This window comes from Cricetulus griseus, assembly GCF_003668045.3.
Source record: "Cricetulus griseus strain 17A/GY chromosome 1 unlocalized genomic scaffold, alternate assembly CriGri-PICRH-1.0 chr1_0, whole genome shotgun sequence".
Taxonomy (NCBI): Eukaryota; Metazoa; Chordata; class Mammalia; order Rodentia; family Cricetidae; genus Cricetulus; species Cricetulus griseus.
In genome coordinates, this window is record NW_023276806.1 from 238,741,281 (window position 1) to 238,868,021 (window position 126,741).

The window sequence follows — 126,741 nt, forward strand, 5'->3', positions numbered from 1 at the left end:
ATAAAGTCTTAGTATACATGCAAGTCTAGTGGAAGGATTTGGAGATAAAGAGCAGTAAGTTATCTGCATAAGGTCAGTTTCTCTTTAAGTTGGATTTTGCTGTTGTTAGAACAGAACTTCAGCCGTAAGAACCAAAATTGTGTAACGGTGTTAACCATCTCTTCTGTTGTTTCTGCTGCACTGTGTGCTTCATCCTATTGAACTGTCAATGCCTTTCACATCACAGGATGAGTGCTGAGATGACAGAAGCATGCCAACACAACTCCCTTAGGCTCTGGGCCTCAAACTCAATGTTAAGGCCCAGTGATCACTCTTACCCATTCACCCACCTTGCTGGCCATAGTATTGCTTTTAATTATTGGTTTGTTTCAAGAAGGTTCTTCCCTTTATGAAGGGTTTTATGCTTTCACAGGGCTGGATTATTTCCAGTTGTCGTAAAGCAAGGCCAAGTCTCATGTTTTGTCTCCGGGCACTCACTCACATTTCTGTTCTTCTTCCATGTTGTGATGCCATTTCTGTGGTATGACTAGCTAAATAAATTTTTCATTATAAGTTGTTTACTGCCAGATTCTCATTCCGTAACACTAGTGGAAGATGGACCAAGACAGAAACCAATAAAGATACCAAAAAAAAAATAGAAATAAATGCAAACATAAGTAGTAATTTAATATATGAAAGGTTATATCCCCAGTAAGTGACAAAGGAAACTGACAATTAATAACTGACTCTGGCATATCTAGTTTACCTGAAAAAGAATACAAGGATACTTTCCTTATGGTAATTACAGAAAATAATTTCAGATGGATCAAGGTTATTAAAGCAAAAGAAAATTTAGGTTATTTGGATAACTGGGGATTGAAGATCTGCATGGCAAGGGAGGAAACACAATTTAAAATTGTTCTGCGTGGTCAAAGACCCCATAAAGAAAAAGTCTTAGTGAGACCAGCAAAAACAAACATTTGTTCTATAGTATGGTAAACGGTAACTTCTTTATTTCCTAAACAGTTTATTTAAACTGGCTTTACTATATTTTCTTTATCATGTGTGAGTGCACACATGCACATCGAGTGGCACATGTGTGGATGTCAGAGGAAACTTGTGGGAGTCTCTCTTCTTCCACCATGGTGGTCCTTAGGATTCGATTGAGGTCATCTGGATTGACAGAAAGGGCTTTTACAGCTTAGCCAAGTCACCAGCCCTAAACTAACTGCTAGCAGCACAACCTATGAAAGGCAATCACAGGAAAAAATACAAAATTTATACAAAGTCAAAAGAAATACACAGAAACTGTGAGTTCACCTAGGCACTTTTTCTTATAAAGGTAACCCAAAATAGTGAACATATTTCCAAATATGGCTGATATTTTCCCCAGTTAATAAATTTTGCCTCTCTTTGTATCTCTCTCTCCCTCCCCCCTCTCCTTTCCCCTCTTTCCACTTCCCCCCCCCACTCCTTTCCTTTCACCAAAAACATGGCCAGAGTAGCACGGGACTAGTTTTAAAAGCCTTCAAAAGGATTCGAAACTTCTGTGGAAAAAATATTCCTGAGATTACAATGCTATGAGCAATCCAAGCTATCTATGGGGAGAGACTGGAGAACACTAAGGGAGGGTCTTACCATATGAAGGAAGCCTAGCCACAAACTGAGAAGCTACGTGGTGTAGAAGAACTACATGGTAGAACCATCCTTGACCTCCAATTCACATAACTGCAAGGCCCCTAATATTTAAAGATGATGTGTTAAACAACAATATATAACCAAGTATGGCAGAGCTTATTTGAGTGGGAAAATATACACTTAGTATACCCACTTTTAGGAATCCTTTAGAAGTTAAGTGTGCTACCACCTCTCATCAAAGAAGCCTCTCTTTACAACAAATGGAGACCATCACAGAAAAGCACAAATGGACACAATGCAGAAATCAACTGATTCGTTGGAGCCAAGCTCCCAACAAATACATCTACATCACTACATCCATGATTCAAAACATCTCTAAAAAGGAGGAAAAGATTGTAAGGGCCAGAATATCAGGAAGTCAGCTATGAAACAGTCTCTCCTAGAAACAGCTATATAAATGACTACAGCAATGGCATTATCAATGGACACGCTATAATGGGAGGGGGAATTTTTAACAGATTTTACGCCTGGACAACAAATGACAAACAACTAATGACTGCTGGAAAAATCTTCTTCTTCCAGGGATGAGGTCTTTATTAGTTGATCTATGGATGTAGAGTGGTCAGCCTTGAAGCCATATACATGAAACACTGGGCCCAGTAGGCTCTATTTCCATATATTTCTACATACACAAGCACACATACACACATATACATATATGTAACATATAAAGAGGCTATCAACAACACATGGGAAGGCTTTGAGGAAGGAAAGGGAGGAGGAAGTGATGTAATTCTATTTCAATTAAAAACATTTTTAAGGGGCTGGAGAGATGGCTCAAAGCTTAAGAGCATTGGCTGCTCTTCCTAAATTTAACTCCTAGCAAGCACATGGTAGCTCACAACCATCTATAATGGGATCTGGTGCCCTCTTCTGGCCTGCAGGCAGAACACTTTATACATAATAAATAAACCCTTCAATCTTTTTAAAGAATACTGTAAGAAACAATCCCTATAAATACTATATACAGAAATGGATTTTAATACATCTATCTCATGGAAATTTTTTGCAAGTGTATTTGTGTGTGGCATGTGTGTTTGAATCTGTGGGCACAAATGGAGGGGGTGTTCACATGTGTGCATGTGGAGGCACAAAGTTGACATTATCTTCCTCAGTTGCTCTAAGCTTTAACAAGGCAGATCCTATTACTGATTATGTACATCACCAGTTCTGGCTATGTTAGCTAGTTAGCATGCCCCATGTCTCTGCCTCCTGAATGCCTGGGGCACAGGCAACCCAAAAGCCTGTCCAGTCTATTTACATGGGTTCTAGAGATCTGAACTCAAGTCCTCATGTTCACACCAAGCACTTTATTCAGTTAGACACCTCCTCAGCTGCTAATCATGGGATCCTTATGTTGACAGGAATTTGGTGTTCAGGATCTGCTGTTAAATTACTTATCCAAGTTGTGAATGTGTGTGTCATATACAATAAACTGTGTGTACCATGACCCTACTGTAAAATATTAGGACTACCATGCATACATATACATGAGCATTCTTTCTGAGTAGAAATATAAGTGAAGTTCAGAAACTATTCATATTGGTTTGTGCATAGAGGGTGGAGACTGAAAGCTTTAGTTTTGCACACTTAAGACTGTAGACTGTTCCTAGGAGAAAAACTACTTTTGTTTCAAAGGGATAACCAACGGAATACTTAAGAATCAAAAATATTTGTGCTGTAATCAAACATTAGCTAGTACAGGGTATATAAACCAGAAAGGGAAACAGATAATGTGCTTAATTTTTCAAAAATACACCAATGTTCTATGTCAGTTAAAATTGAGTATTCCATTGTTTAAATATATCATAATCTAATCTATTTTGTAGACAATTATCTCATTATAAACAATAATAGCAAGTTTCCTATGTTCGTTTTTTTTTTTTTTTTTTTTTTTTTTTTGCTCCATGGTTCTAGAAGTGAAATTTAAAGTCAGAGAGTATAAATATTTACAGCATGCTTTTAGAAAGACTAGCAATTTATATTTTCAGCAACAGCTTTCCAGGGGTCTAACGAAGTGGTTCTCAACCTTCCCTACATCTGTGACCCTTTAATGTGGTTCCCCAGGTTGTGGTGACCCCCAAGCATAAAATCATTTCACTGCTGCTTCTTAATTGTAATTTTGCCACTGTTATGAATCATAATGTAAATATGTGTTTTCTGGTAGTCTTAGGTGACCTCTGTGAAAGGGTTGTTTGAATCCCTCCAGGGTTCATGACCCAAATATAAAAGGCCATTGGTCTAAAGAATTAACTTCAGACATATCTGACTAGTCATTCTTCATGCAAGCATTAAAAATGAATTTGCTTAGATTAGCAGTTGGCACTGTTTCCCTGTCACTTAGCTAGACAGTGGTATGTGGATAGAACTAGAGTTGTACTTTAGATAGCAAAGTTCCTGCTAGCTGGATTTGGATGGGTCTAAAGATTAGAAGTATATGTGTGTATGTGTGTGTGTATGTATGTGTGTATGTATATGCATGGAGATTGAAGTGCTGAATTTCAAAGTTTCTTTTTCTAGTGTACTAGCTTAGGTAACTTGCTGTGTCACTGTCTGGCAAAGAAGCCCCAAATCTGTCCATTTCCAAGTTAGAAACGATTACAAACTCCTGAACCTAGAAAAGTGGTTGTCTTGAGTGTTTAGTGTGGGAAATGGATGGGGAAAACAGAAAAAGGTGGGTTTCTTTGATCCAAATAATCTGACTTCAGGTCTCTGGCAAAGTCTGTGGAGTCTCTCCACTCTGTCTGCATACAATGCATGAACAGCAAGCACAACCTTCCGCAACTGTGGCAGTACACCAAAGACACAGTCGTCTTCCTGCTTCGTGTATGGACTTTCCTGCTGTTTCAGATTATACTAGGAGGCACTAGGTTACTGAGAAAGCTAATCATGACACTAGGTGTGTTCTCAACTGTTTCAATTCCTACACTGAAAGGTTTTTAGTATATTGTACACCACCAGTCCCTTCAGTATAAAACTTAAACACACAGTAGATGTAAAGGTGTAGAAAACAGTATCATAGCTTTGCATTTTAAAAATTAAATGATTTTAAAATTAATGATTCTGCCAGGCGGTGGTGGTGCACACCTTTAGTCCCAGCACTCAGGAGGCAGAGGCAGGTGGATCTCTGTGAGTTCAACACCAGTCTGGTCTACAAGATCTAGTTCCAGGACAGCCGCCAAACCCACAGAGAAACCCTGTCTCAAAAAGCCAGAAAAAAAATGATTCCATTAATTAATTGAACAAAGTAACCTAAAGAAATCTTATTTTGGGGGGAGAGGGTTCGAGAAGAAATCTTATTTTTAATCACTAAGATATTTGTGGACATGTACGTAGTAAGCGCAGTGCTAGTAAGTACCTGCAGAAGCCAAAGGCTTCAGGATCCCCCTGAAGTTAAATTACAGGTGGTTGAGAGCTAACCAACATGGATTCTGGAAACCCGAACTCTTTCTCCGTTCTAACAGCTGAACCGTTTCTCCAGTCCCTCAAAATAACTTTTTAACGGCTTTGTACTTAAAGGAAAATTATTTGTGAATATATGGCATCCTCAGTTAAGTAATGAGCGCTGAAATTAAAGTACCTTGTCTGTGTACCGTGTGTGGGAAAGCTATTAATATGCTTTATTCAGTCAGATTCCTGAGTGAATTTCCCGCCTTCACTCCGCCTAACTCTTTCCAGTTTTACATTCTTCTTCCCACACTCTTCTTTCACACCATCCTTCTGTGTCTTGGAGTGGCAACCCCTGAAGCTCCGCCCCTCCCACCTGCCCCGCCCCCTGTCCGCACCGCCCTTCTAGCGCTAGTTCTCTTCATCTCCGCAAGCCTCCCTGTAGTCCCGCCCCGGTGGCCTAACGTTCCCCGACGGCCCCGCCCCTTCTCGATGCCCCGCCCTAGTTCCTTTGCCCCCTCCTCGATCCCGCCCTACACCTAGTCTCGCCCAACTGGCTTCGGCCCGCCCTCAATCTTCCTTTCCTAACGGACACCTATACTCTCGCTCCGCCCTCTTTCCCGCCTCCTCTCTCCTCTAGGCCCGCCCCTATGGCTCCCAACACTTCCCTGCTCTTGTAACCCCGCCCTTCCTCGAAGCCCTGCCCTTCCCATCCCCGCTAGTCCCGCCCCGCCCTACAGGCACCGCCCCGTTCGCTTCGTCGGGCTAGCCCCGCCCCACCGCGCCTCCCGGTTCCTCTCCTGCAGCGCCGCTCCAAACCGGCTCCTGCGCCCTGACGTCACACGCCAGCGACGGTGACTCGCGGGCCGTTCCTCTCTCTCCCCTCAGCATTAGCCCCAGGGTTTTGGGGCGGTAACGTGCGGAGTCTTTTCCTGGAGCCGGTGCAGTTGCCCGCACCCCGGAATCCATGGTCACTGTGGCGAGGCGGGAGGACGTGGGCGGCAGGTAGCCTCCCAGTCGCACACGCTGCGGGTCGGGGCCTGGCCCAGCCAACGGGACCTGAGAAGTTGGGGGCGGTACCCGGGCACTCCCCCTGAGCCGCCGCCGTTTCCAAGGGGTCAGAAACCCTGCGTTTGTTTCGTCCTCGTAGCCAGGACCCGTGGCGCGGCATCTGTGCCCTGCCCGCCCGAGGCAAGCCTGACGCGTCAGCCAGAGACCCGTGCCAGGGGTAGGAGTTGCAGTCTGGGCTGTGAGCGGCTGCCGGGTAGACAGACCTGCTTTCCCTTACGGCATGCCATTTTCCGCTTGCACCAGGGTACCTCTGCCTTAAGTCCTGTAGGAAGCCACTGCTGCATCTAGCCAGGTGCTTATGGTCACCACTGTTCCTCTGACTCAAGTCCCGTATCATTGAGGTGAGTTGCTCATGCGGGAAGCAGAGACAGGCAGAGCGGTGAACTCCTGGGAGCGAGGAGACCTGTATAGATCTTTTGTAGAGTGCATGGATGCTCACCCAAGTGTTTGCACGTGAAGCACCTTCGTCTCATTAAAATGTTAACTCGGAGGACCTGTGTGGCTCAAAGCAGTTCTTTGATATCATAAAATGACAACGCAATCTTGGTGGATGATAAGCGGTCATTAAAATGGATTAGATGCCTTTGATCTTACCTGTGAGTTTTAATGAGGAGAAAATGAATAACAGTTAACTGATTGCCCTAAAACTTAGTGTATCGCTTCTTTTTTTCATGATTTGACATAATTTCCATGTGTAAAGTGTTAAGAGTTTTACTATTTTAATAATTCAATGTAACTTTGGGAAGGGGTCCTGAGGATTGGATACAGGACTTAAAGATTTTTGCTAGGTATGTAATCTGCCACTGAGTTATATACCCCGGCTAATTTTTATATACCCCGGCTATATACTCTCTCCTGTAAGCAGAAATATTTTTATTACCTACATAAATCACCTCGGGAAATGTTTGTGAAGGCTTAAAAGCCCTAGTCCTTCTAAGCTTTAATGATGGGGCTTTTCTTATGATGCAGGAAGTAGAGATGATGGGCCACAGCCAAACACAAAGAGTAGTTCTTTGTTTCTAGGTTCCAGGATCTAGGCGTCTACATTTAAAATTGTTTCTCTGGAGAAACCCGAGTATCCTATTTTGTGGGGGAACTGGTTTTTACACAAAGTCTGTTAGAAATATAAGGCCTGTGGAAAAGCCACAGAAATTCTTTTGAGATCGTATTAATAATACATTGACATTGTATTCTAAGTAAATTTTCTTATCTAAATCATGGACATGATAGCTTTCCAGTAATATAAAGTTTTCCTTTGTATGTTGGTAGTTTCTACTACAAACTCCTTGGGTGTACATTTACCAAGGAGAAAACACATACTGTGTCAAAAGAGAGTAGCATTCCTCTATTTTGCTTTCTGATTTATTCTCAGTAGTGGAAAAAATAAGAGAAGAATTTCCCTCTGAGAAGACACGTCCACCACTTTCTACAATTCAGGCCTTTTCTATTGTTTTGGAAGAACCCTGTGCACAGATTTTGCAGACACTACCAGAAAATTTCTTAGCATCTGCTGTCATCTATTCCTAATGTCTCCCTTTGGAATAATAACCTGTGCATCAAATATCAGAAATAGTTAATGCTTAATGCCTGTCAGTGTGTGTTTTCCTGATTAATGGAGATGCAGTTTTAAATTCATGTACTCTGACAGTTTTCACATGTGGTTCATAATATTGTGTCAAACATTGCTTATTTGTAATAGTTCTTAGAAAGAAAAATGGAAAGGAAGATATCTAATTTGACTAGAGTTGAGGTATTTTTTTTTCTGGAACATAATTGATATACTTAAAAAGCAACATGATATCATAGCAAAACCTTAAATGTTAAGATGAAAAGTTTGGAAATGGGGAATTGTTGAAGCCCTCCTCCCACCCCCCCAAAGCTAAGGATCAGTCGCAGGGCCTGGTACATACTTGGCTGCTGCTTCTGCCACCAAAGCTATATTCCCATCCCTGTTCAAATATTTAATTAGGAACAGCAAGATGGGCCAGCAGGTAAAGGCACTTGCCACCAAGCCTGATAACCTTAGTTCAATCTCCATGACCTACCCTACATGGTAGAAGAAAAGAACCAACCAACCCTTATTCTTTGCGCGATCTCTCTCTCTGTCTCTCTCTGTCTCTGTCTCTCTCTCTAAATACATTTAAAATATTTAAAAATTAAAGTAGGGGAAATTGATTTGCTGAGTGTTCTTCCTATTTGTATCAGTATACAAGTATACATGGCTGATTAATTTTGTTTTAACTAGCTAATCAATTCTTACAGTTCAAAATTCAGACAATAGAAAAGATTGAAGAATTCTCAACTGTTTATTTCTCTTCTTTGGAAGCAATGTTACTAGTTTTTATTTGTTGTTTGTTTGGTTTCCTCTGTGTGTGTGTGTGTGTGTGTGTGTGTGTGTGTGTGTGTGTGTGTCCTTACAGAATTATTTCTTATACAAATACTTCTCTCTCTCTCTCTCTCTCTCTCTCTCTCTCTATATATATATATATATATATATATATATATATATATGTCCTTTTGTCGCACAAATAGTTTGTTGCCAACTCTGTACAAATCTAGACATATCTTGGAAAAGGAACTCTCAAGTGAAAGATTGCCTCAGTCAGGTTGTCTTGTACATGTCTGTGAGAATTTTCTTGATTAATGATTGGTGTGGGAGAGCTCAGCCTACTCTGGGTGGTGCCACCCTTAGGCAGGTGGTCCTGGCTTGTGTAAGAAAGCCAGCTCTTGCGGGTGGTATATTTTATCTTTCATTTGAAATTGTTTCCTAGTATAATAAATTAGTTATAAAGTCCCGAGGCTATGAAGTAGTATAGCTTATGTTTTCCTTCTGATATATATTGACTGCAGAAAAGGAGAGCTTGTCATGTGTTCTGACACTTTTTAACCATGAATCTCTGCTCAGAAAGGTACCCATGTTTATGGTTTCTGGTGGCAATTAGAATTATCTTTCTTCTTCCCAAGAGCAGTAGATTTGGCCTTACTGAATTAGAACCACAGTGCTCAGGATGTAGATGGCAATAGAATAAAATACTAGGGATACTAATAGGTCTTGGTATAGTCCCTAGAAAGGAATTGGCAATTAAATTTGGAGGAAGAGCCAAACTGACAAATTTTGTTTTTTCCTCTCTTGGCAAAAAGTCACAAAACAATGATGGTTATAAAATAACCTTATTATGTGGTTATTATTTAATGTAATTTTCATGAAATTGAGTCTTCTAAGATGAGTTTATCATGATTTGTTCTCTAAGTAGTGCAGTAATATGATACATTGAGCTTTCTTGTTCTGGAGATAACATTACAGTTTGGCTGGTTCCCAGATACCCATTACACTGTGCTGGTTGAGTCAATGTAGGCCATGTTTGGAATGACTTTTCCTCTCTACCTCACTGTTGATGGCTGGAGTTTTATGATAATGTTTTAATTCTTATTTTTCTTAAGGTTGCTAAAAGCATCAACATTGTAGAAATTGAAATGGGATCTGATTATAATGTTTTTGAATATTGAAGGTTCTTTTCACAAAATTTCATAAGCTATTACAGGCTGGATTTTAACCTTTACTTTTCAGAACTGTATTATGAATTCTGTAATTTAAGAAAAATCGAATCTGTTTTAGAAAAATTAGTATTGTAGATGAGATGAAAACATCACATCAGTTTATTAATATGGTGAACTGTGGCAGAAAATTTAAGTTTCCTGAAAGTGCATTTCCTCCCAGAAAGGAATCACACACTGGAAACCTGGGTGAATAAAGTATTAGTTTCAGATTAAAATAGTGAATTTGTATATTTGCTTATCCTAAAATTATAATTGTTAAAGCTACTGTATTAGTCACAGTTCTCTAGAGAAACAGTAGAAAGTGTGTGTGTGTGTGTGTGTGTGTTTGTGAAAGGGGGATTTATTAGAGTGGCTTACAGGCTGTGGTCCAACTAGTCCAACAATGGCTGTCATCAGATGGAAAGCAAAGAATCTGGTAGCTGTTCTGTCCCCAAGGCTGTCTTCAATGCGGAAGAAGTAGGTTCCAATGCCAGTGAAGGAGTGCTTCAGCCTCAGAATAAATGAACTTGCCAGCAGGAGTGAAGGCAAGCAGACAGAGCAAAAGCTTCTCTGTCTCCTTTCATGTGGACTGACTCCAAAGGTGTAGCCCAGATTTTAGGATGGGTCTTCTGATTTCAAATGATCCAGTGAAGAAAAATCCCTCATAGGTGTGCCCAGCTGCTTGGTTTTAGTTGATTCCAGAGGTAGTCAAGTTGACATCCAAGATTAGCCAAACTGCTAACAACTTTGTTTTAGTTGGAAAAGTCTTTGAAGTATGCTGGTCAAGCCAGTTCATAGTAAGCTGGTGGTACATGGTGGTACATATTTGTATCCCAGCATTTAAGATTGGGAAGGAGGACAGTTTGAGGCCAGAATAGACTACATTAATAACCTGTCTCAAAAATAAAGTTTTTACCTTTATGACAGCTAACGATCTCATTAAATAGTAAGGTTTTCCATATTAATAAAAAAGACTATGCAAGTAGAAATGGACAAAGAATATAGAGAAAATACAAATGTTCGATAAATATGGAAGAATCTTTCAAATTTATCAGTAAGCAAAAGAACTGAAATGCAACATTGTTCTAATCAAACATCAGAAAGAAGAACTCAATGACAACATGGCTCAGGTTGTTCGTAGTATATTGCTTTAGTTAATCCTCACAGTAATTCTTTAAGTTCATATTGTGTATGTCTACATTTACAGGTGAATAAACTGAGATACAGAAATCAATAGTGTAAGGCAGTGGTTCTCAACCTTTCTCATGCTGCAACCCGAATACAACTAGTTCCTCGTGTTGTGGTGACCCCCAACCATGTAATTATTTTTGTTGCTACTATACAACTGTAATTTTGCAACTGTTATGAATTGTAGTGTAAATATCCAGTATGCAGGATAACTGATATGCAACCCCTGTGGTATTTTGACCACAAAGGGGTTGCAACCCACAGGTTGAGAACCACTGGTGTATGAACATGTGACAAGTAATAGAACCTTTCTTGGTGTTCTATTGCTGTGAAGAGACACCATAACCGAGACAACTCTTATAAAGGAAAGAATTTAACTGGGTGCATGCTTTTGTGCCTGTATTGTAAGTATGTTTAGTATTGGATGTTTCAAATCATTCTAATAAAACTGAAACATCACTGTTTCTTGATTTTTTTTTATTCTAAGTGTAAGGTTTATTTGACTTTCAGTCAAGTTGTTAGAGACTTGCTTAATCTCTGTTAACTCTCTTTATGTGTAGCTAACCTATAAACATGCCTTAAGGAGGAACCATGGACAAGTATGTTAGACTACAGAAGATTGGAGAAGGCTCATTTGGAAAAGCTGTTCTTGTTAAATCCATAGAGGACAGCATGCATTATGTTATCAAGGAAATTAACATCTCAAGAGTAAGTATATTTTTACTTTGGTTGCACAAGTAGTAATTTGGGCACCATAGGACATCTTTTTAGAGAAATGTATAACCTAATGAGAAAGAGTGCTGTCATCCCACCAAGGTCCACTGATTTCAGAGGAATCTGTGTGTCCTTTCAGACTTTTTTTTCATGTACTTATAAGTTCCTGTACTTGTATGTAGATACATAGACTTACAGTCCTGTAACTCACTATAGATGAGGTACCCTAAGTGAGTGTCACTTACAGATTCAGTTCATTCCTTTTTAACTTACTGCTGTGGTTTTTAATTTATTATTATTATTGTACTGTGTTCGTACCATTTTTAACCACTCTCTTGTTGGTGGACTTTTAACTTTATTAGTGGTTTTGCTGTTTCCTCCTATTTAAGATGTCCGGTAGAGAACGGCAAGAGTCAAGGAGCGAAGTTGCTGTGTTGGCAAACATGAAGCATCCAAATATTGTCCAATATAAAGAATCATTTGAAGGTCAGACTCATTTTGAAAACATGTAAAATAAGCTCTAAAACACTTACAACTTATGTGTACTTTCCTTGTAAGGAATTATTTTGTGAATGTATTTTAGGAAAAAATGTATGTTTTTTTGTTTTTGTTGTTTAATAAATATGCATGTAAGTGTCTGTTTGATTGATTCTAAGATAGTAGTGACACCATACTATCCCGTCATAGCTTAATACTGGATCATTTTTATCAGAAATTACTTTAAAAAAAGCAGCATAGCACCAAAATTTGGAATGGGGAAAATTAATAATAATTAAAATTTTAAACTTAAAACTCCATATAATTATTCCTATCACTAAAACTGAGAAAATGTTCTGATCTTGATTTTTTTCAACCATTTCCTTATTTTTTTTGGCAATTTCATACATGTATATAACTTAATAATATTCCCCACACACCCTGTTGCTCTATTCCTCCTCCGAGCACTTCCTATTTTCATGTCTCTCTTTTTAATAGCCCACTGACCTTTAAGTGGGGCTGCTTGCATGTGCACAGGTGTGGGGTTACTTCTGAATCTTGAGCAGTTTATCAGTGATTACAGCCTTGAGGAAAAATGACTCCTCCTTCCCAGTAGCCTTTAACTGCTGTATCTCTTCATCCAGGAGTGGGTGGGTGGTCCTGGCCCCTCCCCAGTCCAACCTAGAACATTAAAAGGCCCCGTCTTCACATGCAAGTAATCTAGATGATTCAAGAGTACTTCATTTTAAAGCAGTGCCTGCTCACAATAAGTGTTCAAAAGGTATAGACAGGCAGGCATGACTACAAGTTGTCAGTTCCTCTAACTTCACCCTCATTCCAACTCCCTAGGATTTAGTGGGGTTGACAACCCAGTGCTTATTCTTAGCCTGTTTGCTGTGCCTACAGGACGCCTGCTGTGTTAGGGAAACAAAGTACTGGGTTTTCCCAATGCTCTTACACCACAAAGCTGAAGACTTCCATAATTCAAAGGGCATGGGAGTCTTTCCCTAGCAAGCAAGCAGCTCTGCAGTGGATAGCAGCTAGGAGCCCTCTATTCCAGTTCACATCAGACACTGTCTACCCACAGGTAGTGCCTTGCTGCCTATATTGTCCACACCGTCCCTATTTCAGACCCAGCAGCAGTGCAGACCTGTGAATTCCTGCCAAATAAGATACAAATGGACATTTCCATGACCTCCTTTCAGATCTGATTGACTTGCTATGGCAGCTCACAGAATTGTTCTTAAATTTATAATTGAGATGTGTACACACACACACACACACACACACACACACACACACATCTTTTATATTGTATATAAATCCATACCCAAAACTGGTAGAAAACAGTAACCAAAACATATGGAGCTTTTTGGCTTCTGAAATTAGCAGTGGTAAAGTTACCAAGCAGTGTGCTTCTACTGAGTTTTCTAATTCTTGCCCCATTATTGTTTGCCATTCCTTTAGTTATTCTCTGCTTGTCTTTATCATTTGGCTTACCTGGTTTTTGTGTTTTGTTTTGCTTCAACTTCAGTTTCTCAGGTTGTAGTTTTGGGGTTTAGGGGTTTTTAAAAGCCTGTAAGCCTATTAGTGATAAGGGATTTTTGTGTATTTTGTAGTCTTATGCAAAGTAATCTGACAGACAGGTGGTGATAAGGTGTTAGAAGGATACAAAATAGATCACTACTTTTCTACTCATTACATATTTGAATAAGTACTTGCTGGATGTGGTGCCACTCAGTACTAGGGAAGTAGAATCAGGAGGATTGGGAGTTGGAGGCCAGCCTGGGCAACATATGGAGACCTTGACAAGCAAGCTTGCCAGCAGAGGGTAGATGGATGGGAGGAAATGGAGGGGAGGATGGGAAGGAGTGAGGAGGGAGAGGAGAGAACAAATGATAATTTTGCCTCTAATAGAGATCTGAGTAGCAGAAAATATAACTAATTCATGTGTTAAATCCCCATCATTTTGCAAAATTTCTTTTGTGTTCTATGTAACCTCCCCTAGTCTCACCTCTCAATTTCCTCATGGTCCAGTGCTGGAGATCAAACATGGGGCTTTGTGTGTTCTGAGCAAACACTTCCACCAAGTTATATCTCCAGCTTTGACACAGGATCTTGCCTTGCTCAAACTTGCAAATCTTCTACTTCAGCTTCATGACACCACAGATAGCTTACAAAACATGGCAGAATTGCTTTCAACTGTCTTTGAAATACAATAATTCTTTTCTTGGAACTAGGTATTGTTACTGCTCTTTATTCTTCCCAGAAATAGTCTTAAGTATTAATAAGTGTATAAATGATGGCACACTATATGCAACTTTTGGATTCTATAAGAGTTTTTCATTTGTCATTTTTTAAGGTTTATTTCTATTTTATGTTTATGTTTGTCTGTATGTATCTAAGTGCACATGTGCATGATTGGTGCTCTTTGAGATCCCATGGAACTGGAATTATCAGTGATTGTGAGCCACCATGTGGGTGCTGGGAAACAAACTCAGGTCCTCTGTGAGTGCTCTTAGCTACTGAGTCATCTCTCCAGCCCCATTTTATTTTGCCATTTCTAGCATGTATATTTAGATGATCTTTCCATCTCGGTCATAGTCATACAAATTCCTAATTATTTAATCCGGATAAGTTTCTAGCTCTAATGGTATATTATAGGCAGTATATCAGAAGAGCTTATAAGAGTCCTCAATAAAAATGCCACCACAAAGTGAGAGAAATGAGTGTTTCTAGAAGTGTGGCCATTGTACACATCCTAAGGACATGAGAAGAGGAACACTACCCTTTGAGTTGTAATAGTCTCCTTGGTGAGTCATGGTTCAGCAAATGTTACAAGTCGTATTGATCACTCTTTCTTTCATGAAAAAAGTTGGTGGTAGAAAGAATGGTTGTTTTCTAGGCCTTTCTAATGGATGGAAACAGAAGATCCTTTCTCCATGCACAAATGTAATGTTAAGTGTTTTAGTCTTTTAAATCTTTTGTCTTTCTGAGGGAACTGCCACTCATTTCCCAAGTAAATCATACACAGAGGCCTATTCTTCTTATTTATGAGTGCCCAGCCTTAGCTTAGCTTATTTCTAGCCAGCTTTTCTTATCTTTAATTACCTTTTCCCTCTGGGCTTTCATCTTTCTTACTTTCCATTTACTCCATGGCTGGCTGGCTGGCCCCTGATGTCCTCTTCCCCTTGTTCTCTCATTGCTCCTCCTCTCCTTGTTTCTTCTTCTATTTATCCTCTCTGCCTGCCAGCCCTGCCTATCCTTGCTCCTGCCTCTCTATTGGCCATTCAGCTCTTTATTAGTATCACCACATGTTTCTCTATTGGCCATTCAGCTCTTTATTAGTATCACCACATGTTTTAGACAGACACAGTAACACATCCTCACAGAGTTAAACAGATGTAGCACAAACAAAAGTCACATACCTGAAAATAATATTCTACCACACAAAGATATAAAAGGTATAAAAGATACAAACGTGATTATGGCAGTGTCCCATCTTGTTTATTCGTACACATACAGTTTTAACAAAATAAAAGAAACCCTTGGGGGTTGGAGGTGGAGGCTGTGCCTTATTCACTGTTGAATCCTCAGAATTCATTGTTTATTGTTATGTTTGTATTTATCAAGCAATTAATTCAAAATGAATAATTCAAAATAGAAAACTAGTGATCATTTCAAATCTAAGATATGGGCTCTGAAAAATTGGTGGGAAAACATGATTTTATATATAACTTTTGAGAAAAATTGAGCAAAAGTATACTGTTGTGCATTTTATTTATGTCCTTGAAGTATTAAGGTATAAAAACTGTTCTCTACTCAAATGGTGTATTCTCGGTAGAAAAATGGTCAATGATGGAGTTGCCTAAAACTTTTTATACCATTTTTTAAAACCATTGTACAACCTGTATAGGGAGAGTTCCTAGACCCTGTGCCCTAATTCTTTTGAAGTTGGTCCACTCTATGTTTAGCTGCTGCTTTTTTATCTAATCTTTAAGTTGCTTAACTCTGCTTTTGATGCAGCATTTTAAAAATGGAATTTGATGTTTATATTTTGTAGAAAATGGCTCTCTCTACATAGTAATGGATTACTGTGAAGGAGGGGATCTGTTTAAACGAATAAATGCTCAGAAAGGCACTTTGTTTCAAGAAGATCAGGTGGGTTGGTATGTAGGAGCCTCGTTCCTACCCCACTACCAAGAAGCAACTCAAAGTGTGGTTTCATATGTATTTATTTGGGGGGCAGGATGGGAAACAGAGCAGAGGATAGAGTCTCGTGTAGCTGGCCTGAAACTTCTAATCATCCTGCCTCTACCACTTCAGTGCTGAAACTATAGACATGTGCCACCACACCCAGCTATATGCATTCATTTTTAACTGTGGATGCTAATCACAATTGCTAGGGCACACTGGTACTAAATACAATATTTTAGGGTTTTTGAAAAAATGGAAGCACAGTATACATACTGTTCTACAACTTCCTGTGTTCAGTTAACAGTGTTCAGTTCTATACATAGAGGTGCTTCATTCTCAGTGACTGCATAGTACAGGGCTGTCATATCTTATCAGTCCCCTTAATGGACGTGTGGATTGTTTAATAAACAAGTAGTTCCAAACCATACACCCCTTGTACATTTTTTTTGGCATTTCTGATACTATATCTGGAATAAATTTGAAATCGCAATTACTAATTTAAAAGGCATGTGAATTTTAAGTTCTGTGTTTTATCAAATGATTTAACCACCTCCTCACAAATGAGGTATGAAAATGAGGCATGTAGGGGCTGGAGAGATGGCTCAGAGGTTAAGAGCACCGACTGCTCTTCCAGAGGTCCTGAGTTCAATTCCCAGCAACCACCTGGTGGCTCACAACCATCTGTTATGAGATCTGGTGCCCTCTTCTGATGTGCAGATATACATGGAAGCAGAATGTTGTATACATAATAAATAAATAAAATCTTTGAAAAAAAAATGAGATATGAATTGTATAACATTCTGAGCAATATTATGTATTATTTCAAATGGTACCCATCTTAGTTACTATTTTCAATTTGAAAAGTTAGCATTTCCTCTATGTCTTTATTGTCCTTTGTTCCTTTGTGTCATTTGTCATCTCTTGTTTTAGTCACCAGCATTTCCCCCAGGGATGTGAAAGAACTTAAGCATATTTGAGAATTAGCAACCTATTAATTACATTCAAGCATTTTCTCAAATTGTTATTAAACTTGACTGTATGTTTTGCTACAAAGATGTTTTAAATTTTATATGTCAAAGTTACCTAGGGACTTTGGAGAGGTGTATTTTTTGTGTTCTGTTTTGAAAATCATATGTCAATCAAAAATTACTAAAGTTGACCTATGTTTTATTATTATGCTTAATAATACCATATAAATGGAATTATTTTGATGTGAAGAGTGTGGTAGAAATTAAGTTATTTTACTTCTAAATGACAACTCCAGAGACTGTTTATATGTGGTGAATATTGTTAGAAATGTTAGGTAGATACCTTTTAAATTTCTATCTTGATAATTTTCTTCGTGTAATTTTTATTTGTATTGAAAAATAGAGAAAAAAACTTAACAAACTTATCCACCTATTACCAGTCTATTATAAAGTATAAATTATATTTTTCATTCAAGTTTCTTCTCATACTTATTTGCTGTGTGTAACAGACTTAGTATGTGTTATACCTGTCTTGTCAGTTGGCTTGAGTACCTACTAGTGTTACTATCTGCAAAGTACAAAGAAATTGTAGCCTGAATGTTCTTAATGTTCCTAATATGATGTTTCGCTCTAGATTTTGGACTGGTTTGTACAAATATGTTTGGCTTTGAAGCATGTACATGATAGAAAAATTCTTCACCGAGACATAAAGTCACAGGTATGCTATTTATAGTCTGTCACTAATAACCTCTCCCCTGCCCCCCGCCCTTTTTTAAGCACAGGGTTTCACAGTTTTGTTCATCTTAGCCTTAAACTCTATGTAGCCCGAGCTGCCTTCAAATTCTTTGTGATCCTCAGATCTTAGCATCCTGAGTGCTGAGATCACCCGTGTGAACCCTCACCAGGCCAGGCAGTGACTTCTCCATGACTTAAAACAGCAGCTCTGTCCTTTCCATCTGTCTTGTTCACTCAAAATGTGATGTCCCCATGTATTTCCCATAGTGCTCTACCACTTTTCTGTTCTCTGCTTTCTTGATTTACTCTTCCTTGTGATAGAATAAATCAAAAATGTGTGGAAGTTATTATTTTTTGAGATTTTGCATATCTGTGGTTAACTTTATTCCCTTTTCTCTAAATAGTGATAATTTAGATATAAGCTTCTGGATAGGAGATTGTTTTTCTACAAAATTGGAACATATGGTTCATTTGTTTTTTGGTATCAAGAATTGACATTCATGGGATGGAGAGATGGCTCAGAGGTTAAAAGCACCGACTACTCTTCCAGAGGTCCTGAGTTCGGTTCACAGCACCCACATGGTGGCTCACAACCATCCGTTATGAGATCTGGTGCCCTCTTCTGGTGTTAAGATATACATGGAAGCAGAATGTTGTATACATAATAAATAAATAAAATCTTAAAAAAAAAAGAATTGACATTCAGAATTTTAAAGCCATTATGATTCTTTTCTGTAATTTTGAGATTCTCTTTATGTATTTTTGTTCTGAAATTTTGCCAAGTTGTTTATTAGTGAGGTTAACTTTTTATTTACTATACTGTGCCTTTTGTGTGTGAGAGAGAGAATCTGCATCCTCTGGAAATGTTCTGGATTTTCCTTTAAATGAATCTTAATACATCACTTCAAATGTCTTCTTGGTTCTTTCTTCATTGACTATTAAAGTAGTTATTTTTCTCAGCTAACTAAGTCTACACTTCTTCCTTTTGTCTTTTTCTTCCGGATGGTGCCATGATCATACCCAGAGTATGCTAGGAAAGTACTCTATTTGAATCTCTTGTCTCTAGCCCCAAATCCCTTTGAAATTTTCTATAAGCTGGTACTTGTCTCATCCTCCATAATTTTTACTGTAATGACCAGTTTTTAAAGAAAAGTAATGGGATGTAGCTATATCTGTTATTGTGTTTTATTTCTTCATGTTTTATCTTTTTATTGGATACTTTGTCATTTCTTGCCCTGCTCCTGATATTTTTTCTCTGTAGCACATGCTAGTCTTGATTGAACCTCTAGAACGTGAGGATTTCAGGCTCTTTGTTATCCGTAAACATTCTACAGTTAATGTTTTGTCATACTGTTTTATAACCTTTTGTTTTTTGAGTGTCTCATTCTGTAGACCAGGCTGGCCTTGAACTTGTAGTCATGCTCTTGCCTCTTCATCTTGAGTGGTTGGGGTTATAGGTATGCACTTCCATCCTGGGCTAAGGAGTTGTATTTGTAGTGGAGTCTCACATTAATGATTTTATTTCCCAGTTTTGTTTTTGTTGTTATTTTATTAGATTTCTTCATGTCTAACTGAATTTTCCTACTCCTCCTCCATGTAGACCACTGCTCTTCTGTCGGTCTGTATGTCTGTATTCAGGATATCTAAATGAACTCTCATAATATGTGTTTTTAAGTATTAAAACTGGTTATTTGCCTAATGTATTCCCCACACATTAATTCCAGCACACAAGACAGTTTTAATTTTACCAAAATCCAACTTTTCTTTCTTTCTCTTCAGTTTTTGTTTGATATTATATCTAAGAAATTATTGCCTGTCTCAAAAGCATGAGAATTTTTTCCTGTCTATGGTTTTAGTTCTTATAGTCTATAATCCATTCTGAGTTAAATTTTGCATATGGTAAGATAGGTAAGAGGCTACATTTATTCTTTTTCATGGGGGATATCTAGTTACTGTAGAATAATTTGTATTGTATTAATTTTTCTAAAAACCAATATTGTCTCGTAGAAGTAACTGGACTGAAATGATATTTCTGTTTGCTCTCTCTCTCTCTCTCTCTCTCTCTCTCTCTCTCTCTCTCTCTCTCTCTCTCTCTCTCTCTCTCCCTCCCTCCCTCCCTCCCCCTTCTCTTTTTCTCACAGAACATATTTTTAACCAAAGATGGGACAGTGCAGCTTGGAGATTTTGGAATTGCTCGAGTTCTTAACAGGTAACATAACAGTCTTGAGCATTGTTTTGATAGAGTGTCTTCTGTCAAATTGAATCTGGTGTAGTGTATATGTAATAAATTATAATATCTCTGTCTTAAACTTCTTTAACAATTTTATTGTTCTAGTTCTGTAGACCTGGCTCGAACTTGCATAGGAACTCCATACTACCTGTCACCTGAAATCTGTGAAAATAAGCCTTATAATAATAAAAGGTATTTAAAATGATGTTCAATACATGATATATTTGATTTAAACCTTTCTGTCACACTCTATTTAATAGTCTTGAGAGTGCTATTCTAAAATCAGTAATATATGTGTAAACATGTATATATTTAGATTTTTAGTGTATGATGAGAGAATTGTAAAAGCACTCTTTCTCATTGGGAGAACTCAAAGAATCACTATTGTTTGTCATAGTTAGGAGGAGAGTGCTCTTTTTGCTCTTTCTCTTTCTCATAGTCACTTCCTGTGGGACTATAATAGTATAGAATGCATGCTAGATTCAAAATGAAGAAACCAAATTCAGAGGGAGCTAGACTATTATTGAGGACAGTCCCATAATTGAATAACAGTCCAACCATGAAACACTGTTTACTTTGCTCTCATGCTTGATTGTAGCAAATTAATATTTTTTATTTTGTAATAGTTTTAAAATTGAGTAAAGCACTTGAATTTTGCTAAATAAAAAGTAAATGGAATGAATTTTTGTACCATTCTTTTAAATATTAAATTTACTTAATGAAATTTTGAAGTAATTGCTTAGGCAACCCTTACTTTTGTAATTTGAGATAGCTGCTTTTATTATCTAGTTTGAAATTTTGAGTTAAAAAAATACTTCATAGAGTACATACTTTCTGCAAGGTTTTCCATGATATTTGTTTGCTTTAAATGAAAGAAATTGAATATATTCTGATATTCAGGAGAAATTTCTCCTTTTTGTCTTCCCAGTGACATCTGGGCTTTGGGCTGTGTCCTTTATGAGTTGTGTACACTTAAACATGCAGTAAGTAAAAGTTCTAATGTCTCCAGATCTGTGGCTTCTTCCGGATAATGCTTACAGAATAGAGGTTTTCTTTTCTGAAACTCAATCTTAGGCTGATTTGGTCTTATTACATATTTGCTGTTATTATAGTTTGTGATTCCACACCCCCTCAACATTATTTATCATGCTACAAATAGATCTCAGTCCCCTTCATGGAAATTCACTTACTGTGAATTTGATGTTTTCCCATAATACTTTTATTAGTTTCGTTTTAGCGAGTTCTTTCAAAACACCCATGTTTAGCTGGGTGTGGTAGAAAAACCTATAAGCCCAGCATTTAGGAGGCTGAGGCCAGAATTGCAAGTTCAGGGCCAGTCTGGACTAGATAGCATGATTCTGTGTGAAAAACAAAAAATTAAAAGCATCCAGATTCTTTGGGTTTGTTATTGCAAGTTATTTAAAGAATTTTATTTTCTGTGATGACAACCAGAGAGTTGTTTTTATTAAAACTAAACTTCCAACATGAAAAAGACAAAATAATTTTGTGCCTGGTGGTTTTGGCACATGGTTTTAATCCCAGCCGGGAGCCAGAGGCAAGCAGATGTCAGTGAGTTTGGGGCCAGCCTGGTCTACAGAGGGAGTTCCAGGATAGGTTTCAAAACTATACAGAAAAACTCTGTTTCAAAAAACAAAAACAGAAAAAAAATTTTATTCAGGGTGTTCAAGTTGTGTGTGTATATATATATATATATGTGTGTGTTGTTGTGTGTGATGTATGTACTTGATAGATAATGGAAGTATGCATGTGTGAGGTTAGAGGTACCCAGGTTGGCCCAAGGTCAGTGTCTGGTGTCTTTCCTTGATTGCTCTCCGTCTTTATCTTTTGCTCCTCATTTTGGCTAGGTTGCTTTTAGTGAGCTTTAGGGATCCACCTGCTTCTACCCACAACCCATCCTAGAGGAGAGCACAGAACCATCGGCTTTTACATGTGTTCTGGGGTTCTGAACTCATTATATCTTTGTGCATGTATCTGTGCTCAGGTATCTTCCCAGCTGAGCATCTTCCCAGCCTCTTACCAAGTACACATTAAGTACCTTATATTACTTATGATTTTCATTGGCATGTTTTTGAAATAGTACTAAATATACCAAAAAGAGAGTCTTGTCAAAATACATTTAATTTTAATAGCTTTTTCATTTTTATACCCTCTTTTTAAATTATGTTTCCCTCACTGATTAAACAGTACTGTATTTTTAAACTTCAAAAAAATGCATAAAATTGTAAAGCAGTAAATAAATACCATAAGCACTTCTAGCAAAAAACAACTGCTTATATTTGTTCTTTTCCCTTAAGCCTTATTCTGGTTTATAAATTGAATTGCTCATCTCCAAGAATTTATTTATATGAGCAGCTTTATAGCCTGTTTTTATTGTTTAATATTATTTGATCTGTCTTTTATTATTTTTTTGTTGAAGTATTTTTATATTTATATGAATGTACATGCATATATGAAAAGGCATTACATTTATCTGAATGCACATATCATTGGAGGTCAGACAAGTGTGTTTGAAGGCTTCTCTGAGCTACCTGATATGGGTGCCCATAACCAAACTCAGATTCTCTGGAAGAGCAGGAAGCCCTGGACATGGCCTAAGAAGAAAGTAGCTATGAGTTCTCTTACATCTTTACTTATTTTGCCCAAATGGTTTTTGCTCAGTAGTTAGTGTTTTTCTTCTAGTTGTTAGAACAGGGGCAGAGGAAGCCAGCTCTTAAATAAAGACCACTGAGTTACATAACTTTTTAATATCTTGATCATTGTTATGTCTTAAAATATATATTAATATTTATACCTCCCCTCAGCATGTTGCACAATTAGAGCTTACTCTTATAGCAAGTTACAATATTTCACTTTTTTGAAGACAGCCTTTTGAAATTATAGATAATTAGGTAAAGTTTGCAGACAGTATGCTGGTTGCATTCCTTGGTAGAGGATTGTATTTCTGTTCTTTGTTAGTGGAAAAAGAACTACTGCTGTTACTGATAGTCTCCATTTCAGTTTCTTTACATTTTACATATGTGCATATGTTTTCTGGATTTTTAGTTTGAAGCTGGAAACATGAAGAACTTGGTACTAAAGATAATATCTGGATCCTTTCCTCCCGTGTCTCTGCATTATTCCTATGAGCTCCGCAGTTTGCTATCTCAGCTATTTAAAAGGAATCCTAGGGATAGACCCTCAGTCAACTCCATTTTGGATAAAGGTTTTATAGCTAAACGAATCGAAAAGTTTCTCTCTCCTCAGGTATGTGGCAATGTTACCCCTAAAGTTAAACAGTACCTAACTGAAGGGCTGTGGCATCACCGCAGTGCCTAGGCTGGGATGCACTTCTCAGGCTGCGTTGGTGCCCCTTACCTTTCCCTCGGTTTCTAATTGAGATTAGTGAAGCTTCTTGTGCTTCACTTTTCTTTTTGTAAGCTATGAACTAAGAGATACAGCCATATTGTGGGGCGGGGAGGGGGGACTGTGAGAAGTAAAAAATAATGTGCATACAGTGCTTAATGCTAACACATATGTATTCAAAGTAATTAATGTGCATTACCACCATATATTACACTAGATATATGTAATGTCAGCATAATTTACATGATTATCACTGTATTTGACAAAACGATTGGAAACCATGATTCTCTGGGTGTGTTTAAGTGAATATACTATATTGCTGTATCTCATAATTTTTCTCATATAAATATAGATGCAAAACAAATACTTATGGAAATAATTGAATTTAATTTGGCATGTTTTATTTAAAAAATTTTGTCAAGGCAAATGACATTATTCAAAAATGTGATCACCTGAAATTGGATTGTTTTACTTTTCATTTTTATTGTAGCCTTTGTTAATTTAATCAGCATTAAATCCTTTTGTAAGTAACATATGTAGCAAAACATAACCCTATTGCTTATATATGCTTCTGGTTTAACAGAACATCCCTTAGAATAAATGCTCTTCAGAAAACAAGTGATGACACTTAAATTTAATGCTCAAAGAATACATTAGTAAGCAAGAAGGCTTGTTCAACTCACAGGGTAAAGGCTATTTGTATAAAACATAGCAACAATTTCAGAAATGTGTGTTTTACAAGACTTCTTTGTTAAAAATAATTCTTTCAAAGGCTGTTTAGATGTAATGTACTGTTATTTTTTGGGCAGCTACCAGATAAGAAACAAAAGCTTCATTTAATCTCATTGACGCTACCCCTCTTACCAATGCCATTAGAACATAGTCTCAAGGCTGAAACACTGGAGTGTACCTTCTTAGCAATGAAAGGGAAATTGTTAAAGCCTCAATTACCAAACATAATATGCAAAAGGGAGGCAGATTATGATGAATAACAAATAGAGTATTAAACATTGTATGCTTGGTGCATGTGGCACCCATTCTTTACTGGTATTTAAGCACCACTTGAATTTATTAAAACTTGAATATTTTGTTTGTAAAATGTATTTTCTGCATATTACTTGTTCAGTATTCAATGAGGTACTTTGTGCTCCATCTTTAAGACTGTAACTTTGAAACAATTGATGAGCTTTGACATCAGAGCTATTTCTCCTCGTATCATTATAATGATCTACATTTTATGTTTTCTTACCACGCGGTTGCACACCTGTGATCCTTCTGCCTCAGCCTTTGAATTCCTGGATTGCAGGACAACTTTTATTTTAGAAACCATAGTTCTTTAAGTGCCACTGGCCAAAATTAAAATTTGCATGGTGCAGTGCTCCTCCCTGTGTCCCGACAGATTTTCTTGTATGTGGCTTTTTTCCTTAGGAGGCCAAGCTCTGTCTGGTAGAGCTCCCTGTGAGGATGGAAGTCTTCCATCTCCAAACAGTCCAACATCACAGCTTCTTCTTACCTGTTGAACACTAGCATGTGACCAGTGTGACTAGAGAACTAAACTTTTAAGTTTTGAATGATACGCAGCCACATACTGGTGATGGCTTTTAAAATGGACCACATTCCCATAATAGTCCTTCTTGAGTTCTGTATGTACTATCTCTCAATTCATCTCAACATTTACATAGAACATAAAGATGCATATTTGGAGAACTGACGAAATTGTTCAATTTGAGGGCAAGTTGGAGATCATAAAACATCCATTGACCCAGGCCTAGGATACAATCCTATTTGCTCAGCTATTCAAGAGGTCTTGAAGCAGGAAGATCCCAAGTTCAAAGCCGGCCTGGACAATATAACAAGTCCCTGTCTCAAAAGCTTTAAAAACAAAAAAGTGGGGTTGGCATGCCATGAAGAAGACTCAGGAACTAGGGCACTGGTATAGTGCTTCCCCAGCATGTGTGAAGCCCTGGAGTCAATGCCCAGTTTCACAGGAAATGGAACAGATCCACCTATTTTTCTAAGAAGCATAAAGGAAAACATTCCTGTGTTCAGAAGAGAAAGCCTTCTCACCTACTTGCCCTGAATTAGCTTTGAGCCAGACTTTGGCCATGATTAACTTTTGCTGCATTAGTTCTTAAGTGCAGCACACAGTCTTCTGAAGGACTTTGCTGGGTTCATTCACTGCCATCTTAGTTGGGGACAATCTTTTTGTATACTGTGAAGATGTGTCTTTGCCAAGGTGCCTTCTAGTTGCTTTAATAAAGAGTTGAATGGCCAATAGCTAGGCAGGAGAGGATAGGTGGGATTTCAGGGGAGAGGGAGGAAGAGGAGGATGAATCTAGGCAGACTTGGAGCAAGTCTGATGTTCCATACTGAGGAAAGGTAAAAGCCATGTGACAGAACACAGATTAATAAAAGCAGGTTAACTTGAATTATAAGAACTAGTTGGGGACATGCCTAAGCTAAAGGTCAAGGTTTCATAATTAATGAGTCTCCGTGTGCTCTGTTTCAGTAATTGAGGCAGAGCCAGAGAAGTCATGTGTTAACACCAGGTAGTACTGGTGGTGCTGCTTGGAGACTTTTGAGTACTACTGCCATGGGGCTTCTTCAGTAGGAAAGAAAAATTATCTTAGGTTGGAGATTGTGCCTACTGGATATCTCATCTACTGTTGAGTATTCTTTCCAGTGTGCCTTACTTCTCTGGAAAAACATGAGAAAATTCACTTGGCATTTTGCTCTCCACAGATAAGATAAAAATAAACTCAAATTGAGGTAAATTTTTGTTGATATGTAGTTTTACACTGCAAAAATGTTAACTTAGAGAAAATTACTTGTGGAAAACATAAATGCTTGTTTCATGAAATGTATTTATAAGTGCTGAAAACTCAGTAATGGAATGTTTTTAATGTTAAAAGAGACACCGTAAAATATTTTTTCCAATAGCATGTTTGCAGATGAGTGTGAACTCATCGCAGGTGGTAAGGGGATTCATAGTAAACTTAATGTGTTTCCAAGAGAGGATCTTTTGATGTGACTCTTGAACAGTTTTGACTTGAATGAGGCCTATGCATGCATATAAAACACAGTGATCCTTCCATAGATGTTTTGTTTTTAAATCACTAAGGAATGGAAAAGGCAAATAACATATGTGCTGTTTATTAGTCTAGCTTGAAAATGAAAGACTGGAGAATTAATAAAATTATTAGCAGGGGTAAGTGGTTAGCAAGAGGAGAATTTGCTGGATGGGTTACAGGATTTTAATTCAGTTTATTTATCACCATCTTTATGACTGGAAGAAAAAATACATTGTGATTGATGGGTAGCTTTTTTCTTTGTTTAGGAAACTGATTTATTTGTTTTTGTTTAGTTTGGATTTTTGAGACAGGATTTTACTGTATATCCCTGGCTGTCCTGGAACTCACTCTGTAGACCAGGCTGGCCTCGAGCTCAGAGATCCAGCTACCTCTGCTTCCAGTATGCTGGAACTAAAGGTGTGCACCACTGCACTCACAGGTGATATCTTTTTAACATTGTTTTTTTTTCCCTCTCTCTCTCTCTTTCAATTTAAGCTTATTGCAGAAGAATTTTGTCTAAAAACATTTTCAAAGTTTGGACCACAGCCTATACCAGGTAAATTATGTTTGACATGAAACTTTATCTGTTTGCTATTCTCAAGCTCTGTTCTAATTTGACCATATGGTTGAATTCCTCATAGTTTCTAGTTTATGGATCAAAATGTTTTGGGAAAACTTCACCCTATCACAGAGAATCACATTACTATCAATATAAATTGCTTCTGAATCCCTACCATGACATCCAATAGTTAATAATATTTTTAGTTTCTGTGTTAGTTAGGGTTTCCTACTTCTGTGATAAAACACTATAACTAAACAGCCTGGGGAGGAAAGGGCTTAATTCCCTTACATTTCTACATCACACTACACTCTCTAAATGAGTAAGCGCAGGAACTAAAGAGCAGGAACCTAGAGGCAGAAATTGGTGCAGAGACCATGGAGGAATGCTGCCTATTGGCTTGTTCTCCATAGCTTATTTAACCTACTTTCTTAGTGTTCCCAGGACCACTAGCCCAGGGATATCACTGCCCACAGTAAGCTGGACCCTCTCACATCAATTATAAATAACTAAAGAGTCTTGAACACAGCACAGTATGGTGGGGACATTTTCTCAATTGAGGTTGCCTCTCCCAAAATGACTCTAGTTTGTGTCAAATTGGCATAAAAGTAGCCAGCACAATTTCATAAGAGTTGACTAAATTGTATGAATAATGTATACTTATAAGGATTTTTAAAAGAAAAATTATATCCTTCATTTTATAATTAAAATTATATCAATTTTAATGCATACTTTCATAATTTGATGTATTTTCTGGTTAAACATATACATAATGAGCTTGAATGAGAATATATTATAAACAATTTTCTTATAGTGAACATTCTTAAAAATCTGAGTTTAATGGTAGCTTTTCATTATAAACTACCATTTAATATTTTTCTTTCCCCTCCTAAAAATGAATACTTGCTGTAAGATATTGATTTAAATTGTGTTAGCACATGGTAAAAATCCTGAGCTAGAGAATGGGCTGGAAGAGAAAGGAAGTTACTCCTCAGGCTGTGGGGGAACCGAACCAGAGGTAACTTACAGAGGTGGAAAATAGATGGGAAAGGGTGTGGGTAAGGGCTATGGGCAATACAGACTATTTGACCTGTAATATTTTCTTATTGGAGTTGATATATTTTCTGGAGCTTTGGAGGGGGTGCTTTGTTTAGTTACTAAGTACCTTAACAGTTTCATGCGTGTATATAATGCATCCTATAAGTCTCATACTGTAAAATTTATCCAGAGAACTTGTTTTTTTAGTATATTCACAAATAGCTGCTACTGTGCCCCATTGGTGCATGTGTGCGTATGTGTGTGTGTGTCCATGTGAAAGGCTGCCTATGTAGGTATATATGTGAACCTATGTGTTTGCCAAAGAACAACTTCAAAGGTGTGGTCTTCAGAAATTCCTTTCACTGGCATGGAGCTAACCATTAGGTTATACTGGCTGGCCTGCAAGCCCAGGGATCTGCTTGTCTCTGCTTCCCATATAATTATGAGATTATAATTGCATACCACCACTCCTAATACTTTTATATGGGTGTTAGGGACCAACTCAGTCCTCATGCTTGTGAGGCAAGCACTTACCTTTGGAGTTACATTCTTATTATCTTAGAGGAGTTAATCTTATTTCCTTGAAAAAAAAAACTTTCAATGCAAAGTAGTTGGAAGCATTGATATTTGCTAATGGATGCAAAAAGCATTTGATTAAAAGTTTGTAAAGTTGTCAGTGATTATGAAAATAAAGTACCATTCTTGAAGAATTTTGGAATTAAAAATTCAATATGAAGAACTACTGAAAAAGAATGACTTGTCTTTCATGTAGGTAAAAGAGCAGCATCGGGGCAAAGCTCCATTACTCTTGTCCCTGCTCAGAAAATCACGAAGCCTGCTGCTAAATATGGAGTGCCTTTAACACACAAGAAGCATGGAGATAAAAAGTCACTTGAAAAGAAACCACCCCCAAAACATAAACACGTAAGATCATTTTACAAACTGGTTAATATCAAGTTCAGTTTGACCCCATGTAATAAACAGCTCCATGAATTTCTTGATACTCGGGGTAGTCTTTATTTCTTTACTAAGGAATAATAGTATAATCAGTATCTTTGTATAGCTGACAGAATCAAATAATGTGTTTTCTTAGTGCTTCCTTCATTTTCAGTTAATACAATATAAATGAACTGCATGCTATGGGAATTTTGGATTCCTACTATTAGTATTCAAAATAATAGACTCCATCTCTCATATTCTGAGTAATAGAAAAGTGGTTCAGATGATAGATACAGGCTTTTGGGTTTTCAGCAAGGTTATTGCTTTTTAATTTTTTTAACCAAATAAGCATGATTTTTCTAAGCCAGTCCATTGAAAGCTAAATAGTAATCCACACTTGGAGTGTGCCATAACTTTATTTTAAAAACATTTAACCTAACACAAATTCACTGTACAACTGAGTAAATTTGCTTAATGACACAGAACGCACACTTAAAATGGTAAAAATGATTTTACAAGGCATATTTTACGACAATAAGAGAATATTTTATGAAAATTTAAAACAATGATAGAAAAAAGGAAAAGCATAGCAATCAGGTAAGAAAATTGCCAGAAACACCAGGTTCTGAAGTGTTTTAGTTTTGGTTTTTATTTTTTTGGGGGGGGGTTCTCTGTGGCTTTGGAGGCTGTCCTAGAAATAGTTCTTGTAGACAAGGCTGGTCTTGAACTCACAGAGATCCACCAGCCTCTGCCTCCTGAGTGCTGGTACTAAAAGTGTGTGACGCTGCCACCACCGCCTGGCTGTGTTTTAGTTTTTGAAGCAGAGTTTCACTGTCTCCTCAGCTTAGTTAGAATGTTTCCTCTTCCTCTGCTCCTGAAGAGCTGAGAGGGTGTCAGCTAGCACACTGGCTGAGATTTTAAATAAATGCTTGTTGTTTTCTTGAATGATTCCTTGTTAAATTAAAGACTGTTCCCCCAACAAATATAAAGTATCTTTTACATTCCAATTTGCAATAGTTTATTGATAGTTCAGTTTTTTAACTTGAAATGATTACTGATATGTATAACTATATAACATAATGATACCATGTTTATTCAGATAAATTGAAGCTAGTACATGTTGTGGTTTTGTTGTTCTTCTTGCTGGGTTTTTTTTGTTGTTTTTCTGTGAAGGCTGCTGGTCCTAAGCCACCAGGGGGAGCTCCATGAACACAATTCAGAGTTTGGACTCATGTTTGTTTTGTTTTTGTTTTTTAGTGACAGAAAACCAATTTCCTTGGTACAGTGTTTGTGTTGTCTCTACAGTAGAGAAATAACATTTTGAAAATACCCAGACTCTCTCAGAGAAACAGCTTGGAGTTTTTATTCCATAAATACTTGAATAGTCTCTATGTAAGGCAATAGAGATCAAAGAGGTATATAATCTTTGCTTCAATATAGCTTACCTCTTAAACATTCCCTTGGGCTAAGGACAGGTCCTTGGGCTGAGACTTCTTTAAGCAGGTGAAGGACCGTGCTTACAACAAAAGTCTGACAACTTGCCTTTTGCTGCAACCCACATAAAAGGGGAGAGAGAACATCAACTCCAAAGTTGTCCTCCACGCTGCACAGAAGCCTGTATACATTATATACACACAATAATAGAGGGCATTTAGTCATTTATATTACAAAGCTCTTGTTACGGTAATTCTTCTCCCTTTTTTCCTTCAGTTTCTCAGGGTGTCCTTGGACTTATTTTCCTGATTGTAGATGTTCTCCACTTAAATTAACACTGATACTGTTTAATGGTTTGTTTTTTGTGGTGCTAACAACTACATAGTTTATCTGTGGAAGGTCTCAAAGGATAATGTAATAAGTAGAATATTTACTAAATAAAATGTCTTTCTTTAGTCATATAGTATTAACATAAATCATAAAAGAAAACACTGATATTTATAACTGAATTTATAATTGTTAACTTTAGTGCAGTAAAGAATAAATAATAAAAATAAGAAACAGCAGCTATGATTAACATGATATACCAAGAATTTATCTAAGATTATATGAACAGTAAGCATGTAAAAGAAAATATTCTTAGCTTTTTCAAGGAGCAGAAGAAATTAAGAGAGATGGACAATTCATGTGAGAACCTGAGTTTTCTACATTCTTTGGTAGAATATAAACTGGGGTAGCCTTTGGGGAGGGCAGAGTACTCAAAATATAAATTATGATCTTACTCTTTAATTCCACTTCTTTTTTAAAAAATTGCTCTTATGGGAGACTTGAGTATGATAGAGAGTTATATGTAAGAAAATTCCTTACAGCATATAGAATAGGAAAACTTAAAATCAACCCAAAATCTATCCCCAGAATAATGATTAAATATATTACTTCTAGACTATTTCCTTGTTAATTTATTACCATCTTGTAGTGAATTATTACCATAATGTAGAATTGTCAAGACACGTTATTAAAAATGCTTTGTTATCAAATAATCCATTTTTATAAAAATCATAAAAGATAAAATTGTGTGTTGTGTGTTTGTAAAGTTTGTAAAAATGTCTAGAAGGATACTCATAGAAATACTGATACTGGTTACCTCCAAGAGCGAATCAGCTATGAATTTTTATTGTTGTTTGAATTTTATGTAGTGAACATAATATTATATAATTTATTTTTAAGAAAAATTTATTTATTATTGGACTTTCAAAGCAATGTTTCATCATACTATTAGAGTGCTTAAAATTAGCATCCACTGGGGGAGTAGTTCATGAGGCCCCACCCCTCATTGAGGAAATATTAGCAAGTTGATGGCTGCTGGATGAGGAAGTCACTTTTCATTGGTGCGTACCCCTAATATGTTGCTGATGCTTCATTGGATAGCTCTACACATGTGCATGGCATGTATGGACAGTTGGACTCAGTTATAAACACTAAAAGGACAGGAAATTGAGAGAGGTATATGTTCAGGAGGGGATCCAGGAGGAGTTAATGGGAAGAGTTGGGGGAAGTGAGTGTACATGATCAAAATATACTATAAACATATGAAATTCCCATTAAACAAAATAACTTAAAAATATGTCTGTGAATACAGAACTAGTTGATGATAAGGAACCCCTTTCCATGGTACGAGTGTCATGTTCCAGGATGTTAAGTAAAAGGTGAATCAAAGAGTAGTGTGTCTTTGTAAAGCCAATAAATTAGAAAGAGTTACCACTACATTGGCTTTATCTTTTCTTACTTTAAACTTCCATAAATTTGTAATTTCCAAAGAGTGTCTTAAGTCTCTAATTTGTAGCCTTATGTTTTTTTTTTCAGACCCATCAAATTATAGTGAAGAAAATGAATTCTGGGGAAGAAAGGAGGAAAATGTTTGAGGTATAGAGATACATATTTGCTTACCTTAAAGCTTTACAAAACAGTTCTTATGACAACAGCAAAATCCACTAACACTATAGTGGTTCTCAGCCTTCCTAATGCTGAGATGCTTTAATACAGTTCCTCATGTGGTGATCCCCAACCATAAAATTATTTTCTTTGTTACTTTATAACTGTAATTTTGCCACTGCCATGAATTGTAATGTAAATATCTATGTTTTCCGATGGTCTTAGGCTATCCCTGTAAAAAGGCCATTTGACCCCCAGGGGTCAAATTGAGAACCTCTGTTATAGAGCCTTGTCTCTTTCAAACAAATACTTACATCTTTGTTTTGTCCATTCTTTCATTCTCCTTATCTCTTTGGGTGTACCTCTCTTGTTTATTATATACTTACTTGATGCAGATATTACAAAATTATTGATAGAAGTGTTCTCCTTTTGTTTAAGGAGGCAACAAAGAAAAGAAGATTGGAATTCATTGAGAAAGAGAAGAAGCAGAAGGAGCAGGTAACTTTTGGCTCTTGTTTTCTCCCTTTGCCTAGGTGTAGATGGTAAGACCTGGGTTCTGAGAATATGTCTCAACTGTTACAGATTAGTTTCCTGAAGGCTGAGCAGGTGAAGAGGCAAGAGAAGCAGCGGGTAAGAGGAGACTCCGTCTCCACAGTGCCGTTCTCCCCTCCCCAACATGTATTTTTAAAGGAAATACCCTGATTTTAATTGTATTGCTAAATGTATTCTATGTTTTATAATAAGTAGTTGAAATGGTATTTTGTTTATTTCTCTTTCCCCCAAAGTTGGAGAGAATAAATAGGGCCAGGGAACAAGGATGGAGGAATGTTTTAAGGGCTGGTGGAAGCGGTGAAGTAAAGGTAGGCATTTGATCCCAATGGAGCTAAACTCCTGTCGTTTGGCTTCAGTTTCATCTTGTTTGTTAAAATGTGTATAGCTAGCTACTTGTCTTCTTGGTATACGGATAATGTTTATCTAGAATTCTGTAGCATGTGTTATGATTTATTCCTTACCTGTGGCTATTTGATATTAATAAATTAATAATTGACATTTATACAAGTTAAAATATTCCTGTGAGGGATGTAATGCAGTTCCTTTCCAGGAAATCTCACAAATCAAACACAAAATCAAATACACTTGTTGGAATTTTCGTGTAAATTGAAAATTAAGTTCTCAGAAGCTTTTCTTAATTGGCCATTGCTAGACTTCAAGATCCCGGTACCCAGCCCCTACATTCTCCTCCTGCCCTACTTCTGCTGAATAGTGGAACTAATTTCCTAGGTGTATGGAGGGAGCTTACTGATCCTCTTGTCTTTGCACTTTGCTTTTCTCTACTTTCTGGTACCCCTCCCTTTATTTTCCACTCACAGCTCTGCCTCCATTCATTCACCTAGATAACCAATTGCCTAAATAGCCATTTACCTAGATTCTTTAATTCACACATTCCCTTTGGGCAAATCTGACTCTGTAACCTTGGGCAAGGTAACTTTCCTGAGCTTATTTTCAGTGCCTAGAGCTTTTCTAGTAGGGCTCAGATAGAAAAATCTTTACCCATCTTTGTTCTGTCAGAGTCTTCTACTTCCCCATTGTTTTCAGAAGTACCAGCCTATACTTACACTGGTAAGATGAATCCTGAGACAGTCTCTCCTCTTGAGCTCTAAGTAGAACTTGCTAATGGTAGCTAGCTCCTTTGATTAGATTATGTCGTGGTAAATGAGTAAATGAGCACTCCTTTGATTACATTGACAGAGTAGACAGGAATGGGAAAAGAAGTGTAAGGAAATCCACCACTACTGACCTGGAAGGTAGCAAACATGGACATGGCAAGAAACTGTGGATGACTTCCGAATTATAACAGTGATCTCTAGCCAATAACTAAGGGGAAAGTATCCTTAATTATGAAACCACAAGAAATGAACTCCTTAGAACCAGTGAGCTCCAAGGTCCTGAGCCTCAGATATGAATGTGGCCCTGGCTGACATATCTTAAATCCTACACCTATCCAAATCAGGGAACTTAGAAGATAATAAAGAGATACTGTTTGTGATAATTTTTTTGCACAGCAGTAGGAAATGGATGTACTTTTCCTTTGTATTATCATTTTTGTTTTGATAGTGAGCAAGCTGTTGCTCAGCTTGCAATTAAACTTTTTTTTTTTCTTGGTTTTTCCAGACAGGGTTTCTCTGTGTAGCTTTGGAGCCTATCCTGGCACTTGCTCTGAAGACCAGGCTGGCCTCGAACTCACAGAGATCCGCCTGCCTCTACCTCCCGAGTGCTGGGATTAAAGGCGTGCGCCACCAACGCCCGGCTGCAATTAAACTTAATTTACCTGTCTGCTGCCATTAGCCTATTAGTGTTGAAACAGACAATTGGTGGCTATCAGAATGGCTTGCCATTCTTGTTTCTTCTCTCAAAGTTAACAATGTGGACAAAAATGCATTTTGCTTGTTTTACCTAGATATATATACTGTCTTCAATTTATGTTGTTTTTCTCTCTTTTGAGATGTTTTTCACATCACATATCAATAATTCAGTAAGAATCTTTTTTTCCCAAGTCAGTACTAAAGTAGCCATTACATGATATTTTAAGTAATTCAGTTTTATATGAGTAGCACTTATTTCTTCCTGGTTAATAAAAAAAAAAAATAACTCTGAGCTTGGTCCTTGGTTGATAATTAGTTTACCCTGCATTTAACTGTAGGCCCAGGACCCTTATCCAACATGTTTTTTGTACCAAATTCACCATTGAGATTTTGATGGTTGCTTCCTTACTCCTTTAGAAGTAATTTTTTAGGCTTATTTTGTGTGTGTGTGTGTGTGTGTGTGTGTGTGTGTGTGTGTGTGTTTTGCCTGCATGTACGTCTGTGCTCCTCATGCATGCTGTTGACCACAGGATTTGAAGAGGGTATCACATCCTCTGGAGCTCCTAACAGGTGGTTAGGAGCCACCATGTGGGGACTGAGCCAAAGCCAGGATTTCTGCACCAGTGGCAAGTTCTTCTAACTGCTGAGTGAATTCTCCAGCCCCATTTAACATACTCTGACAAAAAAATAGTGAAGTATTTCTAGTTCCACCTCAGCCAAGCTGAGCCCCTCCTGTATTCCTGTAATGCCTGCAGTGGCACTGTGGCTCTTTTTTTTTTTAAACTTATTTTTATTTTATGTGCATTGTTGTTTTGCCATGGGTGTCCAGTCCCCTAGAACTGGAATTACAGTTATGAGTTGCCATGTGGGTGCTGGGAATTGAACCCCAGTCCTGTAGAAGAGCAGTCAGAGCTCTTAATCACTGAGCCATCTCTCCAGCCTAGCACTGTGACTCTTTATAAGATGATAATTTTTTGTTTATTTGTTTGGTTTTTGGTTTTTGAAGACAGGGTTTCTCTGTGTATCCCTAGCTGTCCTGGAGCTCACACTGTAGAGAAGGCTGGCCTAGAACTCAGGGATCTGCCTGCCTGCCTCTGCCTCTCAAGTGCTGGGACTAAAGGAGTGCACCACCTGGCAAGATGATGAATTTTATGTCATGTTTGATAATGTAGCAGCTGTTTTGAATAGTTAGGTACTATGTCTTTAATAATGTGTATTTAACTTTATAGGATTTTATAATCTTCCACAATAAAAAGTAAATTCTGCTACTGCATGTACCTATTCCTGAGTTTAAAATATTTACTATGTCAGGCTGTTTGATTTCTGCATAGTTGCTAAGGACATGGAGTTATAGTATAATATGAGTCAAATTAAGGAAATTCCCAAAGGAGAGACGAATGAAAACTGAAAATTAAGATAATACAAAATTAGTAATTGTATTATGTATAGAAAATGTTACTTGAAAGTACAAATATCTGACTTTATTGGACAATTGCAAAATCCAAGACTTCTTGGCTGCTTCTGGCTTTTTTGTTTGTTTTAGAATAGTTTTGTTTGCTTGGTTTTGTCCTGTTTTGTTTGAAACAGGGTTTCATGTAATCCAGAGTGGCCTTAAACTTAGTACTAGAGAACCTTATTAGAAGCAGAAGGATTAAGATTCATTATAGACTGTATCTCCTAGAAATGGCTGTATAAATAAGTCCAGAACAATAGCAGTATTAGTGTACATATTTATGTGGAAGGAGAGAACTTTTGTGGGGTCCACACCAAAGCAAAGAAGTACAGGCAGCTGTTGACTGCTGGAAGAAGGAGAGTTAGCCTCTCCCAGCAGTGAGCCCCCTTATTGGTCAGCCCCGAAACTATATACACATAGCAGACGCAGGACATGCACACACTGGCACAGGCATACACACAAAACAATAAAAAGAAGCTATCAACTTTGGAGAGGAATTGGGGCTGGAGGGGAGAAAAGTGATGTAGTTCTATTTCAATTAATAACATTTTTAAAAAAAGAAAATTAGCACTAGAAAAGAAAAAATGAATAATCGTTGCCTTTAAGAAGATTCAAGGTAGAATCTGTATATCCATACTGTAGAAATAGAAAGCAGATCAGTGCTTTTTCATTGACTAAAGCAGCAAGAAGGATCTGTCTTGGCATAATTGTGGTTGTGGCAGTGGTTACATGAATTCACACATTCATCAATATTCATCAAACTAGTACCAGAGAGGTTGCTTGGTGTGTTAGGTACTCACCACCAGTCCTGATAATGTCAGTGAGGTCCCCAGGATCCACACAGTGGAAAGAAATAACTTACCCCTGCATGTTGTCCCCTGACCTCCACACATGTTCCCTACCTAGCACACAGACACCCAAGATAGAAACACAGAATAAAATAGTAAAAATAGTCACAGACCTGTGCTTGTAATTGGTAAGTTTTATTGTTTATAAGCTATGACTCAGTAAGGGTGATTTTTAGAGCATTCTAACACAGTATTTTGACATTTTGTATAGATATCTTCAGAAATGCTTATCTACTTTCACTTTACTAGAAAAAAAAGTTTGAATTATTTAAAATCAGGATCTTTCCATTGAACTGACGGTCAGTTTTGGAGAAGATGTGACCACATTTTAACAGAACTGACTTTTAAAAATATTTATTATGTATACAGTGTTCTGTCTGCATGTCTCCCTGCATGCCAGAAGAGGACACCAGATCTCATTATAGATGACTGTGAGCCACCATGTGGTTGCTCAGACTTGAACTCAGGACCTCTGGAAGAGCAGCCAGTGCTCTTAACCTCTGAGCCATCTCTCCAGCATAAATTCTGATTCTTACAGTGAATATTTTTAAATCTTTATTTTTATATCTGTGTGTGTGCATGTAGAGGTGAGTTTGTAGGTAGAGACCTAAAGAGGGTGTCAGATTTCCTGGAGCTGGAGTGGTTCTGAGCCACTTGATACGGGTGCTAGAAACCAAACTGGGTCCTCTGGGAGAGTAGCATACCCTCTTACCCCCTGAGCCACCTCTCTAGCCCTTACAGTACAAATCTTGAGGATGTATGGGGTAGATGAGAAGACCTCTGTGATGTAACTTCCCACTTAATTATCTTTCTGATTTTTGCCAACTTTTATCTTGTTATTTAATGTCATTTATTAACTTCTCTTGAACTGCTTTTTAAATTTTTATGTACAATATCAAGATGTTAAGATAATTCTTTCCTTGGACTTCCAAGAAGTTTCTTTTAGTTGATTCTAATATTAATTTTGGGGTTTTTTTTTGGGGGGGTAGATTTCTCTGTGTATCCCTGGCTGTTCCAGAGCTCACTTTGTCGACCAGACTGACCTCAAACTCAAAGATCTGTCTGCCTCAGTCTTTGGAGTACTAGGATTAAAAAAGGTGTGTGACACCACCACCTGTCTGTTCTAATATGAGTAGTTGTTTTAAAAGCCCACCACTCAACTTTTCTTTCTTGATTTCAGTACTGTTACCTATACATGTGAGGTCATTGATTTTTCTCTTTTCAGTGAACTTCTTCCATCAAATTTCTATAATATTTCACTCATTTCATTTGCATTTATCTCTTAACCATTTCTAATGGCTTTCCTAATCATGAGTTCTTCTGTCTTCTGTCTTGAGTCCTTAGATTCTTACCTTTCTCATTTCTGCAGAAAATCCACAAGTCTGTTCAGCATTTACCTTTTCATTTACACCCTTTCTTCTTGTTTTCTTACCTTGCTGTCACACAGCAGCCCTCTAACCAGTTTTTCTGCTTTTGTCTCTCATTTCTGCTTGTGTGTGTGTAGTATTGACTTAATGATCTTAAAATGTTTCAGTACACTGGAAAATTTTAAATGCTTTCTGTTGTTTATTTCATGAATTCATTCTTCACAATCCAGTAGTGCTTAGCTCTCACTCCTTCCTTTTTCAGTGTGTAATATGCTGCTTATCTTCCTTAAAATTGTGTTCGTGCTCATACTTCCTTCCTCTCCCTGTTGCAGCATACACACAAAACATATGCATATTTTATTTCAGTTACCTTGACTCTTTTTTTTTTTAAATATTATTGTCAAGACTGGGTTAAATAATATCTTTCTCCAAGACTTTAAAATAAAATAGATTTTTACCTATGGCCATTTTTTTTTTTTTTTGGTCTGGTTTGTGAATCTCGGTACTTTAGAGTGTAACTACTTGATTGATTTATTCATGCGCCATATATGACTGGAATGCTGCTTTACTTTTGTGGTTTTTTCAAACTTGTTTGAAAAATATTAAGAGTAGCTATGTTTTCCTTCTGTTTGTATATGAAATATATTTTAAACCATCTTTTTACCTTCATATCTATTTGGAATGTATCAAAAGTCACATGTTTTTAAAATAAGATTTTTAACTGTGATATAATCAAATTCTGCTTGACTTCTATACTACATATTTAAACTTCATAGAACTAACTCATATAAAAATGTAGGTTCTAAACATGTTTCAAAAGCTTCATAATTAAGTTTAGGTTTTTCCTCATTTATATGAATTTAGTGACATCTTAATGTTTTTTGTTTGTCACATTGTTATTCTTTACTGTTAGTAGGAAGACTACTGTGAGAACACAGGTTGCTTATGTAGGAAAACATTTTAGTATGTGTTTTGGCTATGTGTTTATTATTAATATGTTAAAACTGGGTAATTGCTATTTTTAAAGCTAAGCATTAAAATTGGCTTTTTCTTTTAAGGATGGCTCAGGCTTCTTGGGCCCTATGAGATAAACATGGCATGTAAGAGCTCTTTGTTTAATCCCTAGACACCCTTTTTTGGCAGTGGAGGGGCTGTCTCTCCATCACCTTGTTCTTCTCGAAGGCAGTATGAACATTACCATGCCATTTTTGACCAAATGCAGCGACTAAGAGCAGAAGATAATGAAACAAGTTGGAAACAAGAAATATATGGTCGACGGCTCCCAGAAAGGTATGGCTTTGCTCTGCTGATGTTGCTTGTGCTTTGCTCCAGAGAAAATAATGAAAGTCATTGCGAATAGTTATCTACAGAGAAGTCCCACCTGGAGTTTGTCCAGGATTTGCCAGTGGAGTGGCAGGTCACCACCATTTCCCTGATGCTGATGTTATTAGAAAAACTTTGAAAGACTGAAGGCCATGTCTAAACAAGTCAATGCAAAGAGGTTAGACTGTGATGATCCATGCATTCATCCTGTGTGTAATTTTGTCTTTCATCTTTTTGGTTGTGAGCCTAGCCTTTAACGTCTGAGCCATCTATCTCTCCAGCCCTTGTCTTTTATCATATCTACACTTGCAGATTTTTTTTTCAATGTTTACACAGAACATTTTTTGCTCCCTAGATATTATAAATCTTCAAGTGAGGATTTGACCCTTGATTACCTTATAACAAATGTGTAGCTCTTCATTTCAGCCAGATTATTGTGGTTTATTTTAATGTTATACAGAACATGTTGTTTAAAGGAACGTGTGATAACTGTGTGCCAACATATGGTTATAATAATTTCATCCACTTGGCCTTGAATAAATCAAAGCATAAATTTAAAGAGAATCACACTTTTCATAAAACTCCAAAGCGTATCTACTTTTTGGTCTTTCCTCATTCCCACTTTTCTCTTTGTTGTCTTAAAAAGCTTCCTCTTCACATTCATCTCCAACTTATACCTCTTTGTGATCCCTTTCATCAGAATTTTTCATTGAATTAACATGATAATCGACAATAGCTGTGCTTTGTGTAGGTTTTTTTTAAGCATGCATATGTTCTTAGTTAGCAATTATCATTTCTTCTATAAAACTTTCTGGTGAGACACTATGAAATTTTAGTTATCCTTTTCTTGTAATTTTAAAGTGTTAAAAAAATCTTTCATTCTTTGTTATAATTAAAATATATTGAGTATGTTTTACAAAAATAATTATATTAGAGGAGATACAGCTTAATGATAGAGAGCTTGTGTAACATGTGGGTCTCTTTGTTCACTTTATAGAAGGTTACAGTAAAAATAAATGTAAAATAATGTTATGATTACATTATAAATTGTTTGCAGAAGCCTAAGGTGTGAAACTAACTATAACACCCCCACCCCCCGCTCCCCACACCCCTACCACTCCCCACACCCCTACCACTCCCCATACCCCTATCCCACTCAAATTATATGCATATGGCAAAGCATATATTGTCTTTTCGATGCCATGAATTGAACCCAGTGCTTAAATATGGTAGGTACCACTGAGTTGTTTACCTATCCTTGGCAAATTTTGTATGAGGTTTTTATCCTACATTACTGATCTTTGTACATTTTCTTTGCATTTTAAATTAATAGACTTGACTTTTAAAACAATTTTAGGTTTCCAGTAATACTGGGTAAAAGTTCAGAGTGTACTTTTCTCTACATATGTACACTGTCTATTTCAATATCCTTAACAGAGTAATAACATTTATCTTTTTTCCAGAATTTTTTTATTTGAATTAGAAGCAGGATTGTTTTTACCTGACAATCTCAGTTCTCTTCTCCCTCCCGGCCTCCCTACCACCCCTCCCAACTAAAACCCTACCTATCACATATCCTTTCTGCTTCCCCTGGATGGTGAGGCCTTCCATAGGGTGTCATCAGAGTCTATCGTATCCTTTGGGATAGGGCCTAGGCCCACCCCCGTGTGTCTTGGCTCAAGGAGTATTCCTCCATATGGAGTGGGCTCCCAAAGTCCACACCTATGCTAGTGATAAGTACTGACTAGGGGTGATCTCCAAAATATACAAAAAACTCAAGAAGCTAGTCTCCAAAACACCAAACAATCCAATTAAAAAGTGGGGTACAGAACTAAATAGACAATTCTCAATAGAGGAATCTAAAATGGCTGAAAGTAATAACATCTATTACAATCAAGAAATCTACCTTGTTCATTAGGAATGTAGTGTATACATTCTGTGGGTATAATTGCATATAACTACTATTGTACTGTCATACAAAATAGTGTCGCTATCCAAAAAAATTCTATTCTACCTTTTCACTCTTCCCTCTTAAATAGCCTTGACAATTACTTTTTTTTTTTCTGTCCATTGTTTCACTTTTTCCAGACTTCTGTTTAGGTGGAATCCTACAGTGTCACCTTTTCGTATTGGTGCCTTTCACTTTACATTTAAGTTCCTATCTTTTTGCGACTTGATAGTTCATTTCCATAGATTCCTGATGAAGGCATTTTGATTGTGTGCAAGCTATTGCAGTTATGAATATAAAGTTTTGTAAGAAACCACAGAACTCTTCCAAACTTGTTGTCCTGTTTTGCATTCCCACCAGCAGTAAGTGAGGGTTGTGTTTCCCACATTCTCTCCAGCATTTAGTATTAGTTTTGATTTGGGGCCATTTTACTTGATGTATGATGATACCTCATTTTAATTACAATTACCTTACCTGATGTTGAACATCCTTTTCTATACTTCCTACTTCTGCATATACATTTTGGTGAATTTTCTCTTTATGTCTTTTGCCTTTGGGGAGGTTAAGACAGGGTTCCTCTTAGTATCCCTGGCTGTCCTGGAACTGGATCTGTAGACCAGGCTGGCCTTGATCTCAGAGATCTGCCTGCTTCTGCCTCCCAAGTGCTGTGATTAAAGGTGTGTGCCATTACCACCTGGCCTTTTGCCTAGTTTTTAATTGTGTTTTGTTGTTGTTGTTGTTGTTGCTGAGTTTGGGACAATGGATACTTATTAGTTATGCCTCCAACTACTCCAGATGGAAAATTAAAAATAAGGCACAGTAGGCACTTCACCACTGACCTGTATATTCTTACGTTAGATGTCATTCATAAATATCATCTCCCAATTTGTGACTTGTGTTCTCATTCCCTTGATATTGCCCTCCACAGGGTAGATAGTTGCCATTTTAATGTAGCCTCTCTTCACTGTAATATCTAAAAACTTGTTAATGATCTGCAAGATGATTTTACAGGTAGAGGTACCTGCCACTGAGCCTGTGGACCTGTGTTTGACCCCCCAGGACTCATATGGTAGATATCTTCTGACCTCCACATATGCCTGTTGTGTGTGTGTGCACACTCAAATACAAATGCAAATAAATAAATAAAATTTATTTTTTTCACTAAGTTGTTATTTTCATACCCAAGTTCAGCTGTGTGTTTTTCCTCTGTTGTTTTCTAGGAATTTTCTAGGTTAATATTTTACTTCTAGATCTGTAATACATTTTGAGTTAAGCTTTTGTGAAGGATGTAAGATTAGTATCTAGTTTTTTTTTTTTTTTTGCATGTGGATCTCCAGTTGTTCCATAATATTTCTTGAAAAGATAAATCATGTTTTCCTCAAATTACCTATTTTCTTTGATCAAAGATCAATTGGCTGTGTGTAGATTACTTTGAGCTCTGTACTGTGTTCCTAATTTATTTGTCTATTCTGTAACCAATAACCAACCACATTGTATTTATTAAAGACACTGTAGAGTAAATCTTAAAATCTGATTGTTTCATTACCCCAGCTTTTCTTCTTTCAGTACTTAGTAGCTTATTCAGGGTTATTTCTTCTCCATTATAAATTTTAGATCAATTTGTTCATATCAACGACGTTAACTTGCTGAGATTTTGACTCAAATTGTATTGAATACACAGATAAGTATGGGAATAGTTGACATGTTTAGAGTATGAAATCTTCCTATTATGTCTGAAATTTCCCTCTGTTCTTTGGTATCTTTTAGCAGACTGTTAATGTTTTCTTCATATAGTTCTTTGTGTGTTGTTAAATCTGTGTCTACTATTTCATTTTAGGGGTTGCTAATGTAAATGGTAATGGTAATCAACTTTCACTTATTCATTGTTGATGCATAGGCAAGCAGTTGGCTGATGTGTGCTAATCCTGTATTCTGTACCCTTACTGTGATCTCTTACTAAAATTCAGAAATTGTTTCTTTTTATCCTTAGACAGTCATGTCATCTGTGAACAAATGAATTTTATTTCTTCTTTCTCAATATGTACATAGTTTTTCCTTCTGACATTAGAGAGTACCCCAATATGTTGACAAACAGTGGCAAGAAACAAATATTCTGATCCATGCTTCTCATCACTAAGTATTATGCTAGCTGGCTGGACATGGTGACACACAACTTTAATTCTAGCATTTTGGAGGTATAAGCAGGTAAATCTCTTGAGTTTGATGCCTGCTTTGTCTACATAGCAATATCTAGGAATATCCTGTCTCAAACAAGCAAAACTAATATATTATGCTAACTTTTGGTTTATAGAATTATAGAGTTAACAAGTTTTCTTCCATTGTTTTCCTAAATGAATATTCAATTTTATAGATACTATTTTCAATATGCTCATATTACCTTATCTGGTTGGTTGATGTAATAGATTTTATATGCTGAACCAGACTTATGTGCCTGAGATGAATTCTATTTAATCTTTTTCATACATTGTTGGGTTTAATTCTCTTTTTTATTGAGGATTTTTGTGTTTATATTTATGAGTGATACTTACAATTATAGTATCTCTGTAACAACTATACCTGTGATCTCTTTTATATTAGACATAGTAATTTATGTCTCATCTCTTATTCTTCACCTTGTTGGTGGCTTACTGAATTATTTCATCTTTTCAAATAACCAGGTTTGAAATTACTGGGTTGTTTTTTGTTTGTTCTTAATCTATTGACTTACTTTTAGTTTCATTAACTTGCCTTGTTTCTTGGTGTCAGGGTCCCCTGAGACTGTCCCTAGAACTTGGATCCTTTTGCCTCTACATCCTGAGTCCTGAGATTACACCCAATTACAACTTTGTTATTTTCCTTCTACTATCTTTGGATTTAATGGCTTTTCTCATTCTAATTTCCTACATTAAAAATGATGGTTGATTTTAGACTTTTATAATATTGATTATAGTACTATAGATTTCCCAATAAGCATGACTTTCTCTGTTTCTTTTATGTTTTCTCTACAAGTGTCTTCACATTTAAGGTGTTTTTTTATTATAGCCTATAATTAATGGGGTTTTATTTTTGATACCTGCACTCCTGACACTCTCTGTCATTGGCATTTAAAGGAATTATTGATATATTCTGGTTAGTGTGTGCCATATTTGTTATGTTTTTCCATTCATGCAAATGTTTTTTTGTACTTCATTTTTGAGTTCCATACATTCTCTTTTTGTGGCTTAAATTGAGCACTTTATGTGTTCCTGTTCTTAATATGTCAATTACATGATTCTTTTGTCAACTTTTTCTTAGGTGATGTCTTAGATTTTGCGATACACATGTAAAACAAACCTAAGTCCTCTTTTATATTACTTTTATACCTCATAACCTCAAAATGCTTCTAATTCCTCCCTGCTATGCATTATGTTATCACTGTAATTTATGTCACTTACATCTGGTGTGCATGGCTATGCATAGACAAATGTAATAGACTACTGCTTCACTGCTGTTGCTGTAAACAAGCTAATGTCTGCTAGTTGAAAGTAAGGTACCTTCACTTTCACTCCTTCCTTCCCTGACGCTGCTTTTTTTTACTTCTTTTGGAAGAACTTACTGAGCATGTCTTGTAAAGCAGGGTTAATATGGCAGGGTACAGAAGTTAAGATTGTTTTTTTCAGCATTAAGTATTTCCTTCACTTTACTCTTTGCGTCCTTTCTGGGGAGAAGCTGAATGTAATTCTTATATGTATGCGTTTTCTTCTTTCAAGACTTTATCTTTGAATCCCCAAAGCTTGTCTATGGTAGGGTTTTTCTGTTTGTATTTTCCATTTTCTACTGCTTGTTCTCAGTTCTCTGGATCTTTGCTTTGTTGTTTGACATAAATCCAGGGAATTCAGGGTCATTATTGTTTAAATGATGTTTCTGTCTTTTTAATGTCTCCATAGCATGCATGTTGTGCCTTTTGTAATTGTTCCACAGTTCTTGTATAGTCTCTTTGTTTTGATTTCTTTCAGTTTTGGAAATGTCTTCTACCATATCCTCAAGATTAGAGATTCTTTAGTCTTGTCCAGTCTGCTGATGAGCCTCTCAGAGGCATTCTGCATTTCCACTGTAGACCGTTTGGATCTGGACATTTTGTTTGTATATTTTTATCTGAATTCATGTTTCTGCTTACATTGTCATCTGTTCTTGCATGTCATCTACTTTTTTCCATTAAAGATACGCCTTCAGGAGAGGCAAGGTGATGAGACAAGCTTTTCTTATCATTTTACATCTGTACCTTTCTTCTCTTGGCTAGAATAACTTTGGTTCTATCGACTTTGAACACCTAGAACCTAGTTGTCATTATGGCCTTGGTATACTTAGTTATACTTGGTTAACTTAGTACTTCTGTAAAATAGAAAATAAAAATTAAATGTGAAATCTAATTTAGTAATTTTGCTGTAGATGCTTATTTTGAGTAACTGTTTCCCAATGAAAGAACACAATTGTTCTCCTTCCCTGCGAACACCATAGCAGTTGATATCCTTATTCCTGTTCTTTCACAATTCTTAACCCATTTTAACATCATTGTGTTCTCAAAAGTGTGTGTGTGTGTGTGTGTATGTATGTGTATGTGTATATATATATATATATATATATATATATATCTGAGTTGTATGCATATAGTTCTTTGGTTGTTAATGTAGGGTGATGTTTTCTTGATACTAAGTGCTGTATAGTATCTTTGCATCTGAATTCTTTTTTCTTATTGCTGTTGTTTAGTTGTTCCTTTTTTTGTTTTGAGACAGGGTGTCTTAGTCACTGTTCTATTGTTGTGAAGAGACACCATGACCAAGCTAACTCTTATAAAGAAAAACATTTAATTGGGACTGGCTTACAGTTTTGGAGTTCAGTCCATTATCATCATGGTGGGAAGCATGGCACCATGCAGGCAGTCATGGTGCTGGAGAAGGAGCTAAGAATTCTACATCTGGATCCACAGGACGCAGGAAGAGAGCAGCCACTGGGCCTGGATTGAACTTCTGAACCCCACCCCAGTGACACACCTCCTCCAACAAGGCCACATGTCCTAATCCTTTCAAGTAGTGCCACTCTCTATGAGCCAATGGGGGCTATTTTCATTCAGTCCACTACACAGTGTCTTTATATAGCCCTGACTGTCTTGTAACACACTGTAGATCAAGTTGTCTTTGAACTCTCAGAGATCAGCCTGTCTCTGCTTCCTGAGTGCTGGGTTTAAAGGCATGTGCCACCATGCCTGGCCACTGCATCTGAATTCTTAATAGAGTTTAACGAAAAGAATGAGTAATAAGTAAATTATTTTCTCCTCACCCATGAACCTTCCATATTAATTTGTGCCCACAGTTTGTTTTACTACTTTAAGAATAGCAAAAATGAGAATCTGAGCACCAATACATAAAAATGTGTGTTATAAATAATTCAGGGCATATATGAAGTTGGAAAAGGTAAATATGTATAGAAAATAAGTGTGGTTTCTAGGTTTTTAATGTAAGTCTCAGAATTACTCAAAATGCTTGATTTTTATCAGTTAATCATTATATCCTGGAAATCTGTTTTAGTCGTTGTTATAGTTAGGGGGACTATTGTTGTGATGAACACTATGACCAAAGCAACATGAGGAGGAAAGGGTTTATTCACCTTACACTTCCACATCACAGTTCATCATCAAAGGAAGGCAGGGCAGGAACCTGGAGGCAGATGTTTATGCAGAGGCCATAGAGGGGTGCTGCTTACTTGCTTGTTCATGGCTTGCTCAACCTGCTTTGTTAAAGAATGCAGGACCACCACCCCAGGGATGATACCACCCAACAATTAGTTGGGCCCTGCCCCATCTATCACTAATTGAGAAAATGCCTTATAACCTGATCTTATGGAGGCATTTTCTCAATTGGGGCTCCCTCCTCTGTGATGATTCTAGCTTGTGTCAAGCTGACATAAAAGCAGCCAATACAGTCATCTTTACATCTTCACAGGTTGACATATTATGACAGGTAGTTGACACTTAATAATTCTTTGTTTAATAAATCAGAAGAAAAGTGAAATAAATCATGTTTAAATAATCATTAAGGATTTTAAGTGTGTTTGAAAGCAGCCATATAAACCAGCTTAATTAAACAACTAAGAAAATAGCTGTTGAGTGAAGCTACACTTTTAAATACATTGAGCAGATAGTGTCATGTGTACATAAGCAGTGTGAAAATCTATAAATCAAGGCTGCTATACGTGTGATCATGGGTTTTTTTGTGAGGTACTGTGCAATAATTCTAATAGTGTTTGCTAGTTGGCGTGTTACACTGGCAAATGCTACACAGACCATGTCTTGGATGAATGGCAAATTAAACACGTTTTACTTCTCTGAAGGTTGAAGTCAGTACCATCATGATGCAAAGCAAAGAGGTTGGGGGCTGTTGGGGGCTGTATCTAATTGCAGGTGGTGGTATATGCTTCCAAGACCCTCAAAAGGAATCAGCTAGTCATCCATTTCAGATAACATGTCCCAGCATGATACTTGATACTTTGTCTACCCTCTGAGCTCAGGCTTACATAAACAGGGAAGTAGCAGAGCAGGATGCTGGCTTACCTGGAAGTATGCAGAGGCATGCTGAATTCAGACCAGATGCCCTTAATTGATCACAGTTTTATAGTATATTCTAATATGTCTTCGAGAGGATAGCATGTGTGTACTTCAGAGGCATGCACTAATCTCTTGTTATTACAAACCTACTCAAGCTAACATAGCTTGTATTTCAGAAATGTCATGTGGATCTGTAGTAACCATCTGGAATAGCTGAACATCATAGTTATTGGCTCTTAAACCAGTTATAGATATTACCTAATCCTAGAAAATTCCTGTGATGGAAGCTCTAAAGAATTTCTTTTAAATAATATGTAAGGTTAAAGGACTTTAGAGTACTGTCATTCATGGAGAAATTATCCAGTAAATTTTTCTTTTCAAAGATTTGCTTTTCATGTGTCTATGGATAAGTGCAGGTGCCTGTGGAAGGCATAGGTGTTAAATCCCCTGGAGTTGGAATTACTGGTGGATTTGAGCCATCTCACATCTGTGCTAGGAATGGAACTTAGGTCTTCTATAAAAGTAGCCTCTGAGCCATCTCTCCAGCCCTAGATTTTAAGTTTTTACAGATAAATTTCTCAATTAAAATATTTTTTGTTTTAGTTGTTGCTTTTAAAAAATGGTTATTTGTAGAATGAGAATTAGACTTTTTAAAATGTTACTAAGAAACAGTAACAGAAAAGGCATTATTTTATGACTTTTTCCTCCCAGAACATAACTGAGTTATTGTCCCCCAAAAAAAGCTACAGGAAGTTTATATGCCATACTAGCCAGAGTCCAAGTAGAACCCAGACAGTGACATGCTTGTCTTTCTTATTCTTCTCCAGATTTAACCCCAATTGATGTTGTGCTATGAATTTCTGATTACTGGAGCTGGATTATTTGCTAACACAACATGTAGTAAATGTTCAATAAATGTCACTTTTTAATTTTCTGTCTATACACAACATGTTTACATTCTTTCATAACTGTTAGTAAAAGATGCCAAAATATTACAGGGAAAAAATTAAAGCCAATAACTGCTGTTATTTTTTCCATTTTACTGTACATAAAGTACATAATATGAATACAAAATGAATCCTATGAGATTTTGAAGTGGTGTTAAGATTTTATTTATTTAAAAATAGTACATAATGTGATTGAGACAATAGAGACCAATATAGACACACACACTAATTTCTTCTTTACAGAAAAAGTGTTTAGTTTGTTTCTGCTTTCATGTTCTACAAGAGGAAAAAAGCAAATAATAAGTATTATTTTAATTTGGAATTTAATGCTCAAAATGTCTGTCTCTGTGATTTGTCCACAATAGGCAAAAAGGCTATCTGGCTGTAGAGAGAGCTAAGCAAGTAGAAGAATTCCTACAGCGTAAACGAGAAGCTATGCAGAATAAAGCCCGAGCTGAAGGACATGTGGTACGATATTTTTTTTCTTGAGATTTTGAACCTATCAGTATTAAAGGTTAAGATCTGGAATGATGTAAGTAAAAGAATTACGATGTAGTGGTTTATGTATAATAAAAGTTACTGAAGGCATTCAAAAGTAATGTACAGATTATGTTTTCATAAATCTTGTTTATTAACCTGTTTTCTGATATCTTTTATTGGTATCTTTTATGCCAAAGGTGCAAAATTTGTTGAGAAAATGCCTTTTTTTTTTTTCCTTTACGCGTTAATAATACTTTGTGGTGAATTTAACTTGCATTTGTAGGTCTGAAAAAACATTTTGCATGTTTGTCTTTTCATGTATATGTAGTGTGATGTGTATGTGTTCTCATGGGTTTGGGAGCACATGTGTGTCCGTGTGTATGTGGAGGCCGAAGTTATTAGGAGTCTTCTTTGAAAATGCTCTGTCTTATTCTTTGAAGCAGAATCTTTCAGTCAAGCCCAGAGCTCCTATAGTATGTCTAGTCTTTCAGTCAAGCCCAGAGCTGACCTGTGGTATGTCTAGTCTCTCAGTCAAGCCTGCTTGCTCCAAGGATTCCTCAGTCTCCATTTCCCAGCTGCAATCTCAAGCAGGCTGCCACACCCACCTGACACTGAACTTGGAATATGTAGTAGTCACACTGATTCTCTTCCTGCATGGCAAGTGCTTTAACTATTGCACCATCTCCTCAGCTTGATTTCACCTTTGTTTTTGACAGACATCTTAGCTGGGGTATTCTGCTTATCTTATCTGCTGAGGACTGCTTATCTTCTGACATGCCCTATTTCTGAGGACAAGTTGTCATTCTTTATCTTTTCTTATGTACATTATATGCCTTTTCCTCTTCAACTCAGGGAAGCTTTTTCTTTGTGCCTGGAAGCAATTTGATTATTAAATATTTAAATAATTATTAAATAACTCCTTAGTTTTCTTCCTGTTCGTTAGTTTCCTGGGTATGTAAGTTCAAATTTCTTGAAAATATTTTTGTCTCCTTTTCTTGTTTTAGAACATTAGTAAACATACTAAACTGCTTGTGACCCTCCACCACTCACTGGTGCTTTTTTGCTTTTTCTCTGTTTGATTCTGGGTGGTTTCTGTTGTTCTGTCCTTATCCAGACCTGGTATTTTTCATCTCATATTTTTTGTTTTGCTTTTGCAGTGCTAGAGATAAAACCCAGAGTTTCTTGTATATAGGCTATTGCTGTACTACTGAGCTCTACCTCAGCTCTCATACTGTATTTTTACATCTCTTAATATTGACTTGGGTGTGTTCATACTTCCAGTTTCTGTCTTTACAACACTCTGTTTCTACCTTGTAAATTATAACACTTTGTTTCTACCTTGTAAATATAGAATTTCATTATAATAGCTGTTTTAATTTTGTCATCTATAAAATGTCTTCTCTGCAATATCCAAGTCTCTGTTGATTAAGGTTTTCTTATTAAACCTTTTCCTATTTTTAATATGCCTAATAATTTGCACTGTGTCAAGCACTGTATGCTTTATCTTCCAGTGTTTTCTAGTCTTTAAATATTTGGGGGATTTAGCTAATTATTTACAAGTAATTTGAGTCACTGAAGGCTAACTTTCAAGGTTCCCTAAGGCTGGAAGAACAGTGTTCTCCCTCTTGCTAACTTGGGCCCTCTGTTGTGGCGGAGCCTGTTGGTACCTCTGCTGGATACAGTATCTTACTGGTTCCGAGGATTTTCTATCTGGCTGCTGGAAACATGAGATATTCAGAGCTATTGTTCACTCAGTGAGAGACCCCGAAGAACCTCTCCATCTTCTCTGCACTGTCTGTGCATCTTTCTCTAATTTTCTCTCTGACCACAGGTTCCAGCAGCCTTGAGCTTGCCAGTCTCCCAACAGCACATGTCTCATCCTCTAGGCCGGGCCTCCCAACTCTGTTCGGGTTTCCTCTCTTGTGCTGCTGCCTAGAAGCTCTGGCCAGAAATCAAGTGGGGAAATCATCAGATTCAGGCTTAATCTCCCTTGTTTCAACCACATGGTGGCTCACAACCATCTTTAATGAGATATGGTGCCTTCTTCTGGTGTGCAGGCATAGATGGAGGCAGAATATTGTATGCATAATAAATATATAAATAAATAAATAAATAAATAAATAAATAAATAAATAAATCTTTAAAAAATTGTGTAGATCTAACCACATTATTCTATCATAGCTATAAACAATTCTATGATTGCTATAAGCAATTTTAAAAGTTTTATTTCTCAGAATTTCATACATGTATACAATAAAATATAATCATAGCTATCTCCCATTACCTCTCTATTTACCCTATATCTCCCTAACACAACCTTCCAACTTTATCTTTTTTTTTAGGACCCTCTAAATCCAACTAGTGTTGTCCATATGTGCATGAGTGTGGGCCCCTCTAGTGGAACATGGGAAACCTATCGGTAACCATATATCCTCAATAAAGAATGAGTCTCCCTTTACCAGCAACTCTTTTTCTCTATTGATTTTTATTATTTTTGTTTTTAATTTTATTTAATTAACATTTTCTTTCATTTATTTTCAGTTCCCCCCTCCTGTCCTCCTGTTCCCTCCTTCTGACTTTCATCTACCCCCTCCATGCCCCCTATCCACTTCTCCTCCATCTCCATTCACAAAGGGGCAGGCCTCCCATGGGCTTGAACAAAGTGTGGCACATCAAGTTGAGGTAGGATGGATCTCCTCCCCCTGCATCAAGGGTGGGTGAGGTAATCCAGCATGGGGAAGAGGTTATATTCAGGAAGTAGTTTCCTGTGCCACTGTGTTCAAGGCTACTTCCTACTTTCTCTTCTATCAGGTTCAGTGTAACTGGATTTATGTTGAGGTCTTTGATCCACTTGGACTTGGGCTTTGTGCATGGCAATAGATATGGATCTATTTGCATTCTTCTACATGCCAACATCCAGTTATGCCAGCACCATTGTTGAAGATGCTTTATTTTTTCCATTGTATAATTTTGACTCCTTTGTAAAAAATCAGGTGTTCATACATGTGTAGATTTACATCAGGGTCTTTGATTTGATTCCATTGATCTACCTGTCTGTTTTTATGCCAATACCAAGCTCAACCCTACAGTACCAGTAGTTCCTCACTATGGGATAGGGCCTGCAGATAAGTACTTCACCTGTGGCTGGCTTGATTTTTACAAAGGTCTTGTCTAGGTAACCACAGCTGCTGTGAGTTGTGAATTCTATAGCCACGTCATCTAGATCAGTGGTTCTCAACCTTCCCAATGCTGCGACCCTTTAATTCAGTTTCTCATGCTGTGGTGACCCCAACCATAAAATTATTTTCATTGCTGCTTCGTAACTATAGTTTTGCTGCTGTTGTGGATATCTGTGTTTTCCAGTGGTCTTAGGTGATCCCTGTGAAAGAGTCATTTGACCCCAAAGGATCATGACACACAGGTTGAGAGCTGCTATTCTAAAGACAGATTTCACAGCATTCCCATCTTCTGACATTTCCTATTCTTTCCGCTGCCTCTTCTGTGATGTTCCCTACATTCTCTTCTTTATTTTTAATTAATTGATTTTCATATGGTATATTTTATCATGATTTTTTTATCCTCCCCACCTGCCCAATTTTAGGTTCTCTCACTGTCTGTCTCTGCCTCTTAAAAAAAAAAAAAAACAAAAAGCTTCATACATATGAAGAAGTATACATGTGAAGGGTTTGTTTGCATGCTCACTTGTTTATTTCCCCTTGTACTGTGAAGATTCTGCTCTGTCATCTTCCTTTCGATATTGCTAATGAGACATGATGCTTTTAAGCAGCTGTTTCTCTGATAACTCTCAGGCCTACTTTTCTACTCTTGATATTCTGAAATTTCACTTGATTATTTTTCAGTTGTTTGTCTTGTTTTATTTTTCCTTTGACTTGACATGGGTTCTCACTGATTTATGTAGCTCTCAGTGTATGTGCTTACCTTCAGTTCTGGGGATATTCTCACTGATTGTCTCCCTAATTACTGTTTCTCTAAATACTTTACCTTTCCAGGAAAACTGCTCTCAGCTGAGATTATAAGCTTTGTATTTAAAGTTCTTTTAATGTTTTGTTTCTTATGTCCTTTATCCCTTATTTCTACTGTGTTTTCCTAGACTTCTTAGGCTTGATTTTTCCAGCTCATTGATATACTTAGCTCTCACCTCATCTACTCAGTATGTTTGTACTTCAAAACTTTGTTTGTAGATTCTAATTTATTTTCCCTTTAAGCTCCTTTGTTGTATTCTCATTTCCCTGGTGTTCCTGATGTCATCTTATTCTTGGTGCATACCAGCAGCAGCCTTGGTTCCTTCAGCTTAAAATATGTTAACTATTCCATGGTATTAACAGTCCTCAGATGCTCATTGTTCTAACAGTATGTGCACTATAGCTGTTACCTTTCCTGTGAACATTGTCCAGGGAGAACAGATGTGTGGGGCCCTCTTACTGTAACCATTCGTACTTGCTGTGGAGCACACTCACACCCTCTGTCAACACAGTCTTTCTGACATACTTTTCCTTCTGTAGCTTTCATATGTGAAGCCAATGTCATCCCTTTCCATACTACTGAATTACTATTGTCTTTGCAGTACCAGCCTAAATCCTTACTTATTTTGAATGCTTAATGCTAATATGCACTCCCTTTCTCTGTCTCCAGTACCACCCAGAAGCAAATGCAAAATCACAGCATTTTTTAATCTAAGAATTTGTAGGAAGTGGATCTGTGTTATTTGCAATCAGAAATTGGTATATTTGGGGCTGGAGGGATAATTCAATGGTAGAGCACTTAACTTGGCATGCAAAAGGCACTGAGTTTTATCTTCCATATTGTAAGATTTAAAAAAATGTTTCTCCTTGTCTGGTGTAGGTACTTGAATACAAATTTAAAGGTATTTTCTACCTGTATTCCTGACAAATCAATTTCTCTCCCTTCCTCTCTGTTTCTCTTTCCCACTTCCCTCCCTCTTGCTCACCTCCATAGATGCTATGGATATTGGTTTATTTCATTTTATTATTGCTTCCTCATAATTTGAGAAGGTCTGTCATAGTGGCAGGAGAGAGCATGTGGCAGCTCCTTATGGCATCAGCAGTCAGGAAGTGGAGAGAATTTGGCTAAGATGGAACTAGCCTATAACCACCAAGCCCTGCTTCCAAATAACCTGCTTTTTCACACTAGTTCTTACCCTCTGTCAGTTCCACAGCCATCCAAAACAGCAATACTCTGAGAGTGCCAGGTGTTCAAACACGTGAGCTGTGGAACTTCACATTCAAACCATAACATTCGCCTCCAGTACAAAGCAGCCCAGACTCACATACGCTTCTGTGTAGACAGAAGTTTCTGTCCCTCTGGTCCCACAGCTGTTTAGTCCCAAATAAACACACAGAAGCTTATATTAATTATAAACTGCTTGGCCAATGGCTAAAGCTTTTTATTGGCTAGCTCTCTCTTAATTATTAACCCATTTCTACTATCTGTGTATCTCCATATGATCTTGGCTTACCAGAGAATGCCTGGGCGTCCTACCTTCCTGGTAGCTACATGGCATCTTGCTGGTTACTCTCTCTCTCTCTGTTCTTATTCCCAGAATTCTCCTAGTCTGGTAGCCCCACCTATACTTCTGCCTGTCCACTGGCCGAAACAGCTTTATTCATCAACCAATAAGAGAAACATATATTCACAGCATACAGAAGGACCTCCCCCATCACTTCTGTGTACCTCATAGTGCAAAATGCATTCAGTAAGACTGCAAAAGTCCTCATGGTCCTACAGTTCTGATGCTTTTCAAAAGTCTTATCTGCTACTGCAAATTACATACTTCCAGTGTGCAATGCACAAAGTGAACATCTACATTCCAACAGATAAGAAGGGTTTTGACTTTCCTTTCTGTTGTTATGTGGAACACTCTGACCAAAAGCAGCTTAGTGGAGGGGGGGAGGGGCTTATCTGGATTCCATGTGCCAGTCCATCACTGAGGGACATCGTGCTAAGAACTATTGCATGGATTTGAAGCAGGAAACATGGCCTCAAACTTAGCTAGCTTTTTTGGACAACCCATGACCTCCAGCCTAGAATGATACCACCCACAATGTACTGGGCCCTCCTATGTCAGTTAATAACCAAGGCAGTCCCCTCACATGCATGCCCTTGGAGCAGCCTGATAAAGACAGTTTTTCAATTTAAATTTATTTTCCCATGTAATTTTATGCTATATCAAGGTGACAACTAATGCTAAGTGGTATAAAGTGACAGCAAGGAAAGATACAACTAAAACTGAAACACAGCTCCATGTTCTGTCCCTACAGCTTGTGATGGTATCATCTGAGCTTTAATGGGTTGAGTAGCCCCACCTCTGTACTTCTGTGCAGCGTGTAGGGTTTCACTCTTGGATTGAGTCCATTCAGTACCGCAAGTTCAGCATGGCAAACATTTCAGCTTTATCAAATTTCCCATATCATCTGGTCTCCTTTGCAACTTGGGCTTTGCAGTCCACTCAGAAGCGTTTTACAGTGAACCTAACCCTTTTGCACATTGCCTGGCCTCACTGGCTTTCTGCAACCTTTATACTAGGCTCTCTGACAGTACCCAGCCTTGCATCATCTTGCATGACTGTAAACCTGGAATCAATTAGGCAATGATGAGTTTGGCTGCCAATCTGAGATGTGGTCTGGCCTCACTGGCCCATAGCTGCAGCACCCTCCAAGTGCCTATATGGCTGAAACGGGGAAATATCTGGAAGATTTCCTTGTTCAGGGACTATCTTTTCAAATGAAAGTTTTTGAAATGAGTTCACATTATTATACCCTGCTAGTTTTGTTTAGTGGGGTCTTGCTCTAAAGGCCTCTCTCCTGTTGTTTTAATACACAGCTCAGGGGTTTCTCTTTAATATTTTTAGCTATGATAGTCCCTGCTGTACAACTTTAACCCAATAAACCTCCTTTCCTCAACAAACGATGTTTTCACATCTTTGTGTTTTATATTGCAGTAACCCTTGAGTAGTAAACAGGAAACTTGCCATAGACTAACTGTATGTAACATTGTCTTGAATTTTCTTTTGCCAACAAAGTAATCCATTCCTTTATAAAGCTCAATCAGACTTTCAGGACATAGGCAGATGTTTGCTAAACATACTATGGCTGGCTTCTAGGCCCATTCACAAATGAAGTCCTATTTACCCTCTGAAACTTCATGAGCCTGCCTTTACTCTCACAGTTCCTCTCAGCTTTCTGCTCTCTCATACTCCTTCCAGAAAATTTCAGCCCTCGATTCTCACAGCTTTCTGGGGCTTGTTTAGCCCATAGCCACAAACCCTTTCACATTCTTCTCACAAACCAGTTATGAAAGCCTTCAAACCACATGGCCAAGTTCATCAAGTACAACCATCTCACTCTGGAACTAGTTTTCTGTTTCATTTTCTCTCTATTGTGACAATACCTGACAAGAATCTACTTCAAGGAGGAGAGATGTGTTCTGGCTCACTGTTTTGGATGACGCAGTTCATATGGTGACAAAGGTATATGGCAGCTGCTTAACATTGTCAGCGGTCAGGAGCAGAGAATAAGCTGAGCAGTGATTTTACGAGTTACATTCTCCCAGGATTCATTCTGTTAATGCAGAATTCCTCATGTTTTTAGTACCTAGTGTATATATGTATAAAACTGCCTTAGAAAGAGGGGATCATATGAAAATTCTGTATTTTTCATTATGTTTGGGTAGATGTGTCATATATTTCTTGTTATAATGATTGCCCAATTTGACAAGGCTATTTTCTTTTTAAGCAAATTGGGAGTAGTAGAAATATAAGGGTTAGGAGAATGTAAATTTTTAAAAATTTTTATTTATGGATTTCATGTCATACACCTTGATCCCATTCATATCCCCCTTTGCCCTTGCAACCTATCCCCCAAAATAAAATAAAATTTAAAAAAAAAATCTCATCTTGGAAGCTATAGTGTGATACATTAAGTCACACAATAAACACTGTAGTCCATACATCTTACTTGCAAGTGTTCATTGTGAGGAGTCATTGGTCTGGCTAGAGGCCTCTGGTTTCTCCCATACTATCAATACTGTGCCCTCACTGGGACTCTTCAATATCCTGTTGTTGTCCTGTGTCATGGAGATCCTGCAGCTTTGGATCTGCAGGTATGACTGGCCCCTTCACATGATCCAGCAGTTATAGATAGGGTGGATGTTTCGGTGGGCCAACTCATATCCCTGATTCTGGGCCATGATTAGATTGGTCAGCTGGCCAGCTCTCCCCTATTCTTACCACCAGAGTGAACTCTTCAGCACTTCCTTGGCCAGCTCACCCACTACAGCAAGGGGTAGGGCCTGTTCTCCTACTCTCATGCTCTCCTGCACCCATGGACAGACAGGCTCACTGGCACCTACACTACTGGGGCCAGCTCTACTGTGTTGTCCAGGCATATTGCAGGGACTTCTCTTCTGAGTGCTGTTGCTGTAGTGCCATAAGGAGCAGGTCCAGCTCTCCCACTCTTATGACTTCAGGGCCAGTTCTCCCACCTACCACAGGTAGCGAGGGATTGGGGGGCAGGGAGGACATCTCTCCCTAGGCGAGTATAATTTTTCTCTGTAATTGTTAGACAAGAAAAATGTACACTAGTGCATTAGGCAGAATTATCCAGCAAAGATATAGAAACATTAGAGTATATATTTATGTAAGAGGATTTAATAGATTTGACTTACAGTTAGTCACAAAAGGAGAAAAGTTCTGTATGGGAGTTTGTGGGCTAGGGAAGCTGGCAATGACACAATCTGGGAAGCCAGTAACTTCCAGTCATAAGATATTAATATGATAGTCCCCAGTCTCTGGCAGAGACCTGAAAGTCCCATGGAAAATTAACTGGTTAAGTCTAAAGGCTGAGGAACCTGGAGTCTTTATGTTCAAAACTAAAGCTGGAAAACACGTCTCTTTTAGAAGAGCCAGAGAAATAGATTGAGTGGTTCCCTTTCTTTCTTCGCTGTCTTTTTAGGATTCTCTTTGTTAATAATTTTATACTATATTTGGAGATGATAGATGAGATGAGGTAAAGGAGCAATTGTATAGACTTTGCTTTTTGTTATTGTTGTTATTTTGTTTGTTTTTCGAGACAGAGTTTCACTGAGTAACCCTGGCTGTCCTGGAGCTCTGTAGACCAGGCTGTTACTGAACTCACAGAGATCTACCTGCCTCTTCCTGCTGAGCGTCAGGACTGAAGGCGTGCACAAATCACTGCCTGGCTAGACTTTATTTTTTTTTATTTTAAATTGTGTATGTGTGTGTGTGTGTGTGTGTGTGTGTGTGTGTGTGTGCGCGCGCGCGTGCGCTTGTAGGGGCCAGAGAGCAACTTTGTAGAGTCATTCTTTCCACCTTTACCTCAGTTTCAGGACTTGAACTCAGGTTGTCAAGTTTGCATAACAAGCATCTTTACTCACTGAGTCATCTCACCAGCCAGAGATTATTCTTTATTGCAGCTTCAGGCTCCCAGGAAAATAGACCTTTATGGAGATTTCCAATCATATTCTGCCTCCAAATGTGCACTGCCTTCCTCATTACCAACATTCTATACCCAACTGGTACATTTGTTAGAACCTAGGAACCTACACTGACACACAGTAACCATCAAAGTCTATGGTTTATATTAGGGTTTACCTTTGGGTTGTACATTTGGTAGGTCTGCACAGATACAAATGGCATGTGACCACCATGTATTGACACACACAGCTCTTTCACTACCTTCAGAAGAGCTGCCTGTAAGTACTGACTTTCGTGAGGATTTCATATAAGAACATACTACCCATGTTTCCAAAAATTGACATGATATAATTTAATCATAATAAAATTTACCAGTGCTAAATATCCCAATGAGCAATTGACATGCATATAATCATGTGTATATTGCTTTATCATGTTAATGAACATTTCTACCATTTGCCTAGTTTCCTTATGCCCCTTCAGTTGATCAGTTCCCTACCAACGATCTGCTTCCATTCATTATAGTTCTGGAACTTCTTTTTAGACATTTACTGAAAATTCTGACTCATAATATAGTATTCCCAAGTGCTGAGGTTCAAGGTATGTGCCACCATACCTAGCCATATTAGTTCTTTTATTCTTGAGTTACATTCTATTGTATGGATATACCACAATTTGAGTATTCATTCCTCTTTAGAGGGACACTGGAGTTGTTTCTAGTAATATGATATAGTCATTCAGTTTACTCAGTTATACACATGCCCAGATAATCGACTCACCTGTCCTCCTTGTGGAGCCTATTTTCTGAGTTGACATGTCTCATTATGGTATATCTGTGATTATACCTTTAGACATCACTGGAGAAAATCAAAGCTATGAAGATGATGTTTAAACCATTTATGATTTGTACTTTCAGCATCAAGTTATCTTTGATGCCATACTGTCATTATTTGGGGGCCTTATAATAGTTATGTCCTATCTCTTTTTAACAGCCCTTCTTTAATCATATCTCCATATAACCTCTAATTATATTTCTGTTTCTCCCATCATTAACTCTCATAAGTTTGCATAGGGACACTCTTCAAATGAATGAAACTCCATTTGTTTCTGGTTCCTTATATATTATTTTAACTCTGTAAACAATTTATCACCACACCACCATATTAAAAGAAGTCACTAGTGTCCATCCTGTCAAATATGTGCTTTTTCATTGTTTTTGTTTGTTTCTTTTTGTGGTGTGGGAGATTGAACCTAGGACTTCTTATAAACTAAATAAGTGATGGACCATTGAGAGATATTACCAGTTCAAATAAGCCATTTGTGATCCTCATCTTAATTGACCTTCCTGTGACATCCAAACATGAACTGTGAACTTTCTTCCTTGTCTTCTACAGTTTGCCCTGAACCCCCTCTGCCTTTAATTTTTTAGCCTGTTATTTTGTGTAATTGTTATTTTTCTTCAATCTTTACATGTTAATGCTCTTTGAGACTATGTCCTTAATTGTTTCTCTCTTTTTTCCCTTCATCTTTCCTTTTTTTTTTTTCAAGGCAGGGTTTCTCTATGCTGCCTTAGCTGTCCTGGAACTTGATCTATAGACCAGGCTAGCCTCAAACTCACAGAGATCCACCTGCCTCCCAAGTGCTTGGATTAAAGGCATGTGCCAACACTGTCTGACCTTCCCACCACCCAGCCTTAATTGTTTCTTACTATAAGTGTTGTAGAGTGAGCTCACTGAGAGTTTACAGGCAATGTGTGTGTGTACATATGTGTGTAAATGAGTCTACTCCGCAGCTTCTAACACTGTTCTAACTGCATTCTGCACATTTGTTTCAGTTTTTCTTTTGTTTTCTTATAAGCCTCATATTTTTAATTTTATTTTTACTTATGCATGTATATGTGTATATGTCATTATGCATGCCAGTGCCCTTGGAAGCCAAAGAGGGCATTGGATCCTCTAGGGAATAGAGTTATAAGTGATTGTGAGGCACCTGACATAGATTCTGAGAATCAAATCACATTGCAAGAGCAACAAGCACCCTTAACTACTGAGCACAGCTCAGCACCTCATGTTTTGACATTTGCTTTTAAAATTGCTATACAATAAGAATGACTATTTTTCTTCAGTTTTATGAATTTTAACACATATATAAATGCATGTAGAAAGTTATGGTAAACTCCATCATGCCCCAAATTCTCTTTTGTTAATTTCCTTTAAAATTTTGTGTGTGATTTTTTTTTTTTTTTAGATTTTATTTATTGTGTGTTATTGTGTATGCAACATTCTGCCTCCATGTATGTCTGCAGGCCAGAAGAGGGCACCAGATCACTTTATAGATGGTTGTGAGCACCATGTGGTTGCTGGGAATTGAACTCAGGACCTCTACAAGAGTATCCTGAGTTCTTAACCTCTGAGTATCTTAACCAAGAGTATCTTAACCTCTGATCCATTTCTCTGGCCCATGTGTGTGATTTTAATCAGGGTTGTCTGTGTAAACGTGAGTTTACTCTTATTCACTGGAATGTGGTGATTCTATCAGTGGTACATAACTGAAGACAACATCTGCCCCTCCTTCAGAAGTCGTCAGTAACATAGTTCAGCAGGGCTTAATCTTCCGTTCCTTTTCTTTTTCATGTAATAATTTACCAAATTGAGCCGCTTTTAACAATGCATTAGCTAGTCTCCTTGTACTCTTACAAGACAATAAGGAAGGTTGCCTGGACTACATTCTTATCTGAAGACTCAGTTGCTCCCAGACTCATTCATGTTGGTGAGAAAATTTATTCCTTTGTGCTCAATGAATGAAGGCCCCAGTTGTTTGCCACCATCTTAGTCTTTTATTGCTGTGAAGAGACACCATGACCATAGCAACTCTTGTAATGAAAAACATTTAATTGGAGTTGGCTTGTATTTCAGAGGTTAGTCCATTACTGGCTTGGTGGGAAGCATGGCACGCAGGCAGATACAGTACTGGAGAGATAGCTTAGAGTTTTACATCAGGATCAGCAGGCAGCAGGAAGAGATAGCAACAGGGACTGGCTTGGGCTTCTGGAACCCCAAAACCCAACCCCAGTTGACACACTTCTTCCAACAGACTCACATCTACTCCAACAAGGTCACACTTCCCAAAAGTGCCACTCCCTGTTAGCCTGTGGGAGCCATTTTCATTCAAACCATCATACTATCTATTAAGTAGAGATGCCTCTTAGTTTGCAGAGACCATTCTTATTCTCAGAGATCATCTGAAGTGCCTTGGTACAGGAGCCTTTTCAACATATCTCTCTCACATTATCAAACAACTGCAATCTATGATGAAAGTATGCTTCTAAGACAGAATGATACATAATGTGACAGTTACAGGCTCTCCCATAAACCTTTTCATAGTCTAATGATTATAAGCACGTCATACTCGGGACAGGACTATACTACACACATGAGTTTATGAGCCACACTCTCACTGTTTGATTTTGGTTTCTTTTTGAAGATCACTTTAGTGGATAGCAATATAGCCATTGCAGTTTCATTGTTTTAAAATAAGTTTCTATAGTATTTCTAGCTCTGTCCTTTATTTTTAAGGTACCTGAATAACTGAGGGGGAGACATTTTATAGTGAATATATACTTGGTTCATTTGTTTTTAAAAAAATCTTATCAAATGACCACTATTGATTAATGGACTATCTACATAATTATATAATAACATTCAGTGATAGTATAATTTTTATGTGTTTGGATTGGTTATGTTTTTATCATTTTATGTTTGTTTCATCTGTTTTTGTTTTTCTGCTTCTTCTCTTGTTGCCTTTATCTTATCTCAGTACTTTTTAAATCCATTTTAATCAATCATATCATTTTGATTGTATCTTTATTTGTGTAACTTTTCAGTAGTGATTGTCTCAGTGACTAAGAATATATACTTTTATTTTTCATAGTGTATTTATAAGTATGTTTGTGTGTAACTCAGTAGTGCAATGGTTAACTTTAATTGTCAACTTAATACAACTTAGTTACCTGGGAAGAGAGTCTCAAGGAAGGATTGTCTGCATTGTATTGGCCTGTGGGTGAGTCTCTGGGGGATTAGTTTATGTTAATTGATGAGAGAAGACCCAGCCCATTGTGGACAACTTCATTCTCTGGGCAGGAATGATGACCTCTATGAGTCTAGGAATTAAGCTGAGCAGGAAGAACATAGGCATGAATGTACTTCTCTCACTGCTCTTGACTGTGTCTGTGATGTGCTTCAAGCTTCTGCCACTGTGACTTCTGTGCAGTGATGGACTGTGACCTGGAATTATAAGCTAGAGTAAGCTTTCTCTTCTGAGTTCCTTTTCGTTTCGTTGTTTTATTACAGTAACAAAAATGAAACTCGAATAAGTGGGAATGGAAAAATATTGCCACCATAGTGGTACCTTTACCCTCTCCTGGCAACCAGGAATATTAGTTGCTCTGTGTGTGTGTGTTGCTGGATATTGAACCCAAGAATTTGCACATGCTGTCAAACACTATCACTGATATACTTCCAGCCCTTGGTTATTCCTTTCTATTGTCTTATTCAAGAACTAAGAGAAAGGGATCATTTACCATAATTATTGTTCCTTTCCATCCAATTTTCCAAGCTTCTCATATCCCTCTGTCCAAATAATTCTGATTTACTTATTTACTTATATTGACTTGTTTGCTTTTTCTTTTTTTAATTGCTTCTTGGCCTTTTGGCTAAGATCACATGTACTTTTGTTTTGCAGTGCTAGGATTCAAACTCACCCCTACACACATGCAATCCAAGGGCTACCCCACTTAACTACAGCCTCAACCCTAAAGAAATTCATCATCATCATCATCATCATCATCATCATTATCATTATTATTATAAAGAACTTGCACGTTAAAAAAGTTACTTGGCAAAACTGACCAGACTAAAAGTCTGTCAGACACAAAAGCAGAGCCAAAGCCTTTAGCAGTGTTTTGGTATTGGTAGCATTTTAATGAAATGGTCCCTTGTTCTGTAGACAAGGAGGCTGGCCCTGAGCAGGATCCTCTCCTGGCTTTCTAGGAGCTTGAATCTCTGTGTAGCCAGTAGTCCCTTTAGATCAGTTCTTCTAACTGTAACTTTTCTTTATCTTTTATACTAAGATACCTTCAGTTTGTCTTTATTTGTTGAGTGATGTCATTTATAAATCCAATATTCTGGGCTGACAGTTCACTTATTTGAAAAATTGTGACACCAACTGCTTTTTATTATTTAATGAGATACCTTCACCTGTTAAAAATTTTCTTCTGTAGTTAATATTTCTCTGGAGGTTTTGAATATTTTACTTTTAACTCTTTTCAGCAGTGTTAGGTTTTCTTTGGGTATGTGTGTTTTATTAGGTTCAAGTTACTTTATTGTTTTGATATCCATGCAGTTCTGAAATTTTAGCATTATAATATATTATTTGAAGTATGAGCAATATAATATATTATTTAACTGTAGTATGTGTTTGTGGTTTTCCATGAGATTTGGATGGTTTTCCAATATTATTACCATTATTTCATTAAAAAATTTAACCTTTGGCAAGAAAGTTAGTTTTGTTTGTTAGTATTTTGGTTTGTTTTCAGGGGTGGATTTTGGTTTTGTCTGTTTGGGTTTTTTTTTTTTTTTTTTTTTTTTTTTGGCTAGTGGAGGGAAGTGCTCAAGATCAAATCTAGGATTTTGTTTATTCATTCAAGGGAAGCACTCTGATATTACACTCCATCCTCAACCCTGTCAGTGGATTTCACATAGATTTGCATTATATCATCAGATGTTTGGAACATTGAACTTCTAAGAGATGACCAGTAAAGACCTAGATATGATGATTGTTAAGAGATGTAATATTAGAGATAGGGACTCTCTTGGGAAACTCATTTTACAATAATCAATAATGCATGTTTATATGTCATATATTTATGTTTTATTGGTGTAACAGTGTTTGCTTCTCAGTTTAATATTACACCTGCTGAGGTCTCCATTTAATAGTTGCATTTACATATTTTACTATACAATAATTGGTACTATTTAAAGATAGCATTGATTCTTCAGAAAATAATATTAACATCAGCAATTTAGAGTTTACCTAATAAATATTTTCCATTAATACTAATCCCCATGATAAGTTTAAATAATTTTAAAATGTAACTATATCTACACTGGCTTTTTATTTGATTGTTGTGTATGTGTATGAATGTAGACATGTACTCAGATCAGAGTAGTGTATTCTCACTTGCTACTCTGGTGAGGCAGGGCCTCTTCTTTCTTTGTTTTCAATAATTAAGCATTAAGTCTCTCTAAAGAGAACAGAAAAATGTTGTATCCAGTAAAAGCACTGCATTTCATAGTCCTGAATTAGGAGGCCAGGTTTCAGAAAGCATTGGTGTTGAGGGAGTAACAGCATGCACACTGCAGAGTGCACTTTGTATCCAGAAACAAGGTTTTAGGGAAGTTGCATTGGGTGATGTAGATGAGCACTGCAAAAAATTACTTCTGGTTCATTGTACATGAGATTTTGAATTAAGTGTTGGTCATATGTGTTAGAAAATACTACAAAAGGGAACGTCTAACCTTTAACTTGCCTGGACCACATTGTTATCTGCAAAGTTAACACTTGGAAACTGTACCATCTATTTTACAAAACAAATTACAGAAAAATTCCAGTCTCATAATTTTGTATTGGTCTGCATTCAAAGCTATCCTTAAACTCTGTGGATAACTTCTGAGTACCTTGTAGAAAATTATCTCACATATAAACTGTGGTGATGGGAGAAGTCCTTCTATGTATGTTTATCTTATTGGTTGTTGAATAAAGCACTGTTGGCCAATAGAGAAGCAAGATAGATGGGACTAGGATTGGAGATTCTGGGAAATGTAGTAAAGAGAAGTCTTGTGATCGAGGCAGGAAGTAACATAGCAAGCAGACTCAGAATATAAGCAGGGACAAGCAGAAAATCATTCTCTTCCTCCTTCTCTCTTCTCTGTGGAGCCACCATGTGATCCCAGGGAAGAGGACGCATGCCGCCGGCGTCCTCCATAAGATAAGTCTTTATAAATATATAGATTAATGGCTGCCATTGATACTTAAGATAGAGCAGGCATATAAGAAATCCTAGTCACTGACCAGAAGCACTGTGCCTAATATTAATCTCTGTGTGTTATTTTGGGTGCCCACATGTTGGTGGGGCTCGGGCAGCTTGGCAGAAAGAGTTATCCTTAAACTATGGTATATAATAGGTTAGAGGGGCTACCAACCTCATACCTTATTACTGTTGAAACTGAGGCAGAAGGATCATTTGAGCCTAGGAATTCTGAAAGTCAGTCTTGGCAATATAGTAAGACCCTGCCTCCAAACGCAACAACAATACTCCATCACGTAGCCTTTTTCTCTCAAACTACAAATTATTAGATTGATATTAAGTAACTATTTATGAGAACAAAACTACCTCAAACACTCTCTGAACTCGACTTTCCCATTCGTTTTACAGCATGACCTTATTCTGAGCCCAGTTGTTGATTATTATCAATCTCTAGAGTGAACAAGCTAGAGTTGTGTTTGGCTTTCTAGTATCCACCAAATGCAAATGTTACCAGTTCTCTTCCCTAGCTGTTATTGAGCCCTTCAGTTTCTGCCTTACCTTAGGCACTTCTTTTGACTTCTGAATCTCCAAAGCAATTTCCTCGTTTATACTCCCTCTAGTCTCACATGTATCCCTGATTTATTCGCGTGTGCGCGCGTGCGTGTGTGCGTGCGTGCGTGCGTGCGTGCGTGTGTGTGTGTGTGTGTGTGTGTGTGTGTGTGTGTGTGTGTGTGTTTGTGTGTGTGTGTGTGTCAGAGAGAGGAGGGAGGGAGGGAGGGAGGGAGGGAGAGAGGGAGGGAGGGAGGGAGGGAGGGAGTACACATGTGCTTGCGCTCTCTCTCCCTCCCTCCCCCCCTCTCTCTCCTGTTACCCTGACCTTCTAGAAGTGCCAAACAAGCACTCTGTCATAGAGCTACATCACCTAACCCCACATACCTGTTCTTACAATTTAGTGAATATGAGGAAGGATTGAAAATATAATTGTAAATGAAAAAAATCAGAATTTAGAAATGGTCATTTCTCTAAAAACATGCTTGTATGCATTCATACATATGAATAAAAGGATATTTGTGAGATAATTCCTTTACATTTAAGTTTCTCAAATGTTAGCTTTATAAATGTTTAATGATTTCTTTTTAAAATTTTCCATAGTGAACCTCCCATGTTATTAGAGACGTGTGTGTGTGTGTGTGTGTGTGTGTGTGTGTGTGTGTGTGTGTGTGTATTTATATGTGTGTATATAAATGAAGTAGGTTTAGTCAAATTAATTTTTGAAAAAATGCTCAAAAGGATCCATTGGAATCATTTCTGACACTACTGGTGACTTAGAAAAAAATTTAAATTATACTGGAATTAGAAGCCAGATTTATAGAGCATTAAAAAATGATTGACTGTCAGGAAAATAGAGATAATGAGTATAAAAGTACATTCACCACACACTGATACAAGTTAATAGATGGGAAAGTGGATTAAGAACTCTTTAAGTTTGAAGAAACTTTAAACATGATTGTAGGTTGAAGGAAGAGAAGGTAGATAACTGGTAGATATCTGGTAGTTTTGCTGAAGCATGTGAATAATTTCTAGTCAGATATATCTATCAGTAAGGTATATTTGGAAATGAGTCAGTTTGTGCCTGGGGCTAATCATTTGTAGTATTCTTACAGCAAGTACCTGAGAACAGAGCTTGTTTTAGGTCTGATAACTAATGGACAGCACAGTGTTTGAAATCAGCAGTGATTGTGAAAGTTTGTATGTGTGTATTGTGTAATATGCACATAGACATCTAGAAATGGATTGGATCTTTTAAAGGCAAAAAAAGTAGTACTTTGGGATTTAATGAGGAAAACACACTTAAAAACCTTATTAACAGCTATTAGACATTATTTAAAAACAGTCTCTGTTTTTAAATAATTATACTTGGAGTTTAATGACTTCTGTTCTCACTGAATTTACATGCCATCTTGGCCATAGGGAGTGCCAGGGCTTCTTAAGGTAGTATCTAGAAGTGGCCAGTATTATGCAAGAGAAGTAAGTGGCATGCTGGTATCCTAGGTGGAAGGGCAAGGTAGCCCCACTCATTCTTTAAACTTAGTACATTAAATGACAAACAGGGAATCCTGCAAAACCTGGCATCTCTGTATGGAGGCAGGCCCAGCTCTTCAAGAGGAGGGAAGCCAAGGAACAATGAGGAAGAGGTATGCTTTCCGCATGCTCAGTACCTCTGCCACGCAGCCATTTTTCAGTTCACCGCCTTCTTTTCTTGCATGGTTTAAATGCTTAACAGTTACTTTAAAATTTTGTAAGTCTATAGGAACCTGTTAATATATTTTGACTCACATGCTGTGTCATAATATTGCCCCATAACAGTTACTCAGTCCTGAGTTTCAATTTCTTTTCTTTTGATATAATTTAAAAATTTGTAATTATAACATATTTCTTTCTTTCTTTGCAGAAAAATTGCTTTAGATACTTGAAAGCTAATATTTCATTTTCATTAACCAAATTTTGGAACTTTTGTTTCTTATATTCAGATTAACACTTTTCTATAAGGGTTTTTTTTTAGCAGTAAAAAAATGTTCATAGTTTTCCTTTTAAGTGAATATTTGTTTTTTTCTTGTTGTTCCTGTTTTAGGTTTATCTGGCAAGACTGAGGCAAATAAGACTACAAAATTTCAATGAGCGCCAACAGATTAAAGCCAGACTTCGTGGTGAGAATGTAGGTAAAAATCAATTTTTCCAAAAGTAAGTAATAGATTAAGTTCAAGCACGCCATATCCATAATAATAAAAGTTAAGATTGTTAAAAGAAAATGAAGGTCAAAGACCAGAAGCTATATGTAAGGAAGAAATAACTCTTAAATACATGATTTCAAATTGGTAAGATCATCTGCTCCCTAGGAATTTTAATAGAGAATATACCTGATATCCCTGAAAGGATTAAAGACCACTCGACAGCATTCCTTTTTGGTCTTTTGCTCTAGAGGGTTCAGTTGTAACTCTTGGAGAAAACTGACAGTATTCAGTGGTTTCATTTCACATGGTGTTAGTTCAGGCAGATGTGGCACTGAGCTTGGCTGCTATTTGCTAAGTGGTGTGTTGAAATTTGTTCTAGAAAGAAGCTAATGGTACCAAAGGACCAGAAGCAACTGAAGAGGCCGACTTGAGGCTCAAAAAGATGGAGTCACTTAAGGTATAGACTAAATAATGTAACTTCTTAGGAAACTGAAAGCTGAGAGTGAGAAGTCAGTTTTTAAGATTTTTTTATATAGATGGATCATCTTCTTATCTTACTTTAACTGTTGAATTCCTCTTTATCTTTCATCTTACAATGCCTGGAAAATAGCATTTATACAACACTTACTTATAAGGAGCAATTAGGTGAAATTATGATGTGAATACATACAACTGTGACACAAAAAGAAATAGCCAGAGCGAGCTTACTCCTATAATCCCAGCATTCAGTGGGCTGATTGATGCAGGATTGCCATGAATTTGAGGCCAGGCTGGGCTTATATATCACAAGATACTTCTGTCTTTAAAAAGTAGCCTTAAAAATGAAATATACAAGTTTCTCTGAAGATGAATGGAATTAAGTATAGCAATTGTCTCAAATGTTTACATTTTAATTTCCATTCCAATGTATTGGACTTATTTTCACTTGGCAAATAACTGATCCCCTATTGTCCATGGCTAAAAGGATGCAGAGTGAGTGTACATTTTTATTCTGGAACCATACACATTCTACTTTGTTGGCTTCAAAGTCAGTGTCATTTTTAGACCCAGGTTGGAGGATTATGACTGTAGGCTCTCCTTCTGATAACTATAATTTCATTAATGGTTTTCATTTTCAGGCCCAAACAAATGCTCGTGTTGCTGTACTAAAAGAACAGTTGGAGCGAAAAAGAAAGGAAGCCTATGAGAGAGAAAAGAGAGTGTGGGAAGAACAGGTAAGACTCTTGTATCTAATCCTCCTTGAATTCATGTCTTTGGCTCTTACTGAGGAGTCAATTACCTTACAGTTTGTAAATCCTGTGACACTGAAGATTGAACCCATGGCCTTGCTCTTAATAGGCAAGTGTCCATGACCAAGTTGTAGCAGCCTTTATTTCTGATTTTTATTGGGTCTCCTCGCTCCCTCTCCCTTTCTCCTCATCTTTTCTCTCCCTTTTTAGCCTCATCCCCAGCCTCCCAACCCAGCACCCTTTGTCGTCCAAATTTAAGGATAATCTGCCACAGATTTATATTGCTACCTCAAGGTCTTTACATTCCTAAAATCTTTACAAATGATTCTGTAGCGTATGTGCAGAAAAGCTGTCTTTTTGTGCCTTAGTCTACTCTGCTTGGCTCTTCTTCCTGTCTTGCTAATACCTCACCTATGGGTGATTGTAGCTTTAGAATATACTTGAATTTCCTGCTAGGACTCTTGATTCACTTGAGCTTACCCTCCTTTTCACAGTTCTGGTTCTTTCCTTCCTTTATATGTTTGTTTTTTCTTTGTTAGGGTGATTTTTGTTGTTTTAACCCTGTTGGAACTTTTATAGGTGTAACATTAAACTTACGAGTTAAGTATTAGAAATGACGAGTTTATAAATTTTGGTGTCTATTCATTATTTTATATCCTAATTTTTGTATTTAAAATTTTTATTATAAAAGTTACTTGTAGGTCATTTATAATTTTATTTTCCATCTTTAACAGAATATTGCTTGTATTTAGAGGAATATAGATTATTGCCTATGTTTTAGGTCATAGTAAGTTTCGTGATCTATAATTTTTTTAATTTCATGGGATTTTAGAGTGCAGTCTTGTCATGAAATGCTATAATAGCTACTCCAGTTTATTATTTATAATATGTAGGTATTTGCAACTACTGTGTATATATTGTTTTTCTTTAATTTTGACTATTTTACATAGTGGAGAAAATACTTTTATGAAGTCACGTTTACAGTTCTAGTCAGAACTAGGATTGGCCCAGGGTTCTCTGGTGCCAAACTCTTAATTCTTACATATTTTTTCTCTGCTTTCTGTAAGGTCGGTCTTTTGTTAATTGTTGTATTAGCTTAATTGTTGTAGAATTTCTTGGGCAGGGTTAAGTAATAATAGGAATGACTTGTTCTTGTACTTAACAGAAATGATCCAGTACAGCACTATGTGCTGTAATAGGAAGAAATAATATCTTTATGTCTCACTGAGTCAATTTTTTCAAAGATCATAAATGAAAGAATCAGAACTCTGGAGCTCAGAAATAAGACTTTCTCAATAAGTTCTCTCTTTTTTTTTTATATCCAATGTAATTTTGGATAGAACTTTTTTAAGTTCTTCGATCTTTGCCACTTATGTTTTTCTCTTTAACTTCAAAACTAAACAGTGGAGAACTCACCTTCTTCTTAACGTCCCTTTTCTGGCCTAGATTTTAGACTTAGCACAAAAAAAAGTTTGAATAATGGTACAGTCCCATCTTTTCAGATACCTAGGAATTATTTCCTGGTCCACTGGCCAGAGTGTTACCTGTCTTTATTAGGTTTCATATTTGACTCATGTTCTTAATGTAGTATTCCTTGCTTTTCCTCTCAGGCATAGTATCAGCACAGCACTGCTGTGCAGCAGTAACTGGTAGGTTAATACTTTAGCACCAAGCACAACAGAATTTGTCAAAAGTAGAAATCATTCTTCTAATAGTCAGAGCCAGTCATTTCTTGTATTACCCAAATCTCTTCCAAACTTACCTTGCCCTCAAAAATAGTTGTGAGCCTGCTTCTGGTGGCATGCATACCCTACAATAGGAAGCAGTCTTCTTAAGTCTCCTAGGAGTATGTCTTCAGCACAAGAAGCAAAAGCTTATTAGTACATGCTGGTCTTCACATTGACAAAGATTATATCAGGGTAAAACTCCCTCTCTCTCTCTCTCTCTCTCTCTCTCTCTCTCTCTCTCTCTCTGTGTGTGTGTGTGTGTGTGTGTGTGTGTGTGTGTGTGTTTTAAGTATGTATTTTTTTTAAGTCTTTATCATGGTGAGCTTATTACCAGCATGTTCAGGTACAGTATCACAAACACAAATATCAAGGCCATTGTTTTTCCTTATTTTTAATTAACCTTAAATAATCCATTCTAACATTCTTCATAGACCATGAAGGTAGGTGGAATAATAATATATCCATCAAATATATCCTGAGCTTACAAGTAGTCCAGTCCAGTTCAGCCTTATTTTCCTTTTTTTTGTTTTGTTTTGTTTTTGTTTGTTTGTTTGTTTTTGTTTTTCAAGACAGGATTTCTCTATGTAGCTTTGAAGCCTGTCCTGACACTCGCTCTGTAGACCAGGCTGGCTTTGAACTCACAGGGATCTGCCTGCCTCTGCCTCCCAAGTTCTGGGATTAAAGGTGTGCACCATCAACACCCAGCAAGCCTTATTTTCTAAAATACTGAATTCAGACAAAAGTCTCACTGAACATCAGCTATTTGATAATAGTTAACATATGGGTTCGACTTTCCGTGTTTTGACATGTGTTTCCCCCACAGTCTTAGATACTGGGTCAGCTATTTATTTGTTCCCATCAATATGCACAAACAGGCCTTCTTTGGCAGCAGATTCTACTTGTTTTGTTACTTGTGTTCCCCCAAGATCAGGTGAATGTCTGTGTCTCACTTCGTACAGTGATTGGCATGTAGGACACTGGCATAACACATTTATCAAATGTTATTGTTTTCCCTAGACATGTAGGCTCCATCCACTCAAGTTAATATAACTCAGAAAGCCCAACCTAGGATTAGCTTTGTCATGATAATGATGAAAAACAAGTGGATAAATTTGTTGGGAATTTTATGACTCAGCTTATTTCAAATCTGTATATAGAGAATTGTTCAAGAAATGTTTGTTGCTTGAATATAGGGAGGGAAAGTGTGTGGAATGGGAAGTCTGACTTTTGGTCTCAGTTTTGACAGCTGTTGAGTCTGGATTTGTTCTTCAAACAGAAGTTTAGCTATGATATATCCTTAGGTGCTACAGAACTACATATGAAATTATTCTATATTCAAAATATGAAGTTAGGCCCCTTTACCATGGATCTCACATACGTACTGATCCTCACTAATCCACAAGAAGAAGTGAAATGATGGTTACTGTTCTGTGACTTAACACTTGATAAATCCATAACAATTTATGTTTGTATAGCTTGCTCCATTTTTTATTACATTTTTTCTTTTGTCATTTGGTGGCACTGCTGATTAAGTTTTCAGCACATAGTAAAATTGAAATATGAAACAAAATCTTATAGAAGTAACTGAAAACTTATGGAGATATAAGCAATGTGAAAATTTCTTAAATTTGTGAAGCTTGTGAGGACATGGCAGGAATGTGTGCTTCTGTGGCTTTATTTTAAAGCCTGTCTTCTAAGAGTCAGGGGTATGGCTCAATAGCCAAGGCTTGCCTAGCGTGCCCAAACTCTGGATTCAATTTCCTAATACCATAAGGAAAAAATAGTTTCTTATCCAGAATATGGCACTTCTTGCTTGAATTGCCAACATTCAGGAGTCTGTGGCACAAGTTGAAGGTTATGCTGGCCTATGTGCCACGAGTCAGAAGCCAGCCTGGGAAAAATGGGTATAAGGAATTAATCATCACCTTTGGTCATCAACCAGTCCTAGCAAAAAAGGCATATCAACTAATAATAGTTAGCCGACTTTGTTTTTGTTCCCTGACCTTAAAGAGTTCCTCCTTCAACTATGTTCCTTTCTAAAACTTTAAATTGTCTTCTTGGGTTTTCACCTCAAAGCTATTTAACAAAAACATCTTAGTCTAACTTTAAGTTATTCTCAAAGCTTTGTTTCAGCTATGATGCATCCTAAAATCTGTGAGCATATCTCCCAACATTAAGCTTAAAAGAATTTAACATAGCTGGGCTACTGAGACCCAATTGTTTTTCTTTATCATTAATCATAGAAAATTAACTAATTAAAATAAATTAATTAATTAAGAAAATTAGTCAATTTTCTTAATCATAGTCTATGTGGCTCCTCAATAGGAACTCATGTGTTATAGCTGTGTGACACTTCCTTGTTTTATTTTTAATGATCAAAACTTTATGTAAACTATTAAAAAAACTTTATGTAAACTAGCATTATTATCAATTAGACAGTACAGCTTAAGAAGAAATCATCTTCATAATAATTCACAGGTAAAAATGCCCAGTATAATAGGATGTTCCCATGAGATAAACACACTACAATTACAGCCAGTAGAGATCTCCCCACACCCATTCATACCATGCCAGGTACCAGAGAAAGATGGCAGCAGCAAATATATGAAGGTACAGCAGAAGCAAAAGACATTCTGAAATCTGTGGTCTCAGAGCCTTGCCTATCTTAGATTCACCCTTCAGGATTTTTGTTTTGTTTTGTTTTTTTGTTTGTTTGTTTGTGTTTTGTTTTGTTTTGTTTCTTCTTCGTTGGCCAATGCCCTGAAGTCAGTTGCCATCTGCTGTTCCTCTGATATGACCACCAGCAGGTTATATATATTTTATTTCATTTTGAGAATTTCATACATGAGTACTTTATTTACACCATTTTCACCCTATAGCCTACACACTTCCAATTCCTGGTAGTAAACACATTCTATCAAACTTATGACTTCGTTTTCTTTAATTATTACACACACACAGACACTCACACACTCGCACACACACAACCTACTGAATCCATGTAGTGTTACTCATATGTATGTGTTCAGGGCTGACCACATAGGACTAGCTAATCTATCAGGACTTCTCCCTGGAGAAGATTGATAAAACTTTGTTGTTTTGGAGTTCAGGTTGTTGTTATTTCCCATTTGATAGCTTTCTGAATTGAGGGGTCAGAGAAATTTCTTCTTCAATAGTTACGGTACATTAATATATCACATTATTTTAAGAGTATGTGAATATTTTAAGAATGACTTCCCTTGAGCTCTTCCATCTTCACATAAGCACAGCTTGTACTGATTCTTATTCTCTGTTCAACTTGACAATCTTAACTTAGATGCTTGTCTGTTACTTTAGGCTTCTCTCAAGGTTGAGTTGAATACAGAAATACTTCTACTGATTACACTTTATAGCTTCCTTGAAAATATTAAGACAACAATAAAGAATTTTCATACTCAAGGTTTTTGCCATTTTGATCATGGAACAAAGCTAAGTGTTGCATGACAGTTTTGGTTTATTTTTTTTTGGAGACAGGATCTCATAGCTCAGACTATCTTCAAACTTAGTGTGTAGCTAAGGATAACCTTGAGCTTCTTCTTTCCTCCATCTACAGAGTGCTAGAATTTGAGGTATGTACCACCAAGCCAGGTTTATGTAGTGCTAGGGATGGAACTCAGGGCTTTGTGTTAGATAAATGCTAGACACTCTAATTGAGCTCTGACATAGGGTACCTGAGACCATGTGCCTACATTTTCAGAGGGTTGTACTAGTGTGTTATTTATATAGTAGTCATATTTATGTCTATAGGAATTATGTATGTGGATGAGAAAAACTTAATTTTTGGTTCTGAGTATCAGTTCCTTCCTCATATTGGACAACTATTCTCCCACTGAACTACATCCTAGCCTGAATGAACATTTTACCAAGTGTGGATAAATGTGGATAGGGAGACGGCTCAAGTGGCAAAGTTCCTGCTGTCGAAAGCCTAAGAGACTGAATTCACATCCACAGATCCACTGGGCAAGTCAGTGGATAACACATCTGTTATTCTAGTCCTAGGAAGGCTGAGACAGGAAGATCCTTGGGATTCACTGAGCAACCAATCTAGAACAAATCTGCAAGAGGTTCAGTGGGAGCCTACCACTAAAATAAGTTTAAGAATGATGGAGGAAGGCACCTGATATCAATCTTTGGCTGCCATACATACATAAAAATAATTGCGGCCAAATGAAGTATAATTCATTGAAGCAGTGAGAGCATGGATCTTTCTTTTTAAGGATTTCCTTTATGCCCCCATTTAAAATCATGAATTGAAATAAACTGAGTTGAGAAGGGCATTTGATGCTGTCCTTTCCTTAGCGAAACTGTTTCAATACATATTCTTACTTTTTAATTATTCATTCAACTATATTACTTTCCGATATTTTTGAATCTTAGTTTTCTTTGAATTTTATAAAGCATTTGACTTGTGGATCACTGTTTGTTGTGAACTTGTGTTCTAAAGCATCCAGTGCACTGCCTAAACTTTAAACACTGATTATACACAGATGACTTTTTGTTTTTAATTCTGCATTCTAAGGATCAGAAACTTGATTTCTGAAAGTAAATACATCAGTAATTCAATCTAAGCTTTTGGTGCTTTAGCCAAATGATTTTATTTGATAAAGGTTAAATCAATAATTGCTGTGTGCTTCACACAACTTATTCCATTTGATCTCTTCAGAAAAGAGAAAATGAGGATATAACTCTTTGGTTAGAGGAAAAAAAACTCAATCTCAGAGAGTCCAAGAAGTAATGAAAAATCGCAACACTAGTAAGTTTGATTTTGAGGCTTTAAATGTAGCAGTGTTTGACTTTGACCTGAAGGGCTGGGGAGGCTGAGATCTTCAGCACCTCATCTGGCTTAAACGGTCAGTCTTGCTCTCTTTTGTTGTTGTTTCATTCTATTTCAGACCATTTAGCATTTCTTAGTAACACAGAGACTAATTTATACTCACCTCTTTCTGTTATAGTTTGCAACCCTTGATGAGAGAACATTGAGCCTTATTCATTATGGTGTTCGTTATCTAGATGGCATTTGGTACAGATAGGATGAAACCTTCAGTTTGTTAGTAGATTTGATCAAGTCCTATAAATTTGTTTACTCATAAAAGAATCACATTAGACTCATGTATTAAAATAGTAGAAAGTATTTAAGAGACTTGGCACAGGATTTTAAAATGTCACTGTTGTTCATAACAGTGTTTCTAAGCAGTTCCTTAATTTTGATTTATAGGTGTCTGTTTGTTTTTCTAGAAATCACTTAATTTATAAATGACTTTTAATATATTCTAAAAATGCTGATGTTGTGTAGGTCAATTTTGGAACTTATTTCTACTTTCATAGAATTTGAGAAGCCTTGAATATACATTCTTTTGTTAACAGAACAGTTTCAAGGTATTTTAGCATAATTCTTCACAGTGAGAAAACTTGGTTGTTATGAGTTATAGATAGTTTAAAATTTTATTTCACATCTTGAAATGAGTATAATTAATTATATTGACCTATGGTTAAGTCAGTTATGCTATTGTTTAAACAGAGAGATACTGGTATTAAAAAAAAAACAGATTCCTAAATATTAGAATTACCACTTTGTTCATAGCTCAGTAAATACTACCTAAAATATATACTTACTGTAGTTGAGTCCTAGTGGTTGAGAAGGACTTAAAGTAGGCAGTAACTCACTCCATTCTACCAATAGCGCCCCTAATTCCACTGCTTATTTTATTTATTTATTTTTATTTATTTACTTATTTATTTATTAAGAGTGCACTGTCTTGGGAGCTGAAAGATGGCTCAGGAGTGCTCTTGGAGAACACCTGAGTAGAGGTCTTAGCACCCACATCAGGCAGCTCTCAACCTGAAATGCTAGCTCGGGGAGAGCTTTGGTTCATCTGTACTTAAATGCACATATACTGTGTGCATACATATCCATACAATTACAAAATAGTCAATTTTTAAGCTCATAATCTTTGTTTATTAGTGTCTCAATGACTAGTACATAATAAAAACAAACATATATTGATATAATAAGTAAATTTTACTTTCTGGACCTGTCACTCATCCATTGTTATTTGTGTTGATACTTTTATAGTAAGTGCCCATGTGTTGAAAGATGTGTTTTCAGACAAACAAACAAAAAACAGTACAAAAAATTTGGTAGAAATTTCAGAAGTATCTCTTTCTGAAATGCAAAATTAATAAACTACTTTTACACCAAACATTGTATTAGATTAAAATAAAGTAATAGTATTAGAAGTGGATATTTTATAAGACTTTTACAGATTGCTTTTGTCTATATTATTTTTATGGGTATGTGTGTCTGCTTGTGTGAGATCTGTGCACCAAGAGTGTGCAGGAGCCCATGGAAGCCAAGGGTGGCATTGGATCTCCTGGAACTGGAGTTAACAATGGTTGTGAGCTACTGTGTTGGTGCTGGGAACTCACCACAGGTGCTCTGTAAGAAAAGTAAGTACTCTTAACTACTGAGCATTCCTGGTGATTATAGAAGACTTTTGGGGGCCGGAGTAGGGGGGTCATCATTTTATGAGACATTGCTATTGCAGTGGTGGCCAATTTTATTTAGGAATATTTGACAGACACATGGCTGTATTTCGATATGTAGCCATATGTTCACTGTTCTACCAGCATATATCATAGTGTCCAATCCAATGAATAACTAATGAATAAGAAACCATCTGTGCTATGCATAAGAGAGATTTGGGGCTTTTATTTCTCCAGTGTATTTAGCTGTGTATTCTGTCTCCTGCAGTTGGTGGAAAGGATAAAAAGCTCAGATGTTTCTCCACCTTTGGAACATCAAGAAAGAGCAGGTTCTCCATCAAAGCAACAAATGAGACCTGTTATTTCTGTGACTTCAGCAATGAAAGAAGTGGGCCTGGTAAGTTTTATAAAATTTAGAACTGCTCAGAGACTAAAGGTTAATTTAAATGAAGATAAATTTAATGAATTGACATTAGTTTCTAATGTGTTCTTTGTTGTTTTTCTAGAGAAAAAATATCTTCTTGAAATTTTTTCTGTTGGCTTCCTCTAAATGTTGGAACTTTTCTGCCCATACATTTATCCAGGTCTCTATCATGGATAAATATACCTAGAGCACTCCATTCCTGTGGATTCCCTATAAAGAGTCAATCAGTTTGAGATCCAAAGTGTTTGAGAAAGAAAGTCATGTTGTTGCTGATGTGTATAGACCGGTCTGCACTGATGTATCTAGTACTGCATGGTGTTTCATGCCATTAAACTGTATGACAACTTTTTACATGGCACGTCCTATTAGGTCTAGAGATGATTCATGGTACATGGAGGAGATACATATATTATATGCTCTTATCATTTTAAATATGAGAATAGAACACCTGTGGATTTTAGCAAGGGAGTAGGGAGATCTTAGAACTAGTGTCTCACAGATGCATGTGTATAGGAGTAAGGGCATTGTGTTGAAATGACTCTCTTTCTACTTTAAACAATTACAGTCTGGTAGGATGGCTCACTGAGGAAAGTTGCTTGCCATGGTGCCTGGTAACCTGAGTTTGATCCCTGAGGCTGACCCACATGGTAGAAGGAGAGAACGCCTCCCACAAAGTTTCCTCCGACTTCCATGTGCATGTAGTTGTAGCAGCAGTAGCTGCAAGCGTACACACACACTAAATGTAGTAAAAACATTTGAAAGCAATGTACTGAAGTTTTATACTCTAACCCTCATGATTAACAATTTTTTAAGAATAGATTCTCTTTGGTAATTAATGTAACTAACTCTAGGAACAAATTTCAACTATTTGAAAAATTGTATCATGGTAAATGATGTTCAGTGTGATTTTATTTAACCTTCTACTTCTGAGTCTCTGTATGCCACACAGATACTAAAACAAACAAAAATGTGTGAACGAGTAAAAGGTTAAACTGGCAAGTGTGCACCGTGTTACTAAAAAGACTGTTCTGGGTGAAAGAAATGGCTCAGAAAGTGGAGTACTTATCTGGACTTAAATGGCCCTCAAAACAGTCTCCTGAGTACTACAGCTTAGTAACCTCTTTTCTTTTCCCAGTAGCTATTGTCTGTGACTTGTATTCCTTAGGATTTATTAGATCTGTTTCACACTGCAGAGGTCATTGATTACTATACAGATTTCTTGCAGCCTTGGTGCTTATCTTGAAAATAAGGCAAAGTATATAACTATATCTTGGTCACTCTTCAGAGCTTTGTATAAGAATCTGTTGGTCTCCCAGTAGGTTTTATCTGTTTGTGATCATGACTTTGCATGTGCCACATTGTTTACAGCAACTTTAGATACCATTGTGTGGTTTCCTTCCTGGTACCCAGTCTCACATCTCAAGTAGCTGTTCATCTTTCTGACTGCTTTCCTGGGTAAAATCCTCCTTGTCTCATTTACATGTGTTACTTTAAATCTTTTCACTATATTCTTTTATATTTTTCAAATATTATAAAATTCGAGATAATCTATGTGACTAAATGTTTTTTCTTATTATGTTGTATTTATAGAAACTGCTTATTAAAACTTTGAAGATTATTTAGTCACACAGAGTCATAGCCTTCATAACAACTAATCTTTTCATATATTTTAAATTTTAAGTTTTTAATGATATCTTTATTATACTAATCAGAAGCAAAATTAACATTAGTAATGTCACAAATTATTAAGAATCTGTTCTTGCTAGCCTCCTTCCATAGAAAAAGAAAGCTAGTCATCAGTTATGTTTAATGCTTTGGCTTAGTGTGTATGTGCATGTGCAAACACCTGTGGGGTGTGTGTGTGTGTATGTGTGTGTGTGTGTGTGTGTGTACATAAAGATGGTTTCAAAGTAACACATCTTAAATCCTTTATCTATCAAAACATCCCATGGGACTAAGAATTTAGCTAAGTTGCTAGAACACTTACATGAGGCAAGTTCAGTCCCCGGGATTATTTCTTTTTACGATATATTTATTTTATGTATATGGATGTTTTGCCTGCACAGAGGTGCACAGTGTGATACCCCAGAGATCAGAAGAGAGTGTTAAATCTTTTAGCGTTGGAATTACAGTTGGTTGTGAGCCATGTTGTAGGTTCTGGTAATCATACCTAGGTCCTCTACAGGAGCAGCCAATGCTCTAATCCACTGAGAGCCATCTCTCTAGCCCCAAGAACCACATTTTTTAAAGCAAAAAATAATGACCCTTTTCCTAGCTCTAATAAACAAAGAATATGGATTTTCTTCATATGCCTGTCATTGACTTTAAATTATCAAAAATTAGATACCAAGGAGGTCAAAGAGCTAATTGTTGGCAGTAATCCACAAATATGACATATAACTTGGAATTGACTCTAATATATATTAGGCTTATTAACTAATTGACAGTGTTTAAATGTTCATCATTACTGATAATAAAAGAAGCTGTGTTAACATTTTACAGGAATGTGAAAAGTTCACAGGGGTAAGCTAAATGAAAAATTAAAAGTAACAAAAATATCGACTGTTTCAGCATAGAGTTCTACAATGGTTTTACCTCTTACTCTTCAATTGTCTTGTGTTTAAAGGAAGGAAGTTTAACTGGTACCCAAGAAAGTGCAGAAGAAATGCAAAAGAGCAACAATGCTATTTCAGTAAGTACAGTGTTCAAAGATTCTGTCAGTCGTTTTATTTAATAATATGCTTACTAAAGTGTAACTGTTTCAGAGTAAGCGAGAAATACTGCGTAGGCTAAATGAAAATCTTAAAGCTCAAGAAGATGAAAAGGAAAAGCAGCATCACTCTGATTCCTGTGAGATCGTTGGTCATAAAGATGCCAAAGAGTATGAGAAAGCAAATGCTGTTTCCTCTGATCGCAAGAAGTGGGAGGTCGGAGGTCAGCTTGTGATTCCTTTGGATGAACTGACACTGGATATGTCCTTCTCTGCAACTGAGAGTATGTATGAGCATGGCCATTTCCTGTTGTGGCTTAGCACTCACATAAACTTGTATCCTGGCTGTTGCAAGGAACCAACATGTAGACGGGTTGAGGGAGGTAGAAAAATTCTGTGCTTCTTCCTCATCAGCATGAAATATCGTCCAGTAAAATATATAGAACATGAAAAAATGATATTAATAGTCTAGTGAGAGGAGAACTAAGGAAATGTACTTAAATTGTACTGTTTGACCCCTTTACATCATGATAATCTGTTATGTTTTTTGTTCTTGATGTAATGAAGGGGCTTCCTGGTGAGTGAGACAGTGACTCACTCTGTATCCAGGACTGTCCTTGAACTCATGGTCTTCTTTGTTTTCCCAGTGCTTAAACTATAGGTATGTGTTGCCTGGCTCCCCCTACTTTTGGTTTTATGAAGTAGTATCTCAATCAGGCTGGCCTCAAACTCATAATCCTCTTGCCTCTGCCTCTGAATGCTGCGTAGTTTACCTGTTAAGAATTGCCAAGCGTCCACTGTTCTTATTCTTACATTGTTCTTGGCACTGGAGATACTATGAACAGAACAGAAGTCTATGTTCTTTTGAACTCACACTCTAAATAGGCAAGTGTGGCTGTGAGCGATGCTCATTTCAGCTGGTTTTGAGTTGTACAGAAGCCCCGGAATTCTTTATTGAGTATCTGCTGAATGCCAGCCACTCTTAAGCAGTAGAAACATGATGATGGTTAAGGAGGATAGCATCTAGTGGAAAGGGTCATCAGTAGAAAGGCAATTATAATTGATAACACACTAATAATAATGGGCTACTCTGAGAATACTTACAATGGCAGAGATGAGTCTTTGGAAGTCAGGGAAGTAGTTTCTTTAAAATGTAAAATATGCCTGGTAAAAGTAGTAGTTAGCTGAGCCAAAGCCCAACTAAAGGTTTAGACAGAGAACAACGAGGAATCAGGGTTAGAGGTTTGATCTCACCATGTCTCACTGTGTATCCCTGTCTGTGAGCTCATGATTGTCTTGCCTCTGTCTTCCAAGTGCTGGAATAATAGGTGTGAACCACCATCACTAACTCACAGCTCTTGTGAAGGGATCTTGATATAATTCAACATGGATGGCTAAAACGCAAATTACATGACTAGAAAATCAAACAAGGAGCCTTGGGAGGGATCCACAGATCCTTATTGTGAAGGGTTCTACAGTTGACTCCAAGAAATGGTACAGACTTGTTAGTATGGAAGGGAGAGTTTAAAATTGGGTCTTTCTTGTAGTTAATGTAGAAACTCACAACTCACCAAAGCACAGAGAATACATGTAAGAGCAGAAATCAGCCACCAGTAGAGTATCTATAACATACACATACACCCAGAGTGGGGGGGGTGGGGGGCAGGGTGCTAGAGCACACACAAGTATACAAGAACTGTTATGGGATGGGTGGCATGGAAAGATCATAAGAGCCAGAAGTTTAGGAGGAATGGATTGAAACAGTGTCTTTTGGGCATGGCATGAATACTACATTCATAAACTCACAGTAGCTGTAGTCATCTGTAGAAGATCAAGCCAGTTGGCATTCTAACGTGGAGGGGGAAGCAGTTCATGGGATCCCATCTCTAATTACCTATAGACAGTTCATGGCTTCTGGGGGCAGAGAGAGTCAGTTTTCTTTAATCCCATTTTCTCTGTCATCCTCCGTTAATGGCCCTGTACCCAGGAATTTATGAACAACAAAAAATTTGACTCAGTGAGTTATTTTTTATTTTTAAGGACATGAAAAGAGGTAGGAGGAAAGGTGTATCTGGGTGGAGTTGTGGGTGAATATGATCAAAATATATTGCATCAAATTCTCAAAGAATTAATAAATTCAAATCAATAAAAGGGTGGTCAGCAAATATGTTCTCCACATCAGAAGATAGTAAATATATGGTATTTGTTACAATAAATTTTAACACTGTAGAACAAAGCATCAGTTCATATGAACATGGCTTTATTTGTTTATTGTATAATTTTTATTTGTAAACACTGAAATTTGAGTTTTGTGAAATTAATATATTTGGTTTCTCTTCTAGGAAGAAAGCTTATGATTTCTTCTGTGGCATTTTTATAATAGCTGCTTTTAAGTTGTTATGTAATTCCAACATCTGGGTTACATTGTGTTGACTGTTTTCTGTAGCAGCTGAGATTTTGTATTTCTTTGTATGTATTTCTAACTGTCTTCATCTTGAATATTGCCTAATGAGGCTTGTAGTTTTGCCTTCATTCTACAGAGAATGTTGATACAGTTGTGTTAGCAGGAGTTGGCCAAGGTAGGGTAAGCAGTAAGATCCAGTTTCCTCCTGTGGTACATGGTTCTGGTGTTAGCTCATTTTTCATAGCCTGTCGGTGTTACTTGGATCTTAGCATGTATTCCATATCCAATGTAGCACAAATTCTAATTTTTCATAATAATAAAAACTCAAGAGTCAACTATTGGGCTGAAAGCTGAAGGATCAGAGAAACAAAGAGGCCAGCCACTAGAGTTTTTACCTCAATCAATGCTCAGACCAAAGGGGCGATCCTGCCTCAGACTGACTGCTTCCACAAATTGACTGTGCTGCTTTATATTCCTCTCTCCACCCCAACACATCCCTTCCTGTCTCCACCTCCTTAGTGCTAGGATTAAAGGTGTGTGACTCCAAGCACTGGGATTAAAGGTATGAGCTACCACTGCTTAGATCTGTTTCTCTTTTAGACCGAATCAATTTCAGGTTGCCCAGGGTGGCCTTGAACTAACAGATCTGTCTGCCTCTGTCTCCCAAGTGCTGGTATAAAGTCTGAGCCACCACTGCCTGTCCTCTATAGCTAATTAGTATGGCTAGCTTTGCACTCTGATCTTCAGGGACGCTTTATTTGTTAGATCATAAACAAAATATCACCATACTCCTAGCCTGGGACTTGGACAGTAGTCTGTTAGTTCAGTTTCCAAAGTCTTTGAGAAGCTGCTCAAGACCAGGTCCATATACTGTACCAAGACCAGTCCAGATTACTGTACATGGAACAGTAATCTGAAGTACTAATAAATATACAAAACCAAGTTGGATAGCAATATGTGCGAAACAATAGCCGAGGTTGTCCTTTGGCTTCCACACACAGTGCACACATGCACACTTGGACACACATGAAAAGGGGTTGGAATATATGGAACAGTAGAAAAACATGGTTTGACTCAAATGAAGAACAGAATATTTCTGGAAGAAAGATGACAAATTGAGGGCTATATTTTATGTTATGTTTGTCATTGAAGAGGTACTGTGAACTTAAGGAAATTAGTCATCATTGTACCAAAAGGATAAATAAAATCCATTTTAAAGTAAATGGAAGGTGAGGAAGAAGAAAAAATGTAGATCTTTTATAGGAAGTGAAATGGAAAGCATAGGTGGCGTTATTTGGTAGGGTTATAATGACACTTTAACCTTCTAAAAAGACTTGAGATTAATTTCACCAATTATGAGAACAAAGTATTTCAATGCTCTCTGCTGTCTGAAAACTGTTGATCCCATTTCAGTTAGAATACAGTCCACAGCCCCTTTGTGATCCAGGAGACTCTGCTCTCCCTCTGTGTTCTTCATACCACTCTGTCCGTTTCCTTCACTGTCTCACTAAGCACTGCTCATTTCTCACCACCTCTTAAACCTGCTGCACTCTGTCTTTCCACAGCTCTTACTTCTCCCTCTTCCTAGGTCTTTTATGTGATGTTTATTCCTTTCTTCCCTCATTCTAATTCATGAGCCATCACCCATTTTAGAAAGTTCTCATTATAACATACTTCTGAAACGTGTCTATTTTTATTCTAATTCCTCTCCTTCTGTTCTTGCTTACCTTTTTCCTATCAGTGAGCAAAATGATTCAGTCAGTGGTGTCCTTTTTATTTTATTTTTTAAATTTCGTTTTACATTCCAATCACAGTTGTCCCTCCTACCCTCCTCCTACCCTCCCTCACTTCCCTCCCTCACTTCCCTCTCCAGTCCCCCCCCCATCTACTCCTCCCAAAGGATAAGGGCTCCCATGGGGGTCAACAAAGCCTGGCCCATTAAGATGAGGCGCAGGACTAAGCCCCTCCCCCTTGCATTAAGGTTGAGCATGGCATCCCATCATAGGGAATGAGTTCCAAAAAGCCAGCTCATGAACCAGGGATAGGTCCTGGTCCTACTGCCAGAGGCCCCACAGATATATCAAGTTACACAACTGTTGTCCACATGGAGAGAGCCTAGTTCAATCCCATGGAGTTTCCACAGCTATAGATCTAGAGTTCATGAGTTCCTGCCAGCTTGGTTCAGCTGTCTCTGTGGATTTCCCCTTCATGATCTTGACCTCCCTTGCTCATATATTCCCTCCTCCCTCTCTTCAACTGGATTCCCAGAGGTTGGCCTAGTGCTTGGCTGTGGATCTCTTCATCTGGTTCCATCAATTACTGTTTGAAGGCTTTATCATGACAGAGTAGTCACCAATCTGATTACAGGAGAAGGCCATTTCAGGCACTCTCCACTATTGCTAGGATTCTTAGTTAGCTGGGGTCATCCTTGTGCATTCCTGGGAATTTTTCCTAGCCCCAAGTTTCTCCCTAACCCCATAGTGGTTTTATCAAGATATCTCTTTCATTACTCTCCTACTCCAACCCTCCCCCAACTCAACCATCCCATCCCCTCATGTTCTCATCCCCCATCCTCTCCCTTTTACTGCCCTCCAACCCCCAGTTTACTCAGGAGATCTCATCTAATTCCCCTTTCTCCCTTTTACTGCTGTCCCATCCCCAGTTTACCCAGGAGATCTCATCTAATTCCCCTTCCTAGGGTGATCCATGCATCCTTCTTAGGGTCCTCCTTGTTACCATGGCTTCTTTGGAACTGTGGATTGTAGTCTCATTATCCTTTGCTTTACATCTAGTATCCACTTATAAGTGAGTACATACCATATGTGTTTGTCTGTCTGGGTCTGGGTCTCCTCACACAGGATGGTTTTCTTCTAGTTTCATCCATTTGCCTGCAAATTTCATGATGTCATTTTTTTTTGCAGCTGAGTAATTCTCCATTGTGTAAATGCACCACATTTTCTTTATCCATTCTTTGGTTGAGGGGCATCTAGGTGGTTTCCAGGTTCTGGCTATTACAAATAATGCTGCTATAATCATTGTTGAGCAAATTTCTTTGTGGTATGATTGAGCATCCTTTGGGTATATGCCCAAGAGTGGTATCACTGGGTCTTGAGGTAGATTGATTCCCAATTTTCTGAGAAACTACCATTGGTAAATTCAATGGCCTTATTTTACAGATCTCTGTACAATCAGATACACATATATCTTTTTCTTCCCACAATGAATAACCAACCTTACTCATTTGTTTTTAAGTTTTTTAGGATTTAAAGTAATGAGTTACCTTGTGGGATTTTTTTCATAATTTATTTTCATTGATAATCATCCTGTGTTTTTTTTTTTTCTTTGCTTAAGTATATTGTATTTCCTTTTAACATACGAGCTTTTTAGCTAAGCTTGTCTGACATGTACCACATATTCTGTGCTTTCTGTATGTTTAGCTTAAATTTTATACAGGAAAATAGTCAATAAATAAAAGGACACATAATACCTGCTGTATGAAATCTGAGGTCGGAGGCTATAGCTGACTTGGCGTCTGGGTTAGAAATTCTCAACCTGTGGTTAGAGACTCCTTTAGGGTCAAACAACCTTTTCACTCGGTCCCCTAAGACCATTGAAAAACATAAATGTTTACATCATGATTCATAACAGTAGCAAAATTACAGTCATGAAATAGCAACAAAAATAACTTTATGGTTGGGGAAGTCACCACAACATGAGGATCTTTATTAAAAGGTTACAGTCAGCATAAGGAAGGTTGAGAACCACTGCTCTGGTGTAATAGGCCACTGCCAGTGTAAAAGGCTAGGTGGGAACAGAGGTGAGAAACACACATAAGCTTCCTGGGAATTGATTTTTAAATTTGTTATTTGTTAATTTGTTTGTTTTGGGCAGGGTTGCATAGACCTGTCTGGCATGGAACTCACTAAGGATTTCCTGCCTCAGAACTTCTGAGTCCTAGGGTTCCAGGTATATGCCCCCATGCTCACCTTTTCTTATTTCTTAAGAAAGTAGGAAGACTGGTCACAAGTAAACCAAAAACACAAGAACTGGGTGAACATATGGGAGGATGGGAGGGCAAGGGAATGGGGGGATGAATATGTAAATATGTGTGTCTATAAAAGAAAAAAAAAAGAACTAGGTGAACGGTTCTCCTTCTTCTTTGGCCTGGTGCAGTACTTTCCTAGAGCCTCGAGTGAGCATGTGCCTATCTCTAGCAAAGATCTGGGGCATTCCCTCCAGGTGATGTCTTAGTCACGTTTCTATAGAAGGACAGAATCTATAGAGTGATCTATATTACAAGAGAGTTTATTAGATTGGCTTACATGACACAATTAGGGTCTTCCAAAGATGGCCATTTCATATCTGAAAGGCCAAGAATCCAGTAGCTGCTTATTCCACGGGGCTTGATGCTTCAACAGTCCCAGTCTGGCACCAAAGGTCTGGAAGATTTCTGGAGAGCCACTTGTCTGTGGTTGGTTGCTGTTTGAAGTCCAAAGCAGCTGGGTTCTGGAGTCAGTGAAGGAGTGCAGCAAAAGTAGCAGCAGCAGCTACAACAGGGTAGATGAACTTGCTAACGAAAATGAAGAAAAGCAGGCAAAAAGCTTCTTGCACCTCCTTTTATCTGGTCTGCCACCAGAAGGTCTGGCCCACACTGAGGGGACATCTTCCCACTTTAGATAACCTTCACAGGTGTGCCTTGTGATCTGCCTTTCAGCTGATTCCAGGTCCAGTTAATAACCAAGATTAAACTACATAGTTGTTTTTTTTAAGTCTCCTTGTGTAGGCTACAACTATGAGGCATATTAACATACACCATGTAATATATCATATGTATTACTCTTATGTATGTAAATCTTATTTTTGTTTTATTTTATGTGTATTGGTGTTTTGCCTGAATGTATAGTACGTCTGTGCATCAATTGGTACCTGATGTCTGCAGAGGCTAGAAGAGGACATCAGACCCACTGAAACTGGAGTTACAGATGTCTGTGAATTGCCATATGGTTGTTGGGAAATTAACCTGGGTCCTCTGGATGGGCAACTAACGCTCTTAATTGCTGAGCCATCTCCCCAGTCCCTATGTTCATGTTTTGTTACCAAATATCCTGATAACTCTAATATTTTTTACTTTTCTAAATTTTATTTAAATTATTTATTCAGTATTATTTGTAAAAAAGAAACACTAGTTGTCTGATTACGATAAAAGCTAAAATAAAGGCAGAGTTTTCTTAGACTATTTTCTGCCTATTAGCCCATATGAATATTTACCTTGTGATTTATTTTTATATTAGCTTTTAGCATGAAAGAGTTGGATAATAGAAATTAAATCTACTAAACAATGAATTTTCTATCTTTGAAAATATTTTTCTTTCCTCACAGCACATACTGTGGGAGAGGTAATTAAGTTAGATTCCAATGGCTCTCCAAGAAAAGTCTGGGGGAAAAGCCCTACAGATTCTGTGCTGAAGATACTAGGAGAAGCTGATCTCCAACTACAGACAGAACTACTAGAAAACACAACTTCTAAAAGTGGTAAGCACAAGAAATGATATTATTAAAAATGAATGTGTTAAGATGGTTCCATCTGCCTGTGTGGAATTATTTTACCTTTGGGGTTGGTTGTTCTAAGTAGGAATGAGTTCTGACCTCATCAGACCTATAGGAAATCAAAGAATAGGAAATCTGGATGAGAGACTGGAAAAGTCTAAGTGGGTTTCCCATGAGGGCAAATGTTGAAACTATTTACTAAGATGCATGAAGAGTCTGAGGAATTAAATTGAGTAGAAGAAATGTTAAGTATGTGTAACATCATTCAAGAATGGGCAGGGAGTGCTGTCACAAGACAGAAGCAAGCTATTCCAGACTCAGGAATCTTAGGTGTTTGGATGTCGTAGCAGCACCCAAGGAAAAGTAACTGTGTATACAGAAACCTTCTGCTGCACAGCTTGTTCACAAGAGAGGGAGTGAGTAGAACTGTGTCCAGATATGAACAGTGCCTGGGCATGTGTGTTACCTTTTGCATTCTCTGTTGCTCCTCCAGGTTTAGTGTAAACTCATATCTAAAGTGTATGGAAAATTGACCTAGAACATGAGGATATTGACATGTTCTGTAGTGGTCAGCTGAATGCTGAGAAATAGACTGTGAAAAGAGCCTGTGCACATTACTAACAGGCAGATGGAAGTTGTTAGTTCTCATTAAAGGTGAGCCTCCTAGCCATAAGTCACTGGCTTCCCATTTAAAGGTCTTACCACTTTAACATCACCATACTCAGAAAAGAGGACCTGCAGAGGACACTTTGCCCATCTAAACCATAAAAAGAAGTAATGAATTGAAGTTGAGGTCACTTGACAATGACTTCTATTTTTCTCCAGTCATGTCAGCAAGGCATGTGCAGAAATGGAATGAATTTAGGGTTTTTCCACTTGAGTACAATGAAGTAAGTTCAATAAGCTGAGGGTATATGCAAAGGAATAATTCTAATGATGACTTAGAATGATATAAATGAAGATGATAGAGAAAGTATGTCAGGATCAGTCATTAAACGTACTTGCAAAATCAAACTTCTTTGACATTATATTTCTCCCTCCAAACCCTCTAATATATCCTTCCTCTCTCTCCTTCAGATCCATGAAAAATCAAATTTTTATTACGGTAGAATAGGGCCAGGCATGAGCACTTGGGAAGCAGAGGCAGGCAGATCTCAGAGTTCAAGGCCAGTCTGGTCTACAAGGGAATGCCAGGCCAGAAAGGGCTACATAGTGAGACCTTGTCTCAAAAGAGCTGTAGTCAAGGGAGATGAATACAAAACAGCACTAAAAATTAGAGATGGGATTCCTAAAATTGGAACTTTTCAGGAGCCATAATTTATAAGGTCTCTAATATATGACTTATTGAAAAGCCAAGTTAGTGAGGTAATTCATTGAACTGAGAGGTCTGTATATTAGCAGGATTATTTATTGTATAATAAAATCATCTACCTATGACAATTGATTTGGGGGAGTTGGTACATAGGAATGGCGAAGAGTAGATAGATAGCTAGAGTCAGTTGTTGTATGATAAATCTGTTCCTCTCCTGGAAATAGCTACAGTGTAGCAAATTAGAAGTAAATGTCATATGAAAACAAATAGTTGAAAAAGTTGGTTAATAGTTTTAAAAATTCAATTCTGATACAGGTACTATTTTTCCCCCAAAGGAAAAGAATGCAAATTCTGTTAACTACCCTGGAAGTCATTATGAAATGAAATTTGGCTGTCACATTATCTTAAATTATTTGTTAGCTGTCTAGTGTGTAAGAGAGCTTCACCAGTAACTACCTGATGCAACAATTTAAGTTTTTTGTTTTTGGTTTTGTTCCTTTGTTTGTTTGTTTGCAAGTAACTTCAAAACCTTTTGAGACTTCTCATTGTTTTCTATAGAAATTTATCCTGAAGAGGAAAACTACAAACCCTTACTCATTGGAGAAGAGAAACCAGAATGTATTTCAGAAGAAATAAACCCATCAGCTACTGTTGATTCTATTGAAACAAAAAGCCCACAGTTTTGTGAAGTACCTCCACCAATATCAGAGGAAAATGTGGAAGGTATGTTGTAATGCATTAAAATGAGCTAAATTTTATTTGATGCTGAAATCATCAAAATTTGTGTTTTTGAATAATTCATCTCAAATTAGACTTTCTATTTTTATACTTTCAGTAACGGTCTCTTTTTTTCCTTCTTGTTTTTGAGTTTTCAAGACCAAGAGTTTACATGGGTCAGGATGTCTCCTAGAAAACAGAGTCCCCTTACCCTGCTGGTGTTTTAGAGCTAGGGACATGCACGACCCTGCACACTAGTGAATGGCCATTCTACTCCATTACTTTATGGATCAGGGATTTAGTCAAGACTGGGCTTGTGATTTTCTTAATACATTGTGTCTTTGCCTGAGAGATCAGCTGGAGTGAGACTGCCTGATGGCTTCTCTGTCATCTTGGAAGGTACACCTCGAAGGCTGAGTAAAATAGGCCCCTCTCCCCGTTTTGAGGAGTCTCAGGCCCATTCCTTATTCTTCCTATCTTTTCAAAAAGCTTTGATTATTTTATGGACATGGGTGATTTGCATGTATGTATGTCTGGTGCCTGCCTAAGCTAGATGATGAGAAACTGAATTTCAGGTGGTTGTGAGTCACCATGTGGGTGCTGGGAATTGAATTTGGGGCCTTTGGAAAACAACCAGTGCTCTTGACTGTTGAGTCATCTCCCCAGCACCAGTTTTTCCTGTCTTACATGATTTATTCTCTGATGACCTGGCGGTTCTCAGGTGGGGGAGATAGGATTCACCTCTGAAAGGGAAAAATTGTAAAGGATCTACAGCCATCCCAGATGCTATGGTGAAAGCTGTGTAAGCTCTTTAACATTAACCGGAGAACTGAACTGGGATCCTTAGTACTTCTAGTGGTCAGAGCTGTCACAAACCCAGTCAACCCAAGGTGGGGAACTAGGCCTGCCTATAAAAGGAAGAGTATTAAAAAATCTGCAACCATCTTTAACCTCCCAATCTGCTCATTAACTAAAAATTACTATATTCTTTCCACACACAAATTGGTTTTAGTCTCAAAAAATTGCAATGGGCTAAATAAACTTGTTTCAAGATGCATTGACTTCCAGATACCAACCAGAGGCTGCCAGTTTTCTTAAACATTCAGTCATGAGTTGGAAGAGCATCACTTCCATTGTATTTCATTATGAACAGTGCCTCCTGGATAACAAGACTGTCAGAAACTGTAACATGCAACCATGTTCATCACAGTGTAAAAATTGTATTCACTAGAAACATGGCTGGTAGTGGCTGTTACAGAATAATGTCTCTGTGCCTCAAAAGATATGTTTGTTGGAACCTAATTCCCTGTGTGAGGCCTCATGAATGGCATTAACATCCTTCTAAGAGGAGGCCCAAGGGCCAGCTGTTTGTTCTGCCATGCTAGAAATACAGGAAGAAAAAGGCTGTCAGTGTGCCTGGAGGAAAACTTTCTCCTGAACTGACTGTTCTGGGATCCTGATGCTAGACCTTTGGAACAAAGGGAAATAAATTTCTGTTCAAGCCACCCAGTCTGATAGTTTATCATAGTAGCCCAAACAAGACAGCATGTTGTACCCTTAAAAATTAAGAATAAAAAGTTTTAGAGGAAATAAAATCAACTAGTAGGATGATTATGCATATTGGAGACTATATAACCTAGTTTGGGAGTTAACAACCTTAACTTTTTCTGCAAAGAGTTGCAGAGTAAATATTTTAGGCTGTGTGGAAAGCATAGTCACAAATTGAGTTTATAGGGTGGAATACAATGACTTTAATACAGCTGAAGATCTCTAGGGCACTGTTAGGTTGTGGACCAGCTTCTTTAAGACGCTGATGTCTCTAAGCAGTTCAGCCCACAGCTGAAGACATCAGGCCTTGCTCCCCTGCAGTTCTTTCTCTGGGACAAAGAATTAAGCAGCCATCTGTGCTGTAGTTTTACCACCCCTAATTTATAGTGCTACACTGCATCTGGCTCCTCCATGCTCCCTGTCAGTGAGTTACATTGAATACAGTCCTATGACATGGAGCTTCCTACCAGCTCCTAAAAGGATGTAAAGGTCGTTTACTTTCCTGTGTTTGGGAGATTTCTCTAAAGTTGCCCCCACCTGTCATCCTGCCCCTGACAGCTGTCTCCTCCTTACTGAAGCACCTTTCTGGATTCTACAGGACAGCTCACCTCTGTAAGGCCTTCTCCATGTTGTCTGACAGAGGGTGCTGTTCCTTTTTCATGCTTCCCTGCCTCAAAGCCTGATGTGTTTCTGTTACCTTGAGGCCTTTTATCTTGATAAAACTCATCCCCAAGGAAAACTTGTGTCAGCTTATTTCTAGAAATAACCAGCCCATTTGCCACCCCCTCTCTTTTTCCTGAATGGAGAAGTGCAAGAACAAAATTACATATTAAAAAGCAAAAGAGGGTCTTCCTCCTTAGTCCTTACCTTGTATGAATGTCCCAAACATTCATGTGGGCAACAGATAAAAATTATTACAATTTGTATGTCTCTTGTCTTTCACAATGGGGCAAATCATTAGAAATTTTTAAATAAGCAAGAAAAGTGTGTCTGAGTTCCATGAAAACATGGGCATGGTGTTGAATTAAGTAAGATAGTATATGATCTCAGACAGGAAACAGAAGTCACAGTGGGGCTGGAGAAGAGGGGTCAGCAGTTAAGCACTTGATGAAAAGTCATGCAGACTGGAGTTTGGATCCCAGCACCCACACAACACATCTGCCATCCTGCAAGCACTCATAACTTCAGCTCTAAGGCATCTGGCTCTCTTCTAGCCTCTCCACATATTTACACACAGCTTCCATATGTGCATACACTCATGCAGACTTATACATGCACACATAAATAGATGATTGACAGACAGACAGACAGACAGATGAGTCTGTTTAAAGACTGCCTTAGCTGTTTGAGGGTGTAAGAAAATTGATTTAGTATACTCCAGTCCTTTTCAAGGCCATTGTAAAAGTCCAGGTAATCATACTGGTTTTCTTTTGTGGTTGTTGGAAGGTAGATTTTAAAGATTAAAGTTTCTTTACTATTTTCCCACACTTGTAACAATAGGTATCTTTATTCTTTGGTTTTGATACCTTTAAACTAATTTACGTATTACTATAATTTTAATAAGGCAAGTATTTTCGTTATACCCAAAAGGTGAAAGGATTAGTCTTTCATTCCAGAAATGACTATTACAGATCTAGCACAAAAGCTTAAAACAGTTGGTTTTTATGTAATTAGCATCAGTTAGACTAATTGTAGTGATAACTTATAGAAAGTTCATTCAGTCCATTCTCAGAAAACTTTCCTCTGACATCTCCTGATCTTGCTTTGAAGAACCTGATGATTTGGAAACAGAAGTTCTGCAAGAGCCAAGTAGCACAGACACAGATGGGAGTTTGCCATGTGTTGTTAATGATGTGTGGATTGGTGAAGAAGAAGCTAAGGAAACTGAGTATGTTGCCTTTTTTCTTTTTCAAAGCCAAGTTCCTTTAGTAAACTCTTAAATAAGAAATGCTGCAATGAACTAATATTATAGTTTAATAGTTTCATATTGTAATACCTCATAAAGTAATTTGTTTTCTTAATAGATTTTTAACATGGGTCAGAAATCAAAAACTAATGAACAGTAAATGTCTTACAAGTCTATATTTCCATCCAACTAATTTCTGATCTTTCTCTGATGACAATTTTTATTATATATAAACAAAACACATAGTCTTCCTCCCATTTCAAATATAGTTGCTTATATATACAATGCTTTCCACCTTTTCAGTTTTTTAAATTTTGTGTGTCTTTACAAGTGTCTGCTCACATGTATGTGTGCACAAGTACTATATGGAGGCAGGAAGGCACATTGGCTCCCTTGGAGCAGGACCTGTAGTGTTTATGAGCTTACCTGTGTGTGCTAGGATCCAAACTCTGGTCCTCATGAAAGAGCAACAAGTGCCTTTAACCACTGAGCCCCCTCTCCATGCTCACTTTGTTTTTATAAAAGTCAGTAATAGTCTGGGGGCCAGGAAGGATGGCTCAGAAGATCTGGGTTTGGTTCCCAGCATATACATGCCAGCTCATAGACCCCTGTAACTCTACTTTTAGGAAATCTTATACCCTCTTCTGCCCTTCAAGGACTCTTATGCACATGTGATGCACACACATACACTCAGGCACATACACATACACGGAGATATATAGAAAATATATACTTTTTAAAAAAATTTTATAGTCTGGGAAGTTTTCTCACATTAATACATGAAAGTTCTCTATATTATATGGATATAAAACAACTCAGTAACTTACTACTTGATGAATTATTTATTAATACTATAATAGTATTAGTGAGTAATAGTGAGTAATAGTTTATGTAAAGTGCTTTTGCAAAAGTAGGTGTGTACATTTTTTAAACAAATGGGTGTAATTTTTAGATGAATTGTGTTTTAATGTAGTCATTCTTTAGTGATTTGACCAATATAAGCTTTCAGAATGAATGGATGATTATTAACTAATGATTAATAATTGGTGAGAGTTTCACTTTGCTCAAAGTAGAAAATGTGCTTACAAGAGAAACTTTTATTTGAAAATTAGAAAAATACTTGGACAAGGGAGTTCAGGATACAGTAGATATAGGTTTCATATCTTCTTTATATAAGGGGTTTTATTTTTAATACACTATGTGGTATTTGTTTATTTTGTTGGTTTACCTGTCTGTGGCAGGTTGGAAGATAAGGTTGCCATGCAGCAGAGTGAAGTTTATGAGGCTAGAATTCCAGAGAATGTGAACCAATCTTATGAGGATTATATAGGTAAGCTCTACTATATTAGTCTAATTCTTTCTGAAACACTTAACACCAACCTGTCTAATTTGGGCACCATATTTAAGAGCACTTTTGCTTGTTTGTTTTGTTTGTTTGTTTGTTTGTTTGTTTGTTTGTTTCGAGACCGTGTTTCTCTGTGTAACAGCTCTGCTGTCCTGGAACTCACTCTGTAGACTAGGCTAGCTTCGAACTCACAGAGATCCACCTGCCTCTGCCTCCCAAGTGCTGTGATTAAAGGTGTGCGCCACTACCACCTGGCAAGAGCATTTCTTATGGTCATCATAATTCTATTTTAAAAATAGGCCTAGAGAACAGGAACCTGTACTAGCCAGCCCGGTGTTGTGGTAACATAAGCAGTTAACCTTTTGGTAAATTATATTCTTAAAAATGAAAAAAAAGTTCTGTTAAAACAAAACCAGTATACTAAAGGCACCAAATAAACTAGTTTCTTTCTAAAATACCATTGGTTGAAATATAAGATAATATAAACATTTTTTCTACTCTATAGAAACAAACTAAAAAATTGATTTTCTATTTTAAACTTCCAATATAATGAAAATATATATTAAATTAAATCATTAAAATCAAACAGTATATCTGTTTTAAGGTTATTTATAAGGTAGTATACAGTATACTTATAGGTATACTTTGATTTTATTTTCCTGGTGTGAGTTTTTTTTGATGGAATCATTTTTTAATTAAAAATATTGTATATGTCTGAGTGTTTTGCCTGAATAGAAGTAATATTTGTTCCATGTGTAGTCTTGGCACCCAGAAACCAGAAGAGCATGGCAGATTCCCTGGAACTGTAGTTACAGATGGTTATGAACTGCTGTGTGTGCCCTGGGAGCTAAACCCAGGTCCCCTGCAAGTACAGCAAGTGCTTTTAAGGCTAAGCAGCATCTACAGCCCCTTGGATAGGATTTGTATTAACTATTGTATGATATTTGTCGATCTTTAAGTGCTACTGTGTAGACTGATGGTAGAACCTCCTTTTGCCCCACAGAATCTGCAGTGGGTGATTCTCAGCAGTCTGGATTTGATGTGGGGAAATCAGTACAACCAGAACCATTCTTCCAGAAAGTGCTTCATTCTGAGCACTTGAACTTAGTTCAGTCAACTCACTGTCCACCAGAAGAATCAGTTTTACTCCGAACCCGCTCTGATTCACCACCAAAAACTAAAACCAAGAATTCCTTACTGATTGGGCTTTCAACTGGTCTATTTGATGCCAACAACCCAAAGGTAAATGTGGTCTCAGATATGGATAGTGCTGTCTCTCCACTGATAACATTGCTTGATTGCCAGTGTTTGGTTTTAATTGATTCAGAACCCAAACAAGTGTAAACACACACAAACAAAAGCCCCTATTTTATTGGCTAAGGTTCTTTTTAGTGGTACTAAAAAGTGAGCAATAGTTGCTCTCCAATAAAAATTCTACTTGGGGAATAAGACAGTTTAGTTTGTAGCAGTCATTCAGAGTGTTGGTCTGAGGAATTGTTTTCCCAGCTACCCATTCAATGTAACCACATCCAGGCCCCACATCAACATGCAAATACCTCAAGTGAAAGGATGTGGCTGGTTTCTGCAACCTCAGTGCCCCTTAATTCTGTTGAGGGGGGCAGGGCAGGTAAGTCCTTTCCTAATAGTTCCTTGGACTCCTACATACCACTGTGGCCCTGTGGTTTTCACTCCTTTATGGGTAGCTTTATTCTACAAGTAGGACTGTGGTGCAGAATGGAGACAGCTTCCTTCTGGATTCTCTTAGCTCCTCTGTCTGCTTCCCTGCCACGCTGTCCCCTGGCTTAGCAAATTCATTTAACTTCTTATATGTAATTTTATGTAATTTTTGTGTATGTATACATACCAAAATGTCTTGTATATTGTTTGTGTAGCTATTTTTATTGTATACATTGAAGTATTACTGTTTTGATATTAGTAAAAAGTAAGTCATTGTATTTCCCTCAGTATCTTGAATGACCAAATACTACATTAAGTTGCCATATCATTTTTACTATAGCTTTTTTTTTCAACTTTTTAAAATTTGAATTAGAAACAGGATTGTTTTACATGATAATCCCAGTTCCCTTCTCCCTCCGTCCTCCCCTACTCCCCCCAACACAACTAAAACCCTACCTATCACACATCCTTTGTGCTCCCCCTGAATGGTGTGGCCTTCCATAGGGTGTGATCAGAGTCTATTGTATCCTCTGGGATAGGGCCTAGGCCCACCCCCGTGTGTCTTGGCTCAAGGAATATTTCTCTATATGGAATGGGCTCCCAAAGTCCACACCTATGCTAGGGATAAAGTACTGAACTACTACAGGAGGTCCCGTAGATGTCCAAGGCTTCCTCACAGAAACCTGTGTTCCTGGGGTCTGGATCAGTCCCATGCTGGTATTCCAGCTATCAGTCTGGGGAGCAACAGTTCCCCGATGTTCAGATCAGCTGTTTCTGTGGGTTTCACCAGCCTGGTCTGGACCCCTTTGCTTTTCACTCGTCCTTCTCTATGACTGGATTCCACTTCAGTTCAGTGATTAGTTGTGGGTGTCTGCTTCTACTTTCACCAGCTGCTGGATGAAGGCTATAGGATGGCATATAAGTTAGTCATCAATCACATTATCAGGGGAGGGCATTTAAGGTAGCCTCTCCTCTGTTACTTAGATTGTTAGTTTGTGTCTTCTTTGTAGCTCTCCAGACCTTTCCCTAGTGCCTGATTTCTCTGTAAACCTAAAATGTCTCCCTCTATTATGGTATCTCCATTCATGTTAACTTCTATTCTTCCCTTAACTCAACCATTCTGCTCACTCATATCCTCCGCACCCCTCCACTTCTCCCCTTCTCATTCTCCTAGCTCCCTCCCGCTTCCATTGCTTACTCTAATTAGCAGACATTAGAAGATATAAACTACCAAAACAGATTTACAGTCTTAAGTGTTGAATACAGAGCATTATTGGACAGACATCACTATCATATTATGTAGGTACTTTCTTTTTATATTTGTGCACGTGTGCATATAGAAGCCAGTAGTCAGACTCAGGTGTTGTTCTTCAGGCTTTGATTTTTGTGACAGCATCCCTCATTGGTCTGGAGCTGACCAATTCATCCTCCTGTCTCTGCCACCTAGCACTGGGATTACAAGCACATATCACCATGCCAAGCTTATTACATGGGTGCTGGAATCAAACTCATGTCCTCATGTTTGCATGGCAAGCACTTTACCAGCTAAACCATTTCCCCAGCTCCCTATGTGCTTTCTATATAGCTGTCATTAGCCTGAGCTTTTGAACTTACTGGTATCACAATGAATGGTGCTTTTGAATATTGGTTTCCTCTTAAAACCTTAGTTGAGCTTGAAGACTCCTATTGAAGTACTGACTCTGGAAGATTTTAGCCATCGTGCAGATCTCACTTAGATTTCTGTTTAGAGAAGAGACAAGAAAGAAAACAGAAGAAGCATAGCAATTCATGGCTATTAAAGACAAGAACAAAAGTTTTCACACCTATTCTGAGGTCAGGAAAGTCATCACTGGGCCAGTGTAGTAAACAGTCAGATTCATAATGGTAGTCAAAAGTTCACAACTGAACCAAGAATATAAAAATTATCAGTAATCCATTAAACTAAAATGGTGTGATCTAATGTCTTACAAAGATGTTTGCTGCTGAATTGGGTCTTTTTTTTTAATTAAGTTAAATTACTTGTGTCCTTTTTCTAATAAAGTCTTCTCTAACCTACTCCCCTTCTCCGGGGCTTGGCTCCAATGGCTTTTTAGCTCTGGCCCAAGTCATATAGTCATTCCTCTATAGTGGATCATTTCTTCAATGTTCTAAGAAATCTCATTATAAAATGCAAGCCTGACTTGACTACATGCTCTTTTTACCTACCACCTGTTTCTCTGCTATTTCTCATGCATAAACATCTTAAATATCTTAAAATCTACACATGCATACACTTCCAAGTACATTCTGTATGGCTTTCGACCATTCTTCCGCTAAACTGCTCTTGTCAAGATCAGCAGTTGGTTGTGTATTGGCATTTCCTGAACCCATTCTCTCCTTTCCTCATGCTGCTGCTTTTCAGTAGAGTTGTTACTGCACTGTACTTGATATCAAGCTCTGAACTGTTGATGACTCTGCAGTCTCCTTTGGTAGCATCTCATATGCTACAACTCTCTTTCTCTCTCTCTCTCTCTCTAAAAGTGTATTCTTCAATGGTCAAGTGAAATGTCCTATGTCAATAAAATCAAATAAGTTGATAGTGTTGTTCAAGGCTCCTATATCTTTGCTGATTTTTTTTGTATACTTGAGCTGTCATTTGCTAAATGAAGGTTGGAATTTTTACCTATACTTGTACAATTTCTCCTCTCAATTGTGTCAAAGTTTTTATTCTATGCATTGTAGAGTTCTGCTGTTGTGCAAATAAAAATGTAGTATTGTTTTGTCTTCTGGATGAACTGTTATGCTGTTATGACATCATTTGATAGTGATATGTAAGACTTCAAAGCTTTGCCAATTTCCTTTGTGCTTATTTATTAAGTACTCAGAAAGAATGGCAATTGTCATTCAATTGCATTTAAATTCAGAACTCTTATGGCTTCTTGAACCTCTTCCTTTTTCAGTAGGAAGTGAATCTTGTTATCTCTAGTCATCACCTGATCTGAAGTCTCTGTTGTCTGGTTTTGATACAGTCATTCCCTCTTTCTTGTGTTTAGCCTGTATACTGCATATAAATGCTTACATCCTTTCATTTTATATTTGCTTTCATTTATATATTTATATATTACTTTCATTTCACAGTTAATAGCAAGAGTGCAGTTTTTAAAAGAACCTCCATGTGTGTGCATGCATATTTGTGTGAATACACATGTGGAGGCCTAAGGACCACCCAAACGTGTTGGTTGTCATTTTCCATCTTGAAACAAGTGTCTTGTTGACTGCTTCAGTAATTGGGCTGACTGACCTGAAAGTTTCCAGAAGTCTCCTATTCCCTCCCTCAGGAAGCTATAGATGTATACAACCATAGTGGGTTAACATGGGTTCTGGAATCCAAACTCAGATTTTTCACACTTGGATACCAACCACTTGACCAACCAGCCATCTTCCCTGCAAAAGTCTTACTTTGTTACAAAACTCTTAACATAAGCTTCAATATGATGTCATCAGTGTGGTTGGATTTGCACCTGCTATTTTGCTATTTTTCTACTTCACTACTTCTTTTGTTCAAACAAAAACAAAACACCAAGCCTTTTACTATTTCTCCTTTATTTTGGGCTCAGTATTTTTAGCATTTCATCTTTTCTCTGTTCTAGTAGCTTCTGAATATACTTCTTTTAAAATATTTAATAATCATTCGCTTTCAAAATAAATTTTTTAGTTTATTATTAAATTCTCTTCCAGTAATATTGTACAACTTGGTGTGTAATTAAGAACCTCACAATGCTGCTGCTGCTTCCATCTTCCTGCCTGCCTCTGTATACTGCTGCCATACTGCTCTTCTACTTTGACAGTCAGCATTGACTTTTCTTGTCCAGGCTGTTGGTAACTCTTTTTCTGGTTTGTGTCTATGAAACTTTTTTGTTTCACTCTCATTTTTAAAGAGTGAATCTGCTAAATAGAGGATTATTGCCTTCTGGGTTGCACTTGTTTCTGACAAGTTTGGCAAGGGATAATCCTCATTCCCTTGTATTTAGTGATCCTTTTAGTATTTGACTATAAACTGATTTACAGTAGGGGTGTGTGTGTCCTTCTTGGAGTTTTTTGATGTTATAATTTTCAGGAAGTCTGGAAACGTTTAGCTATTATTTTTGTGTCTTTTCTACTGTCCTTCTTGAGTCTAGTTACATACATATTAGACCCCTTGATACAATGTCACAGGTTACTGAAACTTTGTTCATTTTGGTTTTCCATGGGATAGATTTTGTCATGTGTTCAGGTTTTCCTATCTTCCTTTCTATAGTAATAAACTCTTAACCTCATTTAGTTAAAAAAAATGTTTAAGTATGTTTTAGCATACAAAGTTGATGTTTTCACCTACTGGTTTTTCTACTAGTTTAGGGTCATATCATATTGTTCCTCAAATGTTCTGTAATTATTTAAAGCTGGAAATCATAAATATCACATGCCAAGTATCCAGAGTCTGTTGTTGTCCTTACAAATGTGTTGGCCTTTTTCGAACAGTCCAATTATCTCTCAACCCATTTTACATTTTTTAAACAGTTTCAGCTTTGTTAGAACAGATAATAAAGCTCTTCGCCATAAAGCTAGTTCAGCTTGTTACCTGTGACCTTCTGTGGCTTCCATGGCATTCCCAGATTCTCATTGAGGAATCTTCCTACCTGGTCAAAGTTCAAAGGTCTTCTCCACCTTCATTAGCCTTGAGTACCCTTCAGCCTTCTTGTCTAGTCTTCCTCAGTCCTTTTCCTTCCAAAACCCTTTGCCTCAGTTCAAACCAGGACCATTTTTAATGTTAGGTATCATATCAAGTGGAGAGTTTCACTCTACATGTACAGTCTAGTGCTCATCCTTGACTTAAGACCGCACAGGGTTTGCATCCTTTTTCCCTAGTGGAACTCTGTCCAATCTTCATTTCATTAGTCTAGGAAGGCCACACAGACTCCAAATATGTCCTTTCAGACAGAAGGCCGGTTTAATGGCTGGATGCATCCCATTGTTTCTCTCCTCTGCAATCACTATCTTGGTTGCATGTTGTTTAGTGTCTAAATTGTTTTCTATATTTTATCCTATTTTCTAGTTGTCTTTCTATAGGAGGCTAAGTCTAGCCCTTGATATTCTATCATAGCAAGGACAGGAGTTCTCAGGAGATAAATGTTCCAGTTTGTCAAGGCCATATTGTGAGACGTCTGCTGGCCCATGATCCACAAATTCCTTCTGACCCTAAATATCATTTAAATGGTGGCACAATTTATTCCTCACCTCCTTGTGCTGTCACTCAAGTATTTGTCAACCCACTAACCACACCATCAGTTGGTTTTTAACTAGTCTTCCCCACTCCACTTCATTCCAAAACCCTTTGCCCCAGTTAAAACCAGAACTGTTTTTAATGTGGTTCATCAACCACAACAGTGCTCTGCTTAAGATTTGAGGTTTTCTCCTGCTATTAAATTGCATTCCCTCTTCACCATGGTTTGTAAGATTTGACAAGACATTAGCCACCTCTCTGGCTCACCTCACAGTTGCTCTCATCCTCTTTCCCCTTGATAGTCAAGTCCCTCCTATGTTAGAGACTTTGTACTTTCTATTAACCTTAGCCCATGTTGAGCTGCTCTTTGTTCTTTTCAATTCTACCTCATTTTTTACTTTCAAGTATCATTTCTCAAATGTTATTTTTACAAGCCTTAAATGCAGTAATTTCCATCCAAAGTTACCTTTTTATTTGTAATTCATCTTTTTTTTATTACTTGTCTTCTACTAGAATATTATCCTCCTTCAGGTTAAGAATCTTATTTATAAATTTTACACACACCAACACATATACACATTCATATTTATAGCCCATGGCTTAGAATATAATGAATGATAAATATATACTTAATATGTAAATAGTCAGTAGATGAATAGCAGACATATGGTCCTCCCTGCCCTAGTGGACTGAAACCATAAGTCAAGATAAATAATCCCTCCCTATAAAAAATATGAACCAGTGACATGATTCAGTGGGTATAAGTCGTTACCACCAAACTGTACAACCAGAGTATAATCCCCAGGACCCACAGGGTAGAAAGAAAAAAATAAGCTCCTACAAGTTATCTTCTTACTTCTAGTTGTGTACCATGGCGTACACATGTACCTCTCCACACACAAAGATACAATAAAAAATCTAAACATATACATAATGTGCACAGAATTAAAATACTAGGGAATCAGACTGCTGACTTTTTGGTTTTTTGAGACAGGGTTTCTCTGTGCAGCTTTAGAGCCTATCCTGACACTCGCTCTGGAGACCAGGCTGGCCTCGAACTCACAAAGATCCGCCTGCCTCTGCCTCCGAGTGCTGGGATTAAAGGCATGCGACACCAATGCCCGGCCCCTAGCTAAAGACTTTTAGTTGTATAATTTAAGTGTCTTATTTTCTCACAAGTAAGGTAGGGATAATAGTGTTTTCTTGGCCATAGAATTACCAAAAGAGTGAAATCATGTAAGTGAAGCTCTTAGGTTCTGCTTGGTACTAGCTATGGACTCAGTAAATGCCCTCACCAAGGGAGATGAGTATTACAGGAACTCTTAGCAGTTGCAGGAGTCGCTAAGGCAGCTTTGTTTATTTCAGTGACCTCAATGTGCATCCTTATAGGTAATAATATACATTTTTCAAAGCTCTATGAAGACTTTTGACATTCTACTGTAAAGAAGGAGTAAATGTTTGAGGAAGCAGTTTGTGTTTAACTTGATTTAAACATTACACAGGATGGACAGTCAAAACATTATATGATGTCCTGCTAATTTGTACAATTTTTATGTTTTTCTGTATCAGTAAAATTAATTTAAGAAAATAAAACTAGTTACTAATAATCTGAAAAAATAAGTACATTCTTGATTGTGCTTCATCTTTGAATATCCAATACATATAAATGGTTAGTTTCTGAAAGGCACTATTATGAAACTGTAAGAATATTTATACTGAAAATATTCACATCTAGGAATTTATTCACCTGTATAGTTACTTAATGCAAAATGTGTTAGTACAAAAAGATTTGTCTTCAGCTCATGCTCGTGTTCCCTTGAGGCCTCGCCTTGCCTTGTGAACAATTCTCCAGAAAACTTTATGTATTTAGCTTGAGAATGTTGTTGCAAATGTTGTCTGCCACATCTGTGTCTTTCAGGTTCCTAAACTGAGTTAATTAGCATCAATTCAGTCAATGCGTATCAAGCTGTAGTGTATGCTAGGTGCTCTGTTTCTAGTAATGATACAGTGTTTGTAAACTGAGTTAAGTACATCATTTAGCATCAGTGCAGTCGATGCATATAAGCTGTAGTGTATGCTAAGTGCTGTGTTTATAGTCATGATACACTGTGTGTAGCTGAGAGGGGGAGTAAATAAGTGAAAAACATTTGTGATAATTCCTATAATGGAGAGAGACAATGATAGTGTGCCAGTAAAGAAGAAAAGCTCAAGTTTGCATCAGGGTTAAGAAAGGCATGGGGCAGCACAGTGTGTTTGAGGTACTGGGGCCTGGGAAGGAGGTGAGGCTGGAGCAAAGACTTGCCAGTTAAGAACACTAGCTGTTCTTCCTAGTTTGATTCCCGGAACCCAAGTGGTGGCTTACTGTCTGTAACTGCAGTCCCAGTGCTCTCTTCTGGCCTTTGCAGGTACTGTACACATGTGGTACATAGACAGACATGCAGACACACACTCATACACATAAAAAAAAAGAAAGAAAGAAAAAAGAAAACCTTTGCTAAAATCTCAAAGTGTCAAAGTGTGAAGAAAGTAGGATACCAGTCATTCTTGTTCCTAATCGACAGTTTTCAAATAAGGAACACACTTTCTGAAGAGATCAAAGTATTTGTTGGCTCAGATTATCCCTGTCTCCTGTGCTCAGCCACACAGCTTCCTTAGACATATCTTCAGAATCCTAAGTCTCAGGAAATAATACTAAGGCATTCATTTAATGTACTTTAAATAGGTCCTTTTGCAAAAACTAAATATAGTATTAGTTCACTGAATTGTACAGTTATGCACCCACACAGATGGTAATTAGTGGTTTAGTTGGTCGTTGTAGAACAGGCAATGAGGATAATGCTTTCATGGCCACTGTCCATCAGTGGAGATTTAAGTGATGGCCTGAAACGAGCGTGAGTCAGAAAGTCTGTTCTTCCTTCTACACTACTTACTTATACAATGCTTCAGGCAAGTTGAAGATTATACCCACATACATAAATTGTATTTAAGACTATGCATTATACATTAGCAGGCCATTAGCGACTGTTACAATAGTCATTAACGTTAATTAAGTAAAAGATTTATATATGTTGTAGTCAAAGTGAAATGAGATTTATAAACCATGCCATATTTCTGAGGCTAGAAAATATGAGTTGTTTAGGGGAAAGCCTTTCTTGGAACCCTCTGGAAAGGATTTCTCTTCTGGAGGTTTCTTTGTGCAGGGCCTCACTTTCTACCCAGGCTGGCCTCAAGCTTTCTACTTCTCTGTCTATGCCTGCCAAGTATGAGTGTATACCACCACACCCAGAGCTGGCTCCTTTAGATTTGGTAATAAGTGTTAGCTTCAAGTCTGTCTCCTCCGAAAACAGAGAAGCAGAGTTCCTTAGGTAATTAAATGCAATGGTTTGTTTTAAAAAAAAAAAATGGGTATAACAGTAACTGGAGAGTCTCAACAGTAAATTTCAAAAAGTCTAAATAAAATAAAGTGTGCTTTTCCCATGATCTTGCTTTTGTAAGTTACAGAATCTGGATTACTAGAGCAACAAGACCCCTTGCCTTTCCAACAGTCCCATTTTGCAGCGTGGCTCACAACAGTGGTTTCTGTGTGGTCCTGCAAGGGCATATGTATATGGTTGGTTCACAGAATGTCTATGTAACTTAGATAGCATGTGAGGAAATGACAAGGTTAATAACTATGACAGAAATTGACTAATTTCACCAAGACTCTAGTCTTGACAAGTCACTAGTCACTTTGTTGAAGGTGGAGCAATTTCTAGTCAGACTTCTTTATAGAAGGGATTGTCATTTGCCAGTGATTGTCCCTGACACAAGCATGATATGGATGGAATATCTGAGATACAGAGTCCTGCACACTACTGCTTTAGTATATCTGAACAGAGTTCAGGAAGATATACCTTTGTCATGTACAGTTGACCTGGCCATTTCCCTGTGTGTTTAATCACTTTATTGCTTTATTAGAAATAGTGGCAATGCTTTCAAAGAACATTGGTCATGATTCTCAATGCCTTTGTGATGGACTGCTATTATGAATACTTTGTCAAATAAAAGTGTAAACACTAAACAAGACACTATAGCATTAGTGAGTAGCATCGAGTTAAGCTGTAAAAAGAGACTGCTAGTGCAGTTTTCTTCTTTACTCTCTGACAGAATGAAGCACCAAATTGCTATCCTTCCCATGCCTACTGTGTGAGGGGGAAAAAGACCATATATTTTGGAGTAATACAGAGTATCCTTTATTTTCTGTTGTTACAAGAACATTCTAACTCACCAAAATTCAAGCAAATATAGATTTAGGATTACAAAACAGCCACTCACTGTTCCTAGTTATCACTTGAGAAGTAATTCAGCCTATTTTGATTTTTATAAAGATAACTAATAAATGTATACTACTACTTGTCCATATTGGATAGTCAACTATGCCAACCATGTGTGCAGTATCCTCAATATTGTTCCAGCAGGTTTAGCATAATAATCTCATACTCATAATCACCCAGACAATACTGTTGTTACCCCATCTCACACAAAAGCAACTTGCCCACAGTCACATAGTGGATCCCCAAAGCCATTAGATACCAATGCTATTCCCCAGAGATTTTCAGTCAGGAAAGTTCCTTTCATATTGCAGCAATGCCAACAAGTATTGGTAAAAAAGAAAACCTAAACTTTGTATTTGTTTCCTTTGACTGCAAGGAAAATTATTGATATATTTCCTCCAATGAATTTTTCTAAAATACTAGTGTTTTCAGGGTTAATTCATTCCCTGAGAACTAAAGGGATGCACTAGGCAAATTCATCTTAACTCCTCTTGAAATTTGCAGCTTTAAGATGGCATATGAAAAAAAGAAGGGGGGGGGGAGATGCCTAAGAGTTGGTCAGCACCAGTTCTGTTTCTGTATACACAGCCAGCTAGGGAGTCTGACTGATTCTATCACAGTGACCAGTCCTTGAGTCAGCCTTGGAGTGTTTAACATGAGCATCATCCCTTTGAGCTCTGGTTTCAGGACACTGAAAGTTAGACCCGTTTTTTCCCCTGACTCCATGCCAATCCTTTCTTAAGTAATAGATGTAATCTGGCTTTTTGAATAAAGTGGGCAGTTATTTGTAAAAGCTGTTTTGAGGGAGCAGTGTTGAAGTATTTATGGTAGTAATCAGACACTGAACAAAAAGTGCCCATAATAAACTACTTCATAATATAGCTAGAGGATTACTGATTCATAGTATATATTCAAACTTGTAAAGATTAAAAGAATTCTTTGATGTAGATTTTGATGTGGTGTTACTAATAGGACTAGCACCTAATTCATTCACTGTTGTATGTGGTTCTTTATTTTGAGGTGGGGATGGGGGGTGGGAGGAATTAATTGACCCTAAAAAGTAAGGAAATACTGTTTTGAAATGTAAAGTTCCCTAAAGCATTGCTTGTTTGAATCTGTGATAGTGCCAGATACTCTCTGGTATGAAGAGTTGAAGGAAACCTGAAGTAAGCTCTCAAGCAAAGCTATGGATTACCTGGTATTTTTAGGATTTCTTTCAGTTGGTGCTAAGACAATAAAATATACTTTAAGCAATCTGGAAAAAAAAAAAAACAGGAGAGCCAAAACAGATAAATGATGGGATCTAGAGCTATACCTCAAGGGTGTGATCTGGGCATAATATGCTCATGGCCTTAGCACCAAACTAATGAGAACAGAGATGTTTTGATATAATGATTTCGCTGTGGATAAAGATGAAGATCCATTTAAATCATAAAGTCAGGCTGCAATAGCAGCACATAACCATAATTCCATATCCTGCAGAAGGCAAGGCAAGAATATTGTATGTTCAAACCCAGCCCAGACAGCATTCAAACAGATCCATAAAGTCTGAGAAGGAGGCCTACCAATAATGCTGTGAATACAAAGGTTTGTCCTACAAATACACTAGGAAATGAGTATTTTCCTTGAGGAGAGTTAAGGTGTCAAATCACATGGCCCCTTGAAATACTGTCCTGATGGAATTATTCCATGATAGGCTATAAAAGTTATATTAATATGCACAGTGGCACACACCTGTAACTGTAGAACTCTGCAGGCAAGAGGAATATATACTGGGCTAAGTATTGGAGGGGGAAAAGTTATTTTAACTATCAAAAGGGATAAACTAAAATTGAGATTGTATTTCTTTGGATGAGCTTAAGTTTTCTCAGCCTAAATATATGATACTCTTAAGTATAAGTATGTAATTAATTTATCCTGTTCATTTTTGTTGATTAGCAGTCAACCTGAATATATTATTATAAGATGCCTGCTTTACCTCTGCTGGTTAATTATATATGTGGTCCGAATCTTAATAAGTGAAAAGCAGCATGTGGATGCACTGCAGGCTCAGCACTGGTGGCACTGGTGGCACTGGAACTCAAAGAGAGAGGCCTCAGCCACACCGCTGCCGTCATTAAGTGCTTTAGCAAGCAGGATTTTGTTTTTTTACCATTTGTGCCAGTTTCACCAGTTTGTAGCTAATAATCATCCCCCCTAATTGCTGTAATATATAAACTATGTTCAAATAATAGGAATTTATTCTTTATTATTTTGAAAAAGATGCACTAATAAGATTGGCCAAATATGCAAATCTCCATTAATGTTAAGCACTGCATTTTTTTCAGAGCCTTCCCTCTCACACTGAGTTTATATGTATATATGTGTGTGTGTGTGTGTGTGTGTATATATATATATATATATATATAATATATATATATTAGAAACAAGCTTCTTTTACATGTCAATCCCAGTTCCCTCTCCCTCTCCTCTCCTCCCCTGCCTTCCCCAACACCCTATCCTAACCCCTTTCTGCTCCCTGGGGAGGGTGAGGCTTTCCATGGGGGATCTTCAAAGTCTGTCATATCATTTGGAACAGGGCCTAGACCCTCCCCCATGTGTCTAGGCTGAGAGAGTATCCCTCTATGTGGAGTGGGCTCCCAAAGTCCATTGGTATACTAGGGATAAATACTGATCCACTACCAGAGGCCCCGTAGATTGCCCAGACCTCCAAACTGACATTCTCATTCAGGGGGTCTGGAACAGTCCTATTCTGGTTTCCCAGCTATCAGTCTGGGGTCCATGAGCAACCCCTTGTTCAAGTCAGCTGTCCCTGTAGGTTTCTCCAGCCTGGTCCTGACCCCTTTGCTCATCACTCCTCCTCGTCTGCAACTGGATTCCAGAGTTCAGCTCAGTGTTTGAGCTGAGGGTGTCTGCTTCTGCTTCCATCAGCTACTGGATGAAGGCTCTAGGATGACATATAAGGTAGTCATCAATCTCATTATTGGAGAAGGGCATTTAAGGTAGCCTCTCAACCAATGCTTAGATTGTTAGTTGGGGTCACTCTGGACATTTCCCTAGTGCCAGAATTCTCTTTAAACCTATAATGGCTCCCTCTATTTTGATATCTCTTTTCTTGCTCACCTCAGTTCTTCCCCTGACTAAGTCTTCCTGCTCTCTCATGTCCTCCTCTCCCCTTTTCTTCTCCCCTTCTCTTTCTCTTAGCTCCCTTTCCCCTCCCACCATGTTCCCAATTTGCCCAGGAGATCTTATACTTTTCCCTTTCTCTGGAGGACCATGCATGTCTCTCTTAGGGTCCTCCTTGTTTCCTAGCTTCTTTAGTGGTCACACTGAGTTCTTTTCAGGGCCCAGTGCTCAGATTTCACTCTCAGGTTCCTTCAGAGACTTGTGTATACAGTTATTTGTCTCGTGACTTGTCTGTCACATTTTAATTGTTGAAAGGTTGGTGAATAGAGACACTTCCTGTTATTCCTGCTCTTGACCAACACTGATTTCAGTTTTTTAAAAGATTCAAAGCTTGTCTTTACAGCCTTCTGTTTGTATGTGAGGACCCCACTCAGACCCATTCTCAGGGGGCAAAGTCAGGTTTGTCTTTACACTGATGTAAGGTCCCTGAGGAACCCACGTAGCTAGCCAGCAGCTCCTAGGAGTGAGTGATGCACAGGTTGCCGATGGCTCATGGTAGTGCCTCACCACAGTCCACACAGTTTGCTTCGGTTTGCAGCAAGTCCGCATGGGGAGAGTTGACCCCAGGAAGGTGTATGGGTGACAAAGAACAAATGGGCACTTCATATACTGCCTAAATCCCAACAGATTTACATTTCCAGGCCATGGTGTCTCTAAAATAACAACTCCTGCTCTTTGAAAGGTGACCGGTGTGAATTTCTGTGCTAAATAAAGCCCAATTGTTTCTCAAAGTTTAGTTTTCTTTGTGGAAAAAAAATTAGCTGAATTTTTAATTTAAAATTTTTTGAGAATTTCTTACATGAGTGCTCTATCATTTGCATTCCTCTGTCTCCCCCTCCAACTCTTCCCATGTACTCCCACATCCTCCCAAATTCATGCCTTCTTCTTTAATTATTATTGGTACATACATATGCATATGTATGTGTGAATCTATTTAGTGTTGTTTATATGAGGCATATTTTAAGAAAATTAGGTCCTAACCTCCGGCAAGTCACCTTTGAATCCTTTAAATATAATATATAATTTAAATATTCTAATTAGTATTATACTATCTCTGATTTTTTTCCTTTTGCTTTTAATTCTCTTCCTCCTAATAAGCACTCTGTCAACCTCTCTGTAGATGCTGAGGACGTGTTCACTTCCAGATCTTTCCAAGCTGTTCAGAACCCTGATGGACGTTCCCACTGTAGGAGACGTTCATCAAGACAGTCTTGAAATCGATGAGCTTGAAGATGAGCACATTAAAGAAGGGCCCTCTGATTTCGAAGACACGTGAGTATAACCATTAACTAACAAACGAAAGTATCTCTGGATTGAGCTTTTGAAGGACCCAGAGAGCATAGCCTACAAGCTGGCTTTTCACCACCCTTCAAGTTCTTACAAGTTAAATATAGTCAGCCTCTTGATAATGTATGTCTGCCTCTAAATAATTGAGGCATATAAAAATTGTTTATATTTGTGTTTACTGTCTGGTTTTCCCATTGATATCCATGTAGTACAGTGATGTGACTAGAGTAAGAAATTACTAAATAATGATTGAATAATTAATTTTCACAAGATAATGACTGTTGAATAGTGCAGTCTCCATTATACTAGGATTGCAATGGGAAACTGGGAAGTATTAAATACTTTTCATTTCCTCAGGAAAATACCTGAGTGTGTGTGTGTGTGTGTGTGTGTGTGTGTGTGTGTGTGTGTGTGTGTGTGTGTATTCCTAAACATATGAATAAAATCTGCTCAGTCCATATAATGCAACTTCATTGCTTTCACAAAATTTCTTTCTTGTGATTCATATGGGTTGTAGAACTCAAGATGGAAATGTAACGATATTTCTGATAGTTAAGGAAAATGTTGGCCAAGCTTCAGATAAGAATCCTTGACCTCTTCAGTTTTAGCCTTCTAAGCCCCTCAGATTTAAGCCCCAAGTATTACGCACTTGGGGGTGACAAAACGAAAGCACCCTGTAATGAAGTGCTAGAAAAAGTACAATGTTGGAGTCCAGTGTTGTGGATGCAGAGGTAGAGCTCCATAGTAGACTCGCTCAGCAGGTGTGAGGCCCAGTTTGAGTCAGGATTGCTGCACCTGACATTGTTACTTTTCAAGTTCCTAACAAACCTCGCTTTCTTGTCAGTCCTCATAGAGACCTGTGCGTTGTTTCTAGGGGCCTAGTGGCTTGGAAGAAGTCACCTTAGTCCCCTGTTTTAGTAGGATTCCTGGTGAACACAACATTCAACACCTATGTGGTTTCAAAGTGCTAAGTAATAGTTTTCATGGAAAGTTTTCTTCAGAAAGAATGAAAATGAGCAGTTTTTAACTGAGACAGCTGTAACAATAATATTCCCAAAGTTCAATTCTATATTTACTTGTTTGCACTGAAAACTGATTTTGGTGCATATCTTTCTCTATATTTTATAATGGGAAAGCTGACTAAAAACTAAGCTCAGGTCCAGATTCAGATTACCTGACACAGATTTTAAGAGCTGACTTGGTAAAATATTGAATCTTCTCAGGTTTTTCTTACTGTGGCAGTCAGGCCAGCCTCATTTGTTTAACTCCCATACGCTTTGGCCATTGTTTACTCAAGCTAACAAGTGGGGTACCAGCAGGTCACAATTATTTAGTTACCACATTGAAGGTTATGTGATGAGCTAGACTTGTCATTAAACACCAAGTCAAAAGACTGCTTTGTTCTGATCAGGTCCTTTCCTGTAACCTCCACAGAATACAATTGCTAGTTAGTATACCAAATAAAGGTATCTCCGTACAAATGGTTATTTTCTTTCCATTAATATAAATTGTCTTCAAGGTCTTACTTGGTATTTGTATTTGGGAGTTGAGTGTGAACTTTTGGAGAGATCATCCATCATCAGCTCTGTACCTAACTTAGATTGCATTTCTAGGGGATGAAGCCCTCTGGCTGGGGACATCCCTCAGCAGGTGTCCCCACATGTCCAGACTCTGGCAGAACTCAGTCTGCAGGCATGTCCTCATGCAGGCGTGTCCTTAGGGACAGCCTTGAGTATGTTTCTCAGTAATGAAGATGTGCTTAAAGACAGAGCTCAGTCTTGTTTGCTGTTCACTAAGGCCTCGAGCCATGTCGTACTGGGATTTACAGTTTCATGTCTCTAGCATGAGTTTCATTTGGATAAAATCTAAAAATAGAATGAAACTGTTTAGTAAACTAATGTGCTACACGAGTATGATATCTTACTGTATAAATTCATTTTTTACACATTTTAAATAGAATTTTTGTGCTGACCAAAGCTTTGAAAACAAGATTCTCCTGTTAGGATTATGGTAGTTGATTTATTCTTGGGAAAATCTACTTACATATTTTAGAAATGTTTTCAAGAATATGCACAGAAGGTAAGTTTCTGGTGACTATTGTATTCACTGTATAACCATTCCATTAGCCTAACCCAAAATACAAATACCTTGACTATGTATGTGTCTTTACAAGTACAAATACATTCACATGGGAATCTCTGTATACAGTATGCAGCTAGTGTCCACAGGAAGATTGGGATGAACTGTCTAAAGTACATGTTTTTTTCAAAATTTCTTTTAAACATTTGACTATTAATTAATTTTTAGAAAGCAAATGGTAAGTATCTTTGCTTTCTTAAGTTGTCCACCTATGGCTGGGACACAGATACAGAACATTATTTCAGAGTTTAGGCAGTGACTGATGCTAATAGGTATATGGTACTCCTTGACAGATAGAGGGCCAATTTAAGCAAATCATCTTCTAGTTTATGAATTGCATAATATCCCTCATGTTCTATATTTCTCAATTATATTCACCCTCATTTCCCTAGCTAAAAACCATATAGACTTCTTCAGATTTCTTTTTATCTACAGTTAGTAAGTACTTTTAGCTGAGAGAGACTGCATATGTATGTGTTGAGTTGAAGTACCATTTCAAATTATGTTCAAGTTTAGACAACGTTCAGTTTAATTCTTTAAATTCCAGTGTGTTTGAAGAAACTGACACAGATTTACAAGAGCTTCAGGCCTCAATGGAGCAGCTGCTTAGGGAGCAACCTGGTGACGAATACAGTGAGGAAGAAGAGTTGGTCTTAAAAAGCAGCGATGTGGAGCAGACAGCAAGGGGAACAGATGTGGCAGACGAGGACGACAACCCCAGCAGTGAAAGTGCCCTGAACGAGGAATGGCACTCAGGTGCGTGCTCGTGGTTATGGGCCTGTTTCTTTCTCTGTGCTCAGACATTTCAAGTAGGAGTTCTTTTTCTGACATGGGACGTGGCCATTGCCAGCTTTAAAGCTAAAGTGTGCTTCTGTCGTGTGTTCACTGTGTGTGTTCCACACAAACGTACAAGTCTCTCATTTCTTCCTGTTGAGTTACAGCAATGACTTGTGAAGCATTTCTACTCTGGTATTTGCTCTTCATTTCTTGACTTGTTTTTTCTAGTAATATAGATAGTAACTTAGATTCAGTGTGCTTCTTGGCTCATCTGTGTTCTGCATGTCCTCTCATGATATATTCCTTATTTATCATCCTTTATGATAGGGTTGGCTACTTCAGTTCAGAACATAAAAATACACTTTTTCCATTTGTTTCCAAACCAACATGGAGTAGTGATGTTTCTGGGATCTTCCTTTGTAACGTGATTTCCTATTTATGTCTTTAAAAGAAACAGTTCTCAAAGTAAGATTCTTGGGCAAGACAGCTTTATATGGGCTTTGATGAGCAGAGGCTGTATTGATGACTGCTTTTGTTGAAGGTAGAAGAATACAAGAAGCTATAACTCACCTGTCATTGATGACAGTCTGTTAGCTCTGTTAGTATAAGAATTACTTTTAATTATAAAGTATCTTTTTTTCTTTTTAGATAATAGTGATGTTGAGATTACTAGTGAATGTAAATGTGACAGTGTCTTTAACCATTTGGAGGAACTAAGGCTTCACCTGGAGCAAGAAATGGGCTTTGAAAAGTTCTTTGAAGTTTATGAGAAAGTAAAGGTGCGTAAATTTAATTGCATCGTTTCTCCCTGTTTTCCCATATAAGCCCCCTCCCAAATTCACAGCCTCTTCTTTAACCATTGTTATTATATGCACATATAAAAGAATACACAGATGTATCACATGGCTTCCCATGATGATTTGTTCTCTGCACCTTACCTAGTGTTGGCTTTCTGTAATGATCTCATGCTATTGTAAAGGTAAGCTTCTTTGTTGAGGGGTGAGATCTACACTTAACTGTGAGTGTAACAGTAAGTTTTTAGATGTAGTTAGGAATCAAAGTAGCAATAGTGGGTTTTCTTCTAAAATCCCTGACCTCACCAGCTGCAAATAGTGGCTAGGTTTATAATACCAGGCATGACCCCCTCCCCAAACTGAACAGGCCTTGAGTCTAGTTAGACAGCTCTTGGTTACCAAGATGTAAGTGCCACTATTATACCATTAGAAGAGCTTGCTGTGCTAGTCATTGTTGTGGTTCATAGGCTATTATTGATTGCTTCTCTTCTTTAACAGCTTCATATTAACATTTTTAATTTGGCATAGGCTATTCATGAGGATGAAGATGAAAATATTGAAATTTGTTCAACAATAGTTGAGAATATTTTGGGCAATGAGCATCAGCATCTCTATGCCAAGATTCTGCATTTAGTCATGGCAGATGGAGCCTATCAAGAAGGTAAAGTTCTTCTCATGTCTTCATATTTTAAACAAATGTGAAAAAAAAAACAAGATGACACATGTCAGAAGAGGCACTCCCATCAAATGGGTGTGGATGTGATATGTACTGGAGACTCTCTGTTACTTTGAAGCAGCTATAAAATTTACTCTGTCCTGTCACAGGATTTTGTTCCCTTAGGTTCTTTAAGTCACTGTCGTTTAGTTCATAAGTAACATTTGAATGAACTTTAATGCTTTATTTCTAACATGGTTACCAAAATTAATTAAAGATTTAATTCATAGACCAAAATTGAAGTTTTTAAATGTTGATGCTTAATTTTAACAATGTAATTCTTCTTAAAGATATATTTGTATTTCCTCTTATAATTAAGATAATTTTTAAGAATACATCCAGGTACAGAATAAAAATAAGCTTTAAAAATATTTGAGAAAGCATCATATTAGATAAACAATCTCAACAAGGGATGGAATAAAAATATGATAATGTTTAGAAAGTCTCCATTCTGAAAACTGGAAAACTTCACAGTGAAGCAGGAACCCTGACTAGTAGAGTCAGAGCCCATAGGACAGAGCACACTTAGCTCTCTAGAGGACAACAATCTCTGTGGTGTGGAAACCATTCTCGGTGGCTTGTTTTCTCTTGGGTTTGTTCTTATTTGAGACAAGGTCTTGCTGTGTACTCTAGGATAACTTCAAACACCTTCTGCCTTTTCCTGGACCACTATGTCTGGGTAGCTATCATATGGTTCCTTAAAGTACAGCTTAATACTGAGCCCTTTAAACGAGGAAGGGTTTTTATCTCCCCTGGCACAACAGAATCCAGGGTCTGTAGATCTCAGTACAAGACTGAAGGGTTAAGACTGAAAATATCCTTCAGATGTGTTACTATAAAATAGGTGGTTTATTTTCTGAAATGATGAGAGATTACTTGATCATTAAGATGAAAGTCTGTAATTTAACCACTATCTGGAACTTACAGGTTCCGATTTTATTGAGATCTTGCACTCCACTCTACTTCACTGAAGTGGGAAATAGCCTGTAATTTTTACATTTGGATTTCATAGGTTATTTTTCATATCATTGTGTAAGCTAACAGCACAAGGCCAAGAATGATTCTATTTCAGTAAATCTATGGCAAGATCTAGCCAGTTCTATTCTCAATCAGACTGGTCCTTCAGGAAGCTCTCCACAAGTCTAGTTTCAATGGAGCTTTTCACAGGAGTCAGCAGCAGTATGCTTAGGCTGTAGTGTTCCTTGTCAAGTGTCTGAAAAGCTTTTCTTTTGCTTTGATCCTTCAGTGGAGAGCTGTAACAATCAATTGAGCCACAAAGTAGGATTGGCACAGCTGGTTTCTAAAGGGTGTCTGTCTTCATAGAAGCCCATTCACCTACAAGGACCAAAAGCTAGGCTGGGCCATACAGCCCTCAATAAACATGATCAGTTTGCTGTAGTATGCAATGGAAACAGGTCTGAAACCACAGAGCTCACTGTCTCAGAGCCTGGCTATAATCTCTTCAGCCTAGGGTGAAAATGTCAAGCAGTTTTAAACCCAAGTGGCTGCCTTTATGAAGAACAGAAGACAAGAAAGAACACTCTAGCAACTTTTACAAACTGCTTATTGTGTCCTATAGCATATTTTAACTTACTAATATAGCCACTGAATAAATATATGTAAAATACATTATCTGAGTAAAAGCTAACATGCTATGTTAAACATTAGACTGCTAAGTGTTAGACAGTGATTAGGTTTGAAATAATGGGAGCCCTTCTTGTATGGAGCAAATGAATCTCAAATCAAGCTGTCTTATGTATAGTTGTGTTTTAGATATTATCTAGGAGATAAATCATCTCATATACATGGTGCTTACACACTTTTATTGTCTATGGCAAAATTTGATTTAGCCCATTCAAAATGACAACAACCCAGTACGGGACATATTAAAAAGAAGATTTTCTTGAAAGACTGACTGAGAAAGTGAGGTGAAGAAATTGAGAAAAACACCCCAACATGAGCCAGTGGTGTGTGCTTCCATACACATAGACAGTGCACCTGCACACCTGCCTGCTCACATTCATATACCATACCTCAAACAAAACTAACTTTTTAAAGTGATCTTCTAATCTCATTTCTGTTTAATTCCCCTGGAAACTATCAAGTCCCTCAAACTGACCTCAACCATTTAGCCCCCCAATACGGTTAGGGTGCAGATTTGGGACATTAGTAGCTATCTCTGGTGGTAAATTAACACTGACTAGTGCATATGAAGCTGCTTTCCAGTGTCAGAGGTCAGACAGGTAGAGATTGTGGGACTTGTTTAAAACTGTTTCTAGGAGTTCCCTCACAAGGAGAATTGAATGAATGTAGTGTAGCCAGTGTTGGATTAGCAGAGACTACCAAGTCCTCCATTGAGCATCAGCAGACCAAGCATGTGATTTCTTTCAATATACCTTCCCTTCACATACATTTTTAGATAGAATGTTACATGGTGTTTATGTAATGAAATTCTATACAGCTATTCAAAGGAATGAACCAAATCTCCAGCTATGAATATGTATATGCCCACAAACCTAAGTTAAATAAGTCAGATGTGATACCATTTATATAACATCTGAAACAATCTTATTTATTTTGCATATGTTTAATAGCATGAAAAAGTATAAGCAAGAAGAATATACATTAATTTGGGTGTACTGAAAAATGTCCCTAGAAAATAAGAGAAAGCCACTAAAGTGGGAAGGTATACAGCCTATAATATACTTTTACTTAAAATCAAAATTAGTAGGGCCAAAAGCTAACTCTTTTAATACTGGGTAGGCATATGTGTGTTCATTGCTTTCCTGGTTGTCTGAAGCAATTCATAGCTGTAAAAGTGAGTAAATTATAGTAGAGAGTGGTGTGTGACATTGGAAACAATCCAAATATGTTTAAGTCCTGATGGTTGGCAGGGCTAGGATAGGTCCTAAAGGAGAAAACATCAAAGCTGGGTTTTCAGAGATGGATGGCAGTTTGTCATGATTCAGTATGCACAGTCCTGTATGGAAGGGTACAAATCACCACAGCCGGGAAAGTGAGTGAAGATTGGGAATTAACCCTGGGAATATTTAAAATATTTTCATGATCTGTAATGCAGATCATGAGAAGCATTACAGACATATTCAGCAATGAGGGAGTAGTAGAAAGTAGGGACTGTGCAGAGTATTGTGTTTGACATAATGGCTTGGATTTCCTGGGATATAAAAGAATACTGTTTGGCAGTATTAGGCAAATCAACGTACTTACTTCATTCAACCTTTTTTTTTTTTAAGAATAAATATTCTTGTGGTTTTATGTAAGAATGGTTAATTTCATTATGCCATACTCATAAAATGGAATGGCATGCAGACATTGAAGCTCACATGGAATATATACACCATTTGTTGTGTAATATTTTATTGTGAGGTTTTCACTGTATAGAAAAACTGAAAACTTTATAGTGAATCTGGCATCCTCACTACAGAGACTCTCCCATAAGCATTTATGGTCTTGCTTTTTCTTACCACTTGCACTTCTTTATTTACCTTTGTATTTGTGTCTAATGTGGAAAACATATCTCATTTCTGCATCTTGGTCTGATGTTCTTAGAGTTATTTGTGTTTCAGAAGACAATCTGAGGATTTATATTTACTTACTTGTAACATTGTAATACTAGTTGTCTTTGATTGTTTCATTTCATTCTTTGTAATACTGCCTGGATGTTATACAATAAATATTATAATAAAATTACATTTAAAACTGAACTAATAATCTCCTTTGGAGAGGAAAAAAATTTTAAAATCTTGATACTGCTTGAATTAAAATAAGTGAATTAATTCTTTTTCCTTTTTTCTACAGATAATGATGAATAACCCTCAGGACATTCTCTAATACTCAACTATATGAAAACATTCGAACTTGGCTCATAATACAAGCTTCCTGGAAAAATACAGATTATTTATGAGAAATACCAGGTTTAAGACAGGCATGCTTAATGCATGAAAAAATTGAGAAGTGTGGTTTTTTTCTTACATTTTATCTACTTTATTTTTTTATTGGATTCTATAGCTGACTCCTATAGACTCCGATAGAATGTATATGTCTTTCAATCATCCCACCAAAGCATTGACTTGGAACTAGAATTAATAGTGTTGAAATTTACCACAACTTAAGGAACTACTTTTAGCAACCATCTTTCTCTGGAAGGAGTTGCCTATGTCATGAAAGGCCCACCTTTGGGTTTCATTGAAGTTTCAGCATGACTCTTTTTCTGTCTGGGATTTTTCATTCTGGCTAGCAGTTCTGCATTAAATAATCCTTGTCAAGGGCTCTATTCAAATGTCTACATTTGGAAGATGAAATTTTTGCCTTGAAGTTTGTATTCTCAAGTCATTTTTTCAACCACTGAATCTCCTGAGCTAGCTAGTAGAAACAGGCTGTGGAAACAAACGTAAAAATCATTGAAAGATTTGATTATAAAGGAATAGCAAAGTTATATTTCCTGATACTTAAAAGTTCCTTAATTTCTTCTGTTTCTTTTTATAGACCAGAAGTAGTGTATCTAAAAATCAGGCTATAAATTTAAACCTGGACCTAGCATATAGCATAAAGTTGACCTTTTGGTTTTATCCCCTCTCATATATGTGCCTCAGTGTCACCTGAGTTAAAACGGAGAAAGGAGCCTTTCTCTTTTGGCACCCTGACAATCTGGTAACTACTATGGGAAATGGTTGCCTATTATTTTCAGTATGAGGATTTAACCAGGTCATTACAATGATGGTCACATAATTTCAGTTATGTGAAACTATATATAGAAAGTTAGAGTTTCAGAATATACCAAGTTTACATGGTTTGCTGTCTACAGTCCAAATGGTCTTAATATAATAGCAGAAATGTGTGCTTCTCAGTACCAATCAGCCTGATTGGCATAATCTGTTATCTGAAACATGGACTCTTACCTTGCAGCACTATTAGTACTGTATTGACTTTATTATGTATATTATTTCTAACATCCAAAGCTAAATAGTTGATTTTTATATTTTTATTTTATACTATTAAATTTGTATTATGTACCTGAAGTATACAATCATTTGTCTTTATTAGTAGTGTTCTCAATATTTGTGTCAGTTTTTTTGTTTGTTTGTTTGTTGAGGTTTTTTTCTATTTTTTAAATTAATTTTTACATTCCAGTGCCAATTCGCCCTCCCTCCTTTCCTCCTGCTCCCCCCCATTTCCCCCACCTTGCCTCCTATCAGCTCCTTAGAGAGGAGGGTAAGGCCTCCCCTAGGAAGTCTACTAAGTTTGTCCCATCATCTCCTTGAGGCAGGACTCCTGTGTCTAGGCTGGGCATGGTATCTCTCCGTATAGAATGGGCTCCTCTAAGTCAGTTTGTACATTAGAATTAGATCTCAGACCTACTGCCAGTGGCCTCATACATTGTTTCAGTGGCACCATTGTCACCTATATTAAGGGAGTCTAGTTCGGTCTTATGCAGGTTCCCCATTTGTCAGACCAATCTCTCATTGTGTCATCTTAAGACCAACTCACAATGGCAGGAGTATATACAGAGGAGGAGAGTGTGTTCAGAGACATAATGCCAGGCAGTTGATGAGGCTGAGCTTGGACTTTAAAGCAACCCTTGCTTGAAAGTTACCATAATCTGTAAGAGCCCTTGACAACCTGAAGACCTCCTAACAGCTCCCCACCCACCAAGGTTACTCACTGCCTCCTCACTGCCATCTTGGGAACCAAACTTTCATCACATGGACCTTTGGACAGTCAAACCATCTTCATCACAGAGCATTTACTTGGAAAACAGGTGACAATTCTGACTACTGTCTGTGATGAAATAAAAGACAGCTGGTCTACCTGGTCTACCTTTAACAACCACACCAGACAAAATATTGAACAGATGGCTTTCTAATGGTGAGTAACAGACTGTGAGACTAATGCTACAACAGAGGTGGGCTGAAAACAGTGAGTGTGGTCATTCTTGAACCTCACAGGACTGAGGATGCAGAGGTTGGAGCCAAGCAAAACCAGGGGTCTCTATCAGTTGTTGGATGTATTAAACTCACAGGTTAAAATACAATTTATTACTTTAAACAATCAAACAATTTAATAACTTATGCCTCTCCCTTGAGACAGAGTGAATTCAAAATATCAGAAAGGAAATTATTTTTCTAAATGACAGAAATCAATCCAGTGTAAACAAAATTGGAGAATCCAAGGGGTAGTTATGTAATGATATCAATAATACTGACTGATAAATCTGTAGCTAGACTAACAAGTACTTGAGGCATAATTAGAAATATCTGAAATGAGGATGATTCACTGTATCTGACAGCCATCTAATGGATTGTAAGGAAATATGAAGAGTTCATGCCAAAATAATTTAAAAATGTCTTTTCTTGAACAAAACTTACCTGTGCTAGGTTGCCATAACAAGAGAGTGACTTCAACTACAGAAATCCATTTTCTCAGTATCATAGGGGCTACAAATCCAAGGATGTGATTTCTAGTATGGGCTGTCATTGGCTGCAGGTAGAATCTCCTCTTGAGGTAATGGAGGTGAGCTCTCTACTGTATAGCTAATCCTATAGCATCCAGGCCCATTCTTATGACCTCACTTAACCTTAATTGCTTGCTTGGCAGCCCCATGTCCACTAGCACTTCTAGGTGATTAAGACTTCATCAAGAATTTATTTGTTTGGAGGAGAGGAGTCACAGACATTTAATCCATAGCATTATCCAGGGTCACACAAAACCTTTATCTATTACTCATGGCCTTATCTCTAATTGTGAAAAGTGCAATTTAGTTTAAAGCTTTTCACAAATGAGCCATTGGGTCCAGATGGATTCAGTGGTAAATTCTACCAAGCACTTCTAGAAGAAACAGTACTGATTCTACACAAGCTGTTCTGAAATACTGGAATGCAGGGAAAATTGCCCCTCTTCAGAGAGTACAACCTGTTCCAAAAGTGGGAGGATGGGTGGAGGGAGAATATGAGGAGAGAGAGCTAAGAAATTCTACTTCTTGAGAAATGATGAAAAAACTACAAATTAGCAAATCAAGCCCAACAACAGATCAAAAAGCAATGGGTTGTAACAAAGTGGAATGTATGCTAGTAACACAGGATTTATGTGACATTTGAATAACAATATGTCTTTATATCATCAGACTACAAGGGAAAAATATCTTGACATAGAAGAAACAAGCATATGAAAGAATTGGGTATCTGTTTCCATACAATTAATGCAGACGGGCAACAGAAAGGATTAAAGCCACCAAAAAAAAACAAAACAAAACAAAAAACAAACAAACAAACAAAAAAAAACCTACAGTTGGTATGCTTAAAACAAAGTTTCCTCCCCAAAGGAAAATAGAACATGGATTTCTGCTTGCTTCATTTTCCAGTGTCCTGGAAATAGGACCTACGTAACTGCTACAAAAACTAAAGAGAGCTAAGCACATTCATCTGAGAACATAGCTCAGTTGGTAGAGTGCTTGCCTGGCATGCACAAAGTTCTGGAACCACAGAAAAACTGTGCCTACGAAATAGAGGCAGGAGAATCAGAAGTTCAAGATCATCCTCTACTATAGAGCAGGTTTGAGGCCAGCCTGGACTACATGAAACCCTGTCTCAAAAGAAAATTGAACGTATCATATATAATAGGATCAAAAATTATGGAATACTTAGCAATAAATTTGACAAGCTATGAGTGTATATATATACATATACATATATACATATATATGTATATGTATATGTATACAGTATACAAACTATACTGGCAGTTAGGAAATATTGCTCAGAGAAATTAGTATAAACTAAACTGATTAAAACTACAAAGTACAAAAGAAAAGTAAATTTGACCTCGCTAAAATAACATCCATAATTTCCCAAAGATTGTCTAAAAAATGAAAAATCCAGAACAGGCTAGATGCTTGCAAAGCATGTATCTGACAAAGATACCATCTATAGTAAAGAAAGAAAATGTAACAGTACATTTTCTTGAGTACAAAGATGCCTCAATTTGAAAATAGGAAAAGAAGTCATACACATTCAAAGACTTGAGGATAAACTCATGGAAAGATTCATTGTAGTTCAACATTAGATAGTTGGAACCTAAATTCCACCAAGGCCCACATGATGAAGGCTTGGTCTCTAGCCTGGGACATTTCTTGAAGGTGGGGGAGCCTAGTAGAAGGAAGTTTGGTTGTTGATGGCATGCCCTTGAAGGGGTTACCAAATTCTCTGTCTTCTAATATACCTGTCAGCTGCAAAGGCTGCCAGAGCCCCCTCAGTAGACACAGAAACTGTGAATAGTACTGGACAGTGTAATATATAAACTATTTTTTCTCTTTTTGTGTTTATGATAAAAATTTAAGTCATAAAAGTCTTTCTGCATTGCTGTGATAAAATACCTCAACAAAAGCAATTACAGGTGAAATAAGATTATTTTGCCTTACAGTTCAAGAAGAACACAGTCATGGCAGGGAAGGCAAGAGGCAGGCTGGCTTGTCTCATTATATACACACTTGAAGCCACATACACAGGAGTGAATGTGGACTATGTCCTCAGAGCCTGCCCCTCGTGACTGATTTCCTACAGCAAGCTCACCTTCTAAAGATTCCACAACCTTCCTAGACAGCACCACTGACTGATGATGTGGTCAAATACATGAGCCTGTGTTGTGGAACAATCTTTGTACACTGTAAATATGTATTACTCTCATTGGTTAATGAAGAGCTGACTGGCCTATAGCTGAGATTGGGCAGGAGAGCCAGACAAGGAGGATACAGGGAAGAAGAAAAGGCAGAGTCTGAAGGTCAAGAACCAGACACAGAGGAAGCAGGATGTGTACAAAATGAGATAACAAGCCATGAACCATATGGCAGCAAGTAAAGGAATAGAAATGGGTTCATTTAAAATACAAGAGCTAGTTAGTAACAAGCCTAAGCTATTGGCCAACCATTTATAAATAATAAGTATTGGGGAATATTATTTTAAGGTGTGTGACTTTTGTTTATGCTGTATTTGTTTAACTTTGAAGCTGTGTTACTGTACCTGTCTAAAACACCTGATGGTCCAATAAAGAGCTGAACAGCCAATAATGAGCAAGGAAATGTGGGGCTGGCAGGCAGAGAGTATAAATAGAAGGAGAAACGAGGGAGAAGAGAGGAGCAAGAGAATAAAGAGAGGAGGACATCAAGGGCTAGCCACCCAGTTAGCCACGGAGTAAGAAGGAAAGTAAGATATACAGAAGAGAAAGATAAAAACCCAGATGAGTTAATTAAGAAACACTGGCTATGGGCTGGAGAGATGGCTCAGAGGTTAAGAGCACCAAAAGCTCTTCCAGAGGTCCTGAGTTCAATTCCCAGCAACCACATGGTGGCTCACAACCATCCATTATGAGATCTGGTGCCCTCTTCTGGTATGCAGATATACATGGAAGCAGAATGTTTTATACATAATAAATAAATAAAATCTAAAAGAAAGAAAGAGAAAAAGAAAGAAAGAAAGAAAGAAAGAAAGAAAGAAAGAAAGAAAGAAAGAAAGAAAGAAAGAAAGAAAAAGAAAAACACTGTCTAGCAACAAGCCAATCTAAGGCCAGGCACTCATAACTAAGAATAAGCTTCTGTGTATGATTTACTTTGGAGCTGGGTTGCCCCCCCAAAAAAAAAAGCCAAAAGAGAAAAAACATTATAGTACAATAAATAAGTCTTTGTGTGGTTATTTGGGAGATAGCCGTGGTCCTGACAAAAAACTCTGCTGCTCTGCCTGCAAGCCTATGATTCAAACCACAGCAATAAATTAGCCTGAGTAAGACATTAAAAGTAGCAATGCACTCTAATGATTAGTTATGAGAACATGTTCTCCCACACAAGATAGCACCATACTCAACCTTGAAATGACACGAAATAGTACAATATGCAGCGAAATGGGTGAAGTAACACTATAATGGAGCATTAGGCTGCCACTAGTTTTGTGACAAGTGTGTCAGAAGGCAGACCTCTGCATTTGGTGATCCTGCACCATGGAGCCATGTCAATGGTTGCATATTAGCAGATAATGGTTGGGGGTCCTTAATAGTTAAAGTTTTGCCAAATGTGTTTTGAAGAACATTAAGAAAGCAGCTCTCCC

At 37.5% G+C, this 126,741-nt stretch overlaps 1 protein-coding gene across 1 annotated transcript; it reads left to right on the forward strand.

Annotated features, from left to right (window-relative positions):
- The first annotated feature begins 5,914 nt into the window (after positions 1 to 5,914).
- Nek1 (NIMA related kinase 1) lies at positions 5,915 to 121,676 on the forward strand. The gene is made up of 34 exons (XM_027394076.2): positions 5,915 to 6,476; positions 11,421 to 11,568; positions 11,964 to 12,060; positions 16,115 to 16,212; positions 17,851 to 17,934; positions 20,093 to 20,160; positions 20,287 to 20,373; positions 21,110 to 21,164; positions 23,245 to 23,445; positions 27,111 to 27,171; positions 28,985 to 29,136; positions 32,449 to 32,508; positions 32,956 to 33,015; positions 33,100 to 33,147; positions 33,303 to 33,377; positions 39,675 to 39,838; positions 49,712 to 49,814; positions 68,494 to 68,577; positions 69,015 to 69,098; positions 69,494 to 69,571; positions 70,233 to 70,328; positions 78,861 to 78,989; positions 81,643 to 81,708; positions 81,782 to 82,010; positions 89,510 to 89,662; positions 91,548 to 91,712; positions 95,025 to 95,142; positions 96,402 to 96,490; positions 97,509 to 97,747; positions 112,041 to 112,192; positions 114,894 to 115,102; positions 115,772 to 115,902; positions 116,446 to 116,578; positions 120,452 to 121,676. Exons 2-34 carry the CDS (start codon positions 11,452 to 11,454, stop codon positions 120,463 to 120,465), a joined length of 3,699 nt encoding a protein of 1,232 aa, XP_027249877.1. The 5' UTR covers positions 5,915 to 6,476; positions 11,421 to 11,451; the 3' UTR covers positions 120,466 to 121,676.
- Positions 121,677 to 126,741: the final 5,065 nt, after the last annotated feature.

What these genes read in the sequence shown, in the direction of transcription:
- Nek1 (XM_027394076.2), top strand. Translation starts at nt 11,452, where the DNA reads ATGGACAAGTATGTTAGACTACAGAAGATTGGAGAAGGCTCATTTGGA. An exon ending in CAATGAAAGAAGTGGGCCTG is followed by an intron (nt 78,990 to 81,642) that starts GTAAGTTTTATA and finishes TTGTGTTTAAAG; the next exon opens with GAAGGAAGTTTAACTGGTAC. An exon ending in TTGATGCCAACAACCCAAAG is followed by an intron (nt 97,748 to 112,040) that starts GTAAATGTGGTC and finishes ACCTCTCTGTAG; the next exon opens with ATGCTGAGGACGTGTTCACT.